Genomic DNA, 144,179 nt, shown 5'->3' on the forward strand with positions numbered 1-144,179 from the left:
GAAGACCAGTTAAGATACTGATACCCAAAGAGATCAAAGACGACAAAAAGAACTCAAATATACAAAAATATTTTTATAGAAGTTTTTTTTGTGGTAGCAAAGAATTGAAAACTAATGGGCTGTCCATTATTTGTGGAATGGCTGAACAAATTATGGTATATGAATATAATTGAATACTATTAAACCATAAGAAATTATGACAGAGTCTCAGAGAAATCTGGGGAAGACTTGTGTAAATTAATGAAGAGTAAAGCAAGTAGAACCAAATAAACAATTTATATAAAAACAACATGGTAAAGACAAACCACTTTGAAAAACTGATCAATGTAATGACCCAATATTGGTCCAAAAGACTAATGATGATACCTTTTTTCCATCTCCTGACAGAGATAATGGACTCTTAGATGCAGAAACATCTATTTTTATTTGTGGCCAATGTGAAAATTTGTTTTGCTTAAATATGAATATTTGCTATAAAATTTGCTATAAGAATTTTGATTTTTTTTTCCCCTAAGGGTGGGGAGGGGGAAAGGGGAATGAGAGAATTGAGAAAATAAATGTTTTATTAACTGAAAAAATTTTAAAGGAGAAAAAAAGTGTTGAGAAAAGTCATGGCTTAACCATGGCTGGTACAAAAAAGGCTTTATAGAGGAAGTGGCATCTGAACTGAAAAAGTAGATAGACGGTTGAGACAATATCAAAGTAGAGGAAAAAAGACAATCCAGACAGAGGAAGAAGCACACATAAACAAAGAAAGACAGAACAATGCAAGCATGCTCAAGAAAGGGTATTATTTGGCTAGCATACATGTTATATGTGTTTAAGAAAATAATGGAAGATAAAGAAGTCAACCGGAATAAGAGACAGTTGGTAGAGAGCCTAGAATGTAATACTAAAGAGTCTGGACTTGATTCTACAAGGATGGGAAGTGATTGAAGGTTTTTGACCAAAGGAGTAACATGATCAGAACCACGCTTTAGAAAGGTTAGCATGTGGAATGGATCATGGGGCAAGTTTTGGGGAGTCAAGAAGACCAGTTAAGATACTGATACAATTGCAAGAGATTAGTATAAAACTCAATTAAGATATCATTGAGAATGGAAAGGCAGAAAGAGATGTTTCATTGGCAAAACAGGATGGAGAAGTGGTGGTGCCATTAACAAACAGAGGAATTCAGGGCAGGTTTATAGAGGCAAGGAAAAAGGACAAGCTGTCTTTGAATAATGCTGAGATGCCCACAGGCTATTTCTACCTGGCTGTCTTGCTAACCACCAGAAATGCAAATGTGAACATCAGGATGAAGGATTAATATTTAGAGCTATCAATTTAGGAGTCACGTCTATAATCAATAGCTGAGTAGACCTATTTGTCTAGGAGGAAAAAGTAAAGAGATGAAAAGGTCAAGGGCAGAATTAAAAGGAGTGCAAGAGGAGTCACTAAAGAGAGACGAGAATAATAGAAAAGCAAAAGAAGAAAAATCCAAGGTGTTTCATGGAAGCCATGGGATGAAAATTCAAAGGAAGGGGTAGGAAGTATCAAATGCTGCAGAGAAATCAAGAAGAATGAAGCCTGAGAAAGTCCTGTTAACTTTGATTATAGAGACAGTAATGGATATTTCTGAAAGAACTATTTCAGTAGATTGATGAAGGTAGAAGAAAGAATGCAAGCAGTGGGAAGAGTGAGTATTGGAAGAAGTAGCAGCAGGAAGTGTACATAAGCTAAGCAACAAATGGAAAGGGAGTCAAGGAGGAGGTTTGGAAAGGGAAGAAAATAAGGGTCACCTGAACATATTTTTATGCAGAGAAGTCAGTGGAGGGAGAATCATTTTGCAAGAAAGAGGAGGGACAGGGGCAGCTAGGTGGCGCAGTGGATAGAACTCTGGCCTTGGAGTCAGGAGGACCTGAGTTCAAATGTGACTTCAGACACCTGACATTTACTAGCTGTGTGACCCTGGGCAAGTCACTTAACCCTGACTGCCTCACCAAAAAAAAGAAGGCAAAAAAAAAGAGGAGGGATAAATTAATGTACTGAAGTTCCATAGGAGAGGAGAAAAGATGGATTTACAACCTTGTGCAGGTAAGTAAACCTTGGAAAAGAAAAGTGATACCAAGAAGATGAGTGAAGAAAATGTAATGGTGAAATGGAGAGAAAGAAATTGAAGGAGTTCATATTAGATGGTCTGCCTCTTCTCTAAACAGGAGGCCAAATCATCCATCAACTCAAATTAAAAGAACAGGGTGAGGCATGGAGTAAAGTAACTCTCTCTCAACTGCTCCTATTACTACAAATCACTTATATCAACCTCTCCTACTAATAATTTCCCCAAAAATTAAGACATATCTATTTGCAGTTATACCTTAGTCTCCCTATGTCCCCACATGTGTTAGGTTTTATGTGAATGTGTTTAAATTGGTTTCAGACAACAGTCAATCAATAAACATTAAGTGTTAACTATATGCCAGGCACTTTACCAAGCACTGAGAATATAAAGGCAAAATCAGGTCTTTGCCCTCAAGAAGCTCATGGTTGGAAGAGGGAGAAGGGAAGACGCACCCCCCCCAACACACACACACACACACAATGAAGATACATATAGTATATATGTTAGGGAATCTCAGAGAAAAGGCACTTGGAGGGATGAAAAAGAGGTGAGAAAACAACACTGGGAAATGTCTCCTGAAGAAAGTGGGATCTGAGCAGAGTTCTGAAGGAAACAAAGAGGTGGAGGTAAGCAGGAAAAGCATTTCAGGCATGGAGGAATATGGAGATGAGGCATCATTTTCAAAGAACAACAAGGCAGCCAGTGTCACTGGATCATAGAGTACACAGAAGGAAGCAATGTATAAGAAAACCAGAACAGTAGGAAGGGGGAAATTTATGTAAAATAAGAAGTCACTCTCTTAAAAAATAATAATAATTCAATGTAGACAGAGCTACCATACCTGCAGGCTGGACAGCCTCCAACAACTACTATGGCACTGGAGGGCTGGAACACAGCTTGTGATGGAATATTGTAGGATCCGGACCGACCTGTCAGGAACAAGCATCACATCCAGGGAAAGGGAAAGGGGAAAAAAAAATGAATATTTCATAAAATTCAATCGTAAAAGACCAAAAAAATAAATCTGCCTTACCTTTATTTGGGGGAGGAAAAAAAAGTAAAAATGGTAGTTTCTAAAGAAAGATGTCTCACAATAGGCATATTGTACAGTATCTCACTAATAACAAATAAATAAACAAAACAACAGATGGAAATCACAGGGCTTTGTATAACATTCATCACCACGCCTGAAGATAGATGAGTTTAAGTCTGTGATAACATATAATTTCAAGGCAAAGAACTTAAAATATGTTGGTAATAATTTAGATTTGTATCTTGCTTTAAGATATATGAAGCAGCTTTCCTCACAATTCTGGAATAGATGGAGCAAAAATCATTACACTAATTAGTGCCTAATTAGCAAAAAAAGTATTACCTCAAGTTTCAGGTGCACTCCAGCCTGTGCATCTGAGCCAGTAACAGGCTTCTTTTGAGCTGGTTAACTCACTTTTTAAAGTGTATCCAGATTAGTGCTGCAGCATAACTGACTCCCTAGGAACTACTTTTAAAAGGTTCACTTTAGCTAGATTCAAAGACTATTTATCACAATTTTAACCAGTAGACTAATGTTTATCTTACATTTGCATTCAAATAGTGACAAGATGTGTCAGTACAGCTTACCAGTTTGACTTCAGGTTCACTTTTCAGGTTAAACAGTAACCCAAGTAGTAAAAACAAGGTGAAGAAAGAGGAAGACAGCCACCTCCAAAAGGGCACTCTTTCAAGCCATGGACTGACACTACACTAACAATTTCACTATCTAGCTCTCTCCTTAGAGGGCTTGAAAGGGAACCATAAATACAACTAAAATCTCCAGGCACAGTAAAGGGAGGCTGAAAGTTAAATAGTCTTATAGAGAGTATATGCGAGAAAAGGACAAGTATTTATTTCCCCATCACCACACAGAGACAGAACCAAAATTTAGAAACCCTGGATTCAGTAATACAACTATGCTGAAACTACAAACCCAACACTCAAATAAAGCTAGCATGTTTTCTAATCCTTTAAAATAGTTACCATATTAAGCAAAGCTTTTACTAAAGCCCTACTCTGAGTGTGGCATGGGTAGTGACCTTGGGTTGTCTAAGGCTGCCAGGAGAGCACAAGCTCTGTCTGGCTGGAAAGGCTGGGTTAACAGACTGTCCTCGAAGGAACAGCCCAGCTAAGTTTGGAAAGGCTTGTCACCAGAAGGTTGGCCACCAGGTGAATTTTTTTTCCAGCCACAGCAACTTATAAAGGCCATCAACTACAAGAGGGCATAAAGATGAAATCTGCTGTTAGCGGAACAAGTACCCACATGAAAGATATTAGGGAACCTTGTACTTGTCGAACGCCAGCTCTCAACGAAACCACACAGATCAGAAACAATACAAATACTAACTAAAATCCCCAGAAGCCACAATTTTATTAATATTCTGGTCCCCAGAAGCCAATAAAACTTGCTCCAAACAATTTCACCCTCCTCTCCACCAAACAGACTTCTGGAGTTGAAAAGGAAGATGAGAATTGATTTGGGCTTCTCTCCTTTTCTAAGGAGAGAAGTGGGAGTAAACTGGTAGCAGTGAGAACAAATAAGGGGGATAAACCACAACCTGGATCTGTCCCTTACAGAGTTCACCATACAGGAGGAGTTCTTTCTTCCAAGAGCTCCAGAGCATATTAACTCCCAGTCCCAGAAACAAAGAGGAAAGGAAAACAGAAGGCACAGGCCAAAGCCACACTAAGGAAATACTTGTTAACTCTAATCTTACTCCAAGTGTTTCAAAAGTGAAACACCTCACGGTAGGCCCAAGTACCCAGATTGGTTTCTCAATATTTCTTTAGAACTGTTATGAATAATTCCTTTACTGGCAACAGAAGCAGATATTCTACAAGCCTGTGGTGTTATTCACACTTGCTAATAAATAATTCCCACTTGAAACAAGTGACTTCAGCAACCCAGAAGTCTTGTTACTAGCCCAGAATGAGGTCTGCAATCCTTAACCAACTTAAACTGTCTTGCCACCTCATAATACATAGAAGCGGGCACACTACAAACCAAAAATAAGATAGCTCTGATGGGATTAGAGTGCATTGTAGGCACTAGCGACTGGGCAGCAGCTAGCTACCCAGTAATAAGGGGCATAATTCCAAGGGTTTGTTTGTACCATCCCCACAAGGTTTCAAAGTTTTTCTTCCCTAAACAGCCTGTCCCCTGGCGTCCTGGAAAGCTTCCAGGCAAGGAGTTCTGGCCTCAGGCACCCAGGCTGCCTGCAGGTCTTGCAGACAGAAGGGACAAATGCAGCTCGGAGGCAGAGAGGACTAGCAACTCCAGATGCATCAAAAGAGGAAACTTTGAAGCCTGAGTATCTCCGAAGGGAAGAAGAAAAGAAGGGTTGAAGTTAACATGAAAAAAAAACCAAAAAACAAATTTCCTGAGTCCCTGTGGGTCTCAACAGACGCCCCCCCAACCCCGGTATAAAATAAATCACATCCTTCTCCCAAAGGCCCCCTACACTCTCATCCCCGACACCCACCTGTGACCCCACCCACTCTTAAGAAGTGGGGGACGGATGGGATTCGTGGATCGCAAACTTTGCTGCCCCGCACCCAGAGCCTGGGGCTGCATCCCTAGCACTGTAGGAAAAGGGACCCACCTGCAACGCTGTACGGGTAGGGCGGCGGGGGCTGGAAGCCGGGCTGGAAGCCGGGTTGGAAGCCCGGCTGGAGCCCGGGCTGGGCTGGGGCGACCGGGATGGCCCCGTAGTTGTGTCGCCCGTAAGCGTAGTCGCCCTGGCCGGCCTCCGGGTTGTAGGCAGGTGGTCGATCCTGCAGCAGAGGCTTATTATCCATGGGGGGGCGAGGGGGGGGGGGGGGGAATGAAGGGGGACAAAAAAGTGCAGGAGCGGACAGCGAGCCCCTCAGCTGCTGCTGCTTCCTCCTCTTCCTCTTCCTCCTCCTCCTTCTCCTCCTGGGTTCGAACCTCTCAACTTCGCGGCGGCCAGAGGTTGCAGCGAAGGGAAAGCCCGGACACAACTCCCCCCGCCCCCTGCCCCCGGGCCAGAAGGGGGATTCCCTCCTCCCGGTCTTCCGTCACCCTCCCCGCAGCGAAGCGGCGCTGCCGGAGGCAAAGTCGAGCGTCTAGGCAGGCACGCGCGCAGGGGCAGGCGTGGCGCGCGGGGCGCGGGGGCTGGGGAGGAGCGGGCGGAAAGGACCCGAGCCCTTCGAACTCCAGAAGCAGGAGGTGAGGGGGGTTCGGAGAGGAGGGGGAGTGGCGCGCGCGAGCGCGAGCGCGTGCTCTCCCTCTCGCAGGCTGGGCTGGGCAGAGCTGGAGCGCGCCCGAGGCACTCGCTCCCACCCCTCCCACCCCGAGCCAAAGTGCTCGGGCTGCCTCTACAGCTCCCGCTTCCCAGGCGGGTCACAAGACTGGGGGTCACGTGGCGCTGCTCCCCGGCGCGGCGACTCGCCCGCCGAAGCGGGGGGAGGGGGAAAAGGGGCGGGAGCAAATGAGAAGAGTCTTAAAGGAGCCGCGCCCTCGACCAGCCACTTGCTCTTCCTTCCCTCCACCTGTTGGGTCGGCCTGTTTTGGGAGTGGGGCTGCGGGGGTAGGGTTGGTCTTCTCCCTCCTCTCCCCTCCAGACCAAACGTAGCTGACCCTTGCCCCAGACCGCTGGAAAGGCTCCCGCGCTCACCTTTTCCCGCGGGACCCACTGAGCCCTTGATTCAGTTCAAACCCCAGATTACCCGCCCGTCCCCCTTCTTCCTTCTTGGGTGATCCTCGGCCTGGGGGGTCCCCAGACACGCCCCCCCAACTATGCACGTATACTGGCATCAAACACTGCACACAGTGCGGGGCACCCCCAGGCCAGCAGGGAGGCTGCCTCCCCATTCTGGTCCCCACACACCCCACGTGGAGCCCCCTCCTGGAGGGGCTCCATTCCATTCTCTCCCCCCACGTACACAATTACATCCCCAGGCCTGGGGTGAGGCTGCCTCCCTCAAGGGCCGCATGCATGCAGCCCACCCCCGAGCTAGACCTGGCATCTCTCTCTCTCTCTCTCACACACACACACACACACACACACACACACACACACACACAGGAGCACAGACATGCACAGTCCCACACACAGTCATGTTCCCAGGCCCCCCTCAAGGGCCGCATACATGCAACGCACCCCCAACCTAGACCTGGCATCTCTCTCTCTCACACACACACACACACACACAAGCACAGACATGCATACCCCCACACACAATCACATTCCCAGGCCAGGGCAGAGGATGTCTGGGAGGCCCGTCTCACCCCATACACATACACATACAAACAACCCACGTGGTGGCTGACTCCCAGTGGGGTTCCGTTCCGTCCCCACATATAATCACATTCCTAGGCCTGTGGTGAAGCAGCCTGAGGGTCCCCATAAAGACACAATACCTAAACACACACTACAACCTACAATACACAAAACCACACACCCCCAGAGTCCCCGTTCTTACATCTTACAAGTATACCAAAAAAAAAAAAATTAGTGGTTGACTCCCAATCACCATTCCCTCATCTACCTCTCCACATTACACCCACAATTAAACTTTAGAGCCACCCCTCCCCCAGTCTTCATTCCCACCCACCCCACACATAATATGCCCAGGGTCTGTCAGGCTGTCTCTCTGGAATTCCACCTTTTGTTCACCCCAGACGTGGGTTAGTACAAATGCATGCTTCACACAACCCCAGAGCTGTGTCAAGGCTGACTCCTAGAAGGCCCTCCTTCCCAGATACTTATACTTCAAACACACCTTCCACTTCTCACTCCTATAGAATTCCACCCCAAACACCATACACACATATTACAATACCACACCCCCACACCCCATCCCAGGGCTGTGGCAAGCTTGAAACCTACACCCATACAGACCTCATGTGGTGGCTGCCTTTCAAAGGGTCTCCATTCTGGCTACACACCCAGTAGGAAGGCTGGCTCCCAGAGAAGCGCCCACACACACACATCCCACAGCCCCTGACTTGTGCTGAGGCTGAATCCCCAGAGTCTCCATTCCTGTACACCCCACACCCCATAAACACCAAACCACCAGCCTAGACCTGCAGCAAGCCTACCTTCCCTAAGATACTCCATCTCACATCTCATACAGAGTTAAGACTACTAGCTCTAGTCAAAGGATCTTAGTTCATATTCCCCTAGATGCCTGTAAATGTGTGACCTTGGGCAAATCACCTGCCTAGGCCTCAATTGCATCATCTGTAAAAATGAAGGGGATGAATGAGATGGACCCTGAGGTTTCTTCCAACTCTAAATCTATGATTCATAAAATACTAAGTATCCTTGCAAATGTATACACACACACACACACACACACACACACACACACACTCCATAAACTATCACACCATTGGCCCCAGAGCCACATGTAAACAGGTACACACAGTCCAACACCCACGAACCCACACTGGCAGCACACATCCCATCCCATAGACTGTCCACTCTCTCATACAAACTTAATCACAAACACAGACAATTGTCCTCATCCCTGAGATAGGGATAAATAGACAGGTGAAGGCAGCTCATTGCAGAAGGTCCTGGAAGGATCTGGTCCCACTGACTGTGAGCCCCAGGGGCTCCAAGGCTTTGCAAGAAACAACCCCTCTTAGTCCAAAAGCAAAATTAAACTCTAGCTGAGAGAAGGGAAGGAAAATCTCTGGTTTCCAGGTTGGAGGTGGAGGCAGCACTCTTCCCCCGGCTTCAAGAATTGGCAGGCTCCCTCTGCACTGAGGCCTTGAACTGGGAGACAAGCAGCTGAGTGAAAAGTTGCTGCAACCTAGCCAGTCCTGGAACTCCTGCAGATGCTCGACACTGTGTGTTTCCTTCCTTCCCTCCAATTCTACAACCTCCCACCCACCCCTCTCCACCCCCGTCCTGTCCTCAGGGTTTATCTTCTGTTTAGTTTTTAAACCCTTTCACAACCTGGTCCCAGACTATGTTTGGAACATTGCTGAATTCTATACATTGTCCCTCACTCCAAACTGGCCTGTTCTATGTTTCTCACGAGAGGCATCTTGAACACTGCCTTCTACTGGAAGCCTTCCCAAATTCTAGTGCCCTCTCTCCCAAAGGACTTTGCATTTTAACTACTTTGTATTTAGTTTCATTATATTTCTCTATGTGCTTATATATGTCTTTGTTGACATCCCAACTAGAACATAAACTACTTGAGAGGAGGGACTGTTTATTCTTGTTATTGATCTGCCCAGGACCCAGCACATTTATTAAGCACATCGTGGGGTACCTAACAAATGCTTATTGATTGATTGGTACACCAGTGGCTCCAGTGACATTGAGCAGCTAGGTGGTACAGCAGATAGAGTATCAGGCCTCGAATCAGGAAGACCTAAGTTCAAATTCAGTCTCAGACAATTACTAGCTTGGTGACTTTGGTCAAGTCACTTAACCCTGCTTGCTTCAGTTCCTCATCTGTAAAATGAGCTGGAGAAAGAAAAACCACTCCAGTATCTTTGCCAAGACAGCCCCACTTAAGGTTAGGAAGAGTGGGACACAACTGAAATGACTGAACAGCAACAAAGCTTCACTGACTTACTGCTGGAGATGGAAGGAATTTGATTCTGGAGCTGCCCCCAAGAGTCAGGCTGAAGTGAGGGAAACAGATGTAAGCTACAAAGAAAATTCATCATCATGCTCATGGAAACAGGTTTGTCCCTTTGCAAGGTAGTTGTCTGTCACCTAGCTTTCCAAACCCAAACGGGAAATTGTAATTTAACCTCTCCAATTTACTCCTCTACAAAATGAGGAGTTTAGACTGTTTGAACTGTAACGTTCCTTCTGTCACTAAATCTCAGCTCCTGTGCCAGCCACCTTCTCTCTTTTTGTGTGCTGATTTTTGCTAAGGTCATCTAGTCCAACTCCTTCATTTTACAGATGAGAGGAGTAAGGCCCAAGGATGTTAAGTGACTTGCCCAAGGTCACACAGGTAGTATCAGAGGAATGACTTCAACTCAGCCTCTCTGAATTCAGAGCCAGTGTAATTTCTGCTGCGCCAAAATTTCTCCCCTGGCATTTCGATACCTTTTACAAAACACCCAGAATTATGGTAATGGAAGAGCCAGAGCTAAAACTTGGTACAGTAAGGACTTCCGTATAAAAGAACATTACCATCCCTCCAAATACCCAGCATTATCCTTGACTCTTCACTCTCTTTCACACTACTTATCTCAGTAGCTGTCAAAAAAGCAGTTGACTAAATCCAAACTTCACAGAAAACAAACCCCCTTAATAAAAGGATTTGTTCTATAAAACTTAGATTCAGTCAAAGGGCCCCATCCAAAAACCAAGGAGGCCACATGTGGCCTGGAGATTACAGGTTCTCCACCCCTGTCTGGATCATTGCAATAACCCTCTAATTAGTCTCTCTGCCTCTAGTCTCTCCCCTGTCTAATCCATCCAACAGAGATCTGCCAATGATTTTCCCAAAGTACAAAATTGACTGTTACTCCTCTGCTCAGTAAACCCCAAAGGCTACTTATTGTCTCTAGGATCAAATAGAAGTTTCTCTGTTTGACCTATAAAACCCCCGACCACCTCACTCCAATATACCTTTCCAACTTCATTATTCATCATTCCCCTTCCCATATTCTATAGTCCAACCAAACGGGCCTTCTTCCTATGTCTCACATTTTATCTCCATTTTACACCAGCCATGCATGCACTCCCACTTCTCTTCTCCCTCTAAGAATACTTTGTTTCCTTCAAAACTCTACTGGAATGCCTCTTTTGAGTATCATGAAGCTATTCCTGATCTTCCCCAAGTTTTAGTGCTAGGTGCTGGCACATAGTAGGTGATTAATAAATGATTGACACTTAATCATTGGTTGACAATATAATGGAAAGAGTATGGCATTTGAAGTCAGTGCACATACAGTCCCCTTCCAATTCCAGGTCTACACATTCTTTTAAGGCCATTTATTGAACTTCTCTGGGCTTCAGTTTTCTCATTTGTAAAATGAATGTGTTAGACTAGATGAACTCTAAGGTCTCTTCTAGGTAATCTACGTAATCCTGTGAACTAACAATGCAAGAATTCGAAGCTTAGGACAGGAAACACACTGATCAGGGAGTTGCTGGAGGCCTCCACAGTATTCTCTTCACTGGGAAGCTAAGGAGTTGGGGCCTAAGGTCTATCTTATCTACCCCCACTTCTAGAGGCTCTTTTTTCTTTTTTCCTATTTTCCAATGATACTCAAATATTTCCAATCATGGATCCATCACCATTCTAAGGTTTGCAGACTTTAAATTTCTTACTTAATGCTCCCTCTTTTTTAATTGGTTTTTTTAATGCTCCCTTTTTACAAAGCTAGTATTTCTTTATCTGCATAACATTACATTTCCTCGTATTTCCCCCCCTTTTCATTTCAAAACCCTACAGAATGTTCAACTTTTGGTTATTTTCCTATGCTATTGTCCTTCTAATAGTTTAGTGTACTGTGAAAACCATAACCATGACCTTCAAGGGGGGGAGAGGAGAGGAAGGAATGTAGCTTTAGATGCTCAGAAACCCCTTTAAGAAACACTTATACATAAGTCCCAGCAATAATGAGGCTGATAAGGGTATTATAGTGAATTGTTATATTGGTCGAATCCAGCCAATTTGCATTCAGGCTATGAAAACTATGAGAAAATGACTTGACATTATTCTCAAGCCCTAGATAATATTCAGGTTCAGCCAGAGGAAAGTAAAAGGGATCATTTCTTCTTTTGCCTACTTCTGTGAATTACTGGTGACCCATCATGTGAGTTTCTTGGGCACAAATCAAGAAGTTAGCATCACATGATTGCGATTGTATTTGCTGCAGAGGAAATACAATCTAGGATCACAGGATCTAGAGTTTGGAGGCCACGTATGTTCTAATGTCCCTCCTTTTATAGATGAGAAAACTGAGGCCCAGAGAAGTTAAATGATTTGCCCCAGGTCACACAGGTAATAACAGAAAATGGATTTGAACTCCAGTCCTCTGACTCCCAAATCAGCACTATTTCCACTGTATCAAAATCTAAATCTATGACTAAATTATGATTATTACATAAGGTACTTTTGTTTCATGAGATAGAGATATTTGCATCATTCCAAAGGGCACAGGGGCTCCCTCAGACTCTGCTTTATACCTACCAATGTTAAACTAGTCATTGTTAATTTTTGATACTACTGACTTCTGTGGTAACCCAGTGGATAGAGTTGCCAGGGCCTGATGTCAGGAAGACATCTTCCTGAGTTCAAATCTGGCCTCAGACACTTACAAGCTATGTGACCCTGGGCAAGTCACTTAACCCTATTTGCCTCAGTTTCCTCATCTGTAAAATGATCTGGAGAAGGAAATGGCAAACTGCTGTAGTATTTTTGCCAAGAAAACCCCAAATGGGGTCATAAAGACTTGGACACAACTGAAATGACCAAACAATAACAATGGTTTTATTAGGCATCTGTTACGGAAAAATTTTGTGAATTGGTCATATGCATACAAAGGAAAAATCTGTCTTTATGCCAAGTGAAATAGACACATGATCAACCTTATCAATCATGACTTGTGCTTTGCTTTAGTTTTCTTTTTTTATCCATAGCATTCAAAATGCAACACTGTCAATATCCAAGATGTGAACCCAACTACTTCTGTCTATATAAACTACAAAGCATTTACCTATACTACAGCACAACCACATTTACCATACTACAACATAATAAGCATCAATCTTAGCCGACATTTTCCAACACACAGCAATTCTCAGAAGAATAAAATCTTTGAACACCAAGTTTCTGGCCAAATATACTTTCAGCTGCACTGTCCCCATCTTAAAAGCTTACTCCAATGATAGGAGACATACCAGTTTCCCTCAACTCAGTATGTTGAACCAGGGAGACAAGTGGACAAAATAGTGCATTTTATCTATGCTCCTTATTTCTAAACACCTCAGTCTTGTTATCTCAGAAGGACCTCCCAGTCACAGGAGTATGGGGCACTAACTAGCTTTCTAGATTCAGGAGATTATAAAGAAGGAAATGCAAATGAAAAGGAAACTCTAAGATAACTTTTCTTTTGAAGACAACACATCCCTTTTCTCTCCCCCTGTCCCCTCATCCCCCACAGTCCCAGAATCAAAGACTCATGGAATTGGAACTTAAAGTGATCACCTAATATATGCTTCTGTCTTTGGGTTTGAAATACCCTTAAACTATCACAGGAGGAAAAAAATCCTGATGAAATCAATGTAATCCATGTATGTATCCAAAGCTTTATTTAAATGGAAAGTAAGGCTGAATCTCTGTACTTGGGAGGAAAAGCTCACAGATTCAACTAATGGTTCTATGAACTAAAGGCCTCATTAATACCATCATTCTTATACCTCTGTAAACCCTACCCATGGATGGAATTTCATTGAAATTTATTTAAAATTACAGAAGATACTCAAATTTGAATCCTTTTATCAGTTTTCACCTGTCCCAAAATGGGCAGGCTAAGCACAAATCAAACCTGACATTTTCCAGTAGCATCAAAAGTCAACTTCCAAAGTTTTCATGGAATTTCCAGGGAGAGCCAGACCAAAGTAAAATGCCAAAAGGAAAGAGACTTCACTCCCTTTGGTTTAATAAAGTACTTTTGTAATTTTGTTAGACAATACAACTTGAACTTTTGTATCCAGTCCCTCTTATTTCCTTTCTTTTCAGAGTGTTCATGTGTAACAATAATATTTAGGCCTTCCCTCAAGCATTTCATGCAGCAATGTGAGACAACAGAAACTTAGAGCCTTTTTTGGTTAAATTATTTCATGAAAGCCTGCTTGAACAACCTTGGGCATGTCACTTTGGACCTTAGTTTTCTTATCTGTGAAAAAAAATGGAAAGGGTGGACTAGATGATCTCAAAGGTCCATTCTAGCTCTTTATCTATGAGCCTGGCATTGATTCCATCCCAGCTGAGATCTACAAGGCAGACGGTCCACTATTCATACAGAAACTGACTGAAATCTTCTGGGTTATATGGCAAGAGGAGGGTATCAAGAATGCTTCCATTGTTCTTTTCTATAAATGAAACAGGAAATGAGGGCCTCTCTCTTAGTCATTGCTGGCAAGATTTTGGGCAGAGTCCTCCTTAATAGGCTGATCCTTCAACTGGAAGATGATCATCTACTCAAGAGCCAGTGCGACTTCAGAAAAGGCTAAGGAATGAACAGTCAACATGATGTTTGCTACTTCACAACTCCAAGAGAAATGCCAGAAGCAGAACAGAGGTCTGTAGCTTTTGTGGACCTGACCAAAACCTTTGATGCTGTCAGCCCTGAGGGCTTGTGGAAGATCATGGCAAAATTGGGTTGCCCAGAGAAGTTCATCAGTTATAGTATGCCAGCTCCATGATGGCATGCTTGCATGAGTTCTGGATAATGGATGATGCTCTCACACTTCCCCAGAAACCAATGGAGTGAAGCAGGGCTGTGTGCTTGCTCCCATGCTTTTTAGAATGATGTTTTCCTCAATATTGTCAGATGCCTTCAATGAGGAGGAAAATGGCATCAAGGTCAGCTACTACACTGATGATAAATTACTTAACTTGAAAAAGGCTACATGGCAAGACTAAAGTGGAGGGACAGTTGGTGTGCAACTTTTTATTCCAAGATGCACTCAACAAAGCCTTTAAGGCTGAGATATAACAAAGTATGGATCAATTCTCTGCCACTTGTGTTAATTTTGGCCTGACAATCAACACCAAGAAAATAGAGGTTCTCCACCGCTAGCACCACGCCATCCATACCTGGAACCAATGATTACAGCAAATGGAGAAATTTTTAATATTGTGGGGAAGTTCATTTACTTTGGCATCACACCTTCTAGGGATGTACAACAACAATCATTGAGAGAGCTAGCTTAGCATTTGGGAGGCTCCAAAAGAAAGTGTTCGAGAGAAGAGGTATTAGGCTGCCTACTAAACAGAAGGTCTACAGAGCCATTGTGCCTGACTTCATTATTGTATGCCTGTGAAACCTGGACAGCCTACCAGTGCCATGCCAGAAAACTGAACTGCTTCCATTTGAGCTGTCTTAGGAAAATTCTGAAGATTACCTGGCAAGATAAGGTACCAGAGACACTGAGGTCCTTTCTTGAGCTGAATTGCCAAGCATTCAAACTCTACTGCAGAGGCAGCACAACTCCAAAGGGCTGGCCATGTAGCTGGAATGCCAAATGTACATTTACCTACATGACCATTTTAGGAGAACTTGCACAAGGCAAGTGCTCACACAAGATCAGAAGAAGCAGTACAAAGACACTCTCAAGGTCTCGCTGAAGAACTTTAATATTGATTGTGAGACATGGGATACAGCATCACCTAGAATGGCATGCTACCATCAAAGAAGGCTCTGTGCTCTATGGGCAAAGCAGAATCGCAGTAGCACAAAGGAAAAGTGAGATGTGCAAATGTAGAGACATCTCCATCTCAAATGTTCAAACAGACTACTTGTGCCCAATCTATTAGAATCCTCCTAGCTCATTTTGGACTGACCAAGCACAATGGAACACACTATACTTAGACCCCAACACCAAAAACCTCACAACATGACTTTATCACACCTTTATTTTATGAAGAGTTCAAAAAGCTTGGAATTAGGGTTAGAGTAGAAATGTGGGGAGAGCCTTCAGGGAAAATAACCTGAAAAAAGAAAGAAGTAGGAACAAAGGGAGCAAGGGATTGAAAGGACTAGAAAATAAGTAGGACACAGGAAACCTCCAGATTTACTCATCTATACTGCTCTATCCTCCCAGAATGGTCATCATCAGTTCTAATTTTCTCCTTTCCTAATTTCCTTCTCCTAATTCCAAGTTCCTTAAAAACCTTTTTTGATCCTCAATCCCCTTCTCTCCTTGTCTTCTTCTCTCTGTCCCAGCTTACCTGTGGACTGTGCTTGCACTGTGGACATTTGTAACTTCGGATGTGATTCTTATCCACTGTGGAAGGCAGCAAAAGGATGCTATTGAGAAGAACTCCCTCAAGATCCAGCAGAAGGCAGGCTGTGACATATATGAAGGTCAGAAGAGAAAGCAGTAAATTAGAGGACTAATGAGAAGCCCATGGCAGATGAGGGACTAAAGGAGAGGTTGGGGGAGGGGCCAGCAGGGGTTGCAGTACACAGAATGCTGCCTCATAATCTAACTGAACCTGAAAATTCTTTGTTGTCAACCTGAAGATTCTTGGAAACTAACAGAAAAAAGAGAAAGCTAAAAGTCCCTATTCTGAAAATAACTTGGGTGAGCTTTGACATATATAGAGATCATTGGCTCATATGAAGAAGTATTCACATGTACATGGTTTTGCCTCTTGAGGATCGAGTGTTTTTGGCAAATGAATAGGATACAGGATAATGACTATTACCTAGGAGAAACATGCTAGAACTTTGGACTCCACCAGTGTATATATGCTCACAAACACAAGCAGACAACACCATCACAATTACGCCCTCTATACCCTGTTCTACGTAACATCTCCTTTTATTCTTCTGATTCTTCTCCTCCTCCTCTTCTTTCTTTTCCTCCTCCTCCTTTCCCTCCTCCTTCACCTATCATCATCAGCTTGGGCAGCTAGATGGCAGAGTTGATAGAGAGCCAGGCCTGGAGTCAGGAAGACCTGAATTCAAATGCTGTCTCAGATTCTCACTAGCTTTGTGACCGTGGGCAAGTTACTTGCCCCTTTTGCCTCAGTTTCTTCATCTGTCAAAATGAGCTGGAGAAGGAAATAACACACCACTCCAGTGTTTGCCAAGAAAACCCCAAATGGGGTCACAAAGAGTCAGTTGCACGGAATAACAACAATCAGCTATTGAGTGTAACTGACTTATCAACACTTTCTGGTTCCCTAGGAAATGATCCTTAGAGATCAGTCAGGATAGGCATGAAGACCCATCAACTAATCTCCCTCCCCCTCTTCCATCTTCCTGGGCAACTGCCCTTCTGACTCCATCTGACTCATTACTACTTAGTTGTACCTTCTCCAGCAGACTATTTATATAAGATAGTATACCATAACAGTTCTCACAACTGAGTTCAGAACACTGAATCTTTTCAAGTGTATTCTAAAATTCAGACAAATCTTCTCTATTCTCCTCATCCCCAGGAAGTTATTTAGATTATCTCCCTAAAAATAAATGAAACAACTTTTCAAACCCCCTATTTTGAAACTGTGAGGCCAAAATTTCAAAAAAATTGAAATTGTCATGACAGAGAAAAAATGTTTTAGAGAGCTTTAGATTTCTCAAAAATTGGCCTGTTTACATCTCATAACTTGAAATAAACCCTAAGGGCTGGACAGGACCTCAAAGATCATTTAATCCAATACCCTCCTTTTTATAGTTGACAAAACTAAGGTGAGGAGAGATGAAACCACTTAAACAAGATCACCCAAGAGTTTGGACCCATGTTTTCTGATGCCAAATCCAAAGGCCCTTCCATTATGTGGATCTCCCTTGTGGAACCTTCAGATTCACTACAGAGCATGTAATCAGCCAAGCAATGAATTCATTCCAGGCTACAATACTTCTAAACATTTCCCTCAGCTTTTCCATGTAAAGGAAGCTGCTTGGTTTAGTCTAGGCTTTAGCACCTCAATATCTTCTGTGTTTCTGCCTACATTGGCTTTTTTCATGCTCTTCCCACCTTAGAAAAAGTGAGTGCTTACCAAATGAGTGAGTGCTTACCTCATATTCAACTACCGATAGGACATTACTATGTGGATGTCCAGCCAGTAGCCCAAACTGTTTATTTAACTTCTGCAACATATTCTGAATTCTTCCCCTCCTCTCAATTCCCACTGACACCATCCATCCTTGGGCCTTCATTGCCTCTCTGCCCCCCTCCCCCTTCTATTGCAATATATTGCTAACAGGTTCTCCAAATTCTACTCTTTGCTCCTCTAAAATTTATCCTTCAGACTGCTACTACAACACTATTTCTTATGCCTATATCTAGTCCTGTCATTACTATGCTCAAAAATAGTCAGTGGCCCTCTGTTGCCTCCCTAAGTGGCATAATGGATAAAGAGCTGGGCCTAGAATAAGGAAGACCTGAATTCAATTCTGGCCTCAGGCCTTACCAGCTATGTGACCCTGGGCAAGTCACTTACCCTCTGCTTGCCTCAGTTTCCTCAACTGTAAAATGGGGGTAATAATAGCACCTATCTTGCAGGTTTGTTGTATCAAATAAGACGATATATTGTGTGCATGCATATATAGTTTAATTTGATACAATATACCAATGTATGATGTATTATATACACATGTATATATGCATGTATGTATTCCCTGTCCTGTATCAGATAAGATTTTATAATATATGTTTGTGTGTATGTACTTATTCCCTTTCCTTCCTTCCTCTCCTACTGCAAGAAATCTTTTATCTCAGTTAGAATAATCTACTTTCTCTGAATTCATAGTACTTATTATCTGTACTACTCACGTGATACCTATTTACTACCCTGTCCTAGTCGCTGTATACTTGTCTTATCTCCCAACTAGATTATAAGGCCCCAGAGGTTAGAGATTGTCTAGTACTTCTTTCTATCCCCTGAAGCAGCACCTGACAACGGTACCTTGCTCGTGGTGGATATTCAATAAATATTTGTTGAATGAGTAGTTCCTAGAAGTTATGCTTAACTGAAAATAGACTATTCTAAGGAAACTCTAGGGCTTTGTGCTGTGATCCCTGATGCTGAAACACAACCTATAATTGGGACTTTTGTCAGCCACGTGCCATAATTATTAATTTATGGATTTCAGGATTGTTGAGGCAAAGGGGCAGTTGGGTCCAATAAAATGTTGTTTTCCTTATTTTATTTCATGTATATGTATACAAAGGATAATAAAACAGACTAGAAAACATTTTGGGCCAAATAATACAGGACTGTTATAGAATGTTTTTAATCTCCAAGGGACTAGGAAAAGTAGAGAGAAGATAAAGTAAATATGAAGCTAAATGCGACCTGTTCCATTCCACAAAGGATGGGAGGAGAAGAGAACTAGGAGACACAGGGCATTCCCAGAGGATGGGAAGGACAAAAAAGAGCTTGGGGACATAAAGTACCAAAGGAACACAGGGAGAGGGTACCAACGAAAAATGGCATTTCTTCCTCTCTGTAGTTTGGCAATGGAAGGATAAGATTTAAAAGGGCAGAATATGATTTTAAAAAATCCAGGGTAACCTCAAATAAAAGATTCCCCAGACATAGCTGATTTTTATGCACAGAGTAGTTGACCTTCCATATAATACGACCACCACATAATATGATTTCAGGTACAACTACAATGTTCCTTAGTCCCTTACAAAATATTCTCCCCACTTTATCTGAGGATACTTGAAATTCCTTCATCATAGGTGGTCTTAACATGGAGTCTATTTCAGGGTGACAATGAACTTGGATAGTAAAAAATAATAATGATTACATATTTATTTTCACTAGCTTCTGGTTTCCTCTGTAGTCCTACATATTTTATACATTCAAAAATCTTATTCTGAGAAGTTAATAGACTTCCCCAAACTGCCAAAGAGGCCTATGACATTAAAAAAAAAAAAAGATTAAGAACTACTACTTTACAGGGAGTAAAATTGAGACAAGGCTTAACAATGCAAATGCCCTTAGGACAGTTCCCACTTGGACTTCAATCAGTTTCCTTACATTAAACTCATTTCAATAATTCAGGGTTCTTGTCTTTTATTTGTATGAGTACTTTCTCCATCAGTGAACATGGAAACCTGCTTTGTGCCTTTGTAGAGATCTTCATGAGTTGCTGCAGCCAAAAATATTTATCTCTTGGTGGCCAACTCTCTGAACATAAGCTAGACTGAGAATGACAGGATGGATGAAATCCATCCCACACCTATATTCAAAATCTTTGTAATTTGTTAGGACCTGCCAGAGACTGGAGTTCCACTGGCATATCCATTGAGAAGGCAAAGTCATCTCCACACCATAACAATGCATCAGAGGAAAACTTCAGTGAAGGTTCACTGTAATAATAATAACAATAATAACAACAATAACAATAACATGTACATATCACTTTAAGGTTTGCAAAACGCTATGTTTGTTATCTCCTTTGGTCCTCACAACCACCCTGTTAGGCAGATGTTATTATCAGTACCATTTTACAGATAAGGAAATAGGGTGAGAAGTTAAATGACTTGCCCAGAGTCACACAGGTAGTAAGTATCTGAGGGAAGATTTGAACTTAGGGCTTGCTTGACTCCAAATCTATCACTCTAGTCCTTGAGCCAGCTCCCTAATGATACTTGTACTACCTGCTTCATAAAGTGTTTAGATAACAGTGTTTTATAAATATAAGGTACTATAAAAATAACAATAGGTCACATGAAGGTGAGACTGATTCTCATTTATTGAGAAAAGGTTTTGACTGACTTGGGTTGGAAGAAGGAAGATAATAGTGCTAACAGCATTAGACAACTGAAGAATGGGAAGAGAAATCATGAAATGCTCAGAATGCACAGAAACAGGAACCCAGAGCCACCAAAGACAAATTTCTTCCTCTTTGTAATTTTGTTCATGGTCAGTTCTGCTCCTCAGTGATTATTGCTGGTAACTTTTCACTCCTACCATTCATGTGATCAAAGGCTACCTTTTTTTTTAGACCACATCCTTAAAATCAAAGCCTTCCTCTTCTCCTTTTCTCCAGCAGCCTTCCTCCATAGTGGTGCTGCATCTCACTTTCCACAAAGTTGTCACCCCCAGTCTCTCCTCCAGATCACTAACTGAAAGTGTCCTAAGAAGACATCATTCTTGTGATGTCATTGGTCTTTGAAAATGAAGGACAAACAACAGCTCATATAAAGAACAACCTGACTTTCCTACAATGTAAGGAAATGTCACAGGAAACAAATATACATGTAGGTAAGTTTTAAGCACTCCTTCAGAAGATGCTCCTTCATTCCTCTCTTGGGAATGTTTCAGACTCTGGGCTTTACCACTATGACTCAGCTGCCTTCTCACCCTGGAACATCCCTTTAAAAATTCCACTAGGCACCTGCTCCCAATCTTCAGCTTTTCCCTAAATAACGTTGCCTTTGGCCTATGGAGCATAGTTTGTTGGTCCTTGCTCTAAACAAATGGCTTTTTTCTTCATCCCTTCATCCCTTCATCACATCCCCAAGTTGTGTTAAAATTGTATCTTGTTCTGGTCCCCCCTGGCACCCTCTCCCCTTCTAGTCAGTATAGAAAGTTTAAAAGTAACTGGTATAAAGGGGTAGTAGCTGGAAATAAGATTGCAAAAGGGAACCCAGAAGTCATATACAAACTGTCCCAAAGATCAAAGGAACATAATTTATAAATTGGATCCTATGTTAACTAATATTAACCAAAATTCACATTGTATCCTATATTAACTAAAATTCATAGTATGTGTTGAATCAGGGGAAACCACGTAGGTGCTGCTTGTCAAGCTTCTATGATTCTTCAAGGTCCTATGATATGTAATCCAGACCTCCACAGCTCCAGACCAGCAGAACATCAAAAGGTGATGATAATTTTGGGATGACAAAGTTTTACTGACAACTTTGAGACATGGTTTGGATGTTCTAATGAAATAACCCCAAAGTGGGCACAGATAGAAGTTGGCTTGTTTCCCCCTCCCAAAAAAAAAAAACCTATAAAAATGAGACTTCAAACTCCTGCCCTCTAGCACTGCTCCATCTCAGTCAGGTCTATTCTGACAAACACTCTCAACTCTAATCCACAGTTAATTATTAGCAATATCCTCTGCTTCTTCTCCTCCCCCTCCCTGTCCCCATCCTGCTTACCTTAGTTCACCATCCATTCCCTGTTCTCATGCTGCTGTCTGGCTCTATACTACTTTTTGTCACTTGTCTTGGTCTTTATGTATTTTTTGCCCCCGTATTTTCTGTGTTTAACTGAAGTGTGATTGCTGCTCTGTTTCCTACTGCCAGTCGTGATCTTTCCCAACAAATACCCAAAGAACTGGGAGTGCCTGCCCCCATTTCATAATTACATAAATTAATAATCCATTCAATAGTCACCCTTTCTACAAACATTTATTGTATCTACTACGTAAAAGACAGTTAAGTGTGGTGAATGTCAAGCAGTCATGATGTTTATTCACATTTCTAAAACCTACCTTTATATTTACTAATCTTTGCTACCTAGAGAAAAATGGCAATGACAATAAATTCACAGCATAAATTGGGAAGTGGGAGCATTTCTTGGACCACTTCACTCCTAAAAACAGGTAAATATATTTATCCATACTTAGGAGCATGAGAAAGACATTAACAACCTTATGTGAACTGAAATGAAGTCAAGTTGTGCAGCTGCTATTGGCCATAAATTCAACCACTTGACATTTTTCTCCACAGCTATTTCTCCAGTTTATATTCACTTGAGGCCACCCCTGTAAATCCAGATCTTTAGCCTTAGAGCCTCAAGGGGTTAAGCAGAAAAAAAGATCAGATAACCAAAGGAAGTGGTTTCTGTTTAATAAGACATTAGCTTTCCTAACAAAACAAGGGGTGTGGAAACTGCTGTTGTTTATATTATCTCCTCTCATCTCAGCACAAGAATAAACAACTTAATGGGAGGAGGAATACCAAAAATATTTTTTTTTCCCTCTAATCTTTTTTGATCACATAGGACAACCATTTTGCTTTCCCATAAAGCAAGCCATGGTATGACTGTCAGAGACAATACTGGCATGGAGGGACCAAGGGTCTGACCCAGTGTGTCACTTCCTGTGTTCTTATGTAAGTACTGGCTTGTAATGGAACTCAAACTGACAGTTTCTACACTAGGCATTTTTTTTTTCAAAAATGATAATTTATTATTTTTATTTTTCAAGTAACAAGGTTTTTTTTTTTATTTGTCCCCTAACACTTTGCCCATTAAGAAAAAAAAAAACACACTGAAAAACAAACACCTCATTACATATCTACTGGCAAAAGAAATTCCCACATTTAGCAAAGCCCAAAAATGTATGCCTATCTCTGCATTTTAAATACATCTCATCTCTAGTAGAAGGTCAGTGACCTGTTTCATCCTCATTTCTTTTTAAGGCAGATGGGGTTAAGTGACTTGCCCAGGGTCACGCAGCTAGTAAGTGTCAAGTGTTTGGTCTGAGGCCAGATTTGAACTGAGGTACTCCTGACTTCAGGGCTGGTGCTCTATCCACTGCGCCACCTAGCTGCCCCTCATCCTCATTTTTTTGACTAGTGGTTTATCATTGCATTTCTCAGACGACTAAAATCTTCCAAAGTTTTTTCTCTATAATGTGGCGGTATTGTTCAGTCATTTTCAGTCGTGTCCAACTCTTCGTGACCCCATTTGGGATTTTCTTGTAAAGATACTGGAATGATTTGCCATTTCTTTCTCCAGTTCATTCTACAGATGAGGAACTGAGGCAAACACAGTTAAGTGACTTGCCCAGGGTCACACAGCTAGTAAATGTCTGAGGCCAGATTTGAACTCAGGAAGATGAGTCTTCCTAATTCTAGACCTACCACTCTTTCTACTGTGCCATGTAACTGTCCCCTCTCTATAATATAATCATTGTATAAATTGCTGCTTACTTTGCTCAACATCAATTCATAAAGGTCTTCCCAGTTTCCTCTGAAATTGTACATTTCATAATTTCTTATTGTGTGATAATATTCCATTACATTCCATAATTTGTTTAGTCATTACTCAAGAGGTAGACAAACTCCCTCTGACTTCCATTTTTTAGCTACCACAAAAAGCTACTATACATTTTTTGTAAAAATAGATCCTTTTCCTCTTTCTTTGATTTGTTTGGTTAGAGAACTTATAGTAGGCATTCTTAAAGTTAGCAACAAGGGGACGCCCAAGTGTGGGAGAACCTGACCAAATGTAGTTATTTTCTCAGGTAAGTAAGTGCCTTGATGACTCTTTGAAAGATTGTCTCAGGATATAGTGGTATACAGTGTCACTGGTATACATGTAACAAGCAATACACATTATACCTCTGTAAAGGTCTTCCTCAAGACCTCCAGCACATTGTGAAGATACCATATGGAGTATATATGGGAAGATATATACAATCATTACTCAGGATAAAAAGGTATGCATGGGTTGTAATTTTTATATGTGAAATATAAAGTGGGTATATGTGAAGTATACCCACATGAATAAGACCACTGATCTATTGAAGTATTATTTTTAACAATTATAATAAAAATAATAAGCAATTTTTAAATGGTCCCTTTCATTTCTTTTTGAAATACAGCATCATCAGAGTCCAAAGGAAAAGAAGGCATCTAATGTGGCTGCCCTCAATACTTAAGTACTAACAGGGTGAGGATTTTTTAAAACCTTAACAAGCTATACAAATCACAACTGAAAAATTCTTAATGGGTCATTAGACCATAGGAATGCTCTCTAAAGAATCATTCATCCATAACATTGGACTTGTTCAATTAATGAATGAATGAAAATGTACTTAATAATCATTTACTATGTGCCAGTCACTATGCTAGACACAGTGGGGATAAAATACAAGCAAGCAACAAAGTCCCTGACCTCAGGGAACTTACATTCTAGTAGGTGAAGATAGTACCTGTAAGGTAGTGTTGGCCAGGAAAGAATATTTTGGTTAAGAAAGTCAGAGGAAATGTTGATTGGAGCCATAAGAAAACTGATTGATATGTCCTTTTTGAGGAATAGCATTTTTTATTCAATTACTAATAATGTGGGGTGGGTGTGTGTGTGTGTGTGTGTGTGTGTGTGTGTGTGTGTATCACTTCAAGGCTTGCAAGATCTTATATACAGGGTGTCCCGAAAAGTCTTAGCTTTGCTCTTAAAGCTTAAAACTGAACTATGACTTTTGGGACACTCATTCTCTCTTTTGACCCTCACAAGAACTCTTTGAGGAAACTAAGGCAGAAAGACATTAAGTAACTTGTCCAAGGTCACTAGTTAGTATCTAAGGTAAGATTCCAGCCCATGTCTTCTGGACCCCAATTCGAATGCTCTATTCATTATGCCACAGAGATGCTCTGATTAAAGCAGAGAAGTAGGCTACATACACAGCCATGGCATAGAAAATAGCCCAGAAGTGGTATTGTGGGACTAGGTCCAAACAAGAAAAAGTGGATGCTCACCAATCAGAAGTCAAGGATTTCAGAGGTGGGAGCTCGAGTTCAGGGTCAGAGGAGGAGAGATTGAAACTCAGACATGGAAACTCCCTCCTCCAAAACAGTTTAACAACTGATTGGAACTTAATAGTCTTAGTAGTAGTTACCTGGAGCTCTTGGAAGTTGAGTGACTTGTTCATGGGTACAAAGTATGTGTCAGAAGCAGATCTTGAAGCTAGATCTTCCTGACTAGGCCAGTTCTCTATTCGCTTTCATGTAAATATTCCATTGCTACAGAACTTAGCAACACTTCTTGGCCACTTCTAATTCTTGCAAATCTAGAAGGCCAGCTTCTGTATGCACATCTGTATCCTCATCATTATTGTTGCACTACATACAGTTTCATTTCTGAGCATAGCAAGAGACATTAGCTATATGGTTTAGAAGGGGGAAGAAAAGAGATGGTATAATATTCTGCAGTAGGATAATGTTATTGAATACAACTAACTTAGGCAAGCAATATCACGCTCTTTAATGATGTGCCCAAAATGATGGATGCAAATACGTCATGTAAAGTGTTATTGCTACAATTTGTTTCTCTGACAAACTACATTCCCATAACTATGCCTAAGAAATAGTCAACAACATTATCTATTCAACAGAACACTCAAAAGTCAAGCAAGGCTTTGAATGCTTTCTGAATGTTCTTAATATCATAACAAGTTTCAAAAAACATTTATTAAGAAAGCACAGCTACATAGAATTGTGCTAGATAATACATAACACAGATAAAATAGACACTACATTCTCTAGCCAGAAGCTCACTGTTTTTGCCAATACTAATTAATGTATGAGGACCATCTCAGCATGCCTACAAGTCTACAAATATTACATGCTCAAATTAAAGTGGCTCACGTTATTCACAAGTGTTGACATAAGTGGAATTTCATAGGGAAAAACAAGGGATAAATTTGCATGGACTTTGACTCTCTCCTCAAAATACTTTCTGATGGATATCATGGCTTTACTTGGTTAACTGCTGGTTAATATCCTTTATTCAAATCACTCATATCCTTTCTTGCTTTATCTTATAGTTATTTCCATCTTCCCGTGCCTCCTGACCCCTGCATTAAATTGATTGTAAGCTCTTTGAGGGCAGGTACTATCATTCCTTTCTGTATTTCCCCCAACACACACACACACACACACACACACACACACACACACACACACACACAGTGCCTACCACTGTGTAGATACTTATAAATATTTTGAATGAATAAATGAATGAATGGAGTCTCGTTTTGCCAGATACCCAGCATAAATCCTTTTGTCAACAGAATTTTGGTACCTGGATCCCAAGCTTAAACACCTGAATCTTTCCATGCATGTATTTCTGGTCTTAACTTCTAGGTCTAGCTCAGATTTTGTAAATATAAACACAATTTTTAGGTGTTAGAGGTTTGTGGCTTCATTTTCATCTTCCTCCCTTAGAAACAAAGTGAATTATTTTCTTGCATTGAACCATTAGCCATATTGAGATGTGTGAATCCTGGCATAGGAACTATGTAGACTTTCAGTCCTTGAATATTTGCAAGTTTCTGCACTGAGCAAGTTGGGTTTTTTTTCCCTGTAGGAAAATAGTCTTTTCAGTCATTTGACTCAGCATTTGAGGTACTACACTAGAGAAAAAGTGAAATTGTTTGAATGAATTAGTCAACACCGAATAATGGGCAGTGAGTGTACATTACAGAGGTGTGTATGTGTTGTTTTGTTTTTTGGTGAGGCAATTGGGGTTAAGTGACTTGTCCAGGGTCACAAAAAGTGTCAAGTGTCTGAGGCTGGATTTGAACTCATGTCCTCCTGAATCCTGCATTAAGTGCTCCCGGGGGGATAGTAGTGTGGAGGCTAGTTTGGGGAAAGAATATGGGCAATAAGGAATAGTGTAAAGAATAATCATGTTACAAGCTCAGAATCATAATAACATAATCATGTTACAAGCTACTAGGTTCAGCCCCAGCACACAGAGAAGTCTCCTCAGTATTAAACAATATTCTTTTTAACTTTATCAAGAGGGTGGTAACCATAAGCAATATGAAAATGAAAATGTCCTGAATAATTTATGATTTGCTCCCAGGGGAATGATATGATAAACAATCTGGGTTTAAATAATTCATACAGAAAAAAAAACCAAAAGGTGAAAAAAATTTCAAAACGGTAAATGAAAGAAAATTTTCCACCAGAGGGAAAGTTGTGCTTTAAATTGTCTTAATAAATAATGGGAAATATAATAAATCAGAGCCATCCAAGCAAGTCTGGTGGCTCAACTCCAAAACGGGAATGAAATGAGATACTCCTAAGTCATTCAACAATTAACAAAAGAAGGTTTACTTAGCCATAGCAGAGGAAAGACTTTCAGAACAGGGAAGGAACAGTCACTAAGAATGTAGCCTTGATTCATGTAGGCATAGCTCTCTAGTTCTGGTATTACTGGTCATTCTGATGGTATGTGGCTAGAATCCTAAGGGAGGAGCTCTAACTCCTGCTGGATGTTTTTGTACTCAGATGACCAGGAAGCTACATCAAAAGCCTGAGCCTTAGTTCCTTGAGTCAATTAAATCTTGAGGACAGTTTGAATACCTTTTAAGCAAAAACTAGACTAACCTGCTTGGAGTGAGGCCATAGTATATTGCTCCTATCACATCCCACTCCTAGGTGGTAAGGTCCTAAAATCAGAGATGTTTTACCACATAAATGGCTTTAAAGCTGTTACTGGACAAATTTGACCTTGGAAATGCAAGAAACCTAACACAGGCAGCACTGAAGAAGGAAAAGAAAATAAATAAACAATAAATAGAACAATAACCAAAATAGAACAATAACAAAATCTAAAATAGAACAATAACCAAAACAAATCATTTAAGAGGCTTTTGAAGAGGGAATGATCAAATATGGAGGAATGAAGACCAGAGATCCCAAGCTTAACCTCCCCCTTTTGAAAGGCTGGAGTCTTGAATCTTAGCAATCTGTCCATGGTGTGACTAATGCCAAACTTTGCAATTAACAGTGGATTTCTCAATGTGAAGAAATGATGATGAGCAGAAGCAAAGCTGGTACATTAAAAATATTGCTCAAATGATGACACTTAGGCAAAGTCACCACTCATCATCATGAGTCAGAATCATCTGTAGGACGGTAGCTGCCAAATCATTATCCACTTGTATGAGGCCTGTCCCAGCACCAAGAATCACCCTGTATGACCACCCATTTAGTGTTCCCTAGTCTACAAGCCAGTATCATAATATAAAATCCTTGCTTCTTTAGAAGTCCCTTCTAAGAGAATGCCCCCTTTTCCTACACAGGCTGAGTAGATCATTTCCCCTTCCTTCTGTCACTAGAAGGCAAGCTATGACCTAGAAATACCAACCTAACGTTCCTCTAAGTATTCCTAGTGAGATGTCCGATGGCCACTGGTAGTAAAATATGGAGGCACTCCTTCAGTTCCAGATTCTAACAAATAAATGCCAATGCCCGCTCTACTGGTATCTGTGTCTCTGCCTGCAGCCACTGCTATAGGGAACCGTTCTGCTGCCTCTGGGGTCTGAGTTGCACACCCTGTGCATGAACATGGCTACCACAGGGGCTGCTACTATCTCTGTGCCAGGCACTGCCACTGCTGAGACTCAACTCTGTCCCTATGCCGGGGTTAAGCATTGTCATGAAGAGTTGTACATGACTGTAACAGCTGAACAATAATAATAGATAAATAGATTTATATATTGTGTATATGTATATATGTGTGTATATATATAGATATATGTATATGTATGTATATATACACATGCAGACATAGCTACATATACACACATATACATATACATGTATGTGTGCACACAACTCTGGACAGAGTCAGGCCCTGGACAATGCTTCTCCAGCTCATTTTACAGATGAGGAAACTGAGGCAAACAAGGTTAAGTGACTTGCCCAGAGGTCACACAGCTAGTAAATATCTGAAGCCAAATTTGAACTCAGAGAGATGTCTTCCTGACTCCAGGTCTGGTGCTCTATCCCCTGCACCATCTAGCTGCCCTTATATAGCAACAGCTATACCTGTACTTGTGAACTTGACAGGACATATAAGGAGGGACACTTCTTCATGTGAGACAGGACTAAAAGAGGAACCATCAGCAGGAGGTATCTTGGTGATATGAGATGAGGAAAAGGGAAGAGAGAGCTTATGGCAAATAGCCTCAATTTTTTTTCTAGTAAAACATTAGGCAAAGTTCTTAGGAAAGGATGGGGGAGGGGGAAACATGGGAAGTCAGAGGAGGGATGAAAAGGTTTGGAAGACTCACTGTATGAGTAGGACAGTGAGTTAATTAAAGAGATGTAAAAGGATTGCTTTGCAACAGTGAGAGCCCAGTTTAGGTTATGTAACATAAATCTGTAGTGGTCTCCATTAGCATGGTTTTGTGATTTTCTCCAGATTCATTCAGCAGCATGAGTATAATAGCAAAGACAGCAGATGGTGCCGAGACTTTACATGTCAAGGTCAGCAACATAATAAGGGAGAAAAGGACTCAAGAGAAGAGGACAGTTTAGAGTTGAACTGGTTCACCAAAGAGTCAAGATGGGGAAGGAAGGATAGTATTAACTAGTGCAGGAATGATGGTCTGGGACAGAAGGAAGGGTCAAGGAACACAGTGTCCCAGTGTGGACAAAGAACAAAGTTTGGGACTGCAAGGCAGAAGTAGAAGTAGAATGACAACATATTGTGATCAGATACAGGAAGTTCATGAATGTGGAAGTGGTGGATTTGTGGGTGATGGCAAGATCAAGAGTGTGAACATCTTTGTGTACGGTTGAGGTTGGGTGGAAGAATAGATCATGTGAATGAATTAATTGAGGAACTGTGAGGTTAGGGTGTTTGAGGGAGTGTCAATATGTAGTGTAGACACTTAGTACAGTGCCTGGCACACAGGAGGTGCTTAATAAATGTTTACTGGCTGACTGACTGAAGCCTCCTAGTACGAGGGCAGTAGTTGGGTAGAAGAGAAAGAGTATGAACCTGTACTGAATTTATTGAGGAAAGAAGGGGATGTCCTGGAGGTCAGTACACAACAGCTACCAGAATATGAAGTACTCTCACTGACCAATAAAGGCTGCAGAAGTTACACCACTATGCATATGCGTGGTCAGGAAGGATGGGAGAAAGTGACAAGGAAAGAAGAGAGAGGAGTCAAGAAAGAAGAAAAAAATGAGGAAAGAAGGAAGCGGTATCAAAAAGGGGAGTGCAGGGCAGCATTTAGAAGCACTGATGGGAGACACAGAAAGCTATAACTTCTCCAAGGCAGTTAGGTGGTGCAGTGGACAGAGTATCAAGCCTGGAGTTAAGAAGATTCATCTTCCTGAGTTCAAATCTGGTCTTAGACACTTACTAACAGAATGGCAATTGTTTTTCTTTCGGCCAAAAACAACCCTGAGGATCTCCCCCTCCCTCCCAGTTTGATTTTTTTTTTTTTTAATTAAAGGGGCCATCCCTTGGCTCACTTCTTAAACAACCCCAATCACCAAATGGGCATTGCCCAGTCAAAGTGAGAACTTGGGAAAGACCTCAGTTTAAAAAGGCCAAGGTCTCCTCTGTATCCTGGGCCATCTCCAGTTGTCCTGATATATATCTGACCACCACCCGGATGGCTCTGCAGGAGGAGGTGAGGCTAGTAACTTTGCACAGCCCTCCCTCATTGTAATTTACTTGCAAGTCATGGCATCATCTTCCTGATGTCATTGTCCTCTTTGAGAATGAAGGACAAACTACACAACCACAACCATACAACTGTGACCCTGGGCAAGTCACTTAATACTGTTTGCCTCAGTTTCCTCATCTGTAAAATTGAACTGGAGAAGGAAATGGCAAACCACTCCAGTATCTCTGCCAAGAAAACCCCAATAGGGTCACAAGGAGTTAGATGCAACTGAAACAACTGTACAATAACTTCTCTATGGTATATGAAAAGAAAATTATATTACCTTGCTTCATCATAGCATGAAAGGGGCCCTAGAGTATGGATTGTCAATGAACTGTATTCCATTGTCAAAAGAGATGTATAGTCAATCCTTGGGTCTGTATTCGGAATTTTTCCAGTTAAGAAGGACATAAGACAGCTTGTACTCAACAGGCATTTCCTTTGAGAACCCAGGACAAAGCCATTACCTAAGGCTAATGGGATTATGTTTCATTTGTTGTTATGAGGGATAAGAAGATGACACTCCTTCCCTAGGAGGTGCCCTTTTTCCCAATGCTTCCATAGAGTTCTTCTAGGGTCTTGATATAGTAGCATTCCTTTCTCTGGCCCACCTTCAAAACCTCACAAGGGTGAGAAACCAGACTACTCCCTTCTTCTGATGTGATTACACTTCTCTTAGAAGTGTTCTCTGAGCTGCTTTGAGCACTCCTGCCCCTTTACTGTTTCACTCCAGCTGAAAACAATTCTAGTTGTGGCTCTAACCTTGGGTTACCTTCATAGCCCAGTAAGCAAACAGAAAAAGACTTTGTAACAAATATATTTAACAAGGATCTGACATCCAAAGTCCACAAAAAATTGATGCAAATTTATTATAAAGTTCCATTCCCTAAAGGATAAAAGGTCAAAAGATATGAATAGGTAGTTCTCAAATGAGAAAACACAAATTGTCAATAATCACCTTGAAGACTATTCAAACTCATTAATAATCAGAGAAATAAAAATTAAAAGAACTCTTTGGTCCACCAATTTAATTGGCAAGGATGGTTAAAAAGGATAAAATTCAAAGTTAATGGGACTATGGAGAAATAGGCATATTATTACATTCTTGCTGGAATTGTAAATTAGTACTATCTCTTATTTTAATAAACATTAAGAATTATAAGGGGGCAGCTAGGTGGAGCAGTGGATACAGCTGGATTCAGGAAGACCTGAGTTCAAATGTGACCTCAGACACATGACACTTACTAGCTGTGTGACCCTGGGCAAGTCACTTAACCCTGATTGCCTAAGCAAAAAAAAAAAGAATTATAAAACTGATCCCTTAGACCAAGGATGGAGAACCTGCAGCCTTGAAGCATCATGTGGCCCTCTAGGTCCTCAAGTGTGGCCTTCTGATTGAATCCAAACTTCAAAGTTAATAAAAGGATTTGTTTTGTAAAACTTGGACTTACCAAAGGACCTAGAAGGCCACATGTGGCCTTGAGGCTGGTGGTTCCCTACCCCTTCCTTAGACCAGTGCAGAAGTTCTTAACCTGGAGTCCACAGAATTTTTAAATATATGTGTATTTTAATAACTGTATTTCAACATAATTGGTTTCCATTGTAACCCTATGTATTTTATTTCATGCACTTAAAAACATTCTTCTAAGAAAGGGTCCATAGGTTCCACCACTGCCCAAGGAATTTGTGACACAAAAAAAGGTCAAGAAGCTCTGTTCTAGTCAAGATACTCCCTAAGATTATTATTAAAAAAGGAAAGTAAGGATCTTTCTGAACAAAAGCAGATTTATCTGTAGTAGAAGAAATCCAGAAGCAACCTACATGTCCAAAGGATGGAGAACAGCTGAATAAATTATGAAATATTCACATTATGAAATATGATTGCACTAGAGGCAATGACAAATATAGAGAATACAAATAAATATTAATGAACTTATGTAAAACAATATAGATCAAGAAAGAATCAGAACATAGAGTATGGCTATATAAAGAATAACAAAAATTAGACAAAATATGCAAAAAAGGATCAGAAAGCAACATGGATATATTTTATTATTATTTTGTTAAATTGAATATAGACATTTTGTCAATTTTGTTTTGCTTATATGTGTGTTTTTATTGTTTACTAAATTTAAGACAAAAATTTAATAAGAAGAAAGGGGAAAAAATAAAATGCTTTCCAAATGTAAATTTTTTAAATTGATGCTCAAAATGACCCTGCATCATAACAAAAAGTTGAATTATGGTCAGTATATGCAGTTTAAGAAGATAGAGGGGAATAATATATTTTAGAATGATTTTCTTCCCCAAAAAAGTTAAAAAAGGAAAGGGCTGGTAAAATGTTAAGTTTCAGTTATGTGGAAAATCCAGCTAATTCATTGATAGTACAGAATAATTAAAAATGTTGTACTATCACACATGTGTATGCCAGTTATTCTTCTTCCTTCACCCTTGTTAACCAACACCATAGTCCACCTTTCATTCAAATATTGGCAAAAGCCATAAGGAAAGCCAGGACATTATATGGCGCACATGCTCAAGTGTCATGGCAGATTAGCTAGGAAATAATATTCTAATCTTTTATTATCTGTTCGGGGCCTAAAAGCAGCCATTAGTCCTGCTGGAAAGAGCTTGTGTGTCTGAGTGACTAGGTGGAGAGAATAAAAAAAAATAACAGCTTACATTTATAAGTGCTTTGTTGTTATTCAGTCATGTTGGACCCTGTGACCCCATTTGGGGTTCTCTTGGCAAGTTATTTAACCTCTGTTTGTCTCAGTTTTCTCAACTGTAAAATGGAGTTAATAATAGCACCTACCTCACAGGGCTGTTGTAAGGATCAAAATGGATAAGTGCTTAGCATAGTCCCTGGCACATAGCAGGTGCTATTTAAATGCTAACTAGCTAGCCTTATTGGTGCATTTTAAACTCTTGATAACATGAGGAGCACTTAGCTAACTATCCTCTCTAAAAGTCTCATACATATTTTACACTTAAAGTTATAGAATTTTAAATTTGGGAGGGACTTTAGAAGAAATAATAGTTTGACCCTCTTGTTTTCCAGATAAGGAGGCCCTAAGTCTAGAACTAAAACTTCCCAGGGGGACTCAAAGTGAATTAATGGTAGTCCTGGAATTGGCTTGGGCCTTCCAACTCCTCATCCAATGTTCTTTTGCTATCCAGATAAGAAAATTGCCACAGCCTTCTCCATTCAGTTTAAACTCCTCTATGTATGTCTTATATTGTTATTTTATATTATTTTCACATGCATTGGCTATGTTTCCTCAGCAAGATTACAGATGTCTCAATGGCTGGGACCTATGTCTTATTATTCTGGGTTTCTCTTAAGCACCTTGCAGATACCTCAATAAATATTTGTTCATTGAATTAACAACTGAATAGACATATTTGTTTGTCTGCTAGCTGTTTAAAAGACTAACAACCTGATCCTTTTCATTGGCTGGCTGGGTAAGCTATTTCCTGAGGTTGGGGTTGAATACTCTACTCTATGACCACAGACCACATCTAACCTAGTTCACTAGGTGAACTCAGCACTCAATCTACTGTGCTGGACAGCATCAAGAGAACTGGGTGTGAATCTTAGTTTCCCCACTTACTTGCTTGCATGACCCATGGGAAATGGCTTAAAGTCTCTGACTCTTACTTTTCTCATTTACAAAATGGGGATATTTATTTTACCTCAAAGGTTTGTTGTGAAGATTAAATGAGTTAATGGATGTGAAAAGACATCTGTCTACAGACATCGTAGATAGGTCAGTGAAAATCCATGACCACAAAAGGAAAAACTCAAATGGTATATTCTACTGATGTTGTCTTTACATATAAAGGACCATGTTGTAGATTATACCCATGAAAACTTAGTCTGTAGCCCCAGGTGGATTTGTATCTTTACTTGAGGGAATGAATCATCTGAATTGCTGAACGTTATATGCTAGAATGATATGTCTATGGATACTTTTTTTAAACCATTCATAATCACATTTACCAACCATATGGCATAGGTGTAATCAATCAACCAACAAGCATTTATTAACTATCTACTAAGCGCAAGCCACTTTACTAAGTGTTAGGGATATAAAGACTAAAATGAAATAGTTCCTATTTTCAAAGATCTATTGGAGGAAAATATGAACACATACAGAATGTCTCCAAAGTTAGTGTAGTTTTAAGTTTTTAATAACAGAAAACTGCACTGTTTTGGGAGATCCTGTATAAATATGTACCAAATAAATACAAGGTGATTTTTGGTGGGGTGAACTAGTAACTGGGGGAATCAGGAAAGGTCTCATGTATGAGTGTAAACTCCTTGAAAGCAGGAACTATTTTTCTTTTTGCTTATATCCCCAGCACTTAGCACAGTGTTTCACACATAGTATGGACTTAGTAAGTGCTTATTCATTCCTCCTTCACTACTTTCCTTCCTTCTTTCACTTCTTCCTTTCCTTCCTTCCTCCCTTCCTTCCTTCCTTTTCTTCCTTATGAGACAGCACTTGAGAGCTGAGCTTTGAGAAAAACTAAGGATTCTTAAAGGGATGAGGGGGTGAGGAAGGAGTACATTCTAGGTCCAGAGAGCAACCTCTGCAAAGGCATGGAGACAGAACATGGATTATCAGGTATAAGGAAAGGCAAGAAGGCTAGCTTGTCTAGAACATACAATTTTGGATTGGGGTAAAATACAGGGTGTTCCATTGCTGTTGTTGTTTAGTCATTCAGTCATGTCTGACTCTTCATGACCCCACGGACCATGCATTGCCAGGCCTTTCTATTTTCCTCTATGTCTTAAAGTCTATCCCAGTTCATGTTGTTTTCACAACACTATCTAACCTCATCCTCTGCCATTCTCTTTTCCTTTTGTCTTCAATCTTTCCCAACAGTAGGGTCTTTTCCAACGAGTTCCATCTTCTCATTTTGTGGAGAGAGTATTTAAGCTTCAGCTTCAGTATTTGACCTTCCAGTGAATAGTCCTAATTAATTTCTTTTAAGTATTGACTGATTTGTTCTCCTTGCTGTCCAAGGGACTCTCAAATGTCTTCTCTAGAACCACAATTTGAAAGCATCAATTCTGCAGCACTCAGCGGTGCTCAGCTTTCCTTGTAGTCCTAGTCTCACAGCCATACATTGCATTGAAAAAACCACAGCTTTGACTATAGACACCTTTGCCAGCAAGGTGATGTCTCTGCTTTTAAGTACGCTGTCCAGATTTGCCATAGCTTTCCTTCCAAGGAGCAAGCGTTGTTTAAATTCATGGCTACAGTCACCATCTGCAGTGATCTTTAAGCCCAAGAATATAAAATCTGACACTGCTTCCATTTCTTCTCCTTCTATCTGCCAGGAAGTGATGGGACCAGTTGCCAAGAACTTGGGTTGTTATTGTTGGGTATTTTTTTTTAATGTTAAGCTTTGAACCAGCTTTTATACTCTCTTCTTTTACCCTCATCAAGGGACTTCTTAATTCCTCTTCATTTTCTGCCATCAGAGTGGTATCACCTGCATATCTAAGATTGTTGATATTTCTCCTGGAAACCTTAATTCCAGTTTTTGATTCAACCAGCCTGGCATTTCACATGATGTATTCTGTATGTAAGTTAAACAAATAAGTATATACAGCCTTGTCATACTCCTTTCCCAATCTTAAATCAATCAGTTGTTCCATGTTGAGTTCTAACTGTTGCTTCTTGGCCAGCATACAGGTTGCACAGGAGACAAGTAAGATGATTTGGTATTCCCTTCTCTTTGAAGACTTGCCACATTTTTTTGTGATGCACACAGTCTAAAGCTTTAGTGTAGTCAGTGAAGCAGTAGATGATTTTCTGAAACTCCCTTGCTTTCTCCATAATCCAGTGAATGTTGGCAATTTCATCTTCAGTTCCTCTGCCTCTTTGAAAATCAGTCTGCTCTTCTAGTAATTCTTGGTTCACATATTGCTGAAGCCTACCTTGCAGAATCTTAAGCATAACCTTGCTAGTATATGAAATGAGCACAATTTGAACATTCTTTTGGCATTGCCCTTTTTTTAGGATTGGGATGTAGACAGATTTTTTTTCCAATCCAGTGGCCATGTTGAGTTTTCCAAATTTGCTGGCATATTGAGTACAACACTTTAAACAGCATCATCTTTTAGTATTTTAAATAGCTCAGCAGGAATTCTATTACCTTCACTAGCCTTATTTTTTGGGCGGGGAGGGGGGTTTAGCTTTTTGGTGAGGCAATCAGGGTTAAGTGACTTGCCCAGGATCACACAGCTAGTACGTGTCAAGTGTCTGAGGCCGAATTTGAACTCAGGTCCTCCTGCCTCCAAGGCAAGAGCTCTATTCATTGTGCTATTTAGCTGCCCCAACTAGCCTTATTGTTAGCAATGCTTCCTAAAACACATTTAACTTCATTCTCCAGGTCTGGCTTTAGATCAGTAACCACACCATGTGTATTTTGTGTGTTCTTGCCACCTTTTCTAAATCTCTTCTACTTGTGTTAAGTCCCTATTATTTTTGTCTTTTAATCATGTCCATTTTTCATGAAACTTTTCCTTGACTTTTTTTGATAATTTTCTTGAAGAGATCTCTTGTCTTTCCCATTCTATGGTTTTCTTCTATTTCTTTGCACTGTTCATTTAAGAAAACCTTTTTATCTCTCTTTGCTATTCTCTGGAATTCTACATTCAGTTGGGTATATTTTTTCCTTTCTCCTTTCCCTTTCCCTTTTCTTCTTTCCTCAGCTATTTGTAAAAACTCATCAGGCAGCCATTTTGCTTTCTTATTGTTCTTCTTCTTTGGAATGTTTTTTGTTGCTGTGTCCTGTACAACATTGCAAACCTCTGTCCATAGCTCTTCAGGCACTCTAGCTACCAGATCTAAGCCGTTAAATCTATTCATCACCTCCACTTCATAGTCATAAGGGATGTTATTTAGGTCACAACTATATGGTTTTCCCTATTTTCTTCAATTTAAGTTTGAATTTTGCAATAAGAAGCTCATGACCTGAGCCACAGCCAGCTCCAGGTCTTGTTTTAACTGATTATACAGAGCTTTCTCCACCTTTGGTTGTAAAGTATATAATCAATATGATTTCTGTATCAATTATCTAGTGATGTCCATGTGCAGAGTTGCCTTTTTGGTTGTTGAAAATGTGTTCGCTATGACCAGCAAGTTATCTTGACAAAACTCTATTAATCTTTGCCTTGCTTCATTTTGTACTCCAAGGCTAAGCTTGCCTGCTATTACAATTATCTTTTGATTTCCAAACCCCAATGATGAATGTAACATCTTTTTTTGGTGTTATTTATGGAAGATATTAGTTCATGGAACTAATTGACTTGGGCCTCTTCAGCATTAGCAGTTGGAGCATAGACTTGTATTACTGTCACGCTCAACGGTTTGTCTTGGAGTTGAACAGGTATCATCTGGGCATTTTTGAGATTATACCCCAGTCTGTTTTTCCCACCCTTTTATTGACTATGAGGGCTACTCCATTTCCTTTAAGGGATTCTTCCCCACAGTAGTATATGTAGTGATCATATGAATTAAAATCAGACATTTCTGTCCATTTAAGTTCATTGACACCCAAAGTAATTAATCTTTTCATCTCCCAATTGACCACATCTACCTTACCTTGGTTCATAGATCACATATTAGAGGTTCCTATGCAATATTATCTTTATAAAGGACTTTCCCTTCATCACCAGACGTATTGGTAGCTAAGGTTCCTTTTGGTTTTGGCTTAGGGCTTCATTAGTACTGGAGCTACTGGTAGCTGTCCTTCACTCTTCCCCAGTAGTGTACTGAGCACCTTCTGACCTGAAGGGCTCATGTTCTGATGTCATCTCTTTTATTATGTTAGTAATGTCCATTGGGTTTTCTTGGCAAAGATACTGGAGTGGTTTGCCATTTCCTTCTCAGGTGGATCAGTCTGTCTTAGGTAACCCTGCACAGTATAGCTCATAGTTTCACTGAGTCCCTCCACCAGAAGAAGGCAGTGATCTTGGAGGGGGGCCAAAAGTCTAAGTGCAGTTTTAAGTTATTGTGATAATTAAGCTATTAAAGCTTAAAAACTACACCAAGACTTTTGGAACATTCTATATAATTGGGCTAGTGATGTAGGTTGAAGCCAGATTGTAAACGATTTCAAATTCCAAATAGAGGAGTTTGTATTTGATCCTAGAAGAAACAGGAAACCACTGGAGTTTACTGATCAGTGGAATGACATAGGACTGAATATTACTTTGTTCATTGTGTGTAGGATAGATTGGATGCAGAGGGAGAAGGAAGACCAATTACAGTTGTCCAGGTGAGAAGTAATAAAGGCCTGAACTAGGGTGGTGGCCATGTTTTTGGGAGAGAAGAGGAAGTATGTGAGGAATGGGGAAATAGAATCAATAAGATTAACATTGGATTTGATGTGGAGGTGGGGGAAAGTGAGGGGAGGAACAGCAGCCATTGTGGTGCGCACTCAAGGGAACACAAAGGAGTTGAATATGCAGTCTCTGCCCTCAAAGAGGTCACAGCCTAGGTAGGGAAACTATGGCTAGAAATTATGATTGAGTAAATTGTACAGTGTTTCTCGGGGCCAATCCTTGACAATGTCTCACTTCAGCTAGATTAACCAAGTAGATACTTGAACTATCTTTCCTCAGAAAGCTGCTAATTTTCTTCAGAACTTTGGAATGTTCTTGAGACTTGTTTTTTTTTTTTTTAATGTGAACTCTTCCCTTTCTGAAGAGATTTTTGGATAGGATTTTGAGTCTCCTCGATAAGGTTAATGAGATGTTCAACTGTTTTTCCAGCTTATGCAAAGGGAAGGAAGTACATTACTTTGGTTGCCAAGAGAAGTTCATTATGTTAACTCCACTTATCCTAACTCAACTTGCAAACATCAATTCTTGAGTAAAAATTTAGAAATGAGTTTTTAATTTCTAATTTCCAATGATTCATCTTGTGTTTCTAGTTTCCTGTTAAGAGGAGTGACACCATGGTTAGCTGTTCCCATCTTCATTCAGATCAGATTACTATTCTATACTATACTATAAGCTATTCACATTTTTATATGAATAGGGTAGTACAAAGGACTTTTAACATCCCCTAAGAATGAATGAACAAATAAGCATTTATTAAGCACCTACTACATGCCAGGCACTGTACTAAGTGCTAGAGATACAAATAAAAAAAAAGTAAGATAGCTCTTACCAAAAAGGAAATTACATTTGAATATATAGTGATATATATATACATGTATATATATATATATACACACCCCAAACATATATACATGAGGTGATATGTCTATATATATACATGTATATATGTATGTATATATGTGTATGTGCATATATATATATATACACACATGTATATGATGTGTATGTATAAAAATAATTGTGGTCTGAGAAGTCATAGAGATTGTGAATCAAGTGTTAGACTCTTTCCAGTAGCAATTATAATCTTAATTTTATTCCCAGAGTAAAAGCAAGAAGTGGAAAGGGGTTGGGGGGTGGGAAGAAAGGGAAATTGGAAAAATGCAAGAATGGAGTAGGCTCTGCTTTGCTGGAGAATAGCTGGATGGGATGTGAAGCATAGCCTGGGGCCAGCTAGGTATAGAGGATTAAGTCAATTTTCACTCACTTACCCACCTATCAAGAAAGCTCAGCCTCAAGGCTGTATACCAAAGTTGAGTGGGGCCTGGACCCCTCTGGAGGTTACCTGTTTCTGGTGAGGGGAGAGGGGAGGGGCAGAAGCAGCATAGACAGCAAGCCCATATTGGGTAGGCCCTGGTTTCCTGATGGAGGCTAGAAGGGATGTGAAACACAAGCTAGGGCTAGCTAAATAAAGTGTGAAGAGACATTAGATAGAACAATAGTAATAACCTTGTTAGGCAAAAAGTTATTTAATTTAAACAAGATGAAGTTTATTTTTTTCCCCATTGATAGGGATGAACTATGCTGAGACAGCAACACTTTCACCTAGTCAGTCTTTGTAACTAGTGGAACTTACATACAAGAAGGCCAAAATAAGAGTCAAAAACTGAATGGATCCTCTGATGAAACCAATGATTTACCTTATTAGCTAAGCAGCCAAAAACTGATTTGACTTTTTAAAACTATTGTTCCTTAAAATCTACATGTTCAGGTCTGGCCTCTCACTATTTCTCTACAACCATGGAAGCAATTTGGAACTTAACAGGTGTCAAAGAAGCAGTGAAATGGGGTGAAAGAATACTAGATTGGGATTCTAGAGATCTGAGTTGAAGCAAGGGCTGTTTTTTCATTTACAAAATAAGGGGATTACCTAAGATCACAGTTATAAAGCTGGAACAGACTTTGGAGGTCAGCTAGTACATTAGTTCTCAAAGTGTGATCTGAGAACAGATACCCTTTCAGGGAGTCCTTTAGTCCAAAACTATTTTCACAATAATACTAAGATATTTTAATTTCTAATGTATTAAGTATCAGGAACTATAATCAGGGGTGTGCTGGAGTCAGTTTGAACTGTTAAAATTGTTAAATTTTCAGTGCCATCATTTATACTTTGGAATTTGGCAAACTACAAATTGGGGCTTGCTTTATTGTTTTGTTGAATGTTAAGAAATAAGAAAGTTAAGAAGAAAATTAAGATTAAAATTTAAGGTGTGTTGAGCATCCATTGGGGGGGAAGCAGGTTGTTAAACATTTATCAGCAGATTAAACTTTAAAGTGTGTTGGAGTATATGGTCTTTTTTGGGGGGAAATAGATTGTTAAACATTTATCAGCATATTCATGGTTATAAAATAAAAGCTCTTTGGGGAGGAGGTCCTCATTTATTTTTAAGAGTGTAAACGAGTAGATGATGTCCGTGTTTCCATCTCAGTTTGTGACTCTAAGACATATCTATGTTGAAAATATAATTGAATTGAATTGTCCAATCTAAAAAATGTCGTAGACCTGCCCCTGGTGCTGTAATTCTTCTACTCCCCTGGGCTCACAATTTTTAAGTTATTTAGGTTTATTTTTTTAATTCTTCCTTCTCTCTTCGCCCTCCTCTTCTAAAACTACACTAGATCCTGCTTCTTCCACATCTTTTGGATTAACTCTTTTCCTTTCCCTGAATTTATAGAGCCTCTTTATTTTCAAAGAACACAAACGACTTCTGTACAAGTTAATCTTTTAAACATCTCATAGCATCAATCAGAGGTCCTTAAGGAGCAGGCATTTTACATTCCCAGAGAACTCTTTGACTTATGACTCACATTAGCCAATGACAGTTTACAAGATAATAACAAAAAGGCTAAAAAAAATGGACAAGTCTGTTCCTGTTTCTGGAATCTGGGATTCTAGCAGTAGTCCAAGTTTCCCAAGACCTTTTCAACTGCAAAATGTCCATGCCTTCAGAAAAAAGATCAGTGAAAAGCAGAAAGCAAACTTGCAAAAAAAAAAATTAAATAAAAAGAGAGATAGCAGGCATGCAGGCCAGTATCCAATTCTCCTTTACTTTTCACCTCTGGGATATTTCAGGAGAGAAGATGTCTCCTTAAAGGAAAAAGGAGCCAGTTAATTCCAGAGCTCTTAAATCTTCAGAAAAAAAACCTCAAACTCAGAACAAGAGGGTTAGAGGGTTCAACACAACACTACAGAAAAGTTTGGCATGGAGACTCAGTTTCCTCTTCCTGCCTTATGCAGGTAGGTGGCACCGTGGACAGAGTTCTGGGCTTGGTGTCAGGAAAACCTGAGTTCAAATGTAGCCTAAGTCATATACTAGCAGTGTGACAGTGGTCAAATTACTGCCTTCCTCAGTTTCCTCAACTGTAAAATGGTGATTATAATAGCACCCGCCTTTCAGGGTTGTTGTGAGGATGAAATGAGATATTTGTAAAGTGATTAGTACAGTGCTTGGCACTTAGATGCTTAATAAATGTTTGTTTCTTTTTTCCCTATAAAATGAAGGGGTTTACTAGATCAGGGGTTCTTAACCTAGGATATGTAAGCTTATTTTAAAAATATTTTGATAACTATATTCCAATATAATTATTTTCCTTTGCAATCCTACATAGTTTATGTATCTAAAAATTACTTTGGTAAGGGCTCCACAGATTTCACCATACTGCCAAAAGGCTCCAAGACCCACAAAAGGTTAAGAATGCCTTACTAGGATAAAGTACCGGCCCTGAAGTCAGGAGGACCTGAGTTCAAATTTGACTTCAGACCAAACACTTGACACTTACTAGCTGTGTGACCCTGGGCAAGTCACTTAACCCCAATTGCCTTAAAAAAAAATGCCTTACTAGCCTGGATGGTCCAGGTCTTTTCCAGCTCAAAAGTCTATGATCTGGCACAGCTAGGTGGCAAAATGGATGGAGTACCAGCCCAGAGTCAGGAGGACCTGAGTTCAAATGTGACTTCAGACCCACAATACTCACGAGCTGTGTGACTCTGAGCAAATCACTTACCCCCAATTGCCTCATCAAAAAAAAAAAAATTTAAAAAGTCTATGAACCTATGGAGCTTCAAAGATGGTCATCCTAAGGGCTACGTTTATCAGCTTTAGTTGTCAGCGGGCCAAATGATGCTTTCAGGCTCTACAGTTTATAAATGTGGTTATTTTCCTCCCTCCCTCTCCTTTTTCCTGAATGCATTATGCTGAATGAGGCACGACCACCTATCCTCAGTGCAAAGATGGGGACATCTGACTAAGAAAGCAACACTTGCTAGAGGATCAAAGTCTCCTGACAGAGAGGTGATGGACTCAATACACAGAATACAACATACAATTTTTACACATGGCCAACGTGGGATTTTGTTTTGCTTGACTATGCATATCTATTTCATTACAAGGGTTTCATTTTTCATGTTTTTTCTTCTAAGTGGAAGGGGTAGGATGGAGGAATTGGAACGGCGAGAAAATAAATACTTGCTAATTGAAAAAAATTAATTAAAAAAATTTTTAAAAAGAAAGCAACACAGTCAATCTGATGAAATGCTCCAAAGCAGTGAACATCAGAGAATGCACTGGAGCATTCCAGCATCCAGCATTCACCTCTCCCAGGTCTGGGCCCCTCTCTCCTTCCCAAACTCTGGTCACCTCCCCTCTCTCGCAGCTTTGCTTCCTTCCCTCTCCTCTTTTCCAAGCTCTAGCCTCCTCCTCCCTCCCCCCCTCTCAGCTTTGGCCCCACCCCCTCTCCCAGTTATCGCCCCTGTCTCTCACTTCTCCCAGCTCTGGTCCCTCCCCTTTTCCCAGCTGTATCCCCCTCTCCTCCCTCCCCACCTCTCCCAGCTCCCCGCCTTTCCCCCTCTCCCAGTTCTGCCCCGCCCTCTCTCCTGCCTTCCCAAGTCTGGCCCCGCCCCTTCCCGTGTTGGGCTCCCCTCCCCCTACACCGCTACTCTCCCCCCTCCCCCGCTGTGCTCTGCTATCTCCCTCCCCTCTCCTCCCCGCTCTTCGGGAGGCGGGGCGCTCGCGTTCCAAATGTACCTCCTTGACGCAGCCTCGGGCTGAGCCAATCGCCTGGCGCAGGCGGGCTGCGCCGGAGCGGAGGGCGACCAATCCGAGGGCCGCGAGGTCTCCTGCGGATTCCTCTGTGAGTGGGGCCGGGGCTTTGCGTCGGGTCGGCGGCCGGGAGGAGAGGGTCTGAGGTCTGCGCCTGGGCTGGGAGCGGAGGGAGGGAGGGAGTGGGATATTGACGGTGACTGGAGCCGCCCCCGCCCCAGACCCTCCTTCGCCCACCTCTGGATGGGCCGCAGAACGCTCGCAGCCACTACTGAGGTGGATACTGGGGTAGCACATCTGCCGGGGGGGGGGAAGGGGACGGTGGGGGAGCTGATTCACATCTGGAGGGGGCGGGGCTCCCAAGCAGCTCCAGAACCAGGTGTGTTGCTGCTGGAGAGAAGTCCTGGGAGAGTGGCCTAGGTCAGCATCCCGAGCACTGCGAGCATAGGTTTAGATGGAAGAGGTGGGGAGTGGAGCAGGGAGCTGAAGACGTTCCTGTCTGCTTTGCATCTGGATGACTTTGAAGAGGTAGGACTGGGGCTGCGGGGTTGGAGAGGAGAGGGAGGTGGATGCCTGTGCTTTCTCACATCCGGCCCTGTTTGCAGAGAAATTGGAACTCGTGTAAGCAGGACCTTCTTTCTCCCACCCCTCAATGGCTTTGCGGACTCTGAATTGGCTGCTTGGGGCGGGGGTGGGGGTGGAGGGAGTGCAAAATGAAGAGAAAGACTTCTCCTCTCCTTTTTTCTGCACATTTGGAGTCAGGGAATAGGATTGCTCTCGTTCAGCTCCCACCTCGGGACAGTCAACTAGCATTTATTAAATACCCATCATGTGCTGGCACTATGCTAAGCTGTCGGATAGGCAGCCGTAACTGCTCACACAAGTATCTGGACCTGGCACTTTGTGTGCCATCTTGATAGAATCTGACATTTATTAAAGAATTGTGACAATTTGGAGACATCTAACTCTTCAGTAACAGCGTGTTTCCTAGTCAGTCATGAGAAGTGGGTGTCAGGCACACCAGAATAAACCTGTTTGCAAAGGGATTTACTATGGGCAGATGGTCAGGGGGCTGGGAGATTTTCACATATGCTGCTTGTGACAATGCCATAAAACATACTGACACTCTGTCAGAGTGGCTGCAAACACATGTTTCCAAAGGAGAAAGAAACTTAATTAGAAGCTTGAACTAACTTGCCTGTGATCGGAATAAGAGTTTATTTTAATTTGGCTGGCTGGTGCAGTCCTCAGTGTAGGGCAGTTTTTACAGACATAAGGTCAATTTTCTAAAGAAAATTTGACTCATCTGTCAGGTTTAGCTTTCAGTGTTACTGTTACCCTAAGGATCCTTAATACCTAAAATATAGCTGCCTAATTATTCATGGACCTTATACATAGTAGATAGTAAATGTTGAATTGAATTCCAGGCAATACCTGGAATTGACTGTGTTGTCTTAAAGTTACCGTGGTGTTTTCTGTACATACATCTTAGGATGAATGATATATAATCTGTAGACTTTTGATTGACAGACTATATAAAGACTGAAGTGTCTTTTCATGAAACACTGCCCTGAGCAGAACTTAGCAGAAATGAATCTTGGGAAGTTCAGTTTAGCTAATCTTCTCTCCCTAACACCCACCTCCACTCCCATTCCATTTCCTGAGAGTTTGAAGCATCTTTTGGCTTCTGAAAAGATTTGTGGTTATAATGGAAGAAGTTGTAATAGTGCATATGAGTGTATAGTTTTCAGGGTGGCAACCAGAATACTCTTAATGGAATGGTGGAAGGCCTAAATGTTTTGCTAGGTAAGTTTTTGGTTGGTCAGATACTAAACCTGTTCAGTCTGATGTCCTGCTTCTTCTGAGGAAGACTATTCCCTTGTGGTACCAATTCTTGTCCTCTCATGGTGAAATAGAGAGAAGTAATGATCTATAAGACCTACTTTGAGAGGTGAGGGTTGTGGAAGAAAATTCTGTACTTTGAATTTAAAGCACAAGAAAGGTTTTTTTTTTTATTAATTTTTGATTACTCTTATCTAAGCATTTTTCTGCTTAGAAAGAGATAAGCCCAAACTAGCAATATCCTCTGCCCTTAGAAATTCTCTTAACAGTTTGAAGTCAAGGATTTATGGCACATCTGAACAAAGAAAATTTTGCTATTAATATTGAGCAAAGGTCCAGTGTTTAGATAACAGTTCATTTAACACTTTGCTTCTTCAAACCAAACAATTGTCACTTAAAATATGTGGTGCATCCTAAAGGAGTCATTTTGTGGCACTTAAAAAGGTTTGAGAGGAGTGGCTACATGGTAGAGTGGATAGAGCTCAGGCCTTGGAGTCAGGAGGACCTGACTTCAAATCCGGCCTCAGACACTTGACACTTACTAGCTGTGTGACACTGGGCAAGCTACTTAACCCTGATTGCCTCACCAAAAGAAAAAAATAAGGTTTGAGAGACATAATTTCTGGGTAGTTTAATCATTTTATTAATAAGGCCAGCTCGTTTATTAATAAAAAAGTGGTCATTTAGCCATCTCTTTTAGACCAAAGACTTCTAATGTCGGTAGACTCAGTTTATATGCCTTTGGAAGAGCAGGAGCTCCTCAGAGTGGCAGTCAACCCTGCTTGGTTAACATTTAATGAGAAAATGAATGTTAAAATGACAAGGTGGGCTATATTACAGTAACAGTTTTGGAATAAATGACTTGGGTCACCCAAATCTTAGTCAAAGACACTTATCAATTTCCATATCACCTGTCTGACAAAAGGGAGAGATTAACACTTCCCTGACCTGTCTGAGCAAACACAATGAGCAGGAATGCACTCATTAGCCCAAAATTAGAATTTCTTTTACTGTCTGATTATATCTTGGCCTGGGTAAATCTCTGCCCAAGATTTTCCACTCTGGTTGATTTCTAGATGAGGAAGTAGATAAGGGGAAAAACCTTAGTCATAATACAATAATTAGTTATTAAATACAAGAGAGAAAATTAATTTTTCACAATTTCTTAAATCGTTCAATTCATCTCCAGTAGAGATAGATGACGCCACATTAAAATATTTCCAATTCTAAGTCTGATTACCACCCTTGATCCATTTTCTAGAACTCTAGAGTTTTCTTTAATAGTTTCCTAACAGAAAATGGTTAGGCTTTGGAAAAGGGATTTAATGGAAGGCATTATTTTTGGAAGTTTATTATTACTTGATAAAGGTTTCCTTCATTCTGTTAAGTCTGGAAGGAAACTTTAGACTACAGAAATATTTACTTCCTAATATTTTCACTAAGGAAAAAGAGACCTTAAAATGTATTTTATATATAATAGTATAATAGTAAAAAAATATTTTCCTGTTGCAGTCTAGCACAATGCCTGAAATTCTTCCAGTAGAGATTGATTCCTTTTCGTTTTTTGGAAGGTATTGTGATTTTTGGGGGGGGGGGGGTGAGGCAGTTGGGGTTAAGTGACTTGCCCAGGTTCACACAGTTAGTAAGTGTTAAGTGCCTGAGACTAGATTTGAACTCAGGTCCTCCTGACTCCACGCCCAGAGCTCTATCCACTGCACCACCTAGCTGCCCCTGGTATTGTGATTTTTAAGAGTACCATTGCTATATATGTTGTCAGCTAATGCTTAGAAGAATGTCTTGTAGGAACTGGGTGCTGAGTTAGTTAATGGGGTAATTCTATTTTCCTTTCTATTCTTAGCTGGGTAATCAAGGTCTTTCCATACAGACTTTCCTTCTTTCCACTCTTCTCTTGTAGTATTGGGAATCCCCATAGCTCCAGGGATTTCTCTGTAGTCATCCTAATTATTCCATTGTTTTTTACATGGAGATTACTGCTTATTTATTTCCTAAAATGAGGTTTTATCAAATACTTGTAAAAATAGAAACCCACTCATAAACTATAGTACTTCTTCACCAATAAACACATAATTAGCTGTTTGCTTACACAGTTAATAGTGAAGTAGGAGAGATATTGGAAGGCCTATTTATATAAAAATAACAGAAAAAGTTATTTCCAGGAAAAAGCACTCTAGAAATAATTTACACATTTGTAATTCTCTGTAATCTGTCTGTTTTCATTCAAATGATACCATCTATTCAGTTATTCCTTAAAAATTCCTTTAAAAAAATTCCTTTAACTATTTTTAGGCTTAGTGTTTTTTCTACATTCTGAAATTTATCATCCACGTAAGAGCTAGGTACACCAAGACTGTGTGGATACGACAAGCTATAAGATAGGATCTCTTCAGGAAAAGGACTTGCAATCTAGTCAGAGAAAAAGGATTCCTTCACTTTATCCATCTGTTTAGCTGTGTTCCCATATCTCTTCTCCCTTTTTCCTTTCCTCCTATTCTTTTTACTTTCTATAGTCTAGTTCAAAGCTCAGTATTCAACTGAATGCTCTCTCCAAAGTTACCAATGATCTCTTATTTGCCAAATCTAATGGCCTTTTCTCAGTCCTCATACTTTTTGACCTCCCTGAAGACTTTGACACTGTCTCCAACCTCTTTTTGATACACTATTCTTTCCTGGTTCTCCTGCCTGACTCTCCTTATTCTTTTTTGCTGAATGTTCATCTATGCTCAATAACTTGGGTGTTGTTATTCCACCCCCTCTTCTCTTCTTCCTCTGTGGTATTTTGCTTGGTATTCTCATCAGTTCTCATTAATCCAATTATCATCTCTATGCTAATGATTCTTAGATATGCTTATCCAGCCCTAATCTCCCTCCTAACTTGTAGACTCCCATCTCCAATTTCCTATTGGACATCTCACAGTGGATGTCCTGTAGATATCTTAAATTTAACATTTCCAAAACTGAGCTCATTTTTCTCCCGCAGCATCTCCCCTCTTCCACACTGCCTTATTACTATTATACCATTCTCCAAGTTACCCAAGTTCACAACCTAGATGTCATCCCTGACTTTTCACCCTTTTTGAAAGCACAGAGACATTTTTATTGTTTTCTTTTTTTAGTTCCAAATTATCTCCCTTTCCCTCTCCCCTTTGAGGAGGGGAAGAAAAGAAACAACCAAAATTGATTGCAAATATGTATAGTTACACAGAACACATTTCTGCGTTAGCCATGTTCCAAAAAAGAAAGAAAATAAGAAAGAAAATCAAAGAGAAAAAAAAATGCTTCAGTGTTCACTCGAATCCATCAATTCTCTATGATGAGGTGGATAGCATGTTTTGTCATTACTCTTTTGGAATTGTGGTGGGTCTTTGTGTTGATCAGTTACTACATCTTTCAGAGTTGACTAACTTTACAATATTGCTGTGAAGATTGTTCTTCTGGTTCTCTTGATTTCACTTTGCATCATTTCATACAAATCTTCCCAGGTTTTACTGAAACCATCCCCTTCATTCTTTCTTACAGCACAATAGTATTCCATTGCTTTCACATACCATCAGTTGTTTAGCCATTTCTCAACTGATGGACATCCCCTCAGCTTCCAATTCTTTTGCCACCACAAAAAGATCTCTTTGGGGTCTTGCCCTTGACACTTTACTCTCTCAAGCCCTCATATACAATTTAATGCCAAGTCCTGTTGATTTTACCTTTATAATATCTCATGTATATACCCCCTTCTCTTTTTTGACACTGTGGCCATCCAGGTGTAAGCTCATCTCACCTCACAGCTGCACTGTTGTAATAGTCTGCTGATTGGTGTCTCTGCACTCCACTGCATTCTTCACTCAGCTGTCAAAGTGATCTTCCTAATGCTCAGGTCTGACCATGTCATACATACACACCACACACACCCCCCAACCTCTTCAATAAACTCTTTTTTTTTTAATAAACTCCTTTTTAAAAAATATTTGTTATTTTTAGTTTTCAACATTCAAGATTTAGAGTTCAAAATTTTTTCCCTATCCTCCCCCCACCCCAAGATAGCATGCAATCTGATATAGGATATACAAGTACAATCATATTAAACATATTTCCACATTTGTTGTGTTGTGAAAGAAGAATCAGAACCAAAGGGAAAAACTATGAGAAAGGAAAAAAAAAGAGAAAGTAGTATGCTTCAATCTGCATGCAGACTCCATAGTTCTTTTACCGGATGTGGATAGGATTTTCTATCATGAGTCTTTTGGAATTGTCTTAGATCATTGCATTGCTGAGAAGAGCCAAGTCTATCAAAGTCAGTCATCACACAGTGTTGCTGTTACTATGTACAATGTCTCCTGATTCTGCTCACTTCACTTAGCATCAGTTCATGTAAGTCTTTACGGTTTTTTTGAAATCTGCCTGTTCATCTTTTGTTATGGAACAATAGTATTCCATTACATTCATATACCACAACTTGTTCAGCCATTCCCCAATTGATGGACATCCCCTCAATTTCCAGTTATTTGACACCACAAAAAGAGCTACTATATATATTTTTGTGTATGTGGGTCCTTTTCCCTTTTTTATGATCTCTTTGGGATACAGACCTAGTAGTGGTATTGCTGCATCAAAGGATATGAGCAGTTTTATAGCCCTTTGGGTATAGTTCCAAATTGCTTTCCAGAATGGTTGGATCAATTCACAATTCCACCAACAATGCAGTAGTGTTCCAATTTTCCCAGATCTTCTCCAACATTTATCATATTCCTTTTTTGTTATATTGACTAATCTGATAGGTGTGATGTAGTACCTCAAAGTTGTTTTAATTTGCATTTCTCTAATCAATAGTGATTTAGAGCATTTTTTCATATGACTATAGACAGCTTTAATTTCTTCATCTGAAAACTGCCTGTTCATATCCTTTGACCATTTATCATTTGGAGAATGACTTGTATTCTTATAAGTTTGACTCAGTTCTCTATATATTTTAGAAATGAGGCCTTTATCAGAGACACTGACTGTAAAAATTGTTTCCCAGCTGAAAGCCCTTCTTAACCTGGCTCTCTTTGTAGTTACACTCTGCTTCTCTCATGTATTCTGTGATACAATGACCCTGGCCTCCTAATTGTTCCTTAAACAGGACACTCCTTCTCCCGACTCACTGGCTTTCCTTATTCCTCTCTACCTCCTGGTCTCCTTAGCTTGCTTCATGTCTTAGCTGAAGTCCTACTTTCTACAAGAAATCTTTTTCAATCCCCTTTAATATTAGTGCCTTTCCTCTGTTGATTATTTCCAGTTTATCCTGTCTATATCTTGTTTGTACATAGTTATTTTCATACTGTCTCCTCCAATAGACTGTGCTCCTTGAGAGCAGGGACTGGGTTTTTTGCCTTTCTTTGAGGTATTTCTAAAGCACTATACATAGTAACTGATACATAATAAATACTGTTTTACTTAACTTGACAGATGTGTGTATATAAAAGTATTTATATATGTACATACATATATGTGTATAGTTACAGATAAACAATCAGCACAAGGAAGCATGTGCTTTTTAAATGAGTGATACATACAGTAAAAATCCACATGTCCCCAAGAAGCAAAAGGTTGCCGATTGCAGAATCAATTCCTTTCCCAAATTCATAATTATCTTGCATCACTCTCATTTCTTTTCTCAATTTTTCCTTCTATTTCTCTTATATGATTTTTAAGCTCCTTTTTGAACTCTTCCATGAGATCTTTCTGGACTTGACACCACTTCCTGTTTTTCTTTGGGGTTTTGCCCGTAGGTGTTTTGACTTTGTTCTCTTCTGAGTTTGTGTCTTGTCACCATAATAACTTTTTGTGGTCGGGTTCTTCGTTGTTTTCTGCTTGTCCTTTTTTTTTTTTTTTTTTTTTTTTTTGCTTTTTTCCTTTCTTTTAAATTTGAGTTCTGTTCCTAGGCTGGCAGCTTCTTGTGTTAGTGGCTGCAGGCCCTGGCTGTTTACTTAGTGCTGCACTGATGTTGCCCTGAGGCCCAGGGGAGACCCTTGTGTCTGGTACTGCTGAAGGCATGGGTGAGAGTTGGCAGACTGGAGGCTGTAGGGGTCTGGCAGCTTACCTCCTGCTAAGCTGAGGTCCTAGTGATGGTGTCTGATGTGTGCTGAGGCCCAGTGGAGTGTTTCTGCGGTTCCCCATGGCTACACTGAAGCACATGGTGGTCAGGCTTCTGGAAGTTACCTATTTGGCCAGGGCTACGCTGAAGCCTGGTAGGGTGGTGGCTGGCAGCTGCCTGTTTAGGACAGTACTAAAGCACCTGGAGCCTGGAGATCTGACCGCTGGAGGCTTCCTGTTTGCTCAGGGCTGTGCTGAAGCGGCTGGCTGCTTGTTTGTTTAGCCTCTGGTAGGGTAGGCGTCTACCTGTTTTCCTGGGGCTATACTGGAGCACCTGGTGGTTCTCAGAGCTGGAGTCTGCTGGTCCCCTGGCTATGCTAAGGGGCGGGGGGTGTTGTCTTGTTATTGGTGTTTGCCTGCTCCACCACACTGGGGACACTGGGGCTCAGGATCTGCTGGTTTGCTGAGGTGGGGCTTGCTGCTGGCTTGCTGGGATGCTTCCCGACCTGCGCTGCACTCCCCTTTCACTAGTGAGATGGACCTTTCTTGCCAATTCTCCAAGTTTCTTGGGCTAAAAGATTGTTGCACCCCATCTTTTTGCTCATTCTGCTGTTCCAGGTTTTGGGGCTCTATTTTATGGTTGTTTGGAGGTGAGTATGGGAGAGTTGCAACAGTTTACTGCTTACTCTGCCATCTTGGCTCCCAGAAGTCACTGCCCAAATAAATTTGACATCATTTTGACCTGTCAGTTGCTACTTAAGGAATTGTTATTCTTACATTTATTTCAAGGATACTAGCCTAGAATTTGAAAGTAGATACCAGCTTTCTAAAATATGTCAAGAAAAATAGCATTCTTATTCCTGTTGGTTTTGTGAGTAGGAAGTGGGGTGACATGGTAACCCCTGAGCATTAAAGGATCACTTGGACAACTGAGTAGAGAATTAACTGGAGTGGGAGGAGATTTGAGGCAGGGAAACCAATGAGCAGGCTATTGCAATAGTCCGTGTGTGAGGTGAAGAAGGCTTGCATCTTGTCTGCTAGACTGGAACCAGCCTCTAACCTGTGGGTGCCCAGACCCAGACAAACAGAGCAGGCTAGAGACAGGAGAGTCAGAAAGCAAACAGAAGTTTAATTAATTTCGAAGTGAGGGAAATGACTTATGCATATGGAAGCCCCCCCCCCCAAGAAAGGGGGCTTAACATGCGAGACTGAAACCAGGTCTCATATACATCCTGGGCTGGACCATGACATAATCATTTTTAGATCTTGAGTTACTGTCCCTATAGGCCCTGTGGAAACAGTATTGTCTCAAGTCTTGGGGGTTGTGTCCACCCTGTGTGGCACAGAATCAGAGCTCTGTGATGGAAACTGGATTACATGCCTATAAATGACAAGGAGCAGGGATTGTGAACATCCCATGGATGGACCTGGGAAATAGGGGGAACTAACACTTTGCCAGAGGTGATATCATCCTGAGTGCAAAGGATTATTGTTATGCCAAGCTCAGGACACAGCCAGCTTGCTGGACTTTAGTTCTGGAAAACAGTAACTCCAAAATATTTTGACAATCTAGGTGGCCACGTTGTCAGAAGAGAGAAGTGGATGTATATTTGAGATATCATAATTCCATAGTGTTCCATAGTTATTAGTAAGCATATGCAAGTGTCTACTCAGGCAGAACTGAGAGGGACTTCAAGGAATTTAGGATCAGTTTCTTAGTAGGGTCGGCCTCCAGAAAAAAGGCAAGCATAGAAGACCTGATTCTACTTTAAAGAATCACAGCCTCTCATAGTTGGAAGAAACCTCAGAGGCATCTAGTCCAGTGTGTCCTTGAACATACCTTCTATAACTGATCCAGCACATAATCTGTCACTCCACTTTGGCTGAAGAGTTCCAGTCAGGGGGATCTCAGTCTGTCCCCATTACTCCCCGATGTGCCCCCTTTCCTCCCTACCCTGTTCCACTTTGGGGTAGTCTAGTTCATAGGATCTTAGGAAAGACTTCAGAGGCCATCTAGTAATCCAACTGGCTCCTTTTATAGATGAAGAAACTGAATGTAAGTGATTTGTCCAAGGTACCTGCCTCAGGCACATGATCAGAATAAGCATCCGAGGCAGGATTGAAGCCCAAATTCTCTAACTCCAGAGCCAGTGTTCTTTTTCAAATTCCCCAAGTTTTTAGGGAGTTTTTCCTGACATCAAGTCTGAATTTGTTTCCTTGTAACTTCACAGCTTACTCCCAGTTTTGCCTTCTGGGGCTAAGCAAAAGGTTTCCCTTGTGCAATTGAAATACAGCCTTTGATATACTTAAAGATAATCTTCTTTTCTCATGGCTGAACATCCCCAGTTCCTTCAACTGATCCTCATTTGGCATGATTTTGTAGCCAGAGCCTAGCATAGTGCTTGGCACACAGTAGGCACTTAATAAATGCCCATTAAATAAATGAATCATCCTGGATGTCCTCCTGTGGACACTCTTCAGCTTATCAATACCTTTCCTTGAATGTAGTGTCTAGATTCTAGAACAAAACACTTTATTCTACATGTAGTTTGGTCAGGGCAGAGTAGTAGGAGTATCTGTCATCTCTCTTGCCCTCAATAATATTCTTTTCTTAATGCAGCCTAAGATTGTATTAGTTTTCTTAGCTGACAAGTCACACCTTTGACTCAGATTGAACTTGCATTGCATCAAAACCTCCAGTTCTTTTTCATACCTCTCTCATATTGTATTTGTGAGGTTGATTTTTTTAACTGAAGTTGGAGGCTTTACATTTATTCAGATATTCAAGTGGTTCTATAATTTCATTGATTTGAATATTCCCTCTGACAATCCAATTGCAACTTGTCCATGCTTCCTATGGAACTTTTTTGTCCATGTTTTCCCATAAATTTGGCATAGGAGATCTACTTAACATGTGGGAGGCCTTCCTCACTTTTCATCTGATATCCCAAGTAGACCAGTGGAGGACCTTGGCTGTCCATCACATGTGAGCAGCCCATCTTCTTTTCGTATCACACATTTCCCTCATAACATATTTTGCTTCCTTAAAATTCCTTCTTGGTACTTATTGCAGCCTGTGTACCTTTCCATTTTCCACTGCATGATTTTTTTTCCCTTTTTTCTTTTTTTCCCCCATTTCCCTTTCCCCCTTTCCCTTTTCCTTCTTCTCCTTCTAAAATTTCTGTTGGCAACTTTTCGAAACATCACCTTCATTTCCCAATATATTCCTTTCTCCTTTCCTTTCCAGAAAGCCATTGTATACAAAGAATAAAAAAAAAAAACTCAACAAAACTGACCAGCTATACTTGGTGCACTGCTTTGAAGAGAATGAGGTACATCTTCTTTTTTTTTGGTGAGGCAATTGGGGTTAAGTGACTTGCCCAGGGTCACACAGCTAGTAAGTGTCAAGTGTCTGAGGTTGGATTTGAACTCAGGTCTGCCTGACTCCAAGGTGGGAGCTCTAGCCACTGCGCCACCTAGCTGCCCCTTGAGGTACATCTTTTAAAAAATTATTTATTTTTAGCATTTTTTTTTTTAAATTTTGAGTTCCAAATTCTCTCCCTCCCTCCCACTCCTTCACCCACTGAAAAGGCAAGCAATATGCTATCAGTTATACATGTGAAATCATGTAAAACATATTTCTATGTTAGCATATTTTTTTTAAAGCAGGAAAAATAGAGAAAATTTGCATTCAGAGTTCATTGGTTCTCTTTCTGGAGGTGGATTACATTTTTTCATCATAAGTCTTTTGGAATTATCTTGGATCATTGTATTGATCAGAGTAGCCAAGTCTTTCACAGTTGATCATCATTACAACATTGCTGTTACTGTGCACAATGATCTCCTGGTTCTTCTCACTTCATTTTGCATCAGGTAATACAGGTCTTGCCATGTTTTTATGAAACCATCCATCTTGCTATTTCTTATAGAACAATAGTGCTCCTCCACAGTCACATACCCCAACTTTTCAGCCATTACCCAATTGATGAGCATCCCCTCGATTGATTTCCAACTCTTTGCCACCACAGAAACAGCTGCTATAGATATTTTTTGTACATTTAGTTCCTTTTTCTTTGGTGTCTTTGAGATACAGACCTAGTAATGGCATTATTGGGTCAAAGATTTTGCAGTTTTTTAGCCCTTTAGGCATAGTTCCAAATTGTCCACCAGGCAGTTTGGACTGTACACTATGCCACCAGCTTTTCATTAGAGTACCTATTTTTCCTTTGTCCCCTCCAGCATTTGCCATTTCTGATAGGTGTTACTGATAGGTGATACCTCAGAGTTGTTTTAATTTGTATTTCTCTAATCAATAGTGATTTAGAGCATTTTTCATATAACTATAGATAACTTTGATGTTTTTCTTCTGAAAACTGCCTGTTCCTATCTTTTGACCATTTATCTGTTGGAGAATGATCTTATTTTTATAAATTTGACTCAATTCTATTTGCAGTATATATTTGAGAAATGAGGCCTTTATCAGAGAAACTTCCTATAAAATTTTTTTATATTAATTCATTATCTGTGGTACCTTTTAGCATAATAGTTTCCCTGATTATCTCTTTTAATTAGGTCTATTTTAAGTACATTTTAAAAAATAAATTTTTTTAATATCTTGGTTTTTAAGAATCACTTATGTCACATTGAAAAAAGTCTGACATAGGGGTGTTCCACACTCATGACCTTTGCCTCTGTAATGAAGCAGCAAATAATGCCTTTTCTTATGTTTTCTTCGGGTCAAGCTTAATCATTGGGATGCTAAAGCACTCAATTCTCATTTGCTTTGTTGTTTCCATTTACCTTGTGTATATTGTTTTCCAGCTTCTTTTTATTTCACTTTGTATCAAGTCTTCCTGTGATAAAAAGAAATACCATGTACTCCTAAATATTTATTACAACTTTTGGTGTACATGAAAGCCTTTTTTCCCCCATGGGAAGATTTGTTGATGTCTGTCAGTTGCAGAATAGCTAAATAAGTTGTTTTACCTGAAAGTAATTGAATATTATGGGGTTGTAAGAAATGATGGATATTATGAATACAGAAAAATTTAGGAAGATTCATATGAATTCATGCAAAGTGAAATCAGTAGAACCAGGAAAACAATATATGCAACTGCAACATTATGAATGGAAAAAAACAACAACAAAGCAATTGGAACTGAATAAAGTGCAATAGTAACAGCCAGGCTTAATCTATAAAAAGAAATATGAGAGGTCACCTCCCCTGCTACTTTGCAGAGGTAGGGGACTATGGGTGTGGAACTGACTACAGTGTCAGACTTTTTTGATATGTTGATTAGTTTTGTATAGCTTTTCTCCTCTTTATGTTCTTTGTTCTAAGGGATAGCTCTCTGGGAAGGGAGAGGGGAGTATGTTGGGACATGTAGGGAAAAATAAAAGATATCAGTGTACTTTATTTTTAAAAATCATTTATGCTTCTCTATATTCATCACTGTACTTAATTCTTATAGTAATATTCCATTATATTCAGGTTTGTTTAGCCTTCAATTTGTGAGCGTCCATTTTGTTTTCAGTTCTTTGCCAGTGCAAAAATGCTACTCTAAATATTTTAGGTTTATATAACATCTATATTTTTCATCTTCTACCTCATTGGGGTCTATGCCTCCTAGAAGGATGTCTAGGCCAAAGAGGATAGTTTAGTTACTTTCTTAGCATAATTCCAAATTGCTTTTCAAATTCATTGGATCAATTTACTGTAGCCCCTCCAACACTGGCTATTCCCATCTCCTGTTGGATTTACCAATTTTCTGGGTGTGCAGTGAAGCTTCAAATTTGTTTTGATTTGCATTTTTTTTATTATTAGTGATTTGGAGTAGTCTTTCATATTGTTGTTGAAAGGTTTCTTCATTTAGTAATTGTTCATTCCCTTTGACCACTGGGGAATAATTTTTGGGTTTTGTGTTTGTTTTAGTTTTCTTTATATTTTGGATAGTAGGCCCTTATCAGAAATATCTATTTTCTCCCCCTCTTCCCCCCTCCCTCCCCTTCTTCCCCCGTCCCATTGACCACTTCCTTTCTTTATCCTGGTTGCATTTGTTTTTTTGTTTTTTTTTTTTTACAAAAGTTTTTCAATTTCAAATCATTGAAATGACCTATTTCATCTTCTGTGATCATCTTCATCTGTTATTTGGTTAAGAACTCACTCTCTAGCCTTAACTGTTAAAGATGACTTGATCTGGTCCTCCTCTGATTTTTTTATGGTGTGGTTTTTGATATTCAGGTCATATGTTCATTTTGAGCTTATTGGATATATGATATTGGTCTAAATCAGGAGTTCTTAACCTGAGGTCCATAGCTTGTTTAAAAAAAAAATAATTACATTTGTGTAGAATTGATTTTGTTTGCAGTCCTTCATGTTTCATTTTATGCATTTAAAAACATTCTGAGTAGGATCTATAGGTTTCACCAAATTGTCAAAGGAATCTATGACACAAAAAAAAATTAAGAACTCTTCATTTCAGTCTAATTTCTACCCAGTTGCTTTCCCATTTTCCTAGAAATTTTTATGATACTCATTTTCAGTTCTTTGGAAATGGTCATATTTCTTGCCTTACTCCATACAGCAGCACAGGTAGAGTCCTGATCTTAAAAAAAGATGAGCCTTTATTTTCAGAGGAATATTGGTGTCTCTAAAAAGAGATTACTAGTTTCAGAGAGGCAATCTACCTTTCTCTTCTTCTGTTCAACTCTGGGCTAAACTTCTTGTCCATTTGTAATTTCTGTCCCAGATACATATACTCATGGACATAATCTGGGCAGTAGATATTCTTCATTCTGGTCTTTCCTACACCAATCTCCAGATAAGCTTATTTGAATGGCTATGAATCTTTTCCAGAAGACTCTGCAGAGTTGCAGGTCTTAATGAACTAGCACAGTGTCACTCCAGCTGGAGCACCTGGAGGACCTTACCATGTGTTTCTTCAGCTTGGACTCTAGGCTGCATCTCCTCCTTCACAGTGGAGAGCGCCTTTGGCAAACATTTCTGTTTTACTCCTCCTGATGTTTATAATCAGAGGGTCACTGAGCAGGGTTATCTCTGTTACTGTATCTTTCAAGGAAATTTGAATAATTTTGATGTATCAATAAGAGATAACTTGTTGGAAGAGAGACTGTAAAATGGAGTTTTATTATGATTTTTAAATGCTTAACAGATATGTGCAGTGGGATCCTTTGTTCTCAGCATCTTTGGTCAATTGTGAAATGGTAAAGATGTAGTCCGTTGTTGAATATTACTAGCAAAATTACTCGTATTGTCATTGAGGATACCCTTGATTTATGTGTTAATTAGCCTCACAAAATTTTTTATAGAAGAGAAGTAGACATATAGGTTGATGGTTGTTTTCTCGTTCAAATTTTTTACATTAGTAGGAACTGAATTTTTTTTTCCTATACCTTGAGTCTCTTCCTCTCCTTGTGAATCAGTCTTCACCATTCTGTCACTTCCAGCACAATCATCTCTGTATAGTCCAATGTGACTTTTCCCCCATGTTTATTTTCTTTAGTACCATTTCTACCTCCCCTTCCATGGACTATGAGGTTAGAGCTCAAATGTGGTGATTCTACTGTTCTTGATGGTAAAAGTAGTTTGTTATAGTAATTTTTGCAAATATTTTCCATTTTCTTTTTGTTGTTGTTGTCTTCTTTCTGTTTTTTCCTTGAGATGACTTGGCTTAATTGGATATTTTGTCAAGCTTTTTCTAAACTGGTTTTATCCTCCACTGCTTATCTCTGCTTTGTGAGATCATATTGCTTGAAATCATCCATCACCCTTTTTGATAAGATTTTAGACATAAATTTATATGCTAAATTGGTATTGCCTTCGTTTATCACCTTTTCTCTACTGGATAAATAAGTTGTGCATACTGACTAGTGTTTCCTAAATACTTTGGTGGTCTTGTGTTAATTGATTTACACTGACCAGATTTCCATGTGAAATTATTATAACTGGTGTCTGTGTCATTTCTGTTGTTCGTTTCTTAATTTTTGTTATCAATTACTTATTTAAATAGTTCAATTGAGTTGTTTTAATGATATGCCATGTCTTTTTTTCATTATTTTCATTCTTCTAGTTTTTACCATTCTGATCTTTTCTCTAGTAAGTTGGTGGTCTGACTGTACACAAATAACTGATTCAGGGTAGACCCTTACAATAATAACAAATCTTTACTTTTCCATTAAATTATGATCAACTTAATTTTTTGTATGCTATTTATTGTTTGCCTACCAGTTCTTTTCTGGAAGAAAGTGTTCGTAATGTAAAAGCATGAATCTTCCGAGTAGTATTTCACCTCTCATTTCTTCTTTATTCTTTCCAATACATTTTTTTCCACCATCCTCTTTTCCCACTTTTGCATTGAAGTCACCAAATATGTATGTGACACAGCATAGGGCCAAATAGATTCCCAAGGACACTGTCCACTGAATACCTTTATTCATTTAATAGGCATATGCTAAACACCTACCTTATGCCAGGCATTGTCCTAGGGAATTCAAAGACATGGAATTTACATTCCCTTGGAACTTTTATGTAGGTAAGAAAATACTAAATATCTGCGAAGTAAATATTTTGGTGAGAAGGGCACAGTCAATGAGATAAGGATATGCTTCTTGTGGAGATTGAGCTGAGCCTGGAAGGAAGTGAGAGGTTAATGAGGCATAAGGGAGGGAAGGGAGTTCCAGGCATACAGGACAACCTGTGCAAAAGGTTAGAAGGTGAGAGATACAGAATCATTTGTGAGGAACATCATGTAAACCATTTTGTCTTAAAGTGTGTGAAGGGAAGTCATATATAATAAGTCTGCAGAAGTAGGCTGAAGCCAAATTGTGAAGTGAGTTATGTAACTCACCACCAGTGAGTTATTCAGGCTTTTTCACACGTAGGAGCTATTTAGCTGGACCCGTGGAGAGGTGGGGAAGACTGGAGGCACTGACTACCTACTAATTTGGTGTTTCTTTTGCTCAGCTGCTGCCCAACCATGCCAAATTCCTTGCTGTGGGCTGTGGATATTTTTGGGAGAGTGTACACACTTGCCACAGCTGGCCAGTACTGGGAACTCTGCAAGGATGCCCATCTAGAGTTCAAGCGAGTCAGCGCAGTAAAGCAGTGCTGCTGGGGGATTGCTTGTGACAATCAAGTCTATGTGTATGTGTGCTCTAGTGATGTCCCCATCCGGCACCGGGAGGAAACCTATGAGAACCAGGTAGGGGCTCCCCAGAGTTCCGTCTCCATGGAGGTTTAAGTTCACTTGCCTTCTGTATGATTAAATCAAACTTGGTTTGATTTAAAGTTAAAAATGAAAAAATGCCAGAGGGGCCTTGTGTAATGGAAAGATTCCTGGGCTCCAAATCAGGAATAGTAGTCATGGTGCTGGGTGAGTTTGGGCAAGTCACTTTATCTTTCTAGGCTTCAGATTCCTCCTCTGTAAAATGTAGGGGTTGGACCCCTTGCTCTCTAAGGTCCCTTCTAGTACTAGTAGTCTGTTTCTATGAAAAGCAAAATTGAGCAATAACCCTTAACTTTTGGCAGGCAGAGAAAATGGTTCATTGTTTTATTCCTATTTCCCTTTTTCTCCAACAGACCGAAGTTTAATTTCCTCTTTTATGTCCCAAGCTCAATAAATAAGAATTAAAATATCAGAAGGTGGAGTTTCTCATCACTCAGTCTATAGGTGTTTGTTAAAGCCTTACTATTTGCCAAGCACTTTCTTAAGTGTCAGGGATACAAAGAAAGGCAACTTAGATGTTTGAGGGCTAGTTGGTTTTCTAAGATGTTTGGGGCTGAGATTAAAATGTAAATGTAAACAGTTCCTCTTCTGGGACATGGCCAGAGCCTTTCTACTAGGAAGAGACAATCTCCATGGAGCATCAAGTCCCTCTGTGCTTAGGCATGTAGGACTAGATTGTTAGGAGACCTGGGTTCTAGTCCCAGCTCTGCCACTAACCAGTTGTGTGATTCTAGACAAAGTCCTTACTCTCTCATTAGCTCAGAATACTATCTATCAAATGAGAGAAATACCTGTCCCTCCTGCTTCACTCATAGAACTTTTGTGAGGATAAAGAGTTGCAGCTAGGTAGCATAGTAGATAGAGTGCTTGACTCGGCATTGGGAAGATCTGAATTCAAATTCTGCTTTAGACACTTAGTAGGTGTGTGACCCTGGGCAAGTCAGTCTCTCAGGTGAGGAAATTGAGGCTGTAAAATAGGGATAATAATAATACTTAGCTCACTCGTGAGGATTAGGATTAAATGAGATAACATATAAAATGTGTTGCTTGCAGATCTTAAGGTGCTATACTAATGTTAACTATTATTATAATATATGTAGAATAAATAAAAATGCTATATAGCTATAACTAATTACCCTCCCAGAGATTTAAGACACCTGTAACTCCCTCCCTCTCCTAGAAAAGAACTCATCTACAGGCTTCTCTTCCAGCTATCTCAATCCAGAGCCCTGGTTAAACCATAGATTATTATTATCATCATCATCATTAATAGCTGGTATCTATGTAGGGCTTTAAAGTTTATAAATTACTTCACACCTGTTATCTGATTTAAACCTAGTTAACAACCTTGTTGAAGTCTAAGTACTACAGGTATTATCCCCATTTTACAAATTAGAAAACTGAGGCTTAGAAGTATTAAGTGACTTGTCTACTGTCATACATCTCTTTTTTTTTGCTTAGGCAGTTGGGGTTAAGTGACTTGCCCAGAGTCACACAGCTAGTAAGTGTCAAGTGTTTGGTCTGAGGCCAGATTTGAACTCAGGTGCTCCTGACTTCAGGGCTGGTGCTCTATCCACTGCGCCACCTAGCCACCCCCTGTCATACCACTCTTAAGTGTTAAGAGGCAGGATTGAAACCAAAATCTCTCCCGACTCTAAATCCAGCACTCTTTTGTTACTTTTTTTTGTCAAAAGCACAATTGAAGGCTGTATTTTCCCTCTTGTCTCTCCTGAGTAGCGATGGAATCCAGTTGGTGGTTTCTGTGAAAAGCTCATGCCCAGTGACCGCTGGCAGTGGAGCGACGTGAGTGGGCTCAAGCACCAACAGCTGGATAGTTTGGTGCTGCCATCACCACACTGGGAGTGGGAGTCTGACTGGTACGTGGATGAAAATTTTGGAGGGGAACCCACCGAGAAAGGGGTAGGTGACTCAAATACCCACCCACTTAGATTCCCTATAGGAAGTTGATGTCTTTGGCCAGGCTCCTCCTCTGAAATGCTGCTCTCCCCTCTGTACCACTTGGAATTAGCATCCTCCCCACTATTAGCATCCACCCCCACCCCCACCCTGGCCATTGCTGTGTGTGCCATTCCTGCTTGCTCTGCTATGATTGATGTGCTTGTGTGTGACGTTGTCTCTTTCAGGATCCATTGCCCCATCTCCCTTCTGCCCTTCTTGTGTCCTGACCACCCACCCCAATGCTTTCTCCATATTCCTCCACCTGAACCTCACAAAGGAAAACTCCCTTCTTGTTTCAGGGATGGACATATGCCATGGACTTTCCTGCCACCTACACTAGGGACAAGAAATGGAACTCCTGTGTGCGGCGGCGGAAGTGGATTCGCTACAGGAGATACAAGTCCCGGGACACTTGGGCCAAGGTCTCCTTGTTCCTTTTTTTTTTTTTTTTTTTTGATCCATCCCTCAGTGGATCAGAAATAGTTGAGTGAAGGTCACAAAAGAAAGCTCTTTCCAGGGCTAAGAAGCATGATATTAGCTATTGTATGTGGAAATATTATAAATATTTCCAAATTCTTGACCAAGCTCATTTCTTATGCTTCATGTTAGCCCTCCATGCCTCACAGCCTACACTGCCCCATATAAATACTATCATTCACACACAAAACTCACCTGATTGACCCACCATCGGTAGGATGTGGGTTTTTAAGTTGGGTGGAGTTTTTCTCCCTCTGCCTCCTTTTTAAAAAATGTTTTGCTACTTACATTATATTTTTTATTACATAGTCTGTTTACACACTGTGGATATATACTGCAGCTTAGGAATTTCTTTATTTCACACCCCTAAGTTCTTTTTCTCTTCCTGTGTGTGTGTGTGTGTGTGTGTGTGTGTGTGTGTGTGTGTAGGGGGTTCTCATTTGTGGAGTTGGGTTTGAATTAAGCCATCCATACTTTCTCAACCACTTTCCCCTTTAGGTCACAGAATCATGGATTGAGAGTCCACATATAGTCCTCTTCTTTTACAGATGAGGAAACTGAAGCCTAACTAAGGTTATATTCTTATCCAAGATCATGCAGGTATATATATGAGTCAGAGGTGGGATTTGAACCTAGGTCCTTCTGGTTATTTTTGATAAACTGCTATTTTTTCCCCTTTTTTATTCTTTATTCCAAGGTTGGCTCATGGGGATTAGAGGTAGGGAAAGAAGGAAGAGGTAAATGGAGGTGATGTAAAAACAAAAGATGCCAATAAAATGAATGTCATAGAGGAGCTGAGTTATAGAGTAAAGAGACCAGGAAGCCAGGAAGACCTGGGTTCACGTCCTGCTCCTGATGCTCACTGGCTCTGTGACTGTGGACAACACCCTTAGCCCTTCAGTGCTCTGGTCTCTAGGCACGTCTCTAAGGAGAGAAGCAGAGAAGGGGCTGACCTTCACTAGTAGAGGAAATGGCCTCACTTGGGAATTCCTTATGCCAATGAAGTAACAGGTGTAGTCCCTATTTAAAAAAAAAAATTATTCTGAATTTAATGAACACCAAAAAAGAGTGTTTTAGAATAAAAAGTAGAACAGAAGATTGTATGTGATCTAGTCCCTCTTTCCAGTCCTTGTATTTCATATATATATGTATATGTATGCACATGTATGTATGTATGTACATGCATGTGTGTAGTATTATATTTGTCTATAGTGCATTATATATGTGATATATATATATAATCTTATTTGTGTATAGTACATTATATATATCACATATGTGTAATGCTCTATTTGTTGCTGTTGTTTAGTCATGTCTGACTCTCCGTAACTGTAACCCCATTTGGAATTTTCTTGGCAAACATATTAGAATAGTTTGCCTTTTCCTTCTCCAACTCTCTGACAGATGAGGAAACTGAGGCAAACAGTTAAATGATTTTCACAGGATCACACAGCTAGTAAGTGTCTGAGGCCAGATTTGAACTCAGGAAGATGAGTCTCCCTAACTCCAGGCCTGGTTCTCTATCCACTGTGCCACCTAGCTGCCCTTGGAATTCACCTTACACAAGTATGATACTATAGCCTTACATAACAATGAAATGGCCAAGTCTTTGTCTTGGAGAATCTTGGGTGAATGTGTCTGCTGCATTATGACTGGTAGGGAATGGGTCAGGCGTAGCTAATAGAAGAATGAAAGGTCAAAGAAGGATAGAAACTTTGGACCTTTTAGTAATGATGGTGATGTGGAATTTAAAAATAAACATGAAATAAAGGGTTTTGGGGAACAAATTAGAAATCCTTGAATTTTGCATTCACTTGGAGGGTAGGAAGGAAAGTTTTGGAGCATTCATGGTTCCATTAGTTGGTGTCCTCTTGGGCTCTTCCCTCTTTGTTTCAGATTCCATCCCATGATGACCCTAAACAGCTACCTGACCCTTTCAGTGATCTCTCCATTGGAGGATGGGAAATCACAGATGAACCTGTAGGTCGACTCTCTGTTTGGGCAGTTTCTCTGCAAGGCAAGGTAGAACTATGGATTTTATTTTTATTCTTTTTCTTAACCTGGGGTGGGGAATGAGAGTTAGGGAAGGGGTAGGGGAGGTCCAATCAGAATTGTACTTACTGAGATTGGGTGATGGATTCCATTTTCTTTTCTTTTTTTTATTATTTATTTTTAGTTTTCAATATTCATTTCCATAAGATTTTGAGTTTTAAATTTTCTCCCCCTCCGACTTCTTCTCCCCGCCCGCTATGGGTTCTATTTTCTTGTGTAGGTGGAGAAAGGTGATACCTAGTACCTTGTCATCAGCAGGCCATTGTTTAATTATTTATGGATCATCTACTGTGTGTAGCTCTGGTCTATGGCAGAACTTCCACTTTAGTGTGCCATAATCCTCCAGAATATTCTGTGCATACACTGTGTTATACCAAACCACAATTGTCCTCAGAGTCAGGCTGTTGTTCTTACTCTGTGGATCGGCCCTTGGCCTGTGTGCCCTGCATGTTGCCTTTATCAACACTGACCCTGAATGTTCCTGCCTTGTTCATCCTCCTAAATTAGAACTCAGATGAAGGCTTGGCCCAGGTGCCTGTAGCAACTAGTTGAGGCCTGGTGGCTCAGCTATCATTGTTGGTGAGCTTCTGGGGACAAGCATAAAACTGTCACTTATTCTTTTCTCCATCATAATCATTGTCAGAGTTCTTCCATCCTTGCATACATACGTGATTTCCTCCAGCATAGGGTTTCCAGTGTTCCGTTCCTCTGTCTTCATCCTGTATATCACAGTGTATTTATAAATGTATGAGTATACCATGGTATTAAAGTAATGAAAAGTAATGCACTTATTTTTACCTGGCTGAACTCTCCCCCCCTTCTCATCCTCTCCCCCCAAACAAACAAAAAACAAGTTGAAATTCTACCCATTTTTCATTTTAAAAGGCCCAGCTAGATATCACCTTCTCAGATTATCTCACTTCTTCAGGATTTCCCCTTCTGAGCTCCTGTAGCATTTACTATTTATGCTGTTTCATATGAAGCTTAGCATTTCTGCCTTACATTATTAATAATCTCTTTTTATGTGTATGCAATGTCTCCTCAGCTACACTTACAGGTTGCTTCAGTGCAAGCACAGTGTTTTTTATTTTTTTATGTGCTTCTCAGGGGCTAGCATGATAATGGAGCAGATAACTGATTTTTTGTTGTTTTTTTGTTTGTTTTTTTGTTTTGTTTTGTTTTTTGGTGAGGCAATTATAGTTAAGTGACTTGCCTAGAGTCACCGAGGTCACATTTGAACTCAGGTCCTCCTGACTCCACGGCCGGTGCTCTATCCACTGTGCCACCCAGCTGCCCCTTTTTTTTTCCTTTAAAGGTTGGAGATCGGGTCCCATTATGCTAAGGGGCTTTTGGTCTGAGCAGAGGAGATGAGATCAATTAGCCAGGAACAAAACAAGGGTATAAGTATGTGTGTGGGTATGTGTCCCCAAGTGTATCCCTAGGAATAAATATACGGGTCAGTTTTTTGTTTTTGTTTTTGTTTTTTTTAATTTCTATTTTGATTTTGGAATGTTTTTGGTAATTTTTCCACAAGATTTTGATTATGCTTAATCCAGAAATCATTTCTGTTTAGAGTAGCTTGCCTTCCAAATCGTATTTGTCTTAGACAGATATCAGAATTACAATTGCTTCCCTGTACACATGCTAGTTAATGCCTGGCAGGTGGGCTGGGTTGGGGAATGTGGTGGGGCTGGGGGGAGAAGAAAGGACCCAAGAACAAATGGCAGAGATAAGGGGTAGCCTGACTGGGATCAGAAATTTGCCAAAGTAATCCATGAAGCCAAATGTGGATAATGGAAAATTGACTGTATATAAATGTAGAATTAGTGTTTATTGAAGTGTTCATAGGATCATAAATGTAAAGCTGAAAGGGATCTGAGGCCAGTTAGTCCAACCAACCAAGGAAACTGCTCAGGGAATTTAAATGACTTGCCCTGGGTCAATTATTACCTGTGTAATAATTGTCCAAGGCAGGATTTGAACCTAGTTCCTCTTTTGTGACAAAGATATAAGAATAGAAAACATGTCCCCTGACCTTAAGAAAGAAGGCTTACAATTTGGTTGGAGAGCCAAGAAACAAATAATAATGTAAAACTGTGTAATTAACTATTAAATTGAATCTGCTTGAGTGAAAAAACATATGGGATAGTACAATGGGTGACTAAGAAGGACAGAGATCAGCGGTGGCTGTAGTAGTTGAATCACACATACATTCTTAGGAGTGGGAGAAGGTAGGGCTACAGAAGCCCTCTTCTCACCTTGTGTCTCCTTTAAGCTGCTGGGCAGGACCAGTAAAACTTACATATTTGCATATGACAAAGCCCAGACATTTCCTTTGCCCTTCTCAGGATCTCCTTTTTTCTACCACCCCTTTCCTGGAGCCTTAGACTAGATTTGTCCCCCTCACCCCCCCAGAATGAGTTGGAAGGATCCCAGTGCCATCCTCTTTCTCCCTCATTAACTTTCCCCCCTCCCTTCTTTGCCTTGCTTTGTTCTGACATCCAACTTCCTCTTCAGATGGTACTTGCTTTTTCATTGCTCAGGGCTGCCTTAACTATCGGCCTCCACTAGGGGGACATACAGGACAAAATATGCTGCCACCATTTGCAGTCTAGTCTCAGCCCTTGAACCATGGGCTATTTAAAAGCTGGTAGGTGTGTGCAGGTTTGGGACATGTGTGTATATCTGCATGTAGGCATTTGTGTATGCAGTTGTACGTATAGGATTATGTGTATGTTGCAACTGTATGTAGCAGAGTGCTTAGTATATCTTCTGCTTAGTATAGGCCGATGCGGTCAAAGGCCAGCACTTTACACTTTGAGCTTGAAAGCAGTCATAATACTTAGTTTGAGAACTGGGGGATGAAGAGCCACATTCTGTTTAAAGATTCCAGTGCTGCGTGTGGGAGGCAGATAGCTATGGAGCCAGAATGACTTCTTTCAGCCTTCCTCCCAGGCTTTAGGAACAGGTTTTAAATCTTCTGGGTTAGACACATCTTCGGAAGGCCAAGTCTCAGTGAAAGTTGGGGAGTTCTTGCTGAGTTTATTTAAAGTTTTGATGGTAGTATTGAATCTCATCCGGTTTTCTAAATATCAAGGCAAACATAGTGACAACTGCCCTGACTCTGCCTTAGGCAGTTTACATAGTCAAAGTGAACATAAGAAAATGTTAGTCTTCCCTTGACCCAAAGCAAAGTCACTGAGAACTGTCAGAAACCTATAGCCTCTTACATAAATAAATGCTGTTTAAGGAATACAGAGCATAGTCTCTGTTGGAGGGGAAATTCTGCCCTGATTTAGAGCTATGGATCAGAAAGAGTTCCTCACAGTGGCACACAGCATACTTAAAGTTTTCCATCATGCATTTTTCTTGCTTTCTAGGTATGGTACAGAGAAGATGTCTGCCACCCAAACCCTGAGGGCTCTTCTTGGTCACTTGTAGAAACCCCTGGGGAAGCTGTGCAAATCAGTTGTGGGCCCTATGATCTCCTTTGGGCCACTCTTTGGGAAGGGCAAGCAATGGTCCGAGAAGGAATTGATAGAAATAACCCCAAAGGTAATGAGCTGATGGTATCTAGCTCAGAGTCTTATGTCCCCTGAAAGCTCAGAGAGCCCTCGGGGACTCTTGCCTGATCTTAGGTTTCTTCTGTTTTTATTTTGGGTGCATATAGGCAGTTCCTGGTCAATAGTGGAACCACCAGTGCCTGAAAATGGAATCATGCACATCTCTGTTGGTGTCAACGTGGTCTGGGCAGTCACTAAAGACAGAAAAGTAAGAGTTGGAGGGTATCTGAAGACTAGATTTTGCTCCCTTTTGTGATATTAATATATTATTACTTTTCATTGATTTTATGACTCCATTCTTGACATAGAATAAAGTAGACAGCCAAATAACTTGTATTGTCTGTTGAAATTGTAATTTCTGGGGCATGTGATAACTACCCAGAAGTACTGTGCAGCCTTCTGAATTGTAGCATGACTTCTGACCTCTTACTTAACATGTTTGACTCGTGACTGTAGAACCTTTTCCCCATGCCCAGAGATGCCAAGATGAGAAACAACTGTAGCACAAATGATAGAGACCATTTGATTTAATATAAAAATGAGCCTTCAATTAATTAGAACTTCCTGAAGATGCATCGGGGTCAGGCTCCTCTGTTTCATCCATATTTTCTTCTAGTTTCAGATACTGAAAATTCATGTTTAAAGTCATGACTCTGGAGGTCAGTCAAGAGCCACAGCTTCATAGCAAAGATGCCATTATGTTCCCTCTTTGCCACTTCCTGAGAACCGAAAGTAGACTAAAGGCATTTTAGAAAGCCTTTCTGCAGAAAAGATGAATGTCTTACCCTTCAGCCAACCAGAGAATTAAATTAACCAGAACACCCAAGCATTCTGGCTAATTGAGGTTTTTCTGTATTCTGTGATATGCCTAAGTGTTTATGAGCTCCAACAGAATTTAAAAATAGATAATGGGCTCTGACCTTGGGTTACTCTCTAGATTTGATAGACAGAGGAGACACCATCAAAGGGAAAAGGGCAATCACCGCCCTGGCTGGTGATGGAATGAGCATCCTCCCTCTTTCATGCCTATTGGTAATGCCTGCTGTGAAAGGGCACAGCTGTCAGTAGGCCAGTTACTGGCACTGGAATCAGGCTGGAATACCAGCTAACACTGGCCCTAGGTCATTGCATGAGTTCTTTAACCTCTGAACTTCAGGCTTTCTGGTTGTAAAATGAACCCAGTAATATTTATATCTGTAACAAGAATGCTGCAAAGATAAGTGAGATCAGGCATCTCAGAGCTCTTGGAGAGGAAAGATCTTATAGCAACAACATGTATTTGGGAAGTACCTACTCAAACACTAAGCCTCTGTTAGCTTCAGTTTCCTCATCTATAAAATGGGTGTAACAATAGCACCTACATCACTGGGTGGTTGTGAGGTTCAAATGAGATAATATCTGTAAAGTACTTTTCACACCTTAAAGTCAAAAATAGCTGCCATTACTGTTGTTGTTATTATGTGCCAGGCACAGTGCTAGGGATACAAAGATAAAAATGAAAACATTCCTGTCCCCAAGAAGCTTAAATTCTACTGGAGGAAAATAACCTGTAAAAAAACACAAAATAGACAAAGTAATTTTGAGGAAGGATTTGAAATCAAGAAAGACTTTATGTAGAATGTGGCCCTTGAGCTGTGCCTTGAAGGGAAGTAGGAATTCCAAGAGGAAGTGGTGAATAGGGGAGGCGTTCTAGGTTTGGCTGGGGTGAGGGGGGAGAAGGAAGAGCACAGCAAGTTTAGCTGGAACATAGTACATGAAGGGGAGTAAAGAAGGACAAATGTGGAAAAATAGGATATAGCCAGATTATGAGGAGCTCTAAATGCCAAACAGAAGAGTTAACATTTTTATCCTAGAGATAATAGGGAGCCACAGAAGTTTCCTGAGCAGGGGAACAACATGGACAGATTGGTGCTTTAGAAAGATGAATTTGGCACCTGTTTGGAGAGATAGATTAGAGAGGGAGGAGGCTAGAGGCAGGGCAGCCTGTTAGGAAAGTTTAAAAAAAGAATGTAAATTATCAGTAGTGACTCAATCACCCCTTCTACTGGAGAGTAAATGTACTAATATATTTTTAAAAATTTAGAGACGTCTCCACCCCAAATGTTCATGTAGACTATTTGTGCCTGACCTGTGGTGGAGCCTTCTGAGCTCATATTGGTCTGATCAGCCGAAGTCAGACACACTGTCCTTTAACAACAACATAGTGATATCATTTTGGTCCTCTTTGAGAATGGACAACAACCAACCAACCAATCAAGTGCACCAATATATTTTTAAAAATAATAAGAATCGGGGCAGCTAGGAGGCAGTGGATAGAGCACCAGCCCTAGAGTCAGGAAGACCCGAGTTCAAATCTGGTCTCAGACCAGAACCTTGACACTTACTAGCTGTGTGACCGTGGGCAAGTCACTTAACCCCAATTGCCCAAAAAATAAAAAAAAAATAAAAATAATAAGAATCCATGTTATCAGTCTTGGCTCAGCCAGCCTGTCTATTGGAGAGTTAATGTTTTTTTCCCCTTGTAGTACCTTTAATGATTCTCTGGTAAACAAATGCTCAGCTATTCTAGAAATGGGGTAAGGTAATGAGAGTTTACATTCATCTTTCACCGTATGGTTACAAAGCACATGGTAGACATTCTCATCTGATCTTCACAACAACCCTTTGATGCAAGTAGTGCAAATATTATCATTTTAGAGAGGCCTTGCCAGCTGCTGTGCAGTTAGTAAGTGTCAGGAAGAGGACAATATGGGAGCTCTGGGGGGAGTGAGCTCCCCCTGCCGACGCCCTCCTCTGAAACTCAAATTGGGGAGAGTTGCCTGGAGGACACTGAGAGGTTAAACAATTTGTCCAGGGTCTTCCAGCCAGTTTGGGTCAGAGGCAGGACTTAAGTCCAGGTTTTGCTGGCTTTGAGGCCGGCTCTCAATCTGCTTCACCATGCTTTTTGTCATGCCAGTGAAAATTGCAGCCTTTTTTTTTTTAAATGACTTCTTGGACTGATTTGTGGTGAAACACAATTAATTTACCTTTCCTGTGACTTTGGAAGAATGTATTTTTTTTCCTTTGTCTTCACCAGGTCTGGTTCAGAAGAGGTGTCAACTCTCACAATCCCTGTGGCACCAGCTGGATTGAGATGGTTGGAGAAATGATGATGGTAAACGTAGGGTTAAATGACCAGGTAAGACTGCAGAATATGTTGGGAACATCTAGATCCTTGGGTGTTTGAGTCAGTGTACAGAGCAGCAGCAATTGTCTTACCATGAGAACACCTGGGATAAATATAGCAGTAATGACTACCAGGTGAGGCAGCCTTCTTAGAGAAGATCAGGAGGATTGCCAAGATTCCAGGCCACTGGACAGGATTCTTAAGGCCTCAGGCCATTGATTTTCCCCCTCCCCTCCTCTGGGAAAAAGTACGCCAGCAGAGTTGGCTTGCCCTTAGGCTCCTGGGCATATGCCCAATTACCCTCTAGAAGAGGCCACACTGTGTAGACTCAGAGACACACAGATGAGTTGGATTAGTTTTAGCCAGAGATGGTACTGTTTTTGTTCATCATAGAAAGATATTGAATGTATTGTGTATTTTTAGTGTTGGTTAATAGGAAAAAAGGTGCTTTCCTAGGTAATGAAAAAGAGGTCATGTAAAAGTTCTGACCAAGCTGATTTCTTTAAATCTGACTAAATTATGGTTTCTTGAAAATGTTATGCAGAGTACAGAGACATTGTTATCATCTATACCCTCTGCTCAGGGTAGGGAAGCATTGTTGGAATTTATGAAAAGTCTGAACTTACGAATATATTTTTAAAAATGTACTTTGTTACTTTCTTAAACATTTGTCATCTTTGGTAAACATAGTTGTAACACCGCTAACCTACGGTTAGCAGGACAAGGACTTGGTGTATTTTCTAATATGATGATGTATTTATACTGATTTATCTATACATTCTCAAACATAGACTTCCTCCACTTTGTTAGCTGTATATGTCTTTCAGGGTTAGGTGTTTAATGCTGTGTCCATGGAAGAGAGATTGAGTCTATAAGCCCATCATGCTCTGTCCAAGTGAGCAGAATAGCCACTGACTTAGGTCCGTAGAGTAAAATTCATCCAACTGCTTATATAATATCTTCTTCTATTTAGCTTCTACTTAGCTTACTTGAATGTAGAGATGAAACTCATAATTATTAACTGCATGCATACATGGACCTCATAATCATTGAGCATTTATTAAGCACCTGCTGTCTTCCAGACACTATGCTAAGCACAGGCAATACAAAGAAAAGCAAAAAACAAACAGAAACCGGTCCCTGATTTCAAGTAGCTCAAAATTTAATGGGGCAGACAACATGCAAACGGCTATGTACAAACAGAGTATATACAAGGTTAGTTAGAGATAATCTCAGAGAGAAGGCACTAAGATTAAGGAAGCCTGGGAAAGGCTTCTTATAAAAGGTAGGACCTTCGCTAAGCTCTGAAAGAAGCCATGGAAGCTAGGAGGCAGAGACGAGGTAGGAGAGAGTTCCCAGCTTGGGGGATAGCCAGTGAAAATGCTCAGATTTGGGAGATGGATTATTATGTTTGAGGAACAGCAAGAAGACGAGTATCACTGGATTAAAGAGTGTGTTGGGGTCATCTGATGCCACAAACATGAATCCCTCTCCTCTGTCCCCAACATGAGGTCATCTAGCTTCCCCTTCAGGACCTTCAGTGATGGAGACCACTTTACCTCCTGAGGCAGTTCATTGCACTATTGGATAGTTCTGCTTGTTAAAAAACTTTTCTTAAGTCTAAATTGGCTTCTCTGCAGTTTCTACCTATTACTTCTTGACCTGGGGCCAAATAGGAAAAATCTAATCCCTCTTTCCCCTAAAAAGCTCTTGAAATATGTGAAAACAGCTATCCTATTTCTGTTTCCTCTCTCCATGCCTTTTCTTCTTCCAGCCTAAACACCCCCATTCATTCTACCAGCCTTCATATACCACAGTCTCTTGTCTGATTCTGATGATTACTAGCTGTGTGGCCGTGTAACTTTGGGAAAGTCACTCATCTTCTCAGGGCTGCCAAGTAACTAAGACCAATTACCGAGCAGGTTCTGTTCTGTATTGGTAGAAGGAGTTTGGTCACCAGAAGTACCTTATGCTAATAAAATCACAAGTCCACTCCACAATCCCCCAAATACTTCTTTCTTTCTTTCATCTGAATAGAAACCCTCTTGGGTCTACTCTACTCCATCTTCCACTCAGTTGTCAGAATGATCCTCCTAAAACACAGGCCTGAAAATGTCACCTCCTTCTTCAGTAAATTCCAGTGGCTCTTTTATCTCAAAGATCAAATATAAGTCTTCTGTTTGGTTTTTAAAGCCTTTCATAACCTGGCCCCCTCCCAGCCTTTCCCTTCCTCTTCCTCCTTACTCCCTTCCATGTACCAGAAACAGCCATAACATTGACTGCTTCCTTGCTGTTCCTTGTATAAGACATTCCACTTCCCAACTCTGCATTTTTACTGGTTATCCTGTGCTTGACTCTTTCCCTCTTCATCTCCAGCTTCTTGCTTTCCTTAAGTCCTACCTTCTGCAAGAAACTTTCCAAGTCCCCCCTAACACTAGCACCTTCCCTCTGAGATCATCTCTAGTGTATGCTGCGTTTATCTTATTTGTACATAGTACAAACTTGTACATTTGTACATGTTTTCTTCTCTATTAGACTTTGTACCTCCTGGAGAGTAGGGACTCTTGTTTGCCTTTCTTTGTATCCTCAGTGCCTAGTACATATTGTTGTCATTCAGGTGTGTCCAACTATTAGTGACCCTGTGTACCATAGCACACCAGTACTGTCCGTGGAGTTTTCTTGGCAGAGATACTGGAGTGGTTTGCCATTTCCTTCTCCAGTGGATTAAGACACAGAAGATAAGTGACTTGCCCAGGGTCTCACAGCTAGTAAGTGTCCAAGGCCAGATTTAAACTTAGTGGGGCAGCTAGGTGGCACAGTGGATAGAGCACCGGCCCTGGATTCAGGAGGACCTGAGTTCAAATCCGGCCCCAGACACATAACACTTAACTGGCTGTGTGACTGGGCAAGTCACTTAACCCCCATTGCCCAAAAAAAAAAAAGGTCCCCCCAGATTTAAACTTAGGTCTTAATTCTATCCACTAAGCCACCTAGCTGCTAGAATTCCCAGTGCCTGACACATACTATGTGTTTAATAAATGCTTATTGATTTGACTCCAGATATCTTGTTTCCTCCTTGTTTTAGGTTTGGGGAATTGGATGTGATGATCGAGCAGTTTATTTCCGACAAGGTGTTACACCAAGTGAGCTTAGTGGAAAAACATGGAAAGCCATCATTGCAAACAGAGAGAATGACCGATCTCACACTGGCAGCTCATCCAGCCTCCTTAGGTAATCTGTGTGTGTGTGTGTGTGTGTGTGTATGTGTCTGTCTGTCTGTCTGTCTGTGTCTGTGTCTGTGTCTGTGTGTCTTTGTGTGTCTGTGTCTGTATGTATCTGTGTCTGTGTGTCTTTGTGTGTCTGTGTCTCTGTGTGTCTGTATGTCTGTGTGTGTGTGTCTGTGTCTGTGTCTGTGTCTGTGTGTCTTTGTGTGTCTGTGTGTCTGCAGTAAAAATGGGTTCTGGAGAATGGTAAGGATGTGGTAGATACTTTCCAGTTTAAGAAGGAGGCCTATTCTTCTTAGAAGGATGTTGGACCTGAGTTCAAATCTGGCCTCAGACCGAACACTTGACACTTACTAGCTCTATGACCCTGGGCAAGTCACTTAACCCCAATTGCCTAAAAGAAAGGGATGTTAAGGTTCCAATATTTGAAAAGCATTAGCTGGCCCTCTGAGGGCTTCAGAGGAAGGAATTAACAGGGTCCTTGTCTTCAAGGAATTTATAGTCTTGGGGAAGAGCAGGATACATCCTCATGAAAAAGATTCAAAATAAATCCCCAGATAAACATGAAATAAAGTGCAAAATGTTTGTCGTGTTCTGAGGGAATGTAGCAGTCCCTCGTCTGGTCCTCCTGCCTCCAGACTCTCCCCCTTTCACTGCCTCACAAGCATCACTGCCAGTCCAGCCCTCCCAAAACACTGTTTTATCATGGTATTCCCCTGCTTCTGAATCAGCAGTGGTTCCCTGTTGCCCATTGTATCAAGTCCAGACTCTTCTGCCTAGTTTCCAGGCTCTCCATAATCTATCGCAACTTATCTATACCAACTTATCTTCTCCTGCTCCTCAGCACTCACTGTTTATTCCAAGTCAGACAGGTTTCCTCATTCTCAGACAGGTCATGCTCATTCCCACATCTCTGCTTTTCCTCATACTGTTTCTCCATTCCTGGAGGGCCTTTTAACTCCCATCTAAATCCTTTCCATCCTTCCAGGCTCCGTACAAACACTGCATCTTCCATGAAGCCCCCAGCTTCTCCAGCCACATCTGGTCTCACCCTTCTCTGAAAGCACTTTGAGTTAGAACCACATAGTGAAGCATTCATTTCATTTCTGTTGGTCTTGTCCCCCAGGTGATAAACTCCTTGTGAGCAGGGACCATGTTCTGTTCTTCTTTTATCCCCCACAGGCTTTAGCATAGTCTTGGGTACTGAGTCAGTGCTGGTAGGTTGGAGTTAGGTGGCATAACCACAGAAGGATTCATGGGAGGGGTAGTTTTGAGCAGGGTTTGAAGGAAGGGGAAAAACATAGATTGGAGGAAAGAAGAGTACGAGTGAGATCCAGGTGCCAAGAAAGCTATCGTAGGATCAGAATGCAAGAGACAAAAAGGACCTTAGCGGTCCAACCTTGTTGTCTAGGTGAGTATACTGAGGCACACGGTGGTTGAGTGACTTATTTGAGACCACACAGCTGGTAGGGGGCAGAGATGAGAGTCAAAGTCAAAGCCAGGTCTGCTGGCTCAGTGACTGAGTGAGAGGATAACACTTGGTATTCCTCTCTGAGCAGAGTTGTACTGGTTCCATCAGCCTGAGACACCCTTCCTCCACAGAGTGAGGGAAAGATGAATGTCCCAGATTTCCCCATGTTCCGGCCCTGACTATTCTTCAGTTCACCCAGTAGGAATCCTTCTTCTTAACAACCTGTTAGGACAAGGTTTGCGGGAACTGAGTTATTCAGGTTATTTGATGTGTGTATAAACAATAGCTTGGTTGTGTTTTTATCCCCAGTGCTGGCTGTTTCTTTGGTGACGAAGTGAGAGGCAGTGGTGACTCCTTGGCTCCAAGTGACACTGATACTTCCTCTGAGGCTGACAGGCCAGGGCTGGTGTCTGAGTATGAGCTATCTTCAGGCAGCAGCAGGCCCTGCCCCGAGAGCTCTGCCGTGGGCTCGGGGGCTCTGGGGGACTCCAGTGAAGAGGAGGCAGCCTTATCTGTGAACCGAGAGGAGAAAGCTCAGGTCACCGCTCCATCTCCCAGGCCAGATCCTGCTCCGGCTGAGCTCCCCTGGACTAACATTGACCTGAAGGAAACTCGGAAAACCTCTGCCCACTCTGCAGCCTGCTACGCGGAGACCACCAGCCTCTCTTCTCTGGGGCTCTTTCCTATGGGTTTGGAGGAGGGCTATGGAGCTGATGATCACCCACTGTGGGCCTGGGTGTCTGGAGGAGGCTGCACAGTGGAGACCCATACAGTCCTGAAGTGGTTCACTGTTCAGTCAGGTATTCACCTTCTTGGACTGGGGTAGGGTTAAGAGTTGGTGAGATCTGACTCGACATAAGCACAGGCATGACCACAGAAGAAATAAAGGCTGGGATGAGCTGAGGCAGGCCAGGCAATGTGTGGGGATCCTAGAGCTGAAAGTGACCTCAGAGATAATCAAGTCCAACCCTCTCATTTTACAAACGATGAAACTGAGGCGCAAGGAAATGAAGCCACATAAGATTCATAGATTAGAGCTACAGTAGACCTTAGAGGTCATCAAATACAGCCCTCTCATTTTATATGAGATAATTGAGGCCTAAGTTACTTATCCAGAATCACTTAGCTGGTATCTGGGGCAGGACTTGAACTGATGTCTTTCAGGTGGGCAAAAAAAGGACAGATGGCATCAGTTCTAAAAACAGACTGGTGTTTGCTGGCAGGGAAGCGAGGGATCTTCCAGCTGTGGTGTGGAGCTGTAAATGTACTGGTTGAAACATCTGTAGTGTTGACTCACCTTAAGGGTTCTCCATTTCCATTTGGGGAACGTTTTAGAAACCAAGATTTGGGATCTGCTGTTCAGTTCAGGTACCTTATCATGGGATCTCTGAGGCAGGGGCCTCAGAGCAAACTGTCCAGCTAACCCCAGGTGTCCCCTGTGTTTATTAGACAAGGGGAAAGGCATTTGAGGAGAGGGCCCTAAAATTCTTGAATGGGGTGCCATTGGCCTGGGTGACATATAGCTTTTTGAGACTGGCTAACTGGATTTTTGGGGCATTATTTCTGTAGAACTCTCCACAGGGCATTTCTCCCCACCCCCTTTCCTGGCTGAGACAGCAGATTACACGTAAAACAGATGCTATATAACTTGAGGAATGTCCTTTTGGATTCCTCTTCCCCAGGAGCCAGAAATGTGGCTTTGTAATCAGGTGTTGCATGACAAAACTCTGGGTAGCGTCAGGTGGTGGGTGACCAGGACTGTAGGGACAAACAGATTCTCTTTTCTGCCATGACGTTTAGCCATTCTTACCAATCTCACGAATCCTGCTCTGAGTATTGTTCTTCATCCTCAAGGAATCCTTATACTGGAACTTGATTCGTTGCAGATATTAACTCTTGTGCCTTCCCTGCTCCCTCCCCCACTTCTTATTAACTTTTAAAATAGGGTATGAAGATTGACCTGCCACTGTCAGAGCCCTGAGATGTTTGCCCAGTGGTGGGGACCAGTTGCACAGAAGCATTCATACTCTTTCTCCCAGACCCCCTTGTGACCAGCAGCACACACCTGCAAAATGGTAGGCCAAGGTTACAGGTGCAGTCCATGGCCACCAACATGAAACAGTAAACAGATCATAAATGGTTCATATCAGCATTGCACCTGTGGCTTTGGATCTGTTGGCACTCTTCCCTAGCCAACTGTGCTAACTAGCTTTTTATCTAATTTCCTGGAGCTTAAGTGTGGGTATGGATTTTAGAAACTCGCTCCCAGGTAATGAATTCAAGATGCAGAATTAGATATACATTTTTGGATATGGACAATTTGGGAACTTGTTTTACTCAACTATGCACATTTTTTAAGAGAGCTTTATTTTTTTGTTTTTTTGGGTTTTTTTGAGGTAAGGTGAGAGGGAGAGAAAGTGAATACTTGTTAATTGACAAATAAAGTACCATGAAAAAAGAAACCAGCTCCCACAGCATTGGGTAGCAAAAATTGTCTGAGGTCCTTTCCTCTCTTTCCTGCTCTTCCCCAACTCCTCCCCCCCAACCCCAATCTAATCTCACTCTTTTGATCAGGTTAGTTTATTTTCCTCCCAGGTTAAGAGAAAAGCATTAACCGTGAATGCATTCCTTTCCAAGACAGTATGAAATATTAGAAAGAGTTCTGCCTCTAGAGTCATAGGACTTGAGTTCAAATCTTACCTCTCATGATTGCTACCTATGTGACCTTAACTTTCTTGGGCCTCAGTTTTTGTGTCTTTAAAACGAGTGGGTTGGACTAGATGTGAACTCTAAAGTCCTTCCCACCTCCAGAGCTTTGGTGCAGTGATGCAATTAGAACTTACCCATCAAGTAATGGTTTTGGACAAGTAAAGAAGAGTGGTTTTGTTTGTTTTTCTATTTTTTTGATTCTTGAGAAAAACAAAGCCTCGTTTTAAAAAAGGGGGGGGGGTTGGGGATGCCTTTGTTTGCCACCCTTCTTTGTATAGGCTTGACACCTGTCTTCTGAGCCAAGCTGCTTACCCTTGACATGACCATCATGTCTCTCTGACTTTCAGGTCTCTCCACCTCCATGCAGACGCTCTCCTTGTCTATCACTCCGGCCCAGACGGCAGCGTGGCGAAAGCAGATTTTCCAGCAGCTCACGGAAAGGACCAAGCGAGAACTAGAGAATTTCAGACACTATGAGCAGGCTGTCGAGCAGGTGAGCGGATACTTCTTGACCCTTCTAACCAGTTAATACCACTGTTGCTTTTTCACTGTCGGAAAAACAAAATTTGTACCAGTGTCACTGAGCCTTGAATTTTAAGTTGTTGGTGGCAGTGTGGAGTCTCTGGGCCAACAGATTGATCAGTCGCTTGAAGCCTTGTCCTGACTCTGGACCCAGAAATACCTGGAAACCAGCCCCTGCTCAATCAGCCCTTTGTTGGCCTAAATGCTAAGCTAAGGGGAAATGAACATTTTCTAATAATAATAACGAGTAGTGATGATTACATTATGCTTTAAGGCATCCATGGACTAGTGGATGGAGAACTGACCTTGGAGCTAAGAAGCTCTGAGTTTGAGTCCTGCCCCTGATCCTTTCTGGCTGTTTGACCCCAGACAAGTCTCTAAACCTGTCAGTACTCTGGGCAGCTCTGAAAACTTTAAATTGCAGAATATGGGTCCATTTGCAGTGGTAAAGGGAATTTCTTTACCTGAGAGTTCCCTAGGTCCACTTCCTGTCCCTGCTCTGCTTACAGAACACTTTCCTCACAGTGCCTTTTCAATATAGATATTATAATTTATAGTTTATAGACAGAGAGGTCAAGGTTTCCGTGGTAATCCAGTGAGTAAATGACAAAACCAGAAACTCCTGGGTCCTGTGTTCCCCTACAACAGGCTGCCTCCTGTTGTAGAGAGCTCTGCCCAGAGAATGATCCCTTCTCCACTGATGACCTACCACCTGACCTGAGGCCTGATTAGGCCCTCTGTGCCCTGGGTTCTTCCAGAGCTTGCTTCTTCCTGTTTTATAGAGATGGAACAAAGAGAAGTGAGGGGTAAGAAAGCACATGGGGCTCTTAAGGGACTTTAAAAGGTATTGCCCAACTCTCAAAAGGAACGAACACGTGCTTCACACATGGGCTGTGGGGTCTCTTTCAGAAGGCATCTGTCTAGGTCTGCGTAAGGCTCCTTAGGCTTTTCGGGTTTTTGCCACTAACCCTGCTTTGTATTTACACTCTCTGGGTGCCTCTTGCAGTCGGTGTGGGTGAAGACTGGCACACTGCAGTGGTGGGCAGACTGGAAGCCCCACAAGTGGATCGATGTCCGGGTAGCGTTGGAGCAGTTCACTGGGAATGATGGGACTCGAGACAGCATCCTTTTCATTTACTACATGTTCCATGAGGAAAAGAAGGTGCTGTAGCAGATGGCAAGGGAGAGGAAGGGAGTGGGGACCAGGGCAAGCCCTGGAGGGGACACAAAGGAAGCTGGAATGAAAGTAAGGGGGTTAGGCTGCCCTCGGCAAACCTATTTTGGGAAGAAAGTATCCAAAGGAATCCTAGTCTGAGATTTTGAAATACAAATACCATAGCCGTAGGAATTCCTAGGAGCAAAATTTGTTATCAGAAAGGCTTTTATTAAATTTAACTGTGTATGTTTATTTGAGAAGGTAGAGTGATAGAAAAGAGTGATGTCAAACTCAAATAGAAAGACGTCCCTGCAACTAGTATATTGACTTGGAAAACCACAAATTAAGATTATCTATGTTGTTATTTTTTATTTATTTTGTTTAACGTTTCCCAGTTGCATTTTTAATTTGGTTCCTGCCCTGGCTCTAGAGTTTTGCAGTCTGTAGCCATGAGTTTGACACCTCTGGTGTAGAGGATAGAGATGGCCTGGTCATCAAGAAGATTTGGGTTCTAGCTCCATTTTTGCCACATACTAGCTGTGTGAATCTGGGCAAATTACTTTACCTTAAAGTGCCCCAGGCACCTCTCTAAGACTAGATATTGCAGAGAAGGCTGTGGTCTGCATTGGTAAAGAAAGAAATACTTTCCTGGTTGTTTCTTACACCAGTGGAATTATAGAGTTGTTTTTAAAAGAAGTTACATTGCACGTCTGGCTTAAAAAAATGTTAACTACCTAATTGTAACATTTTTTTGAGTGCAAAGCCTTAGTTCCTATGCTCTGGGAGCTTCCCACCTCCCAACAGGTACCTGCTGGCTCTAAGTGGCAGGTGTGGGTCATATTGTTCAGGATGCTAGTACTGATTAAGAGGCCAGGCACTAACTGATAGCCAAGGTGTTGGTTCTGAGACCCTGTCCTCACCCTGAGATCTGAGTTTCATTGGGTGACTTAGATTAGCCACATATATGGCACTATTGTTGTAGTAGTTGTTGTTTTAACAACTTTAATAGACAAGATAAGAATGTGGAGAGCACAGGCTCTAGCTGCTTTCCTGGCTTGTCCCTCTCCAAAAGAAGAGTGTTGGTAAGGAAGGGAACACAACTGAGTAATAAGAGGTCTGATTCTGCTGCTGAATGAACTAAAAGCTTTAACAGTTGCTATTCTCCTTGAGCTTATGTCCTCATGGGGGAGGATTATGCATGTAGGAGAACTGTGCACAGGTAATAGAGTCCTGAACTGACCTGAATTTCACTAAGATGGTGAATGGAACACTAGAGCAGTCCATTAAGACACTCTTTCCAGGGGCCAGAGGTGATTTGATTACAATTCTCAGAGAAGGAGGTAGAAGGTGGAAAGGGGAAGAAAAGAAGGGACATGTGGTGGTAGAGAAGAAAATGGTTAAGGTAAAGAGGAGGACGTATGGTCTGGGGGAATACAGAGCTAGGTGGCTTAGTTCCTCTCAGGCATGACCTTCTGTGATTAAGAATACTGGGTGAGGCACAGGTAGCATCTGTCCCTAAGTCCCCTTGATATTGACAAAAGGGTACAGATTGAACCCAAAGGAAGGAAACATTCATGGAAAGCTTATGGTTTTTTCCTGCCCTCTTTGAACAGTACATCCACATATTTCTCAATGAAGTGACGGTGCTGGTACCCGTACTAAATGAGGCCAAACATTCATTTGCCCTTTATACCCCAGAGAAAACCAAACAGAGGTGGCCCATCCGTCTCGCTGCTGCTACTGAGCAAGAAATGTATGATTGGGTGAGTGTTAAACCTCTTGGGCACATGATTTGGCCAAGGTGAATCTTTCAAGGTGAGGGTTTGAATGATCCATTTCCAGATTCACAAATCAGGATGGTAAATTCCCCCAAATACCAGGCTGCTATTAGGATGAATCTCCAGGGACAAGGGCCGTTCTTCCTTCCTTTCTTCCTCATAAAAATGTGCGAGTCACTCCCCATCACTCCCTGGAAATTGTCCTCTGGGATTCTTGTGAGTTTTCTTGCTACTCTTCTGGGTCAGTTACTTGCCATCTGTCTCATCTTCACAGCTTGCTCTACTCAGTACATCATGCTCCGAAAGCCGAAGGATCCAAGGCCGCCCTTCCCCCCAGGCCATCTGGTCTGTCACTTGCAAAGGAGACATTTTTGTGAGTGAGCCCAGTGCGGACCTGGAGGCACTCATGCATCCAATGCCATGTGACCAAATGTAAGCAATTCCCAGCAAACCTGCTCTCTGGTCCATATGTCAGAAGTGTCTGTTGTACCATCAGCTTAATGTATTGCTTTACCTCCTGGCTCCTGAAGGATAAGTACACCTGAGAGCTTCCTCCTGAGAGACCAAACCCTAGAGACTAATTTATTTACATTTTGATGTGTAAGTGGATGAATTAGAGCTGATTTCCCAGGAGGAAAGGTGGAGTGGGATATGTAATTCCTAAGGAAGGGGGAGTTTTAGGATCTGGTTTTGTGCTGTATGAGATCCCTAGGAAGAAATAAATGTCTGACAGGCAGCTTGTCTTTCTTCAGTGTCTTTCCACTAATCCTTTGGGACTTTGCCCTGCCTATATCCTTGATTCTTTTGTTTGTTTTGTTTTTGTTTTTCCAATTACCAAGCATTTATCTTCTCTTCCCACTTCCTCTCCTACCAGTTGAAAAAAAGAAAAAACAAAAACAAAAGCCACGTAAGATATATGCATAATCAAGCAAATAAATTCTCACATTGGTCATGTCAAAACATGTCTCATTCTGCACCTTGTGTCTGTCACCTATCAGGAGGTGGGTGACATTTTTCATCATTGCTCTCTAGAATAATTTTTATTCTGCGTCATTTCATGTAAATGTTAATAGGTTTCTCTGAAACCATCCTTTTCATCATTTCTTATGGCGCAGTGATGTTCCATTACATTCAAATGCTATAATTTGTTCAGCTGTTCTCCAAACAATGCCCATCCCTTCCCTTAGTTTACAGTTCTTTACCATTAGAAAAAGAACTGCTATCAATATTTTTGTATAGATGGATCCTTTCCTCTTTCTTTGATCTCTTGAGTGTACAGGCCTAGTAATGGTATCACTGTGTCAAAGGACATGCATAGTTAGTTTTGGGCATCATTCTAATTTGCTTTCCAGAAGAGCTGGCCCAATAATTCACCGTTTTCTTTCCCCATAGCCCCTCCAGCATTTGTCATTTTCCTTTTTGGTCAACTTTGCTAATCTAAGGGATATGAGGTGGAACCTAAGAATTGCTTTAATTTTCATTGCTCTGATTAGTTTAGGAACATTTTTTTTTTAATATGGCCATGGGTAGCTTGGATTTCCTCTTTTGAAAACTGTTTATTGATATCCTTTGACAGTTTATTAATCCAGGAATGGCTCTTGTTCTTATAATTTTGAATAAGTCCCTTATATATTTTGGAAATGAAATCTTTATCAGAGAAACTTGCTGTAAGAATTTTTTTCTGAGTTAACTGTTTTCCTTCTCATCATTGCTTCTTTTACCCTGTACTCATGTTTTAAAAAGAAAAAAATTAATTTGATATTGTTCAGCTGACAAAAATCCATCTTCTCTCCCTCCCTCCCACCTCCCCATTTAAAAATGCCTGCATGCTTATGGTCCAGGCACTCAGGGCCCTTGCTTTGTCACATGGCTGCCCAGAGCTCCTCTGTGGTGTCACACTCCAGGAAGCATTTATTGCTCTTGCTAGTAAAGCTTACTATTTTATAGGATCATGGCTGTAGAGCTCTAAGGGCCCTCAGAGCTCATTCAGTCCAGCCCTTTCCTTTTACAGTCCCAGAGAGGTGAGTGAATTGTCTAATATCACTCTGGTAATGCTCTAAGTAGTAGAGCTGGGATTTGAACCTAGGTCCTAAAGACTCCAAATCTAGTGCTTTTTCCACTGTACCAGCTGCCCCTTGCTTCTCCCCTCATTCTCAAGGGACAAATGATAAAGAGAAACAATAAATATGGTGTTCTCTTTATAGATTGTCTTTATTTTCTATGTACTTATGTAAACTTATCTTTACGTGTTGTCCATGATGTCTTACTCTATAGAATGGAAGCCCTTTGAGCGCAGGGTCTGTTTCATTTTTGTCTTTATATGCAGAGTCTAGGACAGTGCCCAGTATATAGTATAGCAGGTGTTCGACAAATGCTTATCAATTGATTAGAAAATTGACTAGCCTAGTAGTCCAAAGATATGGGTTCTAGTCTTTGTCCTTTGTATCCAGCCCTGGGCCCTTTAGGCAAGTTAAAATTAAAATAATATTAATCATTGCTGCTTTAAATTGAAATTATTTTAATTAAAATTAACTAAATAAAATAGGGATCATGATAACTGCTCTGCATCTTCCCCCCCCATGCTTCTGAAAGTTAAATGATTTAGTATATAGGCAGCCATAAACAACATATAAAATAAAGCTTGATTATTATGTGCTTAAATTTGTATCACAAGATTTAGAGTTGGAAGGGTCTTTAGAGATGATCTCGCTCAACCTCCTTATTTTGCAGATGAGGAAACTGAAGTTCGGAGAGGAGAAGGGACTGCCTTGATCACGTCCCTGGGTCTGAGAGGGCTCTCGGAGGCCATGAGCCCATCCCCCCCAACCCCCTTCATTTTACAGAACAGGAAACTGAAGCCTGGGGAGACAAAGCAGTTTGCCCAAGGTCACCCAGGCCCTCTGACACCAGAGCCGTGTGGCTTTTTTTGAACTGTACTATGCTTGCTACAGAACCAGGGTTCAAACCCAGTTGCTCTGTCCTTATTCCAGACCCAGTGTTTGTTCTACAATACCATGGTTGCCAAGGTATTCATCAGACTACTGATATGTTCTTGAGATTCTATATTACCCCATTAGGTTGTTGACTAATTAGCAGTAGCCTGTTATGGACAAGGTGGAGTGGTTAGTGTGGTGGGGGGTGCAAAGGTAAATAGGATGTCATCCTGTCTTTCTAAAGCTGCTGCGATGTGGGAGTTCACAAGACAAAGGTCACTGGCATTTAGTGGAGTGTTTAGTGGAAGAGATGGGTCTTGCTCTGGGATCCAAAGGATCCAGTAGGACTTGAATAGGCAGTGAGGAGGAGAGAGGGAATTCTAGCCAGGGAAACATAATGTGTAAGAGTAGTGGAGGTGGGGATATGCAGGGCATGTTCAGTGGCAGAGTAGACATTGCTTTGTCCTGGAATATACCCAAGAATAATCTCTGACCTTGCTTGTTGGTAGGGCCTCTCAGGATTGGTTGTCACTAGGGCAGCAGAATCTGAGACTAGCCATTACTTCTTTCCCTCTCTGTCTCTAAGCAGTCTCTGTATAGCAAGGGACAGACTCCTCATTATTCTGGTTAATAGCATTCCTTTAGTGTTTTAAGTTTTGAAAAGCACTGTGTATTAATTCTTACCACAACACTGTAAAGTTAATACTGTTATTATTATCCCTGTTTTACAAATGGGGAAATTGAGTCTGGTAGCAGTTCAGTGACTTGCCCAGAATCACACAGCTAGCAGGTGTCTGAGGCTGGATTTGAACTCAGGTTTTCCTGACTCCAAGTCCAGCACCTTTACACACTACCATTTAGTTGGTTAATCTTTTAGTAAACTAAACATACCTTTATTCAACATCTACTACTTGCCACTAGTACTAAATGTTGTGATGGATGGAAAAGTAAAAGCCATAGCACCTCTCCTTTAGGGGTGTATAGTCCAGCTGGCATCATAGCATTACAGATTTAAACCTGAAAGGGATCTTAAGAGACTGAGTCCAACTGGATGTACTAAGAGGCAGCTAGATAGCAAATGGATAAGAGTGCTGGGCCTGGCCTCAGGAAGACCTGAGTTCAAATCCAACTTCAGATACTTAGTAGCTGCAGGACCCTGGGCAAGTCACTTAACCTCTGTTCACCTTAGTTTCCTCAACTGTAAAATGGGAATAATAAGAGCACCTGTCTTGCAGGGTTGTTCTGCGAATCAAATAGATAATAATTGTAAAATGTTTAGCATAGTGCCTGGCACGTAGTAAGCACTATATAAATGCTTATTCTCTTCCCTCTTTTCTAGGCTCAGGCCTAGTCTAATAGTGAGTGCAGGCTACCTACTAAGCTCTAAATTAATTTGAAGCACTCTCGAATTGAGAGATTGGTCTTGTCCAGTTCATAGGAGCTAACAGGCATCCCCCAAAATGTTACTTACCTCTTCCTCATCTCCTTCCTCCACAGTCTGTGTTTTGTCACCCTATTTGGCACTTTTTTTAGAGCCAATTGTATGTCCTTTAAGACCAAGGACGTCAAACTCATGTGAATTTGCCACTTAGTCCATGGAGTACTTTGCAAACATGACACCATTTCACTTTTTAAAAGCTTTAATTCCATGTTTTGTGAAATAATAATAATCCATCACATGGTATTTTCATAAGGAGAGTTTTGGCCCATCCATAAAGTGGATACCATTGTGTTTGACATTTATGGCCTGACCCCAAATCACCCTTCTAAACTTTACCTTCCACCCAACCGCCGGTCACGGATTCAGATTGGATGTCTCCTGCTTGCTCAGAATCCTGAGATCTTGGCTGACTCCTTAAGGATGTCAGGAGGTTAAAATGTGTATCTTGTCACCCCTTCTCTCTTAGGTTTTGGCGTCAGATTGGAGGCCACCTTCGGGTAGTGGAGTGCAACAGCCATGGTGTTGTATGGGGCATCGGTTATGATCACACAGCCTGGGTGTACACTGGGGGATATGGTGGAGGCTTTTTTCAAGGTAAGCAAGGACTCGTCTCCAGGCTGTTCAGTGTGGGTCACCAAGGTCCTCTCTCCTATTTACTGATGAAGCCATGCAACTTACCATGTCCCTTTTTAACTGGTCTGCGGTGTATTTGTTCCCTGGTTTAATCCCCATTTTGTTTTCTTACCAAATGCCTGAACTCTAGCTGCTGCTGTGATGTTTACTCTCTAGCAAACAGCTGGTTGACAGGTGACCTTCAGAGATGCCAACCTCCTGGCTGAGATGAGGAAGGGAAAGGAAACAGAGTCCCAGTGTCATGGCATTTGCTGCCTGGGGCATCTTGGGGCCTCTCCTCAGCCCCTCCTCTGTCCCATCAGTGGAGCCCCCTCACCAACCAGCCTATCACTGCCCCTTCAGCCTGTCTGAGTGGGCATGTTTCTGGAAAGAACTGGGAGGAATGACTTTATTTTCTGCTTCCCAACCTGTTGGACAAGTCTTTGCTTTTCGATGCTTTGATATGCTGAGTAAAAGTAAGCTTTGTAAGAACACACAGTTTTAGAGTGGAAAAGGGACTTTAGAAATTCTCTAGTCCAATTTCTCTTTTCCTAACAGGTGAGGGGACTGAGGCACAGAGAACTCAGGTGACTTGCCTGAGGGTGAACAGCAAGCATGTGACTGACCTGGCTGTAGAAACCCAGTCCCTAGCCCCTAGGCCAGTGTTGTTTCTGCTGTTCCCCATTGCCTTGGTTAGCTGGGCTCAGAACCTGTAGCTGTGACCTTTTTAGGTACCAACTGTGTGCCCAGTCTTCTGGGCTGGATCTGATGGGGGATCCTGCCATCTGTCTGGGACATATGTAAAAGAAAATGCCTTGTTTGCTGGTAAGCTCAGGTAAGCCTGTAACTTCTGCTGGCTTTGAAATGAAGAAAGCCTGAGAATAGAACCTTATGTTCTTAGCAGTAGCAGGTTAAGCCTGTTTTCCATTGGCAGGTATCTGTCTGTGGACCTGAAGCTGGGGAGGGGGCAGGGAGTGTTGCCTGACACTTGATTCACAGAGGACATTTCCTCTTCAGGCCTGGCCAGCAGTACCAGTAACATCTACATGCAGTCAGATGTCAAATGCGTTTATATTTATGAAAACCAGCGCTGGAATCCTGTCACGGGCTATACCAGCAGGTGAGATACAGATAGCAGTGAAAAGAGAGAACAGTCACCACAAACTTCCAGGCAGGGGTTAGGAATGTCAGCCTGGAAGACCTGGGGTGTTTCCCCTCTTCTCTGAGAGCCAGGGTTTGTCTTCAGGTTTGCCTGTGTTCTAGGGAGAGGGACTGGACCTATGTTTTCAATGGTGTAGGACACTTCCAGGTAAGAAAACTCCCTGTACCAAAGCAGGTTTGAACCATCTCTGCCACATACAGTCTTAGAGGCCTCTAGACCCCTGAGTGCTTAATTGACTTGCTTATGGTCAGGGACACCCTGCATAAGATAGACACTATTAGTCATAAATGTTTGTGCTATGCCCATCACCAATGTTATAAATGAGTTCTTCTGTAACTTAGATTCCTATAGTACATTACTTTTTTAAAAAGTTTAAATCATAGGTGCTTTTCTTAAAAATTAAATTTTGCTTCTTTTTTTCTCTCCTCATACCTCAGGGGACCCCTAATGATTTTCTTAGTCCTCTCTCCCCATTTAAGAAAAGAAAAGAAAAAAACCCTTATACATACATAATCAAGCAAACAGCTTCCTGAACTACTCATTTCTAAAGATCTCTTTCTTTCTGCATCCTTAGTTCATCACCTTTCTGTTATCATGAAGCATTTTTTCTATAAACAGCAATTCTTATCCCTGAGGAGGAGAAAAGGGGCGGGTATTTTTATCCCCATTTTAGAGAGAAAAATGCTGAGGCTCTGAGAGGCTAAGTGATATAAAGTTACGTAGCAAGTCAGTAGCAAAATCTGTAACCAGAGCTTTATCCACTAGCCTACACTAGATAATGACAGTATAATTTAACTACGCAGAGAGCATAAAGCACTTGTAACACCAGAGAGGCATGCATGGGTGGCAGGAGGCCATAACTCCAGGGAAAGGGATCCAGAGCCTACCGGAGGTGGAGAGAAGAGGTTGAGATGGCCACCTGTTTATTTAACCCTGGATTGAAGTGGAAGCCTTGTAATCATGAGTGTTGGCAAGAATGATGTTTGCCCCCTCAGTCATCTTGTTTACCGAGTCAGCAGCGTGAGCTTTAAAGAAAAAAAGGACCCTGTGGTTTCTGGGGATTAATTTAGTTTTGCTTTGTTTTAAATCCATGAGATGAGACAGCAGGAGCAGCTCTGTTGGCTTGTAAAGTACCTCAGCTCCCTCCAAAGTTAATGAGCAGACCATCCATACACTAGAACCTACCTTAGAGTTTCTTAGCTACAAGGTTAGAGAGTGCCAGGAAATTGTCCCTAGAGCTAATAGTCTTTCCAGCTCAAACGGAAAACAAGGATTGGGACTCTAATGATCTAGTTGTTTCAGGAGGGATGCAGAAAGTTGAGTGGTCCCCAGGAACTATATTAGCTGTAGTCATCATGCAGGTCACATCCTGTAAACTCATGTATACTGATGGTTTGGTGTGGTGTGAGCTAGTAACCTCCATTTCCTCCTCTTGCCTCCTTCTGGAGGTGACTTGAGAAAGGCAGTTACCCAGCTTCCAGGAACAGCCTGGCTCATGACTTAAGCAGGTCTTGTATCCAGATATTCTTGTTTGGGGGTAATTTGTCTTAGTGTCATTAGACCCATCCCACAGTAGGTGTGTTAACATAGGGAACTAGGAAGAGTGTGGTGTTTTGTTTTTTTTTCCTGTTGCTTTGGAGACGCTTTGAAGGTCTCCATTGTGTATCTTATCTCTTCCTATTGCCTCATTGCAGGGGTCTGCCTACTGACCGCTACATGTGGAGTGATGTGACTGGGTTGCAAGAATGCACAAAGGCCAACACCAAGCCTCCCTCCCTCCATTGGACATGGGTAAGTCCTGGGCCCTGTACTTCATGTCACCTGACTTAGGGAAGTAATGCTAGCACAAGGAGGAATTTTTTAAATTAATTTTAATTTTTAAATTAACAAGCATACATTTTGTCCCTTTCCCACTCACCCCAGTTGAAAAAACAACAACAAAATCCTTGTAATCATAACAAATATGCACAAGCAGGCAAAACAAATACCCCCATTGGCCATGTCCAAAAATAGGTATCTTATCATTCATCTTAAATCCATTACCTCCCAGTCAGAAGGTGTGTAGCATTCTTCATCATGAGTCATCTAGGATTGTGGTTAGTCATTGCATTGATCAGAATTAAGTCCTTCAAAGTTGTTTATCTTTACAGTGTTACTGTTATTATATAAATTGTCTTGGTTCTGTTCACTTCACTCTGCCTCTGAAACCCTCCTATTCATCATTTTTTAAAATTTAATTTTTTTAATTGACAAAAATCTACTTTCCCTCCCACTTTGCCCTCCTCTCTTCATTGAAAAAACAAACAAACAAACAAACACATAAAACCAAATTCTTATAACACATATTCATGTCAAACAAAACAGCCCCCAGTGGCCATGTCAAAAAACACATCTTATTTTGCACCCTGAGTCTATCAACTCTCTTGTCAGGAGGTGGGGGGGTAGCATACTTCAGCATCTGTCTTCTGGAATCATGGTTGGTCATTGCATTGATTAGAGTTCTCAAGTCTTTAAAAGTTGTTTGTCTTTACAGTGTTGTTGTTACTATATAAATTGTTCTTCTGATTCTGCTCACTTTACTCTGCATCAGTTCATACTCAGTGTTCCAGGTTTCTCTGAAACCATCCCTTTCATCATTTCTTCTGGTATAGTGATATCCCAGTATGTCACATATCATAATTTGTTCAACCATTCTTCAATTGATGGGCACCCTGTACTGGAAGAACTTGAGGAAGGGAGGAGAAACAGCTCCTAACAGCATTCTCTTTCTACTCTAGGTTTCTGACTGGTATATTGATTTCAACACATCTGGTGGAACTGATCGAGAAGGATGGCAGTATGCAAGTGACTTTCCATCGTGAGCATTTTCCATTTCTAGATGCATATAGTAAAGTGTTATTGAGAAACCATTGATTTAGAAGGTCAGTGTCCTCAGGCAGCTGATTGACAAAATCTTCCCTTATTAAAGATCACTGGGAAGGGAAAGGTGGGTGCAGAAGTGCCATACTTTTACCCAGATGCCCATCCTAGTATATTTTTCCCTGATTGTCATGAACTTCCTCCTTATGTGTAGCCATAATTTCTCCAGATTCAGTTTCAGTCCATTTCTCCTTGTTTATGCTTTCATGAATATAAAAAAAAAACAAAACTGGTCAGCAGACTTTTAATAGCTAGTATTTTTATAGCTCTTTAAAGCTTTCAGAGTACTTTGTATATATTACCTTATTTGCAATTTCTCATAAAAACCCTTCATGTAGTTAAATATTGAATATTTAACTCATTAAGTAACACTTCCTCCTCCCCCCTTCTTCCAAAATCTAGTTGCTCTGCTGTGTCATCATGGAAGTTATGATTTCCTGATACTTAACGGCCTCAGATAGTCACTCTATGTCTAGTCTTGTGAGATAGAAGGAAGCATTTCAGGATCATCCTTAAATGCCATATATTAGTGGCTTATATGTTAACCTTTTAAGGTTTAAAAAAAAATCATTCCCCAAACTGGCTCAGACACTGGAAGCTGAGCCCTCTAAACAGTAGCTGTGAACAATTACAATTTGTTAATAAGCTAAAGAGTGGGAACAAGACTTGTGCTGGTGTGATTACCCACTGGTGGATTTAGATTGCTTTAGCAGGCTCCTGGGGGAAGCCCTACAGCTTCAGCTGTTCAGAGGAAGATGGAGAAAGAGGGTCAACCTAGGCTCTGTTTATGTAGAAACATTCAAGATTTCCCATGTGCTCAGTCAGTTTATTCTCTCTGATATGTAGTGGTGTCTGCTAGGTGGTCCTCACATGTCTTACCTGGTAGAGAGCTGGGTGAAATTGAAATGAAAAACTATGTGGGGAAAAACAGAAATGGGGATTAGATAGGAAGTCCTATTTGAAAAGAGCTGCCTTAGTCTGAATGCAGATCGAAGCATATGATTTTCTCTCTCTTTTTTTTTCTTTCTCATAATTTTTCCCTTTGGTTCTCATTCTTCTTTCACAACATGACTAATGTGGAAATATGTTTAATATAATTGTACAAGTATTACCTATATCAGATTTGTATGCTCTCTTGGGGAGTGGAGGGAAGGGAAGGGGAAAAATTTGGAACTCAAAATCTTATAAAAGTGAGTATTAAAAACTAAAAATAAATAATAATAAAAAAGAAAAGAGCTGCCTTAAGTAAGACCTTGTCACATTTTGAAGGAGCTTCCTAATGGAAGAGATTTTCCATGAGAATCATCACTGTCGTTGGCTCCATGGCTTCAACATAGAAAAATAGGCTAGGAATAGGACCTGTGATTTGATTGCTAGGGAGAATGCCCAGGTGAGGAAATTCCCTGCACCTTCAGTGCAATAGAAAGTCTTAAAGAGTGGCCTTATACTCTGGGATTAAGTGACTTGTCTAGGGTGACACAGGCAGTATATGTCAAGGTTGGGACTTGAACTCACTTCTTCCTGGATTTGATGCCAGCTCTGTTGACAATGCCAAAATACTACTTCTACAAAAATAACATAAACTTTTCTTTGTAATGACACCTGTGAACCATAAGACGTATTCTTTGAGGCATTTTCCCTCAGTGGGACTGATTCATTTCCAAATCTCTCACTTTTGTTCCTCCTTATAACCAAGACAGCCAATAAGGGATCAGGGCTGTGGTCTGTGGCTGTGGAATCAAATTAAATCGGCAAGTATTATTAAGAATCTGCTCTGTGCAAAGCACCTGTCTTAGGTACTGGACATACAAATATGAAGAATGAGACAATCCCAGCTTGCAAGGAGCTAACATGTCCATGGGAAAGACTCCACATATATTTATAAATAGACACTGCATAAATACAAGTATATCCACATTAGTTAAGTACTAGGTATTTGGGGAGGAAGGTATTAGCATTTGGGGAGATCAGAAACAACCAATATGATGCTTGAGTGGCTGTATCTTAAGGAACAGAGGGACCTGATGAGATGGAGGAGGCATTCTAAGCATGGGGGATGATCGGAGGCTCAGAGACAGGCCACGGAATTGTGAATGTGAAGAACACAAAAGATGCCACTTGGCTTGGATTGCATAGACTGGAGACAGGTGGTGTAGGGCTTAACAGCAACATAGAGTTCATATTTTATCCTAGAGGCAGTAGGAAAGTGCTGGAATCAATTGAACTGCTCTCTTTTGAGATTGGGCACAGAATCTTAGTCCCTATTAATACTGTGCCTATACCAACTGAGCTAACTGATCCAGACTATTAGATCCTCCTATTGGACATCTACCCCGCCTCACTCCCTTAAGATGAGAGTCTAGTCCTCTCAGGATTCCTGAATTTGCAGATAGGTCACAAAGCAAAGAATAACTTTGTGTGAAAGAAAGAAAAATAGAACTCCATTCCTGATTAATAATCATATTCTACATTGCAGTAATACTTTATGTTTTACAAAGCATTTTTCTTACACAAAAACCCTGTGATAGAGGCATGTATTCTTCTATGTGTACACGTTGTTTCCCTACTGGAATGTCAGCTCTCTCTTTGTATCCCCAGCTCCTAGAGCAGTGTGGCGCACAGTAGGAGCTTAATAAGTGATTGTTGATTGATTCCCATTCTGCAGATTATGAAATTAAGTTTCAAGGGATCTTAAATGACTTGTCCACAGTCATACAGCTAGGAAGAGTCAGGGTTCAGACTCAAGCCTCCATCTTCTGACTCTGAGTCCAGTGTGTTCCCTGTCCACCTCACCATGCTGACCCATGGACATATAGTGAATTGAATAGATTGCATATACAAATGGTGGTAAGTTGAGGTCATGGCTGGCCCAAAGGAATGATTCTTTGGCTTTATCAGGTGAGTGAGTTGGACCAGAGAGAGAGAGCTCATCCATTGAATCAACAGTTAAGAGAAAAGAAGACCACAGTTACTTTAGTAGCCCTAGGGCCAGAGTTTTCAAGTTTTCTGATGTGACCATACTCTGATATGGGTGCCTGCTGTGTGCCAATAACTGTGTTAGACTCTGGACATACAAAGATGAAATTAAGATGGCCCATTTCCTTCCCTTCCCTTCCCTTCAGGAGTAACCTTCATAACTTTCCGTTAGTCACAGTTCTAAGGATAGATGTAAGGATTATAGAATGGGCCCCGTTCCTAAATTTAAAGGACCCTTAAAGCTTCCTAGGAAGGAAGAGAATCCCTTCTCTAATTAGCCCTGTTTTCTACAAATGAAGCTATAGCACTTGAACATTCAGTTTGGATTTTATCATTTTTGTGCTTGTGGAAATGTTGGTATTCTCATAGCATTAAATGGGTATTTTTCCCCCTGCATGTCTAGACTGGAAGCATCTTAAAGGCAGGGATCATGTCTTCTACTTCAGGGTCTCCCATAGGACTTAGAACAGGCTCCTCACATAGTAGATAGCTCAGTAAGTGGTTGTTAATTAACCAGGTGACCAAGAGTGGGGGAAAGAATGCACACTTGTAGGAGCAGTTTCTCATAGCCACCAAGTTGTTTGGGGAAAATAGATTTTGAAGCTAAGCTGTATTAAAAATTCTCCTTCTGTCCACAGGTCTTATCATGGATACAAAACTATGAAGGATTTTGTCAGACGAAGACGATGGGCAAGGTAATGGTGGGGAACCAAAGAAGGATGGGTAGCATCTCCTACTCCAACTGCTGGGAATTCTTTAGGGAATTATCTGGCTTCTCTTATACCTTTTGGAATAAACCTTTTGACCAGCAGAGAGCAAATTGGAGGCGGAAATAGAATCAAAGTAAATGTCAAACCAGGAAATGCCCTGAGGTCCCCAGTGCTCCCTTGTTTTCTCAAGTGTTTATTTTCAAGAACAAATAGGAGAAATGTCACTGTCTGGCTGTGCTCTTTGTGGGCAGAGCAGGGCTGGGGCTCCCAGAGTAGTTGACAGCTCATTAGAAGCATAAGCAAACTAGAGAACAAGAAAACTTTGGGACTCTCTGACCCCAAGGTCTCCTCAATCAGTCAATAAGTATTTGCACCTACAGTGTGCTAGGTGGAGTCAGCTAGATGGCTGAGTGGATAGAGCACTGGGGCTGGGAGTCAGGAAGACCTGAGTTCAAATCTGTCCTGAGACACTCATGAGCTTTGTGACCCTGGGCAACTCTCTGTTTGCTTTGGAGGCAGCTCTGTGGATGGAGTGCTGGACCTGGAGTCAGGAAGACCTGAGGTCAAATCCAGTCTGAGACGCTCACTAGCTATGTAGTCCTGGGCACGTCACTTAACCTCTGTTTGCCTTAATCCAATGGTGAAAGAAATTGCAAACTGCTCTAGTATCTTTGCCAAGAAAACCTCATGGACAGCACTGGTGTACTGTGGTCCACGGGGTCACAAAAAGTCAGACATGACTGAACAACAACAACAATGTGTGAGGCACTGGGGTTATGGCTCCTACTACCTCTTCATTGCTTCCCTTATATGATATTATTTGGAAGAGCCAGGAAACCCAATAAAAGTGACAGAATCCACTTTGACCAACTTGCCTAGGCATGGCCTATGCCTGAGTGACCTGTTATTAAGTTTGTAGATTCTGGCCAAAATTGTTAAATAATAAAAAACCCAACCTATGTTAGTAGCATTGAGCCCTCCTTTGTAAGTCATGATTTTTAGGATAGAGATTGGACCTTTGATTTCATTGATACAGTGAAGAACCCTTTCTACCAATACCTTCTCTGTAGTGATAGTCTTAGAGAGTTGCCTGATGTCATGAGAGGTTGGGACTTACCCAGGGTGACATAGCTAGTATGTGTCAAAGGCAGGACTTGAACCCACATCTTCCTGGACCAACTCTATCTACTACACCATGCTGCCTCTCTTGTGGTTCTTATGTTTGGGTTAAGAAATGAAATAGGCCTTGAGAGCTCCATGTATTTGCAAGACAGGAGACCTGCACTTCATGGTTTTGGTATTTGTTTTTTCTTCTGATGCTCAGGAAATGTAAGCTGGTGACCAGTGGGCCCTGGTTGGAAGTTGCCCCCATATCTCTCTGGGATGTCTCCATCATCCCTGGTTGTGAGGAAGGCAGCAAGGATTCAATTGCCCTTTGGGCCATCAGTGACAAGGGAGACGTTCTCTGTAGGTTGGGCGTGTCAGAGCTCAATCCAGCGGTAAGATCCTTTCTCCTCCCTTTGGTTTATTTCTCTATGTAATTTTCTCATAACTGGGGACTACACTTCTTAGCAATTCTGATTTGATGTCCAGGGCTTTCTTCTGGAGACGTGTGAGTGTTGAGTTTGGGGATAGTCTTTTCAGATACTCCCCACAAGAAGATCTGTTGAACCAAATAATTACAAAAACAGTGGCAGCTGTCCCTCCGAGGCTTTCACTGCATTTATATAGAGTTATAAAATGTTATAACTGAAAGGTACTTTACATGTCATCTAGACCAGTCCTCATTTTACCAGTCGTGAGGTAATGGAAGCCCAGAGAGATGAAAGGACTTGGTCAAGGTCACACAGCTAGGTAGAGGAAGGCGTGGGACTAGAATACAGACTTTTCACTCTCAGGCCACAGTTCTTTCTACTACCACACAAAGGCTTAATACGTCTGAAGTCCGTCAGTAGGTAAATAAGGGAATTTTGTAATGATAGACAATTGCTCTTTTTAAAAATGATCCAATAGAACAAATAGAAACTTCAGAAATGCAACAGAAAAGCTGACAGACCTTGCAGTAAAACAGAGGCAAGTTCTGCCTCTAGGCCTTGTGCTGGAGATGGTGGAGGAGGAAAAGGGACGTCAGCCTTGGAGATCTGGAAAGAGCGCCCCTTCTACACTGATCAGAGAGAGTTTCCAATGGGGCAGCTAGGTGGCACAGTGGACAGAGCACTTGCCCTGAAGTCAGGAGGACCTGAGTTCAAATCCGGCCTCAGACCAAACACTTGACACGCACTAGCTGTGTGACCTTGAGCAAGTCACTTAACCCCAATTGCCTCACCAAAAAAAAGAAAGAAAAAAAAACAGAAAGAGTTTCCAAGAAAGGATGAGCACTTAGTTTAATAATGTTCCTAGGACAATACTTGACAGGTCTTACCCTTCATAGTTGGTTAGGCCCTGTACTTTTCCAAGTGACAGGAGGAATAACGGTGACCAGTTTAATCCCTGGAAATGCTGTATTAGTGGACTAGCATTGGGTGAGTTTTCCTGACCTGCTTGGGAGGAGCTGTCCCACTGTGGTTGAGTGTTTCACAGATAAAGCTCTGATGCTACCTGAGCTGCCACCTGCATGCCTTGGTGACTCCCAGTCCCTGTGGGTTAGACTACCCTTGAGTCTTGTCTCTTTCAAAAATGTTCTTTCTCTCAAATCACCCAGGGTTCGTCCTGGCTGCATGTTGGCACGGATCAGCCCTTCATTTCAGTGTCTGTCGGGGCTTTTTACCAAGTCTGGGCCGTGGCCAGAGATGGCTCAGCATTCTACAGGGGCTCTGTGTCCCCCAAACAGCCAGCTGGTAAGTACAGCTGTGCCCCGAGCAGGGCCAGACTACAATTAGCTGTCCCCTTATATCCTCAACACATAGTAGGTGTGCTATCAAGGTATGGACATTGTGAAAGGCTCAGAAAGCCTCTTGGAGTGGATTCTGCTGTAGCCTAAGGAGATCCTTTTGTCCCCTACCCAATTTTATAGATAGATATTTCCCAGACAGTTTGAAAATTGCTCCCAAACTTTGCCCGCTTTTAGTGGTTTTATCCTAATGTCTGAATCAGCATCTTGCTTTCACTTCCCCACAAAGAAAAAAGTCACAGATCATACCAGCCCTAATTTGTACTGGCTGTGTTTCGTTTGAGATTTTTTTATAAGGTAGAAAGAGAGAGCAGTGTTTTGATAATAATGATTTGTCACAGAGTTGGCATTCATTCAATAGATATTTATCAAGCACCTACTACGGATGAGGCACTGTGTGGTGGGATACCAAAAGGGAATTCAGGGATGAATAAGAGATGATGCCTCCCTCAAGGAGCTTACAGTCTAATAAAGTAATAACTATACATAACCAAATACAGTTCAAAACAAAGTGTACTTAATGTATGAGAGAGGTCCAAAGCACTGCATGATTTCAGAGGAGAGAAAATTGACTTCTAGCTGGGGTCATCCCGGAGACTCCTTGGGGGCAAGAAGTAGCATTTAAACTGGGCTTGCAAAGCAGGATGGCAGTAGGCCTTGTTGATGGGCGTGGGCATTCTAGGGATAGGCAGCAAGAGAAGAAAGGTGCAAATGCAGGCCATTGCAAGATGTTTTCAAAGAATATGAGTAGTTCAGTTTGGCTGGGTTGGGCCTGACTCAGGCCAGTTCCTTAGTAGCTTATATTTGATAGTGGAATGAAATGAGACACTTGAAGGTCATGCAGCAGTTAACAAAAAATGTACTTAGCCACAACAGGATATTCAGCAAGGCTATGCATTGATGACACCCAGACGAGATCAAGCTGATCTAAGCTCCCTGTCTGAGTTGCTCATCGTGGTCCAGCAGCCAAGCATCAGAGCATGCCTGGAACTCCTGGCTGTTTTGGGCTCAGGTGACCAGAAGGCGAAGTCAGTGGCCTGAGCCTTTAGTCCCCTGAGCCAATCAAGTGTTATGGATGTTTTCAATACCTTTCAAAGAAAAACTAGCTTAACATGTATTAGGGTCGGGGGAAGGGGAGGAGTGGAAGGTGCCTATGACCACAGGGTCATAGTGGCGCTGGAAATGTCATTTGGAGCCAAAGTGTAGTGGATCGTAAATGTCAGGTCCTCTGCAGTCTGGCCGTCTCTCAAGTTTGGGAAGTAATTGAAAGATAGTTAAGGGTTTTAAAGAGAAAAGTGGTATTATCAGTTATCTATTAAAAAGACTAGTCTGGCATAAGTGTGTGTAAGAGAGACTGGTGGTGAGTTGGTAATCTATTATAGTTTTCCAAAGGTAATGAGGGCCCCAACGGAAAGTCCTGTAAAGAGAAAATCTAAAAGGCTTTGGTGACTTATTGGATATCTGGGGAGTGGGAAGAAGTAAAAAGGATCCTCCTCTGAGGGTTCAAGCTTAAGAGAAGGTAGCACCTGAAAGGTAGGATCCTGAAAAGCCATCATCACACTGACATTCATTTAGTCAATCAGTAAGTGTTTATCAATCACTTGCTATGTTCTAGGAACTATACAAGGCCCTAAGCATGCAAAGATAAAAATAGAAAGTTCCTGCCTTCAGGGAGCTTATATTCTACTGGGTGGATGTACGTTGTTTGTGAATGAGAAAGTGTAGATATATTCAAAATAAATACACAATAACTGGGAACAGCATCATTCCCTCCAAAAGCAATTGGGGGATCATGATAGACTTTGTGAACTGAGCCTTGAAGAAAGCTAGAGATCCCAAGAGACAGAAGTGAGGAGGGAAAGCATGGCAGGGGGTGGGGGAGGGGGATGGGACTCTGGGCAAAGGCACAAAGGGGAGAGATGGAATATGTGTCTGGAGAATGGCAAGTAGGCTGGAGCATGGGCTGTTCTGTGGGGAATAATGTATCTTTGAATGATGGGCTAGGGCCAGACTAGGAAGAGCTTTCAATGCAAAAGAGGAATTTATACTTTTATCATAAAAGCAGTAAAGCCCCTGAAGCTTCTTGAGCTGAGGAATGCTGGGGTCAGACCTGGGCTTTAGGAATGTCCATTGGCAACCTGTGGAAGATAAGTTGAAGAAGGGAGAGGCTGAGGCAGGGAGACCAGTAAAGTGATGAGGGCCTTATCTTTGGTGGCTGTAGTGTAGGTAGAGGGAAGGGCATGACTCTGAGGGACGTTATGAGGGTGACCTTGATTAGACCTGGCCAGTGATTGGGCATTGAGAGGTGATGAGGAAAATTCTGGTTATAACCTTAAGGCTGATTTAGTCTCTAAGTTTCTTTCTACTTAGTATTATTTCTCTTGCCCTGTGTTAACAAGTTCCAGCCTCCTTGTCCCCTCCTCACTGTTGCTCAGCACTCTCCTACATCTCCTTGTATTCTTATTCCCATCTGTCTCAGCACTTCTCAGTTCCTGTCATTTTTCTGCTCTTTCCAGTGTGCTGCCTGGAACCCTGATCCACTAGAAATTTCTTCTGTTTTCAAAATTTCCCCCTGTATATTCTTCTCTCTCCCAGGGATCCCTAAGAGTAGGGACAATTAATGTTTTTGTATCCCCTGCACCTAGCCCAGTGCCTGGCCTACAAGAGGAGCTCAATAAAGGCTTATTGAGTGATCTTTGACTACTTCCAGGCTCCCCATCCAATCATAACAATAAAGCACGTTGTCTTTCTCTCTGCTTGGCCTTTCCTTGTGGCATACTTACACGTGTACATCCTGTATCTCCCCAGTTAGACTCTAAGGTCCTTGAGGGTAGGGCCTCTTGTCATTTCTTGTTTTCATCTTACCATCAAGCATACTCCCTTATTTTATAGTAGGGACCTAATAAAAGATTGCTGAATTAAATTGGTATCATTAATGGAAATAGGGAAGTCAGGAGGAAGAACAGATTGGAGAAAGATGGTGACTTCAGTATTTGACACATTAAGGTGCAGGTAATACAAGTCTGGAGTTTAGAAAAGAGGATGGAGCTGGAGCTGGAGATCTGGATGCCCTACACTTAGCTAAAGCCATGGATGAGTGAAGGAGATTGCTGAGAAAGAACACAAGAGGATTAAGGAGAGAGCCATGTAGAGGCCTCTGTGAAGGGTGTGGGAAGAGGAAGAAGACCAGTGAAGGAGACAGGAGACAGAAATATTCAGGGAGGTAGGGGAAGAAATAGAGAAGAACAGTGTGACGGAAGCTAGGAGAATAAGGTCTTCAGAACGGAGGAGTAGAGAATCACTGGGACCTGAGAAAACAGGTTCAGTAGAACGGTAGGGACAGAAGTCAACTCGGAAGGAAAGTTAGACCCTGGAATTAATACCTGATTTGTACCTCTCTTCCCCTTTTCCATTTTTCCAAGGTCAAGGACAAGAAGACAGCTTTAAAGCATTCTCACTTTGACAAGGCTACCTTCTTAGTAATTAGTAATTATTAGTAATATTGTTGTATAGGGATAGGAATGGGGTAGGAGAACTGTGTGTCTGTTGTGTTGTTATTTCTCAACTGCAATTTACAAGATGGGTTTCTGGTTTTAGGTGATTGTTGGTACCACATTCCTTCTCCTCCAAAGCAGAAACTAAAACAGGTGTCAGTGGGACAGACATCAGTATATGCACTCGATGAAAATGGTAAGTTGTTTTTGATTCATCTTAACTGTTATAGCTCACCAAAGTGTGACAGGCACTTGAGAGGAAATAGGAACTTTTGTAAAAAGCTACAGACTGGGAATTAGGAGACTGAGATTCTAAGTTCTGCTCTGCCCACACCAGCTGATGACTTGAGTAAGCAAATCATTCATGTGGTATTATTCCTATTTAACAGGTGAGGAAATCAAGGTCCTTAATTTCCTTAATTCCTAATTTCCTTAATTTCCTAAATTCCCTTAAATGGGAATAATATTACCTGCCTTATTTACCTTACAGGATCGGATGAGATATTAGATGGAAAAGTGCTTTGAAAAAATCAAAAGCACTCTTCAAATGTATGTTATTATTACTGTCTGCATAGTTGTTGGAAAAAAAACAATTTTTTAAAATTGTTTTTTTCCCAATTACATGTTAAAATAATTTTTTGCATAAAAAAGTTTTGACTTTCAAATTCTATCCCTCTCTTTCCCCTCTCTGAGGCAGTAAAACAGTCCAATATAGGTTATATATGTGCAACCATGTAAAATATTTCCAGATTAGTCATTTTATATAAGAAGACTTGAAAAAAAGAAAAAGAGAAAGAAAGAGAAAAGTAACATGCTTCAGTCTGTATTCAGACAGTATCAGTTCTTTCTCTGGAGGTGAATAGCACATTTCATCTTGAATCCTATGGGATTGTCTTGGATCATTGTATTGCCGAGAATAGCTAGATCATTCACAGTTCTTCATCATACGATATTGCTATTACTGTGTATAAATTCTCTTCACTTTGTATCAGTTCATGCAAGTCTTTCCAGGTTTTTCTGAAATCATCTTGCTTGTTATTTCTTATGGCGCATAGTTACTGCTTTTAGCACAATAATATTCAATCATAATCATATACCACAGCTTGTTCAGCCATTCCCCAATTGATGGGCATCTCTCAATTTCTAATTCTTAGCCACCACAAAAAGAGTTGCTATAAATATTGGGGAAAAAAACAATTCTTTATTGGCTTTTCAGAAATTATGATTATCCATATTGCCAATAGGTAAAGTCAAAAGTACCCCAAACTGACCATATCATATGACAAGAAAACCACTCAAGTGATTGTGAAACTTTATTTTAGTTAGACTCTAGCTAGCAAGCTTTTTGTTTTTGCCTTTTTGGTGAGGCAGTTGGGGTTAAGTGACTTGCCCAGTGTCACACAACTAGTAAGTGTCATGTGTCTGAGGCCAGATTTGAACTCGGGTCGTCCTAACTCCAAGGCTGGAGCTCTATCCACTGCACCACCTAGCTGCCCCTAGCAAGCTTTTTCTAAGGTACAGTCGTAATTACAGCAAATATAACTTCTGTGATGCTGAATAGCTTAGTTACTCCTCAGATTTTGGTGAGTGCTCCAGAACACTGCTCCTCAGAGTCACCAAGGTATCAGGCCACTGATAAGATGTTGTCCTAGAAGAAAATCTTAAGAAAGACCCACCTGTTGGCAAGGTATCACCTGATGACAAATATTATTACGCTTGCTTCTGTACAGTGGCAGATCTTTAAGTTCAGTGTAAATGAGGAAAGGCCCAATTTTTAAAAATTTATATATTTATATAAATTTATATATTTGTTTTTAGTTTTCAACATTCACTTCCATAAGCTTTTGAGTTCTAAATTTTTTCTCCCTCTCTCCCCTCTACTGTCCCCAAGACAGCGTGCAATCTGATATAGGCTGTACATATACATTCATATTAAATATATCTTTACATCAGTCATATTGTAAAGAAGAATTAGAACCAATGGGAGGAGCCAAGAGAAAGAAGAAACAAAATAAAACAAAATTTTTTAAAAAGAGAGCAAATAGTATGCTTCCATCTGCATTCAGACTTCATAGTTTTTTGAGGTTTTTTTGCTTTTTAGATGAGGCAGTCGGGGTTAAGTGACTTGCCCAAGGTCACACAGCTAGTAAGTGTCAAGTGTCTGAGGCTGGATTTGAACTCAGGTCCTCCTGACTCTAAGGCTCTGGAGCTCTGTCCACTGTGCCAACTAGCTGCCCGAGACTCCATAATTCTTTTCTTTGGATGTGGACAGCATTTTCTATCATGAGTCTTTTGGAGTTGTCTTAGATCCTCGCATTGCTGAGAAAAGCCAAGTCTATGACAGTTAGTCATCACACATTGTGGCTGTTACTCTGTACAATGTTCTTCTGGTTCTGCTCACTTCACTCAGCATTAATTCATACAAGTCTTTACAGGTTTTTCTGAAGTCTGCCTGTTCATCATTTCTTATAGCACAATAGTATTCCATTACATTCATGCACCACAACTTGTTCAGCCATTCTCCAATTGATGGGCATCCCCTCAATTTCCAATTCTTAGTCACCACAAAAAGAGCTGCTATAAATATTTTTGTGCATGTGGGTCCTTTTCCTCTTTGTATGATCTCTTTGGGATACAGCCCTAGAAGTGCTATTGCTGGGTCAAAGGGTATGCATAGTTTTTTAGCCCTTTGGGCGTAGTTCCAAATTTCTCTCCAGAACGACTGGATCCATTCACAATTCCACCAACAGAAAGGCCCATTTTTTTTTAAAAAGTACGTTTTATTGAAATCCTTTATCTTTTCATCATAGTCATTTTTCATTCCACATTTCCCTGCCCAGCCGGGGGCTTCATCAAGCATCCCCTGTGTAAAGAAAAACAATTAAGCAAGATTTGTGTTTGACAATGTAAACAATACCAATTGTCCCAAAAGTCTTAGGGCAGCTTTAAGCTTTAATAAGGTAAAACAGCAATAAGACTTTTGGGACACCTTGTTCTAATAGTTTCCCACCTCTTTATTTGAGGGAAAAAAATGTGTTTTGTTGTCTCTTCTCTGGGACTGGCTTTTTTTCCCCTGTTACTCAAAGTTTAGCTTCCTCTTAGTGATCTCATTTCCATTGTTGTAGTCATTGTGTATATTGTTCTCTTGGTGGTTCTCATTTCACTTTGTAGCATGGTACAGTGGAAGACTGGATTTGGAATCAGAAGACTTGAGTTCACATCCTACCTTTGTCACTTTTATATCCTTGGACAAATCTCTTCTTCATCTGTAAAACAAAGGGATTGGACTAGATGGTTTCTAAGGTCCCTTCTGGTTATAAGTCTATGGTCCTGTGATCATTTCATACAGATCTTCCCATATTTCTTTAAATCCCTAGTATTCAGCATTTTTTCCTGCATAATAATCCTTGACATTAAAAAAAATAAAACACACACAAATATTTTACTGGGTGCGATGGTACATCCCCTGTGATCCCAGTTACCGGGGAGGCTGAGGCTCGTGGATCTCTTGAGCTCAGGAGTTAGGAGCGATAGTGGATATACGCTTCTCAATGGGCTGTCCACTCTAGGTTCAGCATCAGTAAAGAGAGCTGCTGTTGCTGTGTATCAGGCCACCAGATTGCCTCTGGGGGGTAAACTAGCCCTTGTCAGAAACAGTCAAAGCTCCCATGCCAGTCACTAGTTGTATCAGTCTCCTGAGTAGCCCCTGAACTTTCAGCCTGGGTAAGAGAGGGAGACCCAGTCTTTAAGAAAAATTGTTTTTGACTTTCACTGATCAATAGGCACCTGCTTTGTTTCTAGTTCTTTGCTATCACAAGGAATGCTGCTGAGTATTTTCATATATATGTTGAGCCTTTTCCTTGTTTCTTTGACTTTTTTGTGATATATGCTCAGGGGTGAGATTGCTGGGTTAAAGGTATAGGCAATTTAGTCACTTTTCCTGCATAAATTACAGATCATTTGACCACCGTAGAATTCACCAATAATGTGCCTATCTCCCTATAGCCCATCAAAAATGGACTGTTGGCATATTTTTTCATCTTTGCCATTTTTCTCATTAGTTATTTGGAACATGTTTTCGTGTGGTCATTTGTAATTTGTGAATAATATTTTGAGAACTATTCGTATTCTTTGGCACTTCATCAAGGAGTGACTCTTGGTATATTAGTGTCAATTCCTTATACGTTTTGTATATCAGACTTTGGAATCAGATATTTTCCCATTCTGTTTCTGTCTGCATTGAGTATTTCTGCAAAAGATTATTAAGTTTATGCAGTTATTATGCAGATAACTTATCTTTTACTTTTTGTGTTTATATATGCCTCGTTTGGTTGAGAATTCTCCCCTTAAACTATGCCCAAAGGACTATAAAACTGTGCATATCCTTTGATCCAGCAATACCACTACTAGGTCTATATCCCAAAGATATAAAAAAGAGGGAAAAGGATCTATTTGTACAAAAAGATTTATAGCAACTCTTTTTGTAGTTGCTAAGAATTGGAAATCAAGAGGATGTCCAACAACTGAGGAATGACTAAACAAGCTGTGATTTATGACTCTGATGGAATATTATTGCACTATAAGAAATGACAAGCAGGATGATTTCAGAAAAACCTGGAAAGATTTACATAAATTGATGCAAAGTGAAGTGAACAGAACCAGGAGAATGTTGTACACAGTAACGTATTATTGTACAATGAAGAACTGTGAATGACTTAGCTATTCTCAGCAATACGATGATCCAAGACAATTCCAAAGGACTAATGATGAAATATGCTATTCGCCTCCTGAGAAAGAACCGATATCTTTTGAATACAGATTGAAACATGCTATTTTCTTTCATTCTTTTTCTTTTATTCAAGTCTTCTTGTACATAATGACTAATATGGAAATATTTTACATCATTGTGTATGTTTAACCTGTGTCTGATTGTGTACCATCTTAGGGAAGGGAGAGGGAAAGGAGGGAGGGATAGAATTTAGAACTCAAAATTTAAAAAAAATGTTAAAAAATTGTTCTAACATGTAATTGGGGGAAAAATAAAATATATTTTAAAAAATTTTCACTTTAACCTTAATTTTGAATTTGTCTTGTTCTTTTCAATTTTTTTCTGATGTGACTCTTTTAGATCCAGTTCATGTATCCATTTAGAGCTTATTGTGGTAAATGGTGTAAGGTGCTGATTCTAGTTTTCCTGGTAGTTATTTGACAAAGGGTTCCTCCCCCCTGTAATTTATTTACTTGGGTTAATCAGATACCGGTTTACTGTTTTCAATTACTTCTGTTTCTTGCCAACATCTGTTCCACTGATCTCTTTTTCTGTACCAATACCAAATAGTTCTGATGGCTACTGCTTTATTTCCCTTGAGATTCTAGACTTTTTATTCTTCCAAATGAAGTTCATTACTTTGTAACCTATGGTAATTTAGTTTAGCACAAAATATGTAAATTAATTTAGGGAGTATTGTCATTTTTATTATATTAGTATGGTCCCACCTTGTGCAGTAAATTTCTCTTCAATTATTTGACAATCTTTATATCTTTTAAAAAATTCTGTAATTGTATTTATTCTAAATTTTGTATGTACCTTGATAGATAAACATCCACATATATTAAGAACTTTACAGTTATTTTGAATGGAATTTCTCTTATTATTTTGTTAGTACTTTAAAGAAATGCTGATGATCTTCCTGGATTTATTTTGTGTCTTGTAGCCTTGCTGTAATTATTAATTGTATGAATTTCTTTGCTGATTCTCTGGGGTATTCTATACCATTGTCTTATCTATAGAGGTAATTTTGCATCCTCTTTGCCAGTGTTTATTCCCATGATTCTGTTATCTTGTCTGATGATTGTAGCTAGCATTGCTAGAACTATGGGAAGCTGACAAAAACAATGGGAAGGAAGAGCATAGGAGCCCAATTTGTACTTCATGATGGTTTAACTTGCAGCCAGAGTCAGTGGGTTCTCTGAGTAGGGAAGTGGAAGACAAAGGCAATTTTCCCTTCATTCTGTCATCGCCATATGAAATGAGATTATTATGTTTTTGCTCTGTCATGTGTACTAGAATAATGGGGTCAGGAATTTATTCTAGGACAGTCTGTCAGAAGGAGGGCTAGATCCTGCTGCTAACCCAGAGTCACTTGACTCTGAAATATTCTCTGGCACAGACAATGGTAGCAGGAAAAAAAAAAAAAAAAACCAGTAGACTAGAAGTCAATAGATCTAAATCCTAGTTCAGCTTCTGTCTTTAGAAGTTGTTTGACCTTGGACAGATCACTTAATTAATTTGTGCCTCAGTTTCTTTACCTGTAAAATCAAGGTAATAATACTTGGCCAGGTGTGTTGGCACATGCCTGGCATCCCTGCTACTGGGAAGAGGCAGAGGCTGGTAGATCATTTGAGCTCTGAGCTGCATTAGACCTAAAGACCCTGGGAGCAGAGGGTGCTACCCAGCTGCCCAGTTTGGAAAAATGGCAGGTTAAAACTTCTGTGTTGATCAAGGCCCACAAATATCTGTCGTGCTTCCAGCCTAGGCAACATAGGGTAAAGCAGTTCTCAAAAAAAGGAAGTCTAATGTACTATAAAAAATACCTGGTTGAGGGGTAGCTAGGTGGCACAGTGGATAGAGCTCCAGCCCTGGAGTCAAGAGGACCTGAGTTCAAATCCAGCCTTAGACACATAACACTCACTAGCTGTGTGACCCTGGGCAAATCACTTAACCCCAATTGCCTCACCAAAAAAAAAGAAAAGAAAAGAAAAGAAAAATACCTGGTTTGATTAAGTCTGTTAAAGCCAAAAGCATAAAATTGGAAGAAGGAAGCGACTTTCCTTCTTGGCCTCAGTAGGTCTGGGTTTGGCTTCTGGTTGTCCGGGTGATGAAGAGCAGGGCCTTTTATAAGTAGCACATTCCTCATACTAACTGTTTACTTATTCTTCCTAGGCAACTTGTGGTACCGACAGGGAATCACCCCCAGCTACCCACAAGGATCCAGCTGGGACCACGTCTCTAATAATGTCCGCAAAGTTTCTGTTGGCCCACTGGACCAGGTCAGCATATGTTTTCCCTGATGTAAGGTCATTAAAAGCCCTTCAGTTAGACACTTGTTCCTGGGGTGTGTTAGAGAAAGCTAAAACCTGAACCCAGAGGATTTGAATCTCTTTTGAATGTTGGAGACCTCTCTACTGCTTTATCTCAGCACCCAGGATATGCCCTCTGAGCCTGTCATGGTTTCCTTTATTTCTAGTTGAGCTATGCCCCTTCCTTCTGTCTTTTTTTACTCTGCTTAAAGCACCCCTCAGGATATTTCACTCTTGCCTTGGCTTTTCCAATATAGCTGCTGGTCTCAGTGGAATAGGACAGTCAAGGATTTTATTCTCTCTTCCATTTCAGGTCTGGGTCATTGCCAATAAGGTTCAAGGAAGCCACAGCCTGAGCTGCGGGACTGTGTGTCACAGAACAGGAGTGCAACCCCGGGAGCCGAAAGGGCAAGGATGGGATTATGGCATTGGGGTGAGTGTGGAACCCTTCTTTTGGGGTTAAGATGGTAGAGCATGCAGCAATGTCCCTGCAGAGAATGAAAGGCAAAGCGGCTCCCACCATCTTGGTCAGCCGCAGGATGTCCACTTACGTTGGCAGACATAGTACATTTAGGAGCAGCTGGGTGGCGCAGTGGATAGAGTACTGGCACTGGAGTCAGGAGGACCTGAGTTCAAATTGGGCCTCAGATATATAACACTCACTAGCTGTGTGACTCTGGTCAAGTCACTTAACCCCAACTGCCTCACAAAAAAAATAAAAAACAAAACCAGACATAGTACATTTGTATACAATTCTGTAGAGTTCCACCACTTGGAATTAGTGTATGTTTGGCTTCTTCAGCCACTTGAGGGCAAAGCTTTGTGTCTGATAACATATTTTCCCCAAGCACCTGGCAGAGATTCAAAAACCGAGTTATCCTCTAAAATGTTTACTCACCGTACTTACCTGGTGAAGAAGGGAGGGGGTGGAGGACATTCTGGTTGCCAGGTGCCACCTTCCCAGCTGAAACCTTGACAAAACTGAGAGACAGATGGGGGGATGGGAGAGTATCTTTCTGAAGACACCTCTTAGAAATTGGAACTTGAGAACCAGGTGTGTGGGACCCTTCCCCTTCTCCCCACCCTAAGACATGTGGGTGGCAACTTTCCAGTAAGACCATAAAGACCCCTGTCCACACCTATTCCCCCCAGTCTTAAAATCTGGTGAGTTTAGGGTCATGTGTGGCATGGCCAGCTGCAGTAATCCTTCCCATTTAATCATTTGCCTCTATACCTTCTGTTAGTCACGAGGAAGATGCCAGAATTCCTGGTGTGGAGTAGGAGGACGTGAAGAGTGAAGAGCCCTTCCCTTCTTTTCAAGAGAACATGAAATTGTTTTATAGTTGTCCCAGTTGTAATTTTGCCTGTGGACAAACCATCTCATTTCCACATGTCCCTTGCTTTAAGCCCGATCACTGTATGTAGTTCTCAAGAATATGTGGTCATCTGGGCTCAGAAATCCCTGTTATTTCATGTTACTTTATGTTTTTTCAGGTGAACTCAGGTAGTTAGCCTAAAGAAGAAAAGCCCAAGCCTATCACGAAGTTTTACTTTTGGATTAGTTGTTATTTTCTGTTTACAGAGGTCCCAAAAAGAGAAGTAGATTTCAATTACAGCAGAAGGTACTTGGGCCAAAAAAATCGCTGGGACGCTAAAGTACTCCAGTGGGCTATAGAGGATGAGCGTGAAGTCATTAAGAAGATCAGGAACTAGAGGTCCACCTTTCCTTTTCTGAAGGCAGTGGGCTGCTCAGCACTTTCTCGCTCTAGAATCCTTAAGTGCTAGGGTAATTTTTTAGGAAAAGGAAAGAGCGTAATACATTACCTAATCAGTACTTGGCAAAAGGCAGTTGAAGATGACATTTATGAAAATAAGAAAAAAAGTCCACATTCTAAATTTTAATTCTTTATTGATGCATTTTGTTTTGATGCATTATTCACTTTCCAGTAAAGATCATCACATTGTAATTGTCCCATAAAAAATAGATAAACATTGTAAGTAAAAATAGTTTTGAAAGACTTAAGAACTCAACTAGAGAGAATTGATGATGGAACAGTCAGTCTATTCACCTCCTGACAGGGGTAATAGACTCAAATGAGAAGGAGACATACATTTTTGGACATGGACAATACATGGATTGATTGGTTTTAGGTTATTTTGGTGAATATTACAAAGAGTTTTATTTCTCTTTTTTTTAATTGGTGAAAGATGGAGAATATCATCATATTGCCCAAGAAAAGAAAAAAGTGTCATTGAGGCATTTAAAAGAATGCACAAAAGAAAATAGAACAAAGTTCAGAGGAAACACAAATAGGATAACTGAAAGCAACATAAAGAATTTACTATACTTTTTAAAAAGCAAGCTGTACATAATTAATAGAGACTTGCAGATTCCTGTATAATATTTTTTCTGTTCTCTCTGGAAATTCTCAGTTTTTAATTTTGATGGTTAACTGCAGAATAATTTCCTTAAAAAGCTAAGTAACACCACATAATATAGTGATTTTGACTGACAGTTCATACAACTTTCAAGTTTTAGTTTTTCATTCCTTATTAGAAAGGAAATATGTTTTAATCCTACTCATACGGAACCTATATTAGCCAATTATTCAGTAAAAAAAAGTATTTGTTAAACACCTGCTGGGTATCAAACACTGTGCTGGCCTCTGGGGGCACAGGTACAACCGATGACACATTCCCTGCTCACAGTGAGCTTAGAGTGTGATGGAGACAGAGAGCACATATGTAAATATATAAAGTGAATCAATACAGATATATACAAAGTAGTTGGAGCACAGTAGTTTGGGAGGGAGGGCACTAGTGTTTGAGGAGAATGCAGAAAAGACTTCCTGCAGAAGCTGGTGCTTGAGTTACTGAGTCTTAAAGGAAGAGAGGAGATCTGAGATGGAGGGAGGCTTGTCAGCCGTGGAGCATGGCTAGTAAAAAGGCAGGGAGCTGGGACATAGAGAGGGAGCGTGTAAGGGGCAGAAAAAAGGAAAGCTTGCTGGATTGCAGCATGTGGTAGAGGAAATAATGTCCAGTGAGGCTGGAAATAGAGGCTGGAGCAAGGTTGTGTAGGATTTTAAAAGCTAAACAGAGGGGTTGGTTTTTACTCTACAGGCAAAAGATAGCCACTGGAGTTGACTAAATAGAGGAATAATGTAGTTAGATCTATGTTTCCGGAAAATGACTTCAGCAGGTTGGATTGGAGTGATGAGAGACTTGAGTCAGGAAGAACAAATAAGTGACTGTTGCAATAATCTAGACAAAGGGGTGATGAGGACCTGAATCAAAGTGGTAACCGTGTGCATGGAGAGAAGGGGTAGGAAGTGAAAGATGTGAATGTAGAGACAGCAAGATTTGGCAGCTGATTGGATATGGGTGAGGAAGAGAAAGGAACACTGGATAATGCTAAGAAATTCTGTAGTACTTTTGCCAAAAATAAGGAAGTCTGGAAGAGGGAATTTAGGTTTAGGGGATAAAGTTCTTAGACTTGAGTCTAAAACTGTTGAGCTTCAGGTTTCTTTAGAAGGTCTAGGGAGGCAATTGGTAATCCAGGAGAGAAGTTCAGAGGAGAGACTGGGGCTGGATATGTAGATCTACAAGTCATCTGCATAGAAGCGATAGTTAAACTCACGGAACCCAATTAGGATACTGAGAGAGTATAGAGGGAGAAGAGAAGAGGGCCTAGGACAGAGGTTTGGGAACACTCACAATTATGGGGCATGGTGGATAATGAGCCAGTAAAGAAGATTGAGGTGGAGCAGTTATGAAGGCAGGAGGACCCAGAGAGACAGAGACAGAGAGAGAGTAAGTAGTGTCATGAGAACCCAGAGAAGAGTATCCAGAGGAGAGGTTGGTCAACAGGGTCAAGCGCAGCAGATAGATGTAGAAGAAGTACACCTTAGAAAAGACTGCAGTTTGACAATGAAGAGATTGTTGGTAGCTTTGAAGAGAGCAATTTCAGCTGAGGTACATGATTTATGGTGCCTTATTGTGGTGTCTTAATTTATCTTATTGTGATCACTGTGTATAGTGATTTTGCTTCTACTTTTTTCATTCTGCATAAGTTTGTACATCTTCCCAAGTTTCTCTCAGTTCATTCCTTATGTCATTCCTTATGACACAGTGATACTCCTTTACATTCATTTACCATATTTTGTTCAACTATACCCCTTTCATTGGACACATGATTTGTTTCTAGCTTTTTGCTATTAAAAAATTATGTTTCTATGAATCTGTGGGTATATATAGAACCTTTGTTTCTGTCTTTGGCCTCTTAGAGGCATATCAAAGGAAGTAGATACCCTCTGATGTATGGAGATATGTATCTGGGAATGGGATCATACACAGGTCAAAGAAGAACTTCTCTCACATTGTTTTCCACCATAGTCAGACCAATTATCACAATTCCATGAACAATAGATGAGTGTGCTTGGCTTCCCACAGCCCTTTCATCATTGACATTTTCCATCTTTGTCAGTTTGATAAATGTGAGTGAGGTGATATTGGAGATTTGTTTTAATTTGCCTTTATTTTATTGTTCAGATTTGGAGCATTTTTTCCTATGGTTTTTCAATTGCTTGCAGTCCTTTTGAAAACTGTTTACATCTTTTTTCCATCTAATGGAAAATGACTATCTCTTAGGGATTCTTGTTAATTCCTTACATATTTTAGATCTCAGATTTTTTTCAGAAATGTTCAGAATTTCCCCACTAATATATCTTGTCTTTCTATTCTAACAGCATCAAATTTTTTTATTCTAAATTTAACAATCATCCCCCTAAAATTTTTCTATACATGGTAGAACAGGAAAAAAGATACATGAATCTCTGATACTTGCTTTTAAAAGTCTGTAGCAAATTTAATATTACTTTCAAAGCTGTCTTACATGTCTGTTTTCTTCTGAATCTCCTTCTGTTCTCTTTTGTTCATTCTAATAAAATGTTTCAGTGACCCTCTCTTTCCTTTCTTTTTTTCTTCCTTCTTTCTTTCTTTTTGGTAATGCTATTTTTGGCTCCTGTTTCTTCCCCAAAATTCCCTTCTCCCCAATAAAAAAAGAAAAACACAAGCTACATAAGACAAACCAGCATAGCTTTTTTCCAGCTTTTGCTTGAACAAAAGAAATCCACAAATTTGCTATGTCCAGAAGGAACAAAGTGGGAATTTGTTCTATTTTGCCATGCATATTTTTTTTGTTGTTGTTACTATTGTTTTGGGTTTGTTGGGGATTTTTTCAGACTGGATCTCCTTAACTTGCCCAGATTGAAAGTACAGTGGGTTTTTTTGAGACTGGATCTCCTTAACTTGCCCAGATTGAAAGTACAGTGGCCATGCAAGGGCTCCATCCCACTGCTGACTGGCATGGGTGTTTTGGTTTCCAACTTCAGCCAGCTTGGGCAGCCTGAAGATGCTCAGCTCCCAGGGACACATCATATTGGTACTGGACTTTTACAGCTCAGAACTCCTGAGCTCAATTGATCCGGCAGCCTCAGCCTCCTTGGGGAGCAAGGGTTACAGGTGTGCAACACTACACTTGCATGCTATATTTGTTACAAGGATTTTTCTTTTGTCTCACACACACGTGCGCGCACACACATACACACACACGCTGGAGGAGTGATGAGAGGAAGAGAAAATAAATTATTTATTAAAAATAAATATTTTTAAATAGGTCTCATTCTGTACCTTAAATCTGTCAGGAGATTGATAATCTGCACTTGATTCTTTTATTTTTACTAGCTCTTCTTACCCCTATCCCTACCTGGGAACTCATCCCCGGCCTGGGGGGATGTACATTGGTAACAAAATGAACAAAACCAACAGTGTCATTCACTTTCCAGGCACCGGTTACTGTTCTCTCTGAGTGAGTAGTCAGGCTTCTCTTTATTCATCCTTTTCTTACAGGGAGGATGGGACCATATTTCAGTCCGGGCCAATACCACCAAAGCCCTGAAGAGTGTGTCACGGGAGACAATGGAAGACAATTTCTCCAGGACAACAGACCTAGAAGAGGGAGATGGGAGTGGGGAGAGCGGCTTCTTTAACAAGACGATGCTTGTCATGAATGCAGTACAAGAGATGAATGGCAGTGCAGTGACCTGCTAAGGAGTCAGGACAACCTTTGCCCACTGCAGGGAACTTCAGCCAGGAGGCTGTTTTAGCAGCAGCAGTTCCCTGTTGCTGCTAGATTTTGTAGGGTCTAGATTTACTATGCGAGCCTTTTACAATTAAATTTATTTTATTCTTGTATTGAAATATAACTGTTTGTCCCGAGAGAGAAGATAGGCATAGAGCCCGTGCACGGTTTGAGGGAAGTGGCCATTTCAGAGGCCACCCCATCACCTCAGAAATGTGAATTTTTTTGTCATTGCACTTTTGTCTCAAATCTGATAAATGTCTTTAATCTTATCTTTCCATGCCTCTTGGAGTGTCTTACCCCTACATTCTTGTTCTGGTTGGGTCCTCTTCCCCAGGAAAACCACAGTCATGGGAAATAGCTCCTTTGTTCTCCTTCTCGCTCTCTCTACTCAACTATCACCACAAACAGGAATCTGAGTCCTGGTTTGGGAGCCTGTCCTTTTGGTAATGGCAAAGGGGAGGCAGAGCCTTGGGCCCTAAGCAGCATCCTAACTGCAGACAGGCCCAGGCAAAGACAAGGGGAAGAGATGCAAGGGTTGGAGGAAAGAATTTTGGAGGACTCCTCCCTCCCAGAGGGTAAAGGAAGGAGAGTTATTATTAGCACTGTCCAGTCCCTTTGTCTCCATCTATGGCTGAATCATTTCTGAGCTAGGAGTCCCAGAGGCCCTTCTTGAACTGCTCACTTACTCCACCAGAAAAGCATGATACTTCCATGCTCACGAAGTTCGCGTAAGCCCCTAGTATTTCTTAGAGCCTAACACTGGACTTCAGTGGGGAAGGAAAGTCAGGAGAGTTGTGAGATTGGAGGCAACAACCAGATGGCCAGACCTCCCTCACTCACTGTGGTCTTATTTCATTTTTCTTTTCCCTTGTTTGTTAAAAGGGTTTTGTTTTTCTTTTGTTACACACACTTTCTTTTTCTCTTTCACTTAGGCTATATCTCCATATAAAGTGGAATTTCAACATGAAACAAAACAAAATGGATAGATTTAATCTAACAACAACCAGTTAATGAAGTGAATTGTTTGGGGAAAAAAAAGCAGTTGGACTTAATTCAGCCATGTCTGTGTGTAGACATAATACTACTGAATTTTCCTTATTTTGTTGCTGTTTACTTGTGCTGCAAAGGAATGTGCTGCCATATTTAGAAAGAATTAATTTGATATGACATTAGATTAGAGAGAGGAGTTTTAGAAAATTGTAGTTTGTCCAAAAAACTTGAATTGACATTGTTCTAAGTAGTCTTTAACTTATATTATTGTAACCAAATAACACTAAGGCCAAGGAAGGAAGACTGTAAATTTTAGGACTAGGCACCTTGAGGGGAAAAGGGAGTTGTTTTTCTCAGCCCCTCCCCTGTGAGCATTCAGTAATACTAGTTTTTGAGTTCTTCAGTGAACTGCCCTTATGAGATAAGGCTTGCTGTTCCACTCAGAAAAACCACTGCCCCCGTTCCATCAGCTGAAATTAAATTGCCCTTGGTTTTGATCTGTTTTACAGAAGGGCAATGATGGATAATTCTTCTGTCATTTTATTGCCAGATTTACATCCTGTTGGTGAAATCTTCTCTAGTTTGTCTTTCCAAACTGAAGACTTTTGCATGTGCTGTGAATCAAAAACAAATGCCCATTCTCTTATTATTTTAAGATTAAATAGAAGCTGATTTATAATTAACTTTACCCAGAATCAGCATCCTTTTAATTTGATCTATTTTCTTCTGTTGTTAGGAGAGAGGAAAGGCATATACTTAATTATATTCCTCTGTGTTGTGTTTTATTACACATGAACAGGATTGTGAACGAAAAGTTGCTTTGTGACTTCATCTCATGAACCAGATTTGAAGTCCTGAAGTGAATGTCTTTTTTGCATGTATTGCATCTTCTGGCATTTTTGACACCCCGGTATAGAGTTTGGATGTCCCAAATGGAAAACTATTTAAGATGGTTTGCTTAAAAAAAGAAAAAAGAGAGAAGCTTGTTTACTTACAGTGGGTCGATTTCCTATCTTGTTTACATGTTGCATTTCAAGATTTCCTTGTAAATGGGCATTATGTTCTGTATTTTCCTAAAAATCACTCCCAGGTTATGCTGTCGATTTCTATTTGTTTTCAAAACAAACTCCTTTAGGGGTTCTAACTCTGCACTCACTCAAAGGGTGAACTTCTTTTTCCCTTTTGAGAATCGAATGTTTACATGATCACCAGTACCAAATTCTCTCAAATTTCCAGAATTCTTTGAGTCAATAAAATATATTCCAAAATAAAATGATTGTGCATTTTATTTTGTTCATCAAGGCCACTTCCTTTATTATACAAAGTATAGAGGACCCATGTACATTTGTGCACTGTGGGGAGCATCAAAATGACTGAAAAATGTCCGTTTTCTGTATTTATGCTATTATGTCAGATGTTTTCAGAAAATAAATTGTTCCATGGGTCACAGTGTTTTTGCTAGAAAGATTTTCCAGTTTGATTTCATCTAATTATATAGCTGCTTATTTGTATGAGGAAGCTTGTAGCTTTAGCATCAGAGAAAATGGGCATATACCACTTAGGAAATGTACATTCATGTTGTAAATCTGTGTGAAGTAGTTATATCACCTACCCAAGGATCTGTCTATATGTAAGAAAGAGGTGGTTCAGATGAATGATTGAGCTATTTACAGCCTGGGATTTTGTGCTTCCAACAGGCTGCGAAAGCTAGCTTCAGAAAACATTTGCAATCCCAGAAGACAACCCATGCCCTACAACCAGAATTTTGTGACTGCATTAAGTTGAAGGAAGGAACTGGAATGTTCAGCTTGAGAAAAGAAAATCGGGATTGAAGGGGACTGTTATGTGAAAGAGGGATTAGACTTACTCTGCTTGGGCCCAGAGGGCAGAACATCAGTGGGTAGAAGTTAAAATGATAGGCCTCCTAATAGAGCTATCCCAAAATAAATGGGCTGCCTCACGGAATTGTGGGTTCCCTTTTCTTGAGGTCTTGAAGCAAAGGCTAGATGATCCCTCAACAGGTATGTTGAAAAGGATATTCTTCATCAGTTGTACTAAGTAGCTGTTGAAGTCCCCTCCCATTCAGAGGTAGAGGGATTCTGTCCCCCCACCTTCCTCCCACCACCCCCATACACACACACCAAGAGGCTTCAAGGATTGTTTTTCTTGCGTATCCAAGAAATCAGTTTTCAGGTCTGAATTCTGGGAAGAGGGAATAAAAAGTCAAAGACTGAAGCCACCCACTGAGTTATTTTCAGGACCTCACCCCTGTCTCATTTATACTCCCAGTGTGAGTGTAGTTAAACCCTCCCTTGTCACTTCTTATTTATTAGATTGAAAGTCATAGATTTACAATCTCTTAAAGACTCAGTAATTATCCAGATAAATAGTAGGTGACCTAGGAAAGATGTTCTGAGTCTTTCGGGCTGTAAGGAGTCGACCTCGTTGCTTGTAAGTCACTCCTCAACTGGCATACACATGTACTGAACAGATTTTATGATGATCGAAGATATCCTTTTAAGTCTCTTACCTAACAAGGAGAAATGGCTTCCAATGCCATTGGGGAATTTGTTTTGCTCGACTGCATATTTGCTACAAGGGTTTCATTTGTATTTTTTCCCAATTTGGGGGGCTTGACGGAAGGAAAGAATATCAATTTTTGTTGATAGGAAAAAATTAAAAAAGGAATGGCTGTTTGAAGCTATATGCTGACCTCTGAGAAACAAGGGAATTAAGTTTACCAAGTCCCATCAGAAAGGACAAGAAGAGTTAAGGAGGGCAAGCAACTTGTCTTCTTGTTTTCCAGGGGTAATATTTACGTCAAGATACAGCATGCAAGAGAGAATGTGAGCAAAGATAGCTGAATTTATTGCATCCAATACAGAATTTGCTACTTAGGTAAGCAGTACTTTCTGTCCATCAGGCCTTTGGGTTTCACAGCAGTGTGGTATTTCAAAGTTCTTGTGATGGCGGCACCCACCTTGGAGGGTGTCCTTGGCAGGCAGAACAAGGTGGTCCCACTGACCAGGAGACAAGTTCACTCTGGGCAGTCCAACCCTTTCCAGAACTGGCTGCACAAAATCTTGAACTGGCGTGCTCACCTATCCAAATCATTTTCAAAAAGCAACCCGACAGTCCGAAGAGTTCCCTTAAAGTCCTGCTGTCTTAAGATCCCAATTAGATCCTCCTTTCCCATCCCATTCATAGCATGAGTCAAAAGTAAGCTGGGCGCACACAACAGCAGATTTGCCTGATACTATTTATGGGGAAACTAAGACTTGTGTTTAGAGTGTAACTTGAATAAACCACACATAAGATGCAAAGGAAGAAAATCTTGTACATCGGGGGCAATCTTGCCTTGCATCCGAGGCCCACCTACAGAAATTCAAATTCACTTGGACAAGAAAAGTAACTCTATGACACACCTTTGTTTCCATGAGGAGAAAGAACTCCATTATCTACCTTACTTTTATATAACATGCTTAATGATTTTCAAAATGCTTTCACATCCATTCTAACTCCTTTGGGCCTCACAATCACCCTGGGAAGTAGGGAGAACAAGTATTATCTCCATTTGAAATTTCAGACAAGGAACTAGGCAGAGAAAGGTAAATTCTCTTCCCTCATGTACAGTGTGGCTCAGTGGATAGTGCTGGTGTCAGGAAGACCTAGATTGAGATCCCAATTCAGACACTTATTACCTATGTGACCCAGAGCAGGACACAACCTCTGTGAACCTCAGTTTCCTCATCTGTGAAATGAGAATCACTTTAGCTCTAAATCTATACTCTTATAAAATAATGTCCGTGAGATCTTAGGTGGGTCATTTAGTTTCTCAATGCCCCAGGCAACTCAGTTGCTGGGCAGGTGCTGGGCAGCATTGGTGGAGGGAGGTTCCTCACTGGGAGTTCCCTGTATCAATAAAATGATAGGTCTGGTTTGTATATATGTATAGATAGATCTACCTGTATCATATACAGTAAAAACAGTAAAACTGAGACTAAAATTGTATCTCCTAAACTAGCCCAGATCATCCTGCCTCTATTTGACTAAGCAGCGTTATTATGGGAATATCTGAAATGCCCACAGATTGCACCTTCGCATTTGGCTTTGTAAGAGATATGAGTTGGGGCGAGGAGGACTGTTACAGCAAGTTCCTGTGACCAGTATTTGATCAGCAAAGTTAAGATTCAAACTCAAAGTCATTATCTGTACCTTGGGGTACCGGACACTGCTGTTTCATGCCTTTTTTATGTAAACAGGGCCGCTTGCCAAACCCTTTGATATTTCATAATGCCTCTATTTGCCCTAAGAATTGCCTAAGTCCAAAAAAGCTAGTTAGAACAACAGCAACTGCTTCTCCCTCCTGTGTCTGGCCCTGCAAGGTGAGTTTGGAAAGACTGACTGTGGCACCCTAAGGAAATCTTCACTCTTGGAAACCGTGTCCCAACAGACACGGACTCCAGAGCAGCAGCAAGACTGACTCATTCCACCATCATTTTCCTATTTGTGTAAATAGTACTTGAAATTGTATCAAAAATAGTCCAGCACAGAAAGATCCCAGAGCTTCTATCCCAAAGGACTTTTGAAAAGCAGGGAAATGGAGTGGAAGAGACGAATGTTTTGAGTGAATCATGTCCCGTTTTTCTCAAAGCTCTTTAAAAATCATTTTTTGCAGTATATGGAAAATATATTAACATATAATACAACTAAGCACTCAGACAAGAAATTAGAATTCTCCTAGTCAGTCACAAGTGTCAGGACTCCTAGCCTCCTTTAATTTTTTCCCATCAACAACAACTAGACAAAACAGAGAGTATCTTGAATATGAGTCAATACATCCAGGACCTGTGATTTGAAGAGTGATGTGGGAGGCGGCTCGCTCTTGGAGAGAGAGTTGTCTGAGGCTAAGAGGTTGTGATTTGCTCATGGTCAAGTAGCTATTAGTTTGTCAATAATGCTTTTTAGTACGGGACTAGAAACCTGTTTCTAGTTACTCACCTGCCCACAAACTTCACTAGCTTTCTATTGCCTGTAGATTAAAATATAAACTCCCAGGTAAGCTTTTGAAACCCTTCCCAACCTCGCTCCAACCCATTTCTCTGGTCTCACTGTACATTCATGCCCCTCCAATCCAACCAAGCCTGGCCTTTTCTCTAAATTGTTCACACATGACACTCCATCTTCTGTCTCTTCAGCTTTGCACTGGTCAAAAAGGGCTGTCCTTCATGCCTGGAATGCAGTCCCCACTCCTCACCAAGAATTTGTCCTTCAGAATACAGTTTAAGCATCATTGTCTACATGAAGTCTTTTCTGACTCTTCTAACTCCTTGTACCTTTCCTCCCAAACTACTCTTTATTTTTATTCTGCATACACTTGTATGTGTTCTTGTTATTATCCCTGTTGGAATGTAAATTAATTGCAAAAAAGGGTTTCATTCTTTATATATTTACCACCAGGGCCTAGCAGACACTTAATAAATATTCACTGATCGATGGATGGATTAATTCACCCTGATGTAAGCCCCTCACCCTTAACCTTATGATCCCCTTACATAAAATATATATAACATCCCTTAGTGCAGGAACTGCAGTGAGACTTTTGGGACACTGTGTGTGTGTGTGTGTATTTAGGAAATTAAAAAGAAGAAAGATGTGCTGAGAGTTAAGGTCCTTTTCTTTCTCTAAAATATATAAGTGAAGAAATAACTGTGGGTTTTTTTAAAGACCTTTTAGCTGAGATTCTGTCTATAAAGTAACACATTCATCTTGGGCAAGTCAATCTCTCTGGGCCTCAGTTTCCTCTTCTGTAAAATGAGGCTATCAGACTCTATGATTTCTAAAATAACTTCTTTCTCTAAAGGATGTTCTTTACAATAACCCCATGAGGTAGGAAGTGGAAGTATTATTGCCCCCAGAGTGCTAGCCTTGAGATCAGGAGACCAGGGTTTGAATCCTGCTTCAAATGTTAACTGTGTGATCAGAGGCAAATCATTGAATTTCTCTGGGCCTGAGTTTCCTCATCTGAAAGACAGGTTTCACAATTGTCGCCTAATTAACTACCTCATAGGGTTGTGGTGAGGAACGTTCTTTGAAAATCTCCATGGCCATATAAATGTGATCTGTTCTTTTACTCTAGGCCAACAGAAATTCAGAGAGGCTGTCACTTGGCCCAAGGTCACACAGCTCTCTGTGTATCTGAGGCAACATTTGAACCTAGCTCTCTAGACTCTTAAGCCTCATTCACTTTGTTAAGTTTTGCCTCAAGGGACAGGCCAGTGGGAAGAAAGGGAAATCATAAAGGATTGTCTGGTAGACAGCCAGTAGGAGGTTGACAAGAAATAGTAATAAAATACCTACTGAGTGTTTAAACAGGGCATGATTTGGCACTAGACAAAACAGAGAGTTTCTTGAAAATGAGTCAATACATCCGGGACCTGTGATTTGAACAGTGATGTGGGAGGCGGCTCGCTCTTGGAGAGAGAGTTGTCTGAGGCTAAGAGGTTGTGATTTGCTCATGGTCAAGTAGCTATTAGTTTGTCAACAATCCTTTTTAGTAGGGGACTAGAAACCTGTTTCTAGCCCCTTACTGAAAACATTCCACCCTTGTTTCATTTATATGAGACTTTGTGACTCCATTTGGAGTTTTCTTGGCAAAGATACTGAAGTGGTTTGCCATTTCCTTCTCCAACTCATTTGACAGATGAGGAAACTGAGGCAAACAGGGTTAAGTGACTTGCCCAGAATCACAAAGCTAGTAAATGTCTGAGGTCACATTTGAATTCAGCTCTTCCTGACTCCAGGCTTGGTGTGTTATCCCCTGCACCATCTAGCTGCCCCCCAAAAAACACATCTAGAGTTGTGTTTTAAGTTTCCAACCTTAACCAGCAATCTGCAAGAAAGTCCCAGCACATTTCCCTGATGATTGCATAGAACTCTCAGTGATCACATGTCATATTACATAATTATACTATAATACAATTAAATAACATTTTAACATTTATCAGCTTCCCACATGCTCAGGGACACTATAGGCTCCCATGAACTTTACAATTCTCCTGAATTCTCCTGAAGATCTTCCTCTATCCTTCCAAAGAGAATCATACCGAGAATTCCAGCTATCCCCACACAAGCATGTAGTATTTATGGAGTCTACTATGTGCCAAGTAGAAAACACAATCTTACATTATTCTCTCCTATGCAAGAAATACTATTGTTTTCATGAGGCAAAAGCACCCCTGTGCCACCCCTCCTGTCTCCACCTCCCTCTTCTATGAAACACAAGGAAATGTATCTAAGGAATTGAACGGTCCTTGTTTATACGGTCTGGTCCTCAGTGCCAGAGCAGCCCACCGGGACGCTACAGGAGCCAAAGGGACCATGTCCCTTCTTACCTGACTACCCAACTTGATACCCATCTGGGGGTGGGGGGTGCCAAGGGAAGTGTGCAGCTGCAGATAGAGGAAGTGTGCAGTTTCCCCCATCATCCCTCACCTGGAACAATACACAATACACAAACAACTATTCGAAGAATTGTTGGTAGAGTGCATCCCAACCAGAAAAGGGTGCAGAATGGAGCTTGGCAAAACTCTGAGCCCTTGGAAGAACAGGACAATCTGACTACAAGGGAAAGCCAGCATTTCTGCATGAAGAAAAGCAACAGATTTTTCTTCTGCAAGGACAGATACTTTAAGGATCTCTTTAAGGAGAAATTTTAAAACATTTAAAGTCTGCATACTAACACTTAGAGTGGCCTAGTGCCCAGGACCTAGAGGATTTTCTCCCTAACTCTGCATAAAGTGTGCTTTTTATACCAAGTACAAAAAGTCCTTTCCAAGGCACTGTCTCATGATTTTTGTGTCTACATTAGTGAATTGCAAGAATTTCAGCACAGATCTCACAACAGTGTGTTTCACAAACTTAGATTTGGTTCCATCCTTCTTCTTCCAAGAGACAGTCTTATAGAAAACCATAAGGAGGAGAAAAAAGATATAAATCCTGCCTTCCTAGCAAAACTCCCCCTAAAACAAGTTTTTAACCTGGCATTCAAAGGTCCCAAAGGGGCCTTTAGATAGATTTCAGGGAGGTCTGTGAACTTGGATTGGAAAAAAAAATTGCTTTATTTTCCCTACCTTCTACATTTCCTTCAATTATTTAAAAACATTCTTCTGAGAAGGGGTTCATGGGCTTCACCAGACTGCCAATGGGATCCATAACATTAAAATGGTTAAGAGCTCCTGCTCTGGAGTTTTAGAGGTTTTCTGTTCCATCAATAATCAGCTAGAAGCAAAAAACTCTCACCCCACCCTGCTACACTCTCAATAGGTGAGCCCCTTACTGGTCTAAGCCTCAAGTTTCCTTATCTGCAAAATGAGAGAATTGAATTAAATAATTATGAAGGTCCCTTCTAGCACTCAAATACTATAACACCAACAATCATAGGATGATATTGATTGAAGTGGGCAACAGGGCATTGTGAGTAGAGGTTTGGCCTTGAAGTCAGGAAGATGGGCTCACTACTCACATCTGACGTATTCTTGACTGTGGTCAAGTCACTAACACTATAAGGTATTGAATTATAGAATTGCCATTTGCATTAGTGGAGTTCCCTACATAAATCAAATAAATCACAGTTCCTGACCCTCCCACCAAAAATGGGCTTCATTGCAAAAAAAGGTAGACTGAGGCTTCAATTTCTGTTGGTGATATATACAAAAAATAATCTCTTAGAAGATTATCTGTCACACAAGAGAGGGTCAGAAATGTTTCAGTTACAAAGGTCAAAATGTTTATGGGAATAATGCACCACCCCGGTCACTACAAACTCCAGCTGAGCCAACCGTTTCCATTTCCTACCCCTCAGGGCATGTTTCAAATGGATGCTACAAGAATCAGGCCTTGGGCACCTGTCTGAGGACACCCAAGGGGAGTGAGAGTCACGCTGTGCCTAAGGCTGAGCGATGGAAAATGCCCTTTGGGGACTGTGATTGAGCAAGGGGCTGTCAGTTCAAGTTTTTCTCAGTAATTGGCTATTTTTTAGAAGGAAGATGAACCACTTTTACTATTTCTGTATGGGAAAAAAAATCGCTCAGTAGTCTGTGCATGATAATTTGAGATGTTGGTCAAAATGTAACAGACAATAAAAATAAGGTGATGACACAGTTACACCTTTTCGGAGTCCATTGCTCCTTGCCTGAAGATGTCAGGATGTTGGTCCAGAGGGAGGAGGTCCGTCTAGCTCCCTTCCCGAAAACTGTGGATCTGGGTAGAGTATTTCTTTAGGTGGTCTTCACTTTCCTCATCTCCTCGCTGCTGCTGATAGTGCTGGTAGAATTTAGAGTTGTGAGCAGATCCTTCCCCTTCCAGGGGAGGGAGACAACCATTGGACATGTTGAGGATGGTGGAGGTCAGACATTTGATATAGTTTTTGGCCAGAGTGAGGGTCTCAATTTTGGAGAGTTTCTTCTCTGCCCTGACATGGGGAATGACTTCTCGCAAGGCCTGGAAGGCATTGTTGAGTTTGTGCATCCTCTGCCTCTCCCTCTCATTACTCTCCAACCTCCTCAAATTGCTTTCCCGGCTGCCCGAGGATGACTTCTTCTTGGCAGTCCCTACCTTGCTGCCCTCAGCCTTCTCCCCCTTCCGCCTGTCCCTGTTCCTCAAACATTTCTCCAGGTCCTGCTTACTGGATGTTGGCTCACCATGAAATGTCTCTTTGTCCGCCAAAATCCTGCGCTTTGTGGGTTTGTTTTTGGTCTTCATATTTCAGTAGAAGATGGGAAATGGCAACCCAGGCTTATCTCCAATTTTTTTTCCTCCTAAAAATAAAAGGGCTTTTTAAAAATCTTTGGGCACCAATCATGAATGGGTTGTTAACAATAAGACACAGACAGTTCACAGTGTTGGACTGAATGACCACACTTGTCAAGGAGGGCTCAACATCATTAGAAGGACTCAGAGAAGCCATACCTGATCTCTTTCTTAATGCCTTTTCTTTGAAGTATCTTCTATCTACTTTGTATTTATTGTGATTGTGTTAATATGTTGCCTCCCACAGTGACTGTTACTGCTTTTTCTCTGTGTCTTAAGTGCTTAGCACAATGCCTGTGTAGTAAGTGCTTAATACGTGTATACTGATTGATTATGGAACTTTTTCAGATTTATGCAATGAGATCAGTGGGGCTCCCCACAAGTACCTTTGTGACCCTGTCTCCTTTTGTAGGACCTTTTTTGGTTCTGTGTGACTTTCACCCTTTTGCCCTCTCCAAGACAAGATGTACTGATTTCTCACTTAAAAAAAATGTAAATTGTATTTTTTTCCAATTACATGTAAAGACAATTTTCAACATTCATTTTTTTTGTAAGATTTTGAGTTCCAAATTTTTCTCCCTCCCTCACTTTCCTCCTCGGTCACCCTTTCTTCCCCATCTCCCCAAGACAGCAAGCCATCTGATAAAAGTTATACATGTCTCACTTTCTTTAAAGCCTGGACATTCATCCTTGAAATTGACATCTCTGACGTCCACTGATTGCTAACCTCATGGACACATCATCTCATTCCCCCCGTGTTCCCGCGTGAAAGCACATACAAAGAGCCCCCTCCCCACCTTTAAGCCCTGCTCTTCATAAACATGCCAATCGAAGACCACAAAAATAGAGTGGAGTCCAAGAAGAATGCAACAGTAGCTCTGACGACAGCAGGGTAGCCAGGAAGATTTTAGACATTAGGGGGCAGAAGTTACAAGGGAGAGGAGTCAAGACATTCAAAGGCTCAGATGGACAGGCAGCTCTGGGCCCCAGCCTCCCGACCCCACCAAGAGACCTGTCAAAATGTGCCACTCTCCCCCACCCCGCGCAGCCCTCCCATCCCCAAACAATAAATCCCTGGAGACTTGGCTTAGGAGCATGAACTCCCACAGACAGCTTCTGGCGAGTGGGGTCCCTGCCTTCTCCCTCCGTGACCCATAGATATGGGCAGGGGGATAGAAGTGGGAACCTTTGTAAATGCTCTGCCAGAGTCAGCGGAATAGGAAGCGAGAGGCGGCAATAGGACTACCGCTAACTCAGAAAGCACCAGTCTCACCATTTGCCTTCTCCAGCGCCCCCATCCCCAAGTGTGAGAACAAGGGCAATCAACCTTCCTATCCCCCACCCCCTAGGCCAGGTTAGTGGTCCCAGCCCCAGGTGACGGCGCGCGACCCCCGCCCCCGCCCCCGCCCCTTTACCTGCAGATCCGAGGCCTGGGGCTGGAACAGGTGCTCGGCCGTCACAGGTGCGCGGGGCCAGAGGGTTCGGGCTGCCCACGGGGGACAAGGACACGTCGCTTTAGTTCGGGCTCGGGCGGGGCGGGGCAGGGCTGGGCCAGCGGCTCCGGGATGTAAATGAGCCGGGGAGGGGGTGGCATGGGAGGGGAAAGGTTGGGGGATGCTGGAGAGAAGTGGAGGGGAGAGGAGGAAGTCTGCTGGGGGGAGGGGAGGAGGGAGGGGGGCGGGAGCTGGGTTCGAGGGGTGGGACAGGAGTTGGGGGCGGTGTCTGTCCGGTATCTGCCTCCCTCTTAAAAAGGGAAGGGGGGAAACCCTTTGGGCTGGTGCGGGGTAGGGGGGGGAGAAGAGACCGAGACTGGCAGGGTGGGTCGGGCTTCTCCCCCCTGGAGCCTAGGGAAGGGAGGGGACGTCCAGCAGGCCGGAGGCAGGGGGTGGAACAAAACGAGCATTGTCTGCAGGAGCTTAAGGAGGAAACCTAGTCCCAAGCCGTTACCTGACCGGCTGGGCCACCTCCGGGTGGAACTGGCATGACTTTCTTTCTTGAAAAATTTTCAATTAACAGATATTGATTTTCTCTCTCTCTCTCTCTCCCGCTTCTCCCCACCTCCCATCGGAAAAGAAAAATCCCTGGAACACATATGTGTAATCAAGTACAGCAGATCCCCGACCCACGGATGTGGGTGTATGTCCCATTCAGCACCCGGGACTGATCATCTTGCTGTCTGGGGAACGATGGATTACTTCATCGTCGTCTTCTGGTCTGCGGTTGGTCATCGCATTGCTCTGGTCTTTCAGAGCTGGTAGTCCTTCCAATGGGGCTGTACTATAGAAATTGTTCTCTTGGTTCTGCTCACTTGATTCTCCATCAGTTCATACAAGTCATTCTAGGTCTCTCCAACACCGTCCCTTTCTTCATTTCTTAAAAGCACAAGTCATATACATACATTCATATACAATTAGTTCAGCCAGTTCCCCAACTGATGCCCTTCCCCCTTAGTTTCTAGTTCTTTGCCACCACAAAAAGAGCAACTATAAATATTTTTGTACACGTGGGTTCTTCTCCTCTTTCATTGAACTCTGTGAGGTATAGATCTAGTAGGGGTATCCGGAGCAGGCAGTTTCACAACTCGATTCTGTCTTTCTCTTAGGTGTAGGAGGAGACTATTAACAGAAACGGGTTTAAAAAAAAAAAAAAGGTGAAGAAAAACAGTGAATCTTGTGAGGAAAACTGGATTAAATTCACAGCAGATCCGAAGTATAGTATAGAGGCAGGGAGAGAAAAAACGTGAGAGAAAAACTCTTTAGAGACTACACAAATGTCTCTTTTTTTTCTGGTTCTATGATTTCATTGGCATTGGGACCTCCCAGAGAGGAAACTCCCCCTCCTTGTACAGAACTGCATCTCTTCTACCATTTATAAGTCTTCCCAGGCTACACAACTATTATAGCTAGAGCTGGAAGGGACTTCACTGTCATTTTACAGATGAAGAAATTGAGGCCCAGGAAAATTAAGTGATTTGCCCAAGGTTACATAAGTAGTAAGGATCAAAAGTTGGGACTTGAACCCAGGGCCTCTGACTCTGGAACCATTGCTCTTTCCCCTCCCAGCTCTGCTTCTGACTTTGCTGCCTTCTCACCTGGGAACAGCCCTTCCTCTCTGTAACCTCTGTCTCCCATGGGTGACCTCCTTCCAGGGGCTCCAATGCTGGCCCCTCCAGCCTTTCTCCCCTGGCTCTCCTTCTGAAGCTCCAGAATTCACCACTATGCCCTGTGTGGGTACTCCACCTCCATCTTCAGTTCTCTTTGGTGTATTGTCTTTCTGAATGGTACACTACTTGAGAGCTTTTTTTTTTTTTTTTTTTTGCTTGTATTTGTATCCCCACGACTTAGGACAGGGCCTGGCACATGGTAAACACTTAGTAAATGCTTGTTGACTACCCAACATTCCACTGAATCATGCCTCTCACATGTAACCAGTATTTGTGAAAGGCAGAACTTGAACCAAGGTCTTCCTAACTAAAAGAGGTACCCTGTTCCGGGCCAGCTACCAAGCTGGTAGGAGCACTGGGCCTGGAGTCCAGAAGACCTGAGTTCATATCCACCTCAGACGCTTACTAGCTGTGTAACATTGGGCAAGTCACTTAACATCTGGTTTCCTCATCTGTAAAATGAAATTAATATATGGTACCTCCTTTCCAGGGTTGTTGTGAGGATCACATGAGATAATAATTGTAAAGTACTTAGCACAGTGCCTGGCACATATAACATATAACACATAAATGTTAGCTATTATTATTATCCAATGGGACAGGCTCTATTCTTGGGCAGCTAGGTGGTACAATGGATAGAACACTGAGACTGGAGTCAAAAAGACCAGAGTTCTAATCTGACCACGGACACTTACTAGCTGTGTGACCCTGAGCAAATCACTTAACGTCTTTCTGTCTCAATTTCTTCATTTATGAAATGGGGATAATAGTAGCACTCACCTCCCACAGTTGTTGTGAGGATCAAAAGAGATAATATTTATGAAATACTTAGCACAGTGCCTGGCACATAGTAGGTGCTATGTAAATGGTAACTATTATGCTGTACTTGGTGATATGTGAGATAAATGTCATAACTATAAATTCAAGTTAATAATAAAAACAGTAACCTTATAATATGATCAATTATTAGGCATAGTTAATAACCATTGTTAAAGGACCTAGAGTAGGAAGGGGATAGACCTGGGGAGGGAGAAGGGCCCTTCATTTTACAGATTAAGAAACTGAAGCCCAGAAAGGCACAGTGAACCTACCCAAGGTGACAGAGTTGGTAAGTGATGGAGCTAGGATCTGAACCCAGGTTTGACTCCAAATTCAATGCTCTTTTCAGATCATTACAGTTGCTGAGGGCAAGTATGTGGTGAAGTGGATAGACTGCTGGACCTGGAGTCAGGAAGACTGATCTTTCTGAGTTCAAATCTGGCCTCAGATACTTACTAGCTGTGTGACCCTGGGCAAGTCACTCAACCCTGTTTGCCTCAGTTTCCCCACCTGTAAAATGAACTGGAGAAGGAAATGGCAAACCACTCCAGTATCTCTGCAAAGAAAACCCCAAATGGGGTCTTGTAGAGTCAGATACAATGGAAACAACCGAACAACAACATCATGAATCTCCCTTGGAGAGATGTCAGTAGAGAAGATTATTTTGAAACGTTGTCAATCAGCCAGCTTGGTTGAATATGTTAGTTATATATGTGTGTGACATATATGTTACACAAAGTATATGTATATATGCGTATGTATGTGTGTATGCATATTTATTCAGAACAGGACACCCTGAAAACAACATTTCCTTCCCCAAAGAACATGGAAAGGAAGGCGGGGCAAAGAAGACCTTTGGGAAAATGAGTTTGGAAACCAGGCATGCAGAAGGAAGCTTTGGATTCCCCATTGGGAAGATCCTTCTGAATGCCAACTCTGGCACTATGGAAACACCCCCTTTTAGGAAAAAGAGGGTTAAAGGGTGGGACATAGCTGAGATGGAAAAAAAGTTGGTCTGTGTGCATAGGGGAAAATTGTTTCATTCAAATCCATAGGGGAAATTGTTTCAAACTAGCTCATCCTTGGAAAAAATGAGGCCTTTGTAAGGCAAGCAATTTCAGGAAGCTCTCCAGTTATCTTCTTAGTATTGCTTGAGTCTGTTATCTTACATAAACTCAACTCCAGTCAGAGGAATGAAAATGATACATGCTCTGTGCCCATCTGTTTGCTGTCCATCAGGCTTAGCAGTCTTTAGGGACTCTTGTTATTGGCAGCTGAGAATTATGAGTTCCTGGCCTAAATAATTAAACCAACAAAATATTTTGTGGTTTGATCTCTTTCCTTGCTTCTCCTACAAAGTATTCAGTAATGGAACATATGGATTGATGAAAGTACTTTATTTTGACAGTTTTCATTGTTATCTGTCAGTCAAACCCTGCCCTTCCTGATCAGCCCTTCTTCTTTATTTCATCTCCCATCCCCAATTCCAGACTGGAAGTTGAGAACTCAAAAAGATAGATTGGTTCAGAATTTGTTGTTGTTGCTGTTAAATGACAGAATGTTGGATTGCCTCAAACTTAAGCCACACCAAGTGCTACTTGAAGAAGAATAACCTGTTTTCAATTAAACATTAAAACACAAAGCAGGTAAAATCCAGGCTTTGAGGAACCAAACTCTCTTCCATCACAGTGTTTATATATATCACAACTTCTTTCCCACTTAAGACTTTGAGTACACTTATTATGATGATGTTTCTTTAGGAACAGTCTGCTTTCATTGACAGCAACAGGAAAACATAAACCAAATTCCTTTTTGCACTTTAAAATTGTATGTTTTCTGGCTAATATAAAAATATGTTTTGCATGATTACACATTTGGAATGGATATCATATTGTTTGCCTTCTCATTATTTGGGGGAAGGATTGGAGGGAGGGAGAGAATTTAGAGCTCAAAATTTGAAAAAATGTTTAAAAATAAACAATATTTTTAAGAGAAAAAGAAAAATACCATTTTGGTAAAAAATATATTTTCATTTTCATAGTTACCTTTTAAGAAACCAAGAACAGCAGTGATTGCTAAAGAATCACATCTAAATTAACCATATTCTGATCTCCCCAATTCATATAAAAATAGCTCAATTTCACTTTATAATAATTCAAACTGACAAAATGATTTTCTCACAGACACCCTGTGAGGTAGGTGGACATAAACATTATTAGACCTATTTTGCAAACAAATTCCAATATTTGAGAGAGGAATGGTCAACAAAGGCTTAAAAGTAAAGGAAGAAAGTATAAAAACCTGAGACCAAAGGTGGGGAAAGAAGAAGAGAAGAAGAGCAACAGAAGTGAAATAGGCCATAGCATTTATAGATCACAGAGATCAGGCAAACTTTCTTTTTCCACCTTTTTATTTGTAAAATAATTTGTAAATTTGTAAATCTTATTTGTAAAGAGGGGCTTGGTTAGGAACAAAGAGGGGGAAAAGTACAAGAGGATAGGATAGATAGAAATACTCAATTTACAATCATACCTGTGAATCCCATCCAGGGACTCATGCATAAAACAGAAGAAGACAGAAGAATGTATTAGAAAACAGAATCAAAGAATATGTGGTTTACAAGAAACACACTTGATATGTAAAGACTCACAGAGTTAAAATAAGGGACTAGAACAAAATCCATAATGCTTTAGCTGAACTCAAAAAAGCAGGGGCAGCGATTACAACTTCAGATAAAGCTATAGTAAAACAGACATGATAAAAAGTATGGATAAGCAAGGAAAGTACATTATGCTAAAAGCACCAGAGAAAATGAATCAATATCAATATTTACCATATACATACTAAATAACAGCATCTACATAAAGGAAAAGCTGATCAAATTAGAAGGAGAAATAGTAAAACCTAAATAGTAAAGGACCTCAATGTACCTCTTTTCAGACTTAGACAAATCTAACCTCAAGGTGAACAAGAAAGAAGTTTAGAACTTTAGAAATATTAGAGATGATAGATCTCTGGTGATTTCTGAGTGGGAATAGAAAATAATTTACATACTTCTCAACTGTTCATAGTACCTTTACAAACACTGATTGTATATTAGGGTATAAAAACATCACTAAAAATATAGAAAAACAGAAATACTAAACATATTATTGCTTACAGTGTAGTAATAACTAGATCCAAGAAAGAGACTTTGAGGAAAGATTAAAAAGTATTTGGTAACCTTAATTCTTTTTAAAAAAATAATTAATTAATTTTTAGTTTTAACATTCACTTCCATAGGATTTTGAGTTTTAAATTTTCTCCCCTTCCCTCTCCTCTCCCCTCTACAAGACGGTATACAATCTGATATAGTCTCTACTTATGCATTCATATTAAGCATATTTTCCCATTAGTCATGATGTAAAGAACAGTTAGAACTAATAGGAGGAACCACAAGAATGAAGCAATAAAACACAACAACAAAGGAAAAGGAGAGCAAATAGTATGCTTCCATCTGCATTCAGAGTGACCTTAATTCTGCATAATTAGTGTGTCAGAGAACAAATTATAGAAAAATAGAAATTTCATTCTAGAAAATGACAATAATGAGACAACATACCAAAACTTATGGGATGCACCTATTGCAGTTCTTAGGGGAAAATTTTTATATCTAAATATTTTCATTAAGAAAAGAACAGAACAATAAATTGGGCATGGAACTAAAAAAGAATTAGAATATTAGCAAGTTAAAAATCCCCAATTCAATAACAAAGTAGAAATTCTGAAAATAAAAAAGAAGTAAAATTTAAAGCAAAAAAAGAGTATTGAAATGATAACTAGAACAAGGAGCTGTTTTTTTAACTAATAAGATAGATAAACCATTAGTTAATTTGATTCACAAAAAAAGGGAAAGGAAAACCAAAGTATTCATGTTAAAAATAGAAAGGAAGATTTCACAACAATTGAAGAAGAAATAAAGGAAATTATCAAACTACTTCACCCAAACACATGCTAGCAAAACTGATAACTTATAGAAAATGAACTAATCATTTGAAAATATAAAATAACCAAATTAACAAAAGAATAGACTTAAATAACCTAATTTCAGAAAAAGAAATTGAGTAAGTCATAAGTGAACTTCTAAAGGAAAAAGTTACAGGATCAGATGGAATTACAAGTTAATTCTATCAAATATTCAAATAACAATTAATTTCAATATTACAAAAGAAAAAAAGGACAGAATACAAATGTCAAATAAACAGAATATAAATATAATACCTAAACCAGGGGGATACAAAGCAAAGAAAAGTATAAACCAATATCACTGATGAATGTGGATACAAAATGTTTAAATAAAATATTAGCAAGTAAGCTATAACAACACATTAGAAAGATTATACATGATGAATAAGATGTATTTAAAATAAGAACGCAGAGTTGGTCAAAATAAAGATTATAAATATAAAAAACCATGTTACTAATATAAATAATAAAATCCATGCAATTATATAAATAGATGCTTTAAAAATCTTTTGACAAAATTCAACTCATTTCTATTAAAACACTAGAAAGCATAGGAATAAATGGACCTTTCCTTAGTAAATAGTAAAACCAAGAGCAAATATCAAATGTAAAGGAGAAATGTTAAAGGTCTTTCCAGTAAGTAATTATCTTCTCTACTATTTAGCATAATCCTAGAAATTCTAGATATAGTAACAAGAAAAAAAAGAGAAATTCAGCAAATAAGCACAGGTAAATAAGGAATAAAAAAATTGATTTTTGCAGATGATATGATGATTTACTTAGCAAAGCCTAAAGAGTCAACTAAAAATTAATTGAAGCAATAACTTTAACAAAGTTGCAGGATATAAAATAAATCCACATAAATCATCAGCGTTCCTTTTTAGTACCAATAAAAACCATCAGGAAAAGTCAGAAAGAGAAATTCCATTCAAAATAAGTACAGAAGGTATAAAATTTGGAGGAAATCTGTTTTATGCTTCACTTGATATTAATCAAAGGGTTATTGAGCAAAGTTATCCCTGTTGTTACATCTTTTAAGGAATCTTGTATAATTTGACATATATTTGGGAGAAGCCTCGTTAGAGAAAAAAAAGTTAAGGAAATATTTTGTTCTACAAATCAAGTGCTTTTTTTATAGTCAACAAATAAAAAACAGTGGAATCTTGTATGCTCTATACCTTTTAGTCAATTGTATAAGTGTAAAGATGTGTTCAGTTGTAGAATATTGCTTGCCAAAGTCTGCCTTTTTTCTTCTCAAACCTTTTTCAAGGATGGCCTTCATGTATGTAATAATAATGATAAGGTCCAAACAAGTTTGGTTCCAGAGAAGAACTGAGAAAATGTATCTCCTTCCCTTCTTTGCAGAGGTAGGGATTATGGCTGTGGAATATTGCATATACTATCAGACACAGTTGATGTGTTAGTGATTTTGTTGAATTGGTTTTTTCTTCCCTCTCTTTTTAAAATCTTAGTCACAAACTAGGTGGAGAAGAAGAGATATATTTGCTAAAGAATTTGATATTAAAATAAGAGGTATTAATAAAAAGAGGATAAAATTATTTAAAGTATGAAATTCTTTCTCCCTAGTATTTGGTACCCTTCTCCTCTTTCATTTTTCTTGGGATTCAATTCCTCAATTCTCTAAAAACTGGTTCCACTCCAGCACAAAAGTCCATTTGTCCAGTCTTATCCAGCTTCTCTTTCCACCTTCTTTTGGTGCCATTTTTGTTTCCTTATATAGAATATCTGAGACTATGGTGGTGCAGTCCAAATGTGGGGACCCCATTTTTATCATTAAAGGAGAAAATGTTTGTTATAGAAATATTTATAGATCTTTTCCAATTTTTTCTGCCTCCTTGTTGCCTTTCCAATTTTATTTGTAAATGTTCTTGGGAAGACTCAGTCTCTTCCCAAGCTTTCTGTAAATTTACTTTTCCCTTCATTGACTTATATTGTTTTATGAGATGATTTTTCTTTTTTTAAATTTTTATTAATTTATTTTTAGTTTTCAACATTCATTTCCATAAGCTTTTGAGTTTTAAATTTCTACCCCTCCTTCCCCACCTCCCTCCCTAAGATGGCATGCAATCTGATATAAGCTCTACATATACATTCCTATTAAACATATTTTCACATTAGTCATATTGTAAAGAAGAATTAGAACTAATAGGAGGATCCACAAGAAAGAAGAAACAAAACAAAACAGAAGAGAAAAAAAAGATGCTTCAATCTGCATTCAAACTCCATTGTTCTTTCTCTGTATGTGGATAATATTTTCCATCGTGAGATTTTTGGAGATGTCTTAGATCCTTGCATTGCTAAGAAGAGCTAAATCTATCAAAGTCAGTCATTGCACAGTGTGGCTGTTACTGTGTACAACGATCTCCTGGTTCTGTTCACTTCACTCAGCATCAGTCTATACAAGTCTTTCCAGGTTTTTCTGAAGTCCACTTGCTCATTATTTCTTACAGCACAATAGTATTCCATTACATTCATATACCATAACTTGTTCAGCCATTCCCCAATTTGTGGGCATCCCTTCAATTTCCAATTCTTTGCCACCACAGAAAAAGCTGCTATAAACATTTTTTGCACATTTAGTTTCTTTTCCCATTTTTATGATGAGATGATTCTTCTAATGTTCTATCCTCCTCCTTTGCATGGTTTTATAAATAAATTTATATTCTAAACTGGTGTTCTCCTTGTGAATTCAACATTATTAATTGCTTATGTGCCAAGTTAGACGCTAGGTACTAGGGAAAACGTTACTGAAGCAAAATAGTTTCTGCTATCTAAAAGTATATAAAGGTGTTCCAAAAGTCTTAGTGCAATCTTAAGCCATCAAAACATAAAACTACACTAAGACTTTTGGGTCACCCTGTAGTCAACATGTGTGTGGATAAATATAAATTAAATACAAAGTAATTTTGAGGGGAGCATGAACAGATCAGGAGAATAGCAAAAGGCCTTTGGCAGGAGTTGAGTTAAAACTAACCTGGTGCTAGAGATTTTAAGAGATGACAGTAAGAGAGCATTCCAGGCATGGGGAACAGCTAAGGTGTGGAGAAAGGAGATGGCATGTCGTATATGGCAAACAACAAGGATGTCAGTTTGGCTGGAATATCGTGGGATTGAGGGAATGTAAAGTGTAATGAGCCAAGAAGGTTGAGTTTGAGCCATGTTGGAAAGGACTGTAGGTGTGAAACAATGAGGTTTGTATTTTATGCTTGAGGGAATGGGGAGTCACTGAAGATTCTTTTTTGTTTTTTTTTTTTGTTTGTTTCTTTTTTTTAGGCAATTGGGGTTAAGTGACTTGCCCAGGGTCACACAGCTAGTATATGTCAAGTATTTGGTCTGAGGCTGGATTTGAACTCAGGTCTTCCTGACTTCAGGGCAAATACTCTATCCACTGCGCCACCTAGCTGCCCCGATTGTTTTTTGGGGTTGTTTTTTTTTGTTTTTTTTTTTTTAGGCAATTGGGGTTAAGTGACTTGCCCAGGGTCACACAGCTAGTAAGTGTCACTGAAGATTCTTGATCTGTGCTTTAGAATTATCAATTAGACAGATGTATGGAAGATGAATTGGAGAAGGGAAAGGCTAGATTTTGGACAGTCAATTAGGAAACTACTGAAGTAGACCAGGCAAGACTTGCTATATATTCTTGTTGGCTATGTTTCTCAGTTTGGCAAGTAAATCAAACACTTGCTGGCTGAGGGTGGTTTCTCGGCTCTTTGGTCTTCTCATGGTAATGGATTTCACACTGGTTAAACTTTCTTAGAAAATGGTGATGGTCTATATTGAATGTTTGTTTTCATACATTTCACATTTTTCAATTTCAACATCTTATTTAAAGAGGTCAAATTGGAGATGCCTCAACTGCTTGACATAACTTCTCATTTTTACTTTCTTCTAATTTGATATTGATTTTAATTTTTTCTTTAAGAAGTCAATGATTTGTCTTTATACAGATAGCTTATTAAGCAATGATTCTCACATTGATGACTAGCCATTTACTATGTACTAAATTCTAATCAATTTATTTTTTGTGATTTTTTTTTATTGTTCATCATACCCATTACTTTCCAACTCTCTTCTTGAAAAAAATATTGATGTTATATAGGAGTTAGGCTTCTTGTAGATCATGGATCTGTCTCATCAAAGCTCCTTCTGACAGAGAGTGTTTTGGTTTTGTCTTTGTTATTACCTATTATCATAGGCTCTCTTAATAAATGCTTGTTGGATTTAATTTCTTTGCCAGGAATGATAAAACCAATTCCACCATTTTTTTTTTTTTTGCTACACCATGCTGATTAAATATTTACTTACTATGCACAAAGCCCGACAAGACTGTGTCTTTCTCAGTATTTAGCGCTGTGCTCTTTTTTGCCAGATGCTGATCAGAATTTGATTCTTGCTTAAATATAGCCAATATAATGGAGACCGAGGAGTTATGCATGTTGTTGGAGATGATGGTAGTTGGAGAGAAAATAACATCCTAAGTACAGATTATCAAAAGAGATTTTGTTTGTTCAGTCGTTTTCAGTTGTGTTCAACTCTTTGTGACTCCATTCTGGGATTTTCCTGGCAAGAATACTGGAGTGGTTTATCATTTCCTTCAGTAGCTCATTTTATAGATGAGGAACTGAGGCAAACAGAGTGAAGTGACTTGCCCAGGGCCACACAGCTAGAAAGTGTCTGAGGTCAGATTTGAATTCATGAAGATGAGTCTTCCTGATTCCAAGATCAAAAGAGGTACATTGCAACAAAATGTGTCATAGATAGACTCATAGAATCTTAGAATTGAAAGTTACCTTAAAGATCAGTTAGTCCAGACTCCTTACTTACAGATGAGGTAATAAGGCCTGAAGAAATGAAATGACTTGTTTGAGGTTACACAACTCATCCGGGATTCGAAGCTAAACTATCTGATCACAAGCCAGTACTCTTTTTTTCTGGCCTCAGTGACTGTTCATGTTATATTCAGCCGGGGAACAACATAGAACAGGAGTTAGGCTGAGGAGGAGAACTTGATTATTTTACTCAGAGTTGCAACTGGCATGAGGTAAAGGGGACTTCGTCCCAGGGTACTGTAATTTTCAGGTTCATGCTCCCTGTATGGGAAGGCTTGCTTCCATGACTCCTCCTCAAGGACTGTCATCCCTGGAGGCACGAAACTTGTCTTTTCCTGGTAATTGTGTTCATAGTGGGACTGTCCTCTGGAATTGGACTTGAAATTCTGAGCTATTGTACTGCTTCCACCTCCACTCCATCCCCCAAGATAGTGGACTATTTTCTCAGCTTCCATCCCCTCAACTTAGTTTTCAACAGTTTCAATTATCTACAGTTCTGATTTGAAATCATATGAAATCATAACCAGTAAGGAAAACAGAAATTTTCTTCTAAGCCTGAGATCTTTGTTATCTGAACTAACAATTCCTGTCGTCTTTCTCACTTTTATTCTAGAAATATGAGACTCCTGAAGGAAAAAAACAAAACAAAACAAAAAACAAACCTCTCTATCAAAAACAAACATGTCCCAACAATAGATAATTAATGTGAAACTACTGGACACCAGCTCAGCTGAACAACCTTAACAAAGAAAACTCAATTATTTTTCTCTCTGAAAGGTACTAATCACTCCAAGTAATATAATCTTCAAGATTAATGTTTCTGTTTTGTGACCATAGATATAGCCACCTCATAAACATGTCACAAGGGACATTTGTACCAGATAGCATGGGTATCCATAATGTAAGCTACAACTATTATTGGAAATGGTGACACTAAATTTTTAAAATATTATTTATTAATATTAATGTTGTTATAATTATATTATAAATTATAATATAAGTACAATGTATAAATACAATATAATTATATTTATATAATATATAATGTCATATAATTATAATAAATTGTAATATAATTTATTAACATTAATATTTTAATAGTAGGTCATCTTTGTATGTGCATGACATATTTGCATGTAGTATAATGTCATATGGGATGTGAAGTCTAATGTCCAACAATGTCCACCAACATTGAACAGCAAACAACATGATCTGTGGAAAGAATATTGATGAAGGAAGAGGAAAAATCTGAGTTTTAGTCTCAGTTTCACTATTAAGCTGTTTCTCTTCGGAAAAATCATAATTTCTCATTTTTCTCATTTGGAATAATTTCTACCCTCAAAGGACTATTGTGAAGATAAAGTGGGAATATAGATTGGAAGGCATTTTGGATAAGTAAAACTTATACATAGTATATATTTACTTTTCTGTCTACATCTTGTATCTTCCTAGTAGAATGTAAGCTCCCTGAGGGCAGGAACCATTTACTTTTTGATTGTGTGTTCCCAGCATTTTAGCCTGGGGCCTGACATGTGGTATTGCAGATGACTGCAAAGATTTTTGCAACAAACTATTTTCACCATCAAGGACCGTGAAGCCATCAGATCTGGGCTCCTAACTTTGAACTTTTGGATATTCTTATAAAGCAGGCAGAAAAAGGCACTCAGAGAACAAAGATGAGAAAAGCAGCTAGATTGGCTCAAGTATACATAAAAGATGTCTGTGCTGGGGAATGACCCAGTTGTGTGGGTGTTAAGGGAACTGAACAGGCTGAGGATACCAATGGTGTGACTCAATTGGGTATGGAAAGCTACCTTACCCTAGAGGAAAATAGGGGGAAGGAGATAAAGGGGGGAGGAATGATAGAAGGGAGGGCAGATTAGGGGAGGGACTAATCAGAAGCAAAGGGACAGGGTCAAAGGAGAGAATAGAATAGGGGGGGGGGGGGGGGGGGGGGGCAGGATAAGATGAAGGGAAATTCAGTTAGTTTTTCACAACATGACTACTATGGAAGTGTTTTGCATGACTACACATGTATAGCCTGAATTGAGTTGCTTCCCCTCTCAATGTGGGTGGGTGGAGAGGGAGGAAAGGGGAGAATTTGGAACGCAAATTTAAGAACAAATGTTAAAAATTGTTTTTACATGCAACAGGGAAGTAAGATATACAGGCAAAGGGGTATAGAAATCTATCCTGCCCTACAGGAAAATAGAAGGGGAATGGGATAAGAGAAGGGGAAGGAAATAGAAGGGAGGGCAAATCAGGGGAAGGGGAGGGAGGAATGGGGCAAGGGGCAAGAAGGGAGAAAATTTGGAACTCAAAATCTTGTGGAAGTGAATACTGAAGACTAAAAATAAATAAATTAATAAGATACCAATGGTGTGTATGTGTGTGTGGGGGGGGGGAATCTCAGCTGAGATCAATAAAGAAAAAAGGCGAATGAGAAAACATCAACTACCAACCTGTTATGGCTACTTGTCAGTCAATCAACACTTATTAAGTGCCTAATACTTGCAAGGCATTATGCTAAGCTCTGGGGATACAAAATAAAGGCCAAAGACAGCCCTTGCCCTCAAGCAGCTTATAGTCTACTGGGGGAGATAACATGAAAACAATTATGCACAAACAAGATAGACACAGGATAAATTGGAAGGCACTAGCATTAAGAAGGATTGTGAAAGAAGACAGGAAAAGCAGGAGGCAAAGATGAGGGAAGAAAGAATTCCAGGCATAGGGGAAATGTAAGGAGAAACCAGAGAAAATGTATGGAGTCAAGAGATGGAATGTCTCCTCCGAGGAACAGCAAGGAGGTCAGCATCACTAGATCATAGAGTATGTGAGGGAGTTGGTGTAAGGTGTAAGAAGGCTGGACTCTGTGTGTGTGTGTGTGTGTGTGTGTGTGTGTGTGTGTGTGTTGGAGGGGTAGGTCATAAAGGGTTTTAAACACCAAATATGATTTTATGTTTGATCTTAGAGGCGATGCGGAGCTGCTGGAGTTTACTGAGTAAAGGAGTGCGTGTGTGTGTGTGTGTGTGTGTGTGTGTGTGTGTGTGTGTGTGTGCATGACATGAGCAGACCTAAACTTTAGGAAGATCAATTTGACAGCTGAGTGGAGAAAGTGGGGAAAGGCTTGCAGGTATGCAAGATATGAGGCAATGAGGGCCTGTCTACACCAAGAAGGTGGCAGTGTTAGAGTAGAGAAAGGGACATATAGGAGAGATATTACAAAGGTAAAATAGGCAGGCGTTGGCAACAAATTGGATATGGATATTTTCTCAGAAAGGAATCCACAATCAGGATATTTAGTAGGGAACGTGCAGGTAAGTGATATTTTACAGTGGAATTCATACCATTTCATAATTAAGTAAAGGATGTAGAGAATATAAATTCCCACTGGAATTGTTGATTATGAAAAACAAACCACATCTGGTTTGATTGAGCTATATTTTTTGTTCTTTTTTTCCCTTTTTTTTTAAACTTTGTTAATTTATTTTGATTTATCAACAATCACTTCCATAAGCTTTTCAGTTTTAAATTTGTCTTTCCCTCCCTTCTCACCTCCCTCCCCAAGACAGTGTGCAATTGATATAGGCTATAAATATACATTCCTATTAAACATATTTTCACATTAGTGATGTTGTAAGTAAAAATTAGAAGCAATAGGAGGAACCACCAGAAAGAGGAAACAAAACACAATAGAAGAAAAAAAAATAGCAAATAGTATGCTTTGATCTGCATTCAAACTCTGTAGTTCTTTCTTTGGATGTGGATAGCATTTTCCATCATGAGACCTTTGGAGATGTCTTACACCCTTGTATTGCTGAGAAGGGTTAAATCTATCAGTATTAGTCATCGCACAATGTGGCTGTTACCGTGTACAACGTTCTCCTAGTTCTGCTTACTTCACTCTGCATCAGACCACACAAGTCTTTTCAGGTTTTTCTGAAGTCTGCCTGCTCATCATTTCTTATAGCACAATAGTATTCCATTACATTCATATACCACAACTTGTTCAGCCATTCCCCAATTGATGGGCATCCTCTCAATTTCCAATTCTTTGCTATCACTAAAAGAGCTGCTATAAATATTTTTGTACATGTGGGTCCTTTTCCCATTTTTATGATCTCTTTGGGATACAGTCCTAGAAGTGCTATTGCTGGGTTGGGAATACACATTTTTATAACCCTTTGGGTTTAGTTCCAAATTGCTCTCCAAAATTGTTGGATCATTTCACAACTCCACCAGCAATGCATTAGTGTTCCAATTTTCCCACATCTTCTCCAACATTTATCATTTTCCTGTTTTGTCATATTGGCCAATCTGATAGGTGTGATGTGATATTGATTGAACTATCTTAAAGGTTCTCTTCCAACAAGATATTTCCCATCCATAAATCAAAATTATTCAACAGTTCTTGTTTAATACGTCCTCTAAGGCTTTATCTTAATTCCTACTTGCCCTGATGAGTAGGGCCCA

The 144,179-nt window shown here is 40.6% G+C and overlaps 3 protein-coding genes across 7 annotated transcripts in view; 1 reads left to right on the forward strand and 2 right to left on the reverse strand.

Annotated features, from left to right (window-relative positions):
- BRI3 (brain protein I3) overlaps positions 1 to 6,028 on the reverse strand; it is a 38,712-nt gene extending 32,684 nt beyond the window's left edge. The window contains exons 1-2 of the mRNA XM_027874597.1: positions 5,737 to 6,028; positions 2,943 to 3,030 (exon numbers count right to left, since the gene is read on the reverse strand). Of these exons, the coding sequence (XP_027730398.1) occupies positions 2,943 to 3,030; positions 5,737 to 5,932 (284 nt within the window). The 5' untranslated portion in view covers positions 5,933 to 6,028. The remainder of the gene's footprint in view (positions 1 to 2,942; positions 3,031 to 5,736) is intronic.
- A 38,520-nt stretch (positions 6,029 to 44,548) lies between these two features.
- On the forward strand, positions 44,549 to 118,329 carry TECPR1 (tectonin beta-propeller repeat containing 1). 5 transcript variants are annotated; one of them, XM_027874384.1, is made up of 26 exons: positions 44,804 to 44,984; positions 55,633 to 55,717; positions 61,369 to 61,606; positions 63,368 to 63,550; positions 63,889 to 64,011; positions 65,963 to 66,088; positions 69,499 to 69,673; positions 69,789 to 69,889; positions 72,758 to 72,859; positions 75,933 to 76,078; positions 77,852 to 78,342; positions 80,599 to 80,744; positions 81,780 to 81,935; positions 83,543 to 83,692; positions 83,982 to 84,139; positions 88,548 to 88,675; positions 89,711 to 89,813; positions 91,550 to 91,646; positions 92,633 to 92,712; positions 96,389 to 96,445; positions 97,785 to 97,959; positions 99,162 to 99,297; positions 102,948 to 103,040; positions 109,788 to 109,894; positions 110,238 to 110,357; positions 115,832 to 118,329. In XM_027874384.1, exons 2-26 carry the CDS (start codon positions 55,713 to 55,715, stop codon positions 116,030 to 116,032), a joined length of 3,597 nt encoding a protein of 1,198 aa, XP_027730185.1. In that variant the 5' UTR covers positions 44,804 to 44,984; positions 55,633 to 55,712; the 3' UTR covers positions 116,033 to 118,329. The 5 variants fall into 5 exon arrangements, with proteins under 5 accessions (XP_027730186.1, XP_027730188.1, XP_027730185.1 ...); XM_027874385.1 differs by lacking the exons at positions 44,804 to 44,984; positions 55,633 to 55,717 and adding an exon at positions 44,549 to 44,602; XM_027874387.1 differs by lacking the exons at positions 44,804 to 44,984; positions 55,633 to 55,717 and adding an exon at positions 44,638 to 44,732.
- Positions 118,330 to 125,727: 7,398 nt separating this feature from the next.
- BHLHA15 (basic helix-loop-helix family member a15) lies at positions 125,728 to 128,404 on the reverse strand. The gene is made up of 2 exons (XM_027874853.1): positions 128,282 to 128,404; positions 125,728 to 126,874 (listed from the first exon to the last, which is right to left on the reverse strand). The coding sequence occupies exon 2, from the start codon at positions 126,816 to 126,818 to the stop codon at positions 126,291 to 126,293; it is 528 nt and encodes a 175-aa protein (XP_027730654.1). The 5' UTR covers positions 126,819 to 126,874; positions 128,282 to 128,404; the 3' UTR covers positions 125,728 to 126,290.
- Between the last annotated feature and the right edge of the window lie 15,775 nt (positions 128,405 to 144,179).

Source organism: Vombatus ursinus, unplaced genomic scaffold (genome assembly GCF_900497805.2).
Source record: "Vombatus ursinus unplaced genomic scaffold, bare-nosed wombat genome assembly UNPS02014807.1, whole genome shotgun sequence".
NCBI classification, from domain to species: Eukaryota; Metazoa; Chordata; class Mammalia; order Diprotodontia; family Vombatidae; genus Vombatus; species Vombatus ursinus.

Bases quoted from the DNA above. Each gene is read 5' to 3' on its own strand.
- TECPR1 (XM_027874383.1), top strand. The intron at 80,745-81,779 runs GTGAGCGGATAC...TGCCTCTTGCAG, and splicing joins ATGAGCAGGCTGTCGAGCAG to TCGGTGTGGGTGAAGACTGG. The intron at 97,960-99,161 runs GTAAGATCCTTT...CAAATCACCCAG, and splicing joins TGTCAGAGCTCAATCCAGCG to GGTTCGTCCTGGCTGCATGT.
- BHLHA15 (XM_027874853.1), bottom strand. From the start codon at position 126,818: ATGAAGACCAAAAACAAACCCACAAAGCGCAGGATTTTGGCGGACAAA.